Source organism: Somniosus microcephalus, chromosome 9, assembly GCF_052327205.1.
Source record: "Somniosus microcephalus isolate GS21.2 chromosome 9, FLI_Smic_1.0, whole genome shotgun sequence".
Taxonomy (NCBI): Eukaryota; Metazoa; Chordata; class Chondrichthyes; order Squaliformes; family Somniosidae; genus Somniosus; species Somniosus microcephalus.
The window spans coordinates 151,722,106-151,866,284 of NC_140995.1; the positions used below are offsets into that span (position 1 = coordinate 151,722,106).

The window sequence follows — 144,179 nt, forward strand, 5'->3', positions numbered from 1 at the left end:
TCGTTCCGGGTTGCCATTTCTCTGTTCGGTAGTCACGGGCCAAGACTGGTTGTCCTACATTGAAGCTCCTTGTCGGCTTCTCATTGATGTGCTGGAATTGTTTATCCTCAACATTTCTTCGCACATTTGGTCTGAGCAAATCCAGACGAGATCTCAACCTTCGGTTAAAGAACATCATGGCCGGGGTCTGGTTGGTAACTGCATGTGTCGCATTTCTGTAGGCTAACAGGAAATTGTCCACCTTATGCTGTAGTGGAATTTCATCATCGCACATGGCCTTTATCGCCTTTTTAAAGGTTTGTACGAACCTCTCAGCCAATCCATTTGTGGCTGGATGATACGGGGCAGATGTGTAATGCCTTACCCCATTCCTTCTCATAAATTTCCGAAATTCTTCGGACACAAACTGTAGTCCATTATCAGAGCAAATCTGCTCTGGCAAGCCGTTCCTGGCAAATATGGTCCGTAGGACTGCAATTGTTTTCTCTGTAGTGGTTGAGGACATTTTTATCACCTCAGGCCATTTCGAGTGAGCATCCACTGCTATTAAGAACATTGAGTCCATGAATGGACCAGCAAAATCAATATGCACCCGTTGCCATAGAGAGGAGGGCCACTCCCATGGGTGTAGAGGGGCATGTGGTGGTGCATTTTGGACCTTCTGGCATCCTGAGCAGCTCTTGGTTAGGTCCTCGATTTGTTGATCGATCCCCGGCCACCACACATAAGCCCTAGCAAGGCTTTTCATTTTCACCCCTCCCAGATGACCTTCATGAAGCTCATTTAGCACTCTCTCCCTTAACTTGGGTGGAATTACCACTCGGGATCCACACATCACTGTCCCCTGGCATACTGACAGCTGTTCTCTTCTGGATGAGAATGCTGGCAACAGTGAGTCGCCATGTGTTGGTCATCCCCTCACCGTCAAATCATATACCTGAGATAGTGTCGGATCATTGCGGGTCTCCTTCTCTATATCCGCGTTAGTTACTGGCAAGCGTTCAATTATTGATGAATAAAATATCTCGATGGGGTTCACTGCTGGTGCTTCCTCCACAGTAGGCAGTGGCAGGCGTGGTAGCCCATCAGCGTTTCCATGCTGTTTCGTGCCTTTATATTCTATTTCATATTGGTTCGCCCCTAGAAAAAGGGACCATCTTTGTAACCGTTGTGCAGTCATCACCGGAACGCCCTTCTTTGGATTAAAGATGGAGACAAGTGGTTGGTGGTCAGTCAGCAAGGTGAACTTCTGCCCATGCAGATAGTGGTTGAATTTTTTTACTCCCCATACTAGGCTGAGGGCCTCCCTGTCAATCTGGGCGTAGTTGCGCTCGGCTGAGGTTAGTGACCGAGACGCAAAGGCTACTGGCCTCTCCAACCCGTCTGGGAATTTGTGCGACAGCGCCGCTCCAATACCATAGGGTGATGCATCACATGCCAAACGAATTGGTAGTGCTAGGTTGAAATGGGCCAACACCTCTTTTGATGTGATCAATTCTTTGCACTTCTGGAAAGCTCGTTTACGTTCGTCATTCCACTTCCATGGTACCCCCGTTTGCAGTAGGGTGTTCAGTGGGTGTAATACTGTAGACAAATTTGGTAGGAACTTATGGTAGTAGTTCACCAGCCCGAGGAACGACCTCAGTTGTAACACATTTTCCGGTGCTGGAGCCTTGACTACTGCCTCAATCTTTTCAGGGGACTTATGTAACCCCTCTTCATCAATAACGTGGCCACAATACGAGATCTGCTTCTGGAAAAACTCGCACTTGTGGCGATTAGCTCGTAGCCCATATTCCTTTAATCTAGTAAGCACCTTCTCCAGGTTGGCGAGGTGATCACTGTCATTTTCGCCCGTGACCAGGATGTCGTCCAAATAACACTGGGTCCCTGGAATCCCTTGCAGGACTTGATCCATCGCCCTTTGCCAAATAGCCGGAGCCGATGCTACCCCGAACACCAGCCGGTTGTATTGGTAGAGACCTTTGTGAGTGTTGATCGTGAGGTATTGTTTTGAGGCTTCTTCTACCCCCATTTGCAAGTACGCCTGGGCTAGATCAATTTTGGTGAAGCGTTTACCTCCAGATAGCGAGGCGAAAATATCCTCAATCTGTGGAAGCGGATATTGTTCCGTGTGAAGGACTGGGTTCACTGTCACCTTAAAATCCCCACAGATGCGGACCTTCTTTGGTTTCCCAGGCGTATTACTCAACGACCTCTTCATTACAGGAACGATGGGTGTAGCCCACTCGCTCCAGTCTACTTTGGACAGTACTCCTGTACGTTCCAACCCTTCCAGCTCTGCTTCGACGGCTGGTCTGATCGCATAAGGCACTGGTCTGGCCTTAAGAAACTTTGGGCTTGCATTTTCCTCTATTTTAATCGTTGCTGTTATGCCTTTTAGTGTTCCGAGTCCCTCCTGGAACACTTCTTTTGCGTCAGTTAGCATTTTTGACAGTCGTCCAGGTGTGACGTCGTCATCCTTTTTGGCCTCAACCTTCAGTGCCTGTATGGAATGCCAATCTAATTGTATCTTCCGGATCCATTCACGTCCTAGCAGTGGTGGTCCTCCATCTGGCAATACATATAGGTCCATTTTAGGTATTTCCTGGCCTTTGTATATCACTTTCACCCTTATTTTTCCTTTGGGGTAGACTTTTTGCCCCGTGTACATCTTCAAGACAATCTCTGTAGCTTTCAAGGGTATATGTGAAAATAGCCGCTTGTAGTCCCTTTGGTTTATGACTGTTAGGGCTGATCCTGTGTCCAATTCCATTTTCATTTGGACTCCGTCTATCTTGAGTGTGACCCAGATAGTCTGGTGATCCTCCATTTTGGTTACCTTATGTAGTTTCAGACAACCCAGCTCCTTGCTGCCGGAGTCTATCACTTTTCTGTTCGTCTGAACTACTGTCCATCACCTTATGTACCTTTTTGTACTTCTCCTGTGGAGATTTCTTGCTGTTGGTTTTCTTCCCTGACCTGCAGACTCTTGCTATGTGTCCTGCTTTTCCACACTGTCTGCACACTTGGTCCTTGAACCAACAATCCTTCTGGTCGTGTGTTGTTCTGCCGCAGCGATAACACTTCCCTGCTCCATATGACATTTCATTGGTGCCATATTCTTGCAGTCTCCATTGTATCTCTGCAGCGCCCCTTGCGGCTGCTTCGTGTGATACTGCCATGCTGAAAGCCTCGTCCAGCGTAAGATCCTTTTCTGATCGAAGCCGTTTCTGGGTTCCTTCACTTTGAAGCCCACACACAAACTTGTCCCTTAACATATCTGCTAGTCCCACTCCAAACTGGCAGTGTTTCGATAGCTTGCGCAGTTCCGTTAAGTACTCAGCATTACTTTCGTCTTTATGCTGGTTCCGTTTGTGGAACTTAAATCTTTCTGCTATCAGCAGCAGTGTGGGGTTTAAGTGGTCCTGTAGGATTTCTACTATGCTTCCGAAATTCTTATCCACAGGCTTCTCTGGGGTTATTAGGTTTCGCAGTAAGCCATAAGTTTTTGCACCCATGGAATTTAACAAAACCAGTGCTTTCCTAGCATCTGGCACTTCATTCGCCCTGCAGTACACCTCAATGCGTTCCACATATGTCGCCCAATCTTCGACTTCATTGTCAAACGCAGAGATACTGCCACTCTTCGGCATCCCTGGGTGTGATTTAACTGTCAAAAATGGCGTCTCCCGCGCGCTCCCTTCTTCTCCGCTGGCACAAAATGGCGTCTCCCGCGCTTTCCTTTCTTCCCGCGCTCGCCCTTCTCCGCTGCGGCTTCTAAAAATGGCGTCTCCCGCGCTCTCCCTTCTTCTCCGCGGCTCAATGGCGTCTCCTGCGCTCTCCCTTCTTCTCCCCGCGGACGCTGTTCAGCCCTTGAGCCCTGGCTGTGCTCTGCGCGTTCTCCTGTGCGCCTTTCTCGTTTCCGCCGCTCGGTCCTGAACCCGGCTGCTGCTTTACCCTCTCTCTCTCTGTTTTTGTTTTTCCTCGACGCCGCTCGGATTTCAACCCCCGGCTGCGCCCTGTGCGCTTCACCCTCTCTCTTACCCCGTCGACGCTGCTCGGCTTTTTCTCTGCCGTCGGTCAGCTCCAGCCGCCGCTGTCCGGGAAGGGTCTGCGCTGTACCTGTTGCCAGTCTGTTGCTGGATCGTTGTGGCTGGGGAACCAAGCCCGGCTCTCAACAACCTCCCCTGCGATGTTCACTCTCTGCTGGACGACTGGGCGGTTGCTCATGGTCGACGCCCGTGCTTCTGGCCTCGACTTTCTTCCACCGCCCTCCCAGAGCGAATCCTTGAAGGGAAATGCAGAGTTGCAGGTAGATTCAGATCGACCTCGTTGCCACTGTTGGATAGTAGGGTAGTCTCAAGACTGGCAGTACAGAGGCATGCTCAAGGCTTATATACAGGGGTGGTCACTGCCGGTACTACAGTAGACGGGAGCTGTAAACGTAGTTCTCTCTTAAAGGTACATACACTACAGTTATGATCTGAAATGCACTGCCTGAAAGGGTGGTGAAGGCAGATTCAATCATGGCTTTCAAAAAGGAATTGGTTAAGTACCTGAAGAAAACAAATTTGCAGGACTACAGGGAAAGGGCGAGGGAGTGGGACTAGCTGAAGTACTCTTTCAGCGAGCCAGCATGGGCTTGACGGACTGAATGGCCTCCTTCTGTGCTGAAACCATTATATGATTCTTTGATTGTCTGATTTGACTATCTTTAGTCTCATTATTTTTTCCATTACCTTTTTTTTCTGTATTAAATCTAGTAAGATCGTAGCTCATCCCCTTGATTTTTTTTTTACTTTTCCTCATATCTCTGGTACTTTATCCTCATCCTGTACTGTGGAGACCAATACAAAGTTTTTAGCAAGTCTGCCAGTTCCTGATTTTCAATTACAATTTTCAACTATGTCTGTCTTCAAAGGGGCCCACATTACTCTTAACCACCTTCTTTCATTTAATATACTTGTAAAATCCTTTAGTGTTGTCCTTGATATCACTCGCAGGTTTTTTCTCGTATTTCCTTTTTACAGCTGTTACTATTTTCTTAGTATCCCTTTGCTGTTCTTTATATCACTCCCAGTCCTCAGAAACAAGGAAGAGAATTTTAAACTTGAGGTGTTGGTTTATCCAGAATATTTTAAATTAAGCAGTGAGTAGGACATGGGGACACAGGTTCAAACTAGTAAACGGTAACTTTAGGATTAATATCAGGTGGCTCTTCACACAGAGTGATCAACAAATGGAATGAACTTCCAGATAGAGTAGTGGAGGAGAAAACCCTGCAATTATTTAAGAAACAATCTGACGCAGCAAGAGGGGTCTCCCTGGATGGATGAATTAAGATGGACCTACCTGGTCTGTAATTATTAAAGTTTCCTTTAAAGTTTTTTAAAAGTTCTAGTCCTTCTAGGTTGTGCCCCTTTATAATTTAAAAAAAAAGCGGGCACCTACTTTAAATTGGCAACTGCCAGTAATAAGAGTCAGCACTAGGTCACCTCCCCCCTCCCCGGCGGGGAAGTCGTTTCAAGTGCACGTGTGCGCGCTGTGGTCCGCCCTGCTAGCGGCGTCATTCCCGTGGTGCACTATGATAATTCAAACTGAGGGAGCGGCGGGAGCGCGAGCAGGTAGGGAGACGGAGGAGAAGCAGGGCAGGGCAGGGCAGGAAAAGAAAGATAAGATGGATGGGGGAGAAAGAAAAGGTGGGGGGAGAGCCGAGCCGAGCCGAGCCGACAATACACATTTAAGAGTAGGGAGCGAGAGCGAGCTCAGGCCCCGGCCCGCCAGCGGTACACAGCCGGCCCGGGGCTCTCGGGCCAGTGGAGGTGAAAGGTCGCGCTCCTTTCTCCACACGGATGCTGGCGGACCCGCTCGGTGAGCTTCCAGCAGCATTTCCTGGCTTTGTTTCCGATTCCCCCCAGCCCCCCCCCAGCATTTGGGGAATTGAATCGAGCGAGATGAACAGAACCAGGTCCGGGGGTCTTGACTGATCCAGATTTGGTCCAGGAATGGAACCCGGAACCTAGACCCGGCCCGGGGACGGTGATTGAGCCAGACCCGATTCCTATTCCTGCGTCTGGTTCGGCTTGGTTCCTTTTCCCGAGCTGGATCTAGAACAAAAATTGAACTAATTCTGGACTAGGAATGGAAATGGAACCAGACCCGGCCCTAGAAATCAAACTCAACTAGAGGGACTCTACCAGAGAAATCAAACACTGCTGAAAGTCCTAGTCCTCCAGAGGGGGTCTAATCAAAGCTGTATATAACTAATACAACTTACAGCCCACTTGAGGTAAAGGTCAACATTCGGTTAGCTTTTAATTTATTTGTGTATGTGTCCACTAGCTTTTAGTGATCTCTGTACTTTGACCTCTAAATCTCTGCTCCACCACAGTTCCTAGCTCTTCTCCATTTAGAAAATACTTTGGTTTATTTTGGGTCGAAAGTGGAAAACCTCACACTTTCCCACATTGAACTCCATTTGCCACAGTTTTTCCCACTCATTTAATGTATTGATGTCCCTTTGCAACTTTCTGCTCACATCTACACTACTTACTGTGCCACCTAACTTAGTGTCGCCAGCAAACTTAGATATACGGTGCTCTATTACTTTATCCAAGTCGCAAATAGTGAAAAGCTGAGGCCTCGGAAATTAAACTAAGCTGGAGACTCATCCTGAACAATTAAATGAAACTAAACTAAATTGAGACCAAGCCTGAGAAAATAAACTAAATTTAAACACAAATAACTTGTTTTAATGAGCCCAATAAACCCTTTTTACCATTGTCTTTTTCCTACTGTTGTGTTAAAATGAAGAGAGCAGATCAAATCATGGCTTTTTATTCTTGGCTGTGCATGGGTTAATGTGGCCCAGGTCAAACAATTAGCTCTGAATCATGGTAAATTACTTATTAGAGAATACTATTTTCATTTACAGTTGCAAGAAGTTTAGTACTACAGCTGTACAATAATAATTTTTTTTGCCTTTCCCAGGGGATTACATGACCGCTGGGTGGATGGAAGAACTGTTTAGCCATGGTGGGGTGGAACAGCTTGTCTTTTCCTTAAAAAAAAAAAAAAAAAAAAAAAAAAAAAAAAAATTAAACTTTAAATCATTTTGGTGCTAATTTATTTTTATACTTTTGTCTCCGGCAAAGGTAATGGCCCAGAATTTGCTGGAAAAATGTGAATGATGCATGCCATTATTGATGTGCAAATGGGCCAGCAACCTGTGGCGAGGAAAAATAACCCGTGAATTACAAATTGCTACAAGTTGTTGGACGATTTGCACCGCTCCTCCATTAGCTTTGCGAAAATGGCATCTCGCACTTAACCTCTGAGTTTCATGAAGTATTTGCACATTAATTGCCCATTAAACTCGCCACAAAATTAAATCTAGTAATTAATAGCATTATAATTGTTGAGGACTGCTAATCAACTTCTCTGGCTCAGAAAGTTAACAATTAGAAGTGTGGAGTCTCATTCTTTCAGGTAGTGAATTGTTGTTGGAGACTGTTTGTTTATTTCGCAATCCTTTAATCTCCTTGGTTATGGAGATATACTGTTGGTCCCGTTGTTCGTCAAGGTCCCAAATGCCTTGTTGCGCTGTTATCAGATCGCACTTACAGGACAAAAAAAATTGAGCTGGAGGGCGCAGGAAGAAGTCTAATGCCGTGTGATGCCTCACTCAGCAAATTCTAGGCCATTATTAGAAACTTCGCACAATGATCAACAGTTTTCTAACCTGATACTAACTTTTTCCTCTGTCTTTGCAGTGTCTGAAAGGCATTCGCATCTTTTTTGGGGGGAAGCTTCTAGTTTGAAATAGAAAATATGGATCAAGCTTGTCCTTTCAAATCTCCTTGTCAGCAGGAACATAAAAAGAACCAATCAGGTATGAACTGACTGGACTATAAGAAGTGTTGATTGTTAGACAAAATGTTATTTCTTGTTCCAGTGACATTCTAAGTAGAGAAAAATGGACAGTACCATATATGCCAGAACATCGTGCACGTTCTACTTCTAAGTATGAGTGATTTTTGAGTATTTATTAAAATTGTGACATAAAACTAAGGAAGTTTTAGTTTTTACACTAGTGGGGAATAAATCTGTTTTTGTGTTAAAACAGTTGCTATAGTAAGTAAAGAATTATTTGGGATACTTTGTCATCTAGTGATTTGCTGTTTTTAGTATAGTTATAGTACTTTAGTAAATCTATAGAAATTGACATCGATTAGTTCCAGAATCAGTGACATTGTGCTCCCACAGATCATTGCTTCTTTTAGTTTAAATGAAAGCAAAATACTGTGGATGCTGGAAATCTGAAATAAAAACATAAAATGCTGGCAATACTCAGGTCAGGCAGCATCTGTGGAGAGAGAAACAGCGTTAATGTTTCAGGTCGATGACCTTTTGTCAGAACTGGAAAAAGTTAAAGATATAACAGATTTAAGCAAGTGCAGGGGGAGGGGAGGGAAGAACAAAAGGGAAGGTCTGTGATAAGGTGGAAGGCAGGAGTGATTAAATGACAAAAGGGATGATGCAACGCAAAAGGAGATGGTAATGGGACAAGTAAAGAAATAAAAGTTGAGTCTAGAAGAGGTCTAAAAGGGAATGGCAGAATCATCAGCTGCCATGTGAAAAAAATAGGGGCAGAGGTTATGGTCTGAAATTGTTGAACTCAATGTGTAAAGTGCCTAATCGAAAGATGAGGTTCTGTTCCTCGAGCTTACGTTGAGCTTCATTGGAACAGTATAAGAGGTCGAGGACAGAGATCAGAGTGGGAGTGGAGCGGAGAATTAAAGTAACAGGCGACCGGAAGTTCGGGGATCACGCTTACGGACTGAACGGGAGTGTTCCGCAATGCGGTCACCCAATCTGTTTGGTCTCTCCAGTGTAGAGGAGACCGCATTGTGAGCAGCGAATACAGTATACTACAGTACGTTGCAAGAAGTACAAGTAAATCGCTGTTTCACCTGGAAGGAGTGGTTGGGGCCCTGGGCAATGGAAAGGGAGGATGTAAAAGGGCAGGTGTTGTATCTCCTGCTATGGGGAGGGGGTGTTGGGGGTGATTGAGGAGTGGACCAGGATGCTGCGGAGGGAGCTGTCCCTTTGGAATGCTGAAAGGGGAGGGGAAGATGTGTTTGGTGGTGGGATCACGCTGGATATGGCGGAAATGGTGGAGGATGATCTGTTGACTGTGAAGGCTGGTGGGGTGAAAGGTGAGGACAAGGGGAATCCTATTGTGGTTGAGGGAGGGAAAGGGGTGAATGCAGAAGTGCAGGAAATAGAACGGACATGGTCGAGGGCCATGTCAACCACGGTAGAGGGGAATCCTCGGTTGAGGAAAAAGAAAGACATATCGGAAGTACTTGTATGGAAGGTGGCATTGTCAGAGGAGATGAGACGGAGAAACTGGGAGAATGGAATAGAGTCCTTACAGGAAGCAGGGTTGGAGGAAGTGTAGTCCAGGTAGCTATGGGAGTCAGTGGGCTTATAGATGTTTGTCGATTGCCTATCCCCAGAAATGGAGACCGAGAAGTCGAGAAAGGGAAGAGTCGGCGATGGACCATGTGAAGGTGAGCAAAGGGTGGAAATTGGAAGCAAAGTGAATTAAATTTTATAGTTTAGGGCGAGAGCAGGAAACGGCACCGATAGTCATCAATGTACCGGTAAAAAAGGAAGGGGACCTGAGTAGGACTGGAACAAAGAATGTTCCACATATCCCATGAAAAGGCAGGCATAGCTAGGACTCGTGCAGGTTCTCATAGCAACACCTTTAATTTGGAGGAAGTGAGTGGAGTCACTTTTAGTTTGTTACAAACAAGTATTTTGTATGCATGCAAAGGACACTTGCAGTTAAACCTCTGTTCTTTACTAAGTGCTGTAATAAATTTTAGATATTTATCATGCAGAATTAATCTGAAATTTAAATATAATGTCTTGGATATACACAAATGAAAGTCTATTTTATAGTCTAAATTTGAACTGTTGGCAGGTTCTCGGAATGAGAATCGTACTTCTTTGGTCATTCCCGCTTCTCCCTTCATGAAGAAGCTAGGCTACGGCACTGGAGTTAATGTTTACCTCATGAAAAGGTTAGTAAATAGAAAGGATGAAAAATAATTTAGAGTGGAGTATATGTTATGAAAATATCTTGAGGGATAATTTTTGTAAAACTCTATAATGCACATTTGGGATTCAAACCTATTTTTCTGCATAAATGGGGCATGTTGTAAAAACATAATGTTGCCTCCACAACCATGTTCAATTTATTTTAGTGCAGGCAATCCTAACCCCCACTCCTGAGAGCTAGCCAACCATAGGTAAACCTCCAATAAAATAAAGCTATGTGGGATTTTAAAAAGTCTTGATATCTAGTGTTACATGAGCCTTGCTAGTTTTGCACTCATCCTGTAGTTCCACAATTGTCCAAGCTACCTACCCATATTGGTCATGCCCCTCATCATTTTAAAGAGCTGAGTCATGTTACCTATTTGCCCCAATCTCTCTGTTCTTTAGGGAAAATAAACTCTGTTCATTGAGTCTCTCCTCGTGACCGGGTCATCGGTGTCTACTTGAAGTCAGAATGTCTAAATCTGTTCACTATATTCTAAATCCTGTAATTGGGTTTAACTAATGAAACACTACTGGATAGAGACATTTAGACTTGCTATTTATTTAAGTAATCCTAAAAATTGTGTGGCTTGTATTTTTATGAGCTACGCATGACTCAGTGGAATTTGCAAGTACCGCAGCTATCTGTGTAGCATCTATTAGGTGTTCTGACTGATCCCAGGGAGTCCACAGTGCACTGCTAGATCCTGTCAATGGAGTGAGAGGCGGCAGGGCTAGCAGGTGAGGGACCATCATCAGGAACCATTATTATTTCACCCAAAATATCTAATTGAAAGTGAAAATCCCGTTGAGAGGCAACTGAAAGCACTAAATTTTATGCAAATAGAAACATCAATAATACATTTCTCATGATTCAGACAATAGCAGCATCTATGTGATACTGCTTGTACTGGAACATAGACTTTGTACTGCTGACCCATTCTTCAAACTTTTGGATCTTGTGTATCTTGACCCTGAATAATATGCTTGAATTCATCATTACAGGTGAAATTGTCGCAGTCAAACAAGACCCCTATCAATGAGTATATAGGTTTAAAAATAACGTGGTTTTTTTTTTATTGCAAGTCACAATACAAGAAACATTACAATATTAGTCCCATTGCTAACACCTTCATGTTGATATTTTTAGTGGTTAGTCAGTAATATTCATTGTCCTTCTATTCCACCTTTGCCAAGGGATTAGCAACCCACTTAAAATAGGACCCATCCACTTGTCTAGATCACTCCTGAATGCTGTTAATCTCCCTTACATTAGTTACCTGGCCACATGCTTGCTATCCTCTGCAAATTTCATACTTTTCCATATATTGTTTATAAATAGCATAAAGAAGGAATCCCAACCCTTGCAAAATGTCACTAGTCACTGTACTCTCTCTCAAAGCATTGTTCAGATATCTCATTCTTTCTAAGATCAAGCCACTTGAGTCCATTTAGTTAATTTTCCATTAATCCCACGAGACCTGATAGCTTCACATGAAATATTATCATTATTATACCGTCTGAAAATCTAGTAAATTCTATCAATTTCATTACCCTGTTTCAATAATTTGATTACCTCCTAATCATATGTTAATTCTAAAACCATTTTAAGAACTGTTGAGGCTTATACACTCTAGATAAGTATTGGTAGTATCAGTAAGATGCCCTTTAGAATTTTCTCCACCACTGACATTAAGCTAAGGAGTCTGAAAATTTATGGTATTCATAACATTACGATAAAAAACAAGATTTGTCCCTGCACACCTCCAATATTGTGGCTGAATTGGGGTAAGAAATGGAATATAAAATAGTGGTATTGAGGTCACACTGTTTTCCAAAAATATTTTGTGTTTAGATCCCCCACAGGTAAATCAAGTTCTCCATGGGCTGTGAAAAAGATTAATGCTAAGTGTAACGTGAAGCAGAAAAATGTTTATCTGAAGAGACTTCAGGAAGAAGCCAAACGTCTGAAAGGTCTTGAGCATCCTAACATTGTTGGTAGGTCTATTTATATATTTAATTGGAGAAAAATCTGGGAAAGCACAGTATGGACTTGAGTAAGTCATTTACTCAACAAAAACAAAAAAAAATAACATTGAACCTTTACTCACCAGCAGTGGCACCAGCAAAGATTTCTTGTAAAGGTAGGAAATGGAATAGTATAGTTCTAGTTAGTAATGCACATGGCATCTGTTTATGCACCAGTCTGTCAGTAAGGCACAAAGCGCCTCTAAATATTAAGATATAGTCCTCTATTTCCAACGGCATTAACATTACTGAATCTCAAATAGTTGTTGTCTACAATTTTAATTTTTGCCAGGATGAAGTATTTCTACATCTGTTTGGAATTACTTTGGCGATGGCACTGTTGTGAATACAGGTAGACTACCCTTTATCCGAACTTCCGAAAACCGAAACCCTCTAAAAACCGAAGTTTTTTTCGTTCAGCGTAAGTCGTGCGCACGACGCCGACCCCCCACCCTTTCGGATAAGGGATAGTGTATCCTTTACCCGCACTTCCGAAAACCGAAATCCTCTGAAAACCGAAAGGTTTCGTTCAGCGTAAGTCGTGCGCACGACCCCCCGCCGACCCCCACCCCCCGCCAAATTTCCCAGTCTTATAAAATACCTTCTGAAATCCGAAATTTTCCGAAAACCGAAACACGGCTGGTCCCGAGGTTTTCGGATAAAGGATAGTCTACCTGTACAAGGTACATTGACAATTTATGTCCTTTGGATGAGACACTAACTGGAGATCTAGGCTACTGAGTCAGGCAGATGTAAAAGACTCCATAGTACTACTTGAAGGAAAGCAAGGAATTCTGGTGCTCTGGGCAAAATTCTTCCTCAACCATTACCACCACAAGTAGCGTAACTAGTTATTCATCTGTTTGTGGAATATTGGTGGTGCAGAATGGCTGCTACATTTGCCTATATAACAGTAACTGCACTTGAAAAGTAATTCAATGTGAGATCTCTTTAGATGTCCTGAGATGTTAATAAGTTCAGCAATTACTTAATGTAATACTTGCTCTCATTCCTTTTTGAATGGGCATCTCAATGCTTCATTTTTAAACACCTCCATTTACCTAACCTATAGGGAAATAACTATTGGGTCTAATGAGATATTGCAGCCTTAAACTTTGTAGATTCACTTTTTTAAAGTAAGAATTACTATAAATTTTACATTCATACAGATTCTAATGACATTCCTCTCTTTATATCTTCCCTGGAATTCTGTTCACAGGATACAGAGCTTTTACTGAAGCAAATGATGGGACTCTGTGTCTGGCTATGGAGTTTGGAGGAGAGAAGTCTCTGAATGACCTGATAGAAGAAAGGAGTGAGAATGGCAAAGCACCTTTTCCTGCTACTACCATCCTTAAAGTAGCTTTGCATGTGGCTTATGGATTGAAGGTACAGTAGTCTAGTCGCTATGGTACTGGATTAGTTATTTGCAAGTTAGAATAAAAGAATGATACAGCACAGAAGGAGGACATTCAGCCCATCGTGCCTGTGTCAGCTCTTTGAAAGAGCTATCCAATTAGTCCCACTCCCCTGCTCTTTCCCCATAGCCCTGCAAATTTTTCCTCTTCAAGTATTTATCAATTCCCTTTTGAAAATGATTATTTAATCTGCTTCCACCACCCTTTGGGGCAGTGTATTCCAGATCATAACATTTTTTTCCCTCGTGTTGCCTCTGGTTCTTTTGCCAATTACCTTCAATGTGTGTCCTCTGGTTACTGACCCTACTGCCACTGAAAACCGTTTCTCCTTATTTACTCTATCAAAACCCTTCATGATTTTGAACATCTATCAAATCTCCCCATAAGCATGTAAACTCCAAAGAGAATAACCCCAGTTTCTCTACTCTTTCCACATAACTGAAATCTTTCATCCCTGGTACCATTCTAGTAAATCTCCTCTATACTCTTTCTAAAGCCTTGACATCCTTCCTAAAGTGTATGCCCAGAATTGGCCACAATACTCCAGTGTTGCCATAACCAGTGTTTTATAAAGGTGTAGCATAACTCCCTTGCTTTTGTACTCTGTGCCTCTTTTAATAAAGCCAAGGATTCCATATGCTTTTTTAGCAGCCTTATCAACTTGCCCTGCCACCTTCAATGATTTGTGTATGTGAACTCCCAGGTCTCTGTTCCTGCATCCCCTTTAAATTGTAATGTTTAGTTTTTATTGCCTCTCCTTATGCTTCCTATCAAAATGAATCACTTCACACTTCTCTGCATTAAATTTCATCTGCCATGTGTCTGCCCATTTCACCAGTCTGTCTACGTCCTCCTGAAGTCTGTTACTATCCTCCTCACTGTTTACTACATTTCTGAGTTTCGTGTCATCTGCAAACTTTGAAATTATGCCCTGTATCCCCAAGTCCAGGTCATTAATAGCATCAAAGGGCAGTGGTCCCAACAACGACCCGTGACACCACTTCACACTTCCCTCCAATGTTCCCTGTAAGCTGTGCTTTATTCTGCGCAGCCTGTTTCTTTTAATGTATGGTCCCTTTTAAATTTCTGCACATGCGCAGTATCTACAATGTAAAAGCCGGTGAGCAGCCTGTGTGGAACCTTCCCATTACTGCGTGGCCGCGCAGTTTAGAGGGAACATTACTTCCCACCAGTCTGAAAATCAACCATTCACCAGTACCCTGCTTTCTGCCCCTTAGCCAATTTTGTATCCACGCAGCCACTGTCCCTTTAATCCCATTGGCGTCAATTTTGTTAACAAGTCTATTATGTGGTATTTTATCAAATGCCTTTTGAAGTCCATACACACATCAACCATATTGAAGGCACAACAATTTGCATTTATATAGCACCTTTAACATAGAAAAACATTGCAAGATGTTTCACAGAAGTGTAATCAGACAAGAATCAACAGGCAAAGGAAGAGACATTCGGAGGGATGACTATGGTCAAAGGGGTGGGTTTTAAGGAGGAGAGAAGTGGAGAGGTTTGGAGAGCGAATTCAGGAGCTTGGAGCTTAGACAGCTGGAGGCACAGCCACCAATAGTGAGATGAAAGGTGAAGGGATACCTGGGAGGTCTGAGTCCGGGGAACGCAGCGTTCTGGGAGGGGTATAGTTATGCAATTGCATTCAATAAGTTTGGTAATTTCGAGCTGGTACCAGAATCAAATGTCCACAAACTGCCAGATTATTGTTAAAAACCAAACTGGTTCACGGATGTCTTTCAGAGAACCTGCCATCCATACCTGGTCTGGCCTACTTGTAGTTCTAGTTCATGCAACATGCTTAACTTTTAATGTGGTCTGAAACAATTTTGCAAGCCACGCAATTATGAAAACAAATGTTTAAGGTTCCTCACTAACTTCTTGGGGCAATTGGGTATGGGTGATAAATGAGGCCATGCCAGTTTCACCCACATCTCCCGGGGGGGGGGGGGAAAGAGGAGGGAAGAGGAGTGTGGAACAATCATTAAATAAATGCATGCTATGCTAATATATACTTTATTGAACAAACTGAATAAACATTGCCAATGCACAGATAATGCTATGTTCTCAATGAAATAAATGGCCAAAAAGTCATTAATAGTAAATTTTAAAGCTTGTGGATCATGATGGATAGAAGTAGTAGTACTGTTTTTTAAAATGCAGTTTTGTACCAGATCATTGCATTGTTCTACATTGTTTTCTAATGTATTAAAATTTGTTCATGTACAAGTTTAATTCTAGTACTGTTTTATGGCAGTGTTCATATCTAAACATTTTGGCTTCCTAATTGATTTCTGCGTCAGCTGTGGCTCAGTGGGTAGCACCCTCGTCTCAGTCAGAAGGTTGTGGGTTCAAGGCTCACTCGAGGCTTAAGCAAAAAAATCTAGGTTGACACTGAGGGAGTGCTGCACTGTCAGAGGTGCTGTCTTTCGGATGAGACGTTGAACCGAGTCTGCTCTCTCAAGTGGACGTAATAGCTTCCCATAGCACTATATTTTTGAAGAAGAGCAGGGGAGTTATCCCTGGCGTCCTGGCCAATATTTATCCTTCGATCAACATCACTAAAACAGATTACCTGGTCATCATCACATTGCTGTTTGTGGGAGCTTGTGTGCAAATTGGTTACTGCGTTACCTACATTACAACAGTGACTACACTTCAAAAGTACTTTATTGGCTGTAAAGCACTTTGGGACGTCCTGAAGTCGTGAAAAGTGCTATATAAATGCAAGTCTGTCTTTCTTTGCATTGTGAGCCCAAAGGCTGAGTAATTGGCCAGCTCCCTTGGTAATTGACCGCCTCCACTACTCAGTGATGTACGGGAGCAGTCCAAGTTAATTAGCTCTCTTGTGCCTTTTTCCTCTACTTCCCCACCCTCTCCCTCACTCTGATATGTCTTGCCTCACCTCTGATACAGTAATATGCTATACTAATGTCATGTTGTCAAAACCACATTGATTTCATGGATCAATAGTTTTGTTTCTGCATTCTTAATAGTTAACAGAAATAGATTTAAGTTCTTTTTTGACTTTTGCTCAACTCCCTAAGAATGACACTGCTATGTGGTACCACTACTGTGTATTAAGCTGGGGAGCTCAGCTACCGATGCTGGTTTGAACCATTTGGTGGGTTACATGAGGCCAACGTGCAGTCTTTTTTCTACCATGCTGCCACATCTTGGCTCCTTAGTATGGCAAATTACCAATCTGCTTGGCTTTCTAAGACTTCATTTGTTTAACTGGCAACATTTCACATTTGGAGTTGCCTTTATGCAGGATGCAAGTGTAATTGGAGCATTTAGAATGGAATGCTCTCAATCTTAGCCTGTTTTTATTGTCCCTGGAGCATTTTGTTTAAATACTGGATTCATACACTGTGGTCGATTGCATTTCTGCAGAATTGTAGTTCCTAAGAATTTAAATATTTATGTACTTTTGAAACTTTCAGTATCTGCACAATGAGAAGAGACTCTTGCACGGTGACATCAAATCTTGCAATATAGTCATTAAAGAAGATTTTGAGACCATTAAGATCTGTGATGTGGGTGTTTCACTCAAATTAGATGAGAACATGCAAGGTAAGTGAAAAGTGATTCATTTGTAGATATGGTTCATCAGGAATTGTAGACTGTTAGTAAATGTGGTATTGTAGGAATGTCTAGTTCCTATCCAAAAGACGGAGGTCCACTCAGGCGATCAAATAAACGAGGTTTAATGAAAACTAACAGTTTAACGGATAACTACAGGAGAACATCGAATATAGGTCTAGTCAGTTCGGAGGCTCCACGAGGACTGCTTGGGCGGTCCCGTGGCTGACGTCATCACGTTTTTCCCGCTGGTAGGGGGATCACGTGATGAACGGCGTGACGTCATCGTGTTTACCCGCGCTATTAGTGATCGCGCTCTGTACATGTAAACAGCGAAAACAAAGATACAGACTCAGGCTGTAGCTAACATATTATTAAAGGGAATTATATACAATTGATCGGAGTCCCTTAGTGGAGCCGCCACATGCGCCCCCCCCCCCAGAATTGTCTTTAATAGCAAAAGTAAAACGGCGAGGAGGCCTGACAAGCCTGTCAGATCGACTTCTGTAGCCTTGAAGTGGAAGCTGATGGACGGCGGGCGAGCTGGCGGGCGGTTGCGTTTGATCTGGCACGGCGACTGTGGGCGGTCGGCCACGTTTCAGCGGTTGTGCGATCTCGACTGGGCGGTCAAGGTCCAAGTGAGCCGGCTTCAACCGGTCAACCGAAATGTGGTCCGGTTTACCTCCGATATCGGCCGAAAAAGTTTTGTCTCCTGGCTCTATCACGCGGAAAGGACCAGTGTAAGGGGGTTTGAGCGGATCCCGGTGAGCGTCGTGGCGGATAAACACGTAGTCGGCGTTCTTCAGCTCAGCTGGGACGTGGGAGCTCTGCAAGCTGTGATGTGACATAGGCACTGGAGCAAAACTTCTGGCCGCCTCCTGGTGGCTGATGAGCTGCTGGGATGCGGACCATGGCTCTGTTGGAGTCGGAAGGAAATCCCCTGGTACGCGTAGCAGCTGGCCATATACGAGCTCCGCCGAGGACGATTGAAGATCTTCTTTAGGCGCCGTACGAAGACCCAAAAGGACCCATGGAAGCCTGTCCACCCAGCCCGCGCCTTGAAGGCTGGCTCGCAGTGCGGCTTTGAGCGACCTGTGGAATCGTTTGCACAGGCCGTTCGCCTGTGGATGGTAGGCAGTGGTGCGATGTAGCTTGACCCCGAGCCACAGCGTTCCAGAGCTCAGAAGGAAACTGCGGCCCACGATCAGACGAGATGTCCGCCGGTACCCTGAAATGGGCGACCCAAGAGGAGATGAATGCCCTGGCGACGTCTGCGGAAGTGGTGGATGACAAAGTAACCGCCTCCGGCCATCGAGTGGTGTGGTCCACCATTGTAAGATGAGTAAACCCGTGCGAAGGCGGAAGTGGCCCCACCAGGTCCACATGCACATGATCAAACCTACGTTCCGGAATAGCGAAAGTGGCCAATGGAGCCTTGACGTGACGCTGCACCTTGGCCTTTTGGCAGACCGCGCAGGTGTTGGCCCAGTCGCGAACATCCATGTGCATGCCCCGCCACACGAATTTGGACGACATCAGCTGTTGCGAGGCCTTCATGCCAGGGTGCGACAACCCGTGTATGGCGTCAAAAACTTTTTGGCGCCAGGCGACCGGCACGATAGGGCGAGGATCTCCGACGGAGATGTCGCAGAGTAGCGTAGTGCCCACGGCATGGAATTTGACGTCGGCCGCTTGGAGGCTAGAAGGGTTGGTTCTGTATGATTGGACTTCCGGATCCGAGGCTTGATCCGCAGCCATGAGGGCATAGTCGATGCCGAGCTGGACTGCATGAATGGTCGCGCGGGAGAGGCAATCCGCCACCAGGTTGTCTTTACCGGACACATGCTGAATGCCAGTGGTGAATTCTGAGAAACGTCAACTGACGTTGTTGCCGAGCTGACCACGGTTCGGCGGTCTTGGCCATAGCGAACGTTAGTGGCTTATGGTCCACAAAAGCCGTGAACGGACGTCCCTCTAGCAAGAACCGGAAATGGCGGATGGCCAGAAAAAGGGCCAGCAACTCCCGGTCGAACGTGCTGTACTTCCGTTCGTTTCGCCGTAGTTGACGGCTGAAAAATGCCAGCGGTTGCCACGTCCCATGCACCCACTGTTCCTGTACTGCGCCGATAGCGTAGTCTGCTGAGTCGGTGGTAAGGGCGATGGTGGCAGCGGGTGCGCCAGCATGGTTGCGTTGGCTAAGGCGCCTTTTGTGCCGACGAACACCCGGTCCATGTCGACCGTCCAGCTAATCGGATCCTTGCCGGACTTGCCCTTGAGGGCCTCGTACAGGGGCTGCATGAGCAGAGCTGCATTAGGGACGAACCGGTGATAAAAATTTACCATCCCGAGGAACTCCTGCAGGGCCTTGACGGTCTGCGGGCGCGGGAACGAAGTAACTGCCTCCACCTTCGTTTGCAGTGGAATTGCGCCGTCTGATGTGATGCGATGGCCTAAGAAATCAATCTGCTGCAGGCCGAACTGGCACTTGGCCGGGTTGATCAAGCCATGTTGACTGAGGCGTCTAAAGAGGGTGCGTAAATGGCAGATGTACTTTTTATTAGGGCTGGCGATGAGGATGTCGTCGAGGTAGACTAATAGAAACTTGAGGTCCCGGAGCACGGAATCCATCAAGCGCTGGAAAGCCTGTGCAGCGTTCTTCAATCCAAACGGCATCCGCAGAAATTCAAACAGGCCGAATGGGGTGATGACTGCAGTTTTTGGGATGTCTTGTGGGTGTACGGGGGACCTGGTGGTAGCCACGGACAAGGTCGACTTTTGGAAAAAAATGGTATTTCCTGCCAAATGGGCAGAGAAATCCTGAATATGAGGGATCGGGTATCGATCAGGAGTAGTGGCGTCTGTAGTCGCCGCAAGGTGGAGAGGCGAACACCAGGGACTATTCGACCGGTGAATAATCCCTAGCCGCTCCATAGTGTCGAACTCCGCTTTCGCAGCCGCGAGCTTGCCAGGTTCGAGGCGCCGGGCCTGTGTAGACCGGGGAGCCAGTAGTTATGTGATGTTCGACACCACGTTTCGTGGCCGTAGAAGAGAAAGTGGGTCTGGTCAGGTCTGGGAAATCTCCGAGGCGAGCGAAGGCATCCGGAGGTGGGAATGCACAGGAGACAGTGCGCGACACGGCGTTACCGCGGTGCCACGGGATGGAGTGAAAAGTGGCCGCATTGATCAACCGGCGGTGCCATACATCCACCAGGAGGCCGTTGGCGCACAAAAAATCCGCCCCGAGGATGGCTTGAGACACTTTGGCTGAGATGAAATCCCAGTAAAACCGCTGGCCGCCGAAGCACACCTGGACCCGCTGTCTTCCGAAGGTCCGAATGGCCCTGCTATTAGCCGCCTCGAGGGAGGGGCCGTGCCCCCCCCCGGCTTGTAGATTAAGTTCGGTAACTTCTGTGAAAACCGTTCGCAAAAGTCGGTCACCAATGTAGGAATGTCTAGTTCCTATCCAAAAGACGGAGGTCCACTCAACGAGGTTTAATGAAAACTAACAGTTTAACGGATAACTACAGGAGAACATCGAATATAGGTCTAGTCAGTTCGGAGGCTCCACGAGGACTGCTTGGGCGGTCCCGTGGCTGACGTCATCACGTTTTTCCCGCTGGTAGGGGGATCACGTGATGAACGGCGTGACGTCATCGCGTTTACCCGCGCTATTAGTGATCGCGCTCTGCACATGTAAACAGTGAAAACAAAGATACAGACTCAGGCTGTAGCTAACATTATTAAAGGGAATTATATACAATTGATCGGAGTCCCTTAGTGGCTCCGCCACAGTATTCAGTAGTGATCAACTTCTTGAAAATGTGTTGTGCTGCATCACAAAATTGATACATTTCAAAAATGGCTGACAAATATTCTTTAAAATGTATTCAATTACAATTTTTTTTCTATTATACTTAGATTTTTTTACTTTGGTTTCATAAAATGTGATTTTATTGAGAACACTTGTACATATACATGTACGTTCACACTTAAACCATTTTGAGTGCATGGTGCTTGCGGGAGCAGTACATTGATGCATCTAAATTATATTTTTTTAAATTGTTGCTGTTATCGGACTGTGAAACTCTGTCCGTGTTTCCTTGGTGTATGGCAGTAAAGACCAAGGCATGATCTAAACAGTGTGGATTTGAGCAATTTCCTAGCATGACAGCAAAAAAGCTGTAAAATTTATTAATGTGATGTTGAAAGGGAAAATCTGAGCTGTAATGTTGAGGGTTCCATGCTGAACATTCAGATCCTTTAGATCCTGTCTGAATCTTTGGAAAACAGTGAGAAAACTGCTGTGTATGTGACCTTTTTTAAAGTTTATTTTTCTTTGGTCTGAAAATAAAACCCTATGGGCCAGTTAAAAAATGCTGCAGAGATTTAACATCTTTTGTGTGTGTTGGTTTTCAGCAGGGTTCCTAAAGCAGGATTTGTTTTGAACATAGTTTTGTTCTTCAGTTACCACTGATTTCAAAATATATTGACTTAGTGGAAAGGAATGTTCAGACATCTGCTGTTATTTTAATTCTGTGGGGTGTTTATTTTATTAGCTGGCTTAAAGACAAATGCATATCCACACAATTTACAGTTCATCTAAAAGTGGCTGTGCACTAAAATAGTGCAGTTGCTCCTGTTACCATGAGAACATGTTAAAAGAGGAAACCGACCACTCAGCCCATCAAAGCTCATCCATCTATGACAAACCTGTTTCTCCTTTTCCCCACTCCCTGCCAATCAGACTATCTAAATGACTTCAAGAGCTTTCCCTACTATAACCAGAAGGCCATTCCACGTATTGATCACGCTGTGAACTTCCTGACATCAAAATATTGACTCTTTTATCTGTGCCCACTTGTCCTATTGTTGCTCTTTACCTTGAAATGGTTCTCAAGATTTTTCTTTTCTAAGCTGTTAACTTACTTTTATACCTCCTGAGTTCCCCACACCGTAACCTCTTCAGTCTTTCCTCAACTCAATCCTCTTAACACTAGGGGATGCGCGTTGATGCTCTTTCTTCTGCACTGGCTCCAGGGCTTGAATGTCTCCCAAGTTTTGATGATCAAAACTGCATGAAACTCAAGTTACAGTCTGAACAGAGTACTGTACATTTTCAGCATGATGTTCTGACTTATACTGTCCTGGTTTAGCAGCAGTGTTCTACTTGCTTAGTTGATTGCTTCTGCAGTGACTAGAGATAAGTGCCAAATGTAGTATCTTTCAATTTCACCCGTATGTATTTTGACATAATTCATAGAATATGTACATTGTCCATTTTTCTTCTATATGCTGTACCTTGCACTTAACTGCATCGAGCACCCTCACTCTTCTATTAAAACACCTGGCTATATTTAGAATATCCTTGTTTTATCTCTACTGTCCTGCCTGGCAGTTTGTTCAAACATTTATTACACAAGAGTTAGAAGTTCTTCCTAATATCTGTTAAATTTGTTTTTCATTAAATTACATTTCTCCCATGGAGTTGCCACCTTCTATTCAGATCACAGCTTCAGTATTTGCCTTGGTCACTTAGTTGCCTTGCACAGTCTAAGCTGAAACTCCTAGCAGAAGCATGTGACTGACACCAGCCTCCTGCTTCCAGTAGTGTTCCTTTAACTCCAACTCTAAAGGCTCATTTCTGGAAACCAGGCAGCACGAACAGCTGATCCTCCAGTGGGAAATAAACTGCTGCTGGCTCCTCCTAGGTTTTCAAACATTCTATAGACTTGGACATCCCAGAGATCTATGAGCTCCTCTGATTTTAACCCATCTGTCATGAAATTTTTATATTTGACTTAGCACATTTTTTTCCTGTTATTGATGTTAATTAAGCATGTTTTCTGCAATATATTTTCCTTTTGGGTAGTTGAAACTTTTGGAGTTATTACAAGAGTTGCCAGGGGGGTGGGTGTATATATTTATTCTTTTGTGGCACCTTTTAGAGTACTGTAATATTTTTTGATTTATTTAATATTTTATAAATTTTGTGGTTGTTTTATTTTTACGATTGTACTCAATGAGCTTCTCTAACTCTTTCCTCATATCCCATCCCATTACACATACCATTCTTATTCTTTACACCCTGTCCAATGCATGTTTTTTGTGTTATGACTAACTGTCAAATGCATTGTAAAGTCTTAGCATAGCTTCTGAAAACTGTACTCTACTCTTCTGGCTACGTATCCTAATAGGTGTTTTTAAATTGCTATGCCACATTGTCTAAGCATTGAAAGCAATTAGTTTACAATTACTACCAGCTCCCTTTGTCTTCCTGTGATCATTTAACTCCTGTGTAATATTTTATATTTATCAGCGTTAACACTCCTTTGCTAGTTGGCTGCCCAATTGCATAACTGGTCTAAATCCTTCTGCAAATCATTTGCTATATATGTTATGCCTGTGACGTTTCTATTTCAGTGTCAACAAACTTAACGAGCTTTGATTTGGTTTTTGGTTTCCAAGTCATAAATGTAGGTTAGAAGCAACTGGGGCTGAAGTAAATTTGAGTCCTGTTGAACTTCCCTTAACATTCCTCCCCAGTCTGACATTGTGCCTCTAATGAGTACTATTTCCTGTTTTTTTTTTTTTAAATCAACTTTTCTTATCCATTTCCATATTCTACCTTTTCATTCCTGTGGCTTTTCATTTAATTAGAATTTTGCTTAGTTGGTGAATCAAGTCAGTTTTGTGCTGTGGACTCCTTTTCCTTTTGGTATTTGTCTCAATGTAAATGTATTTCAAGCAAGAGCCTTTTATGGCTGAGATATATCATTTCATGACTTGGATAAAAGGTCACATGTGAAACATTAACATTTCTCTTTCAGATGCTGGCTGATGTGTGCCTTTCCAGTATTTTTTATTTTTATTTCAGATATCTAGTTTTCAGTTTTTTAGCTTTGATATTTTAGGTACAGGGATTAGGATCTCTGGCGCTATCTGTTTGAGTGCTAAGCCTTTCAAGTTTGAGATTTATAACAAAGTTTCACTGTCTTGAGTGTATTTTTAAATGTCTTTGTAGTAAGTGATCCCAAAGCAACATACATTGGGACTGAGCCATGGAAACCAAAAGAGGCTCTGGAAGAAAATGGTCTAATTACTGACAAGTCAGACATCTTCGCCTATGGCCTCACATTGTGGGAAATGATGACCCTTTCTATGCCTCATGTAATTATTTCTGAAGGTAAGCTTACAATTGTGCATTGCTGGTCTGGCCTTTCACATAACTGGGATGATTTGGCTGTTCCAGGGAATGGATCTTAGAAAATTGTAGCTGCAAAGTCTCTGGTTTTTCATTTATTAAAATGAATGGACAGAAAATCACAGGTTGTGTCCATTATTTCCTGCAATCCATTCCCTGCTGGGGAATTGCAGAATCACCCCAACGTGTCACCTTTGCTCAGTTTGTGTTACTCTTGCCTCTGATTCAGAAAGTTGTAGGTTCAAACCCCACTCAAGACAAGCATACAAGCTTGTCTGATACTCTAGTGCAATACTGAGAGAATTATACTTTACGTCAAGGTTTTGTCTGTCTGCCTGTTAACGGTGGATGTTAATGGCAGCATTCAAAGAGGAGCAGAGAGATCTGGGGTCCTGGCCAACATTCCACCTTCAACCAACCAACCAACATCAGCAAAAACTTTTTAATTAATCATTACATTGCTGTTTATAGGATAGTGCTACATGCAAAATGACTGCCCCAGTTAATATACTTGCAACAGTATTGTCATGGATTTTGGGATGTGGTGGTGTTATATAAGTCTGTCTTTCTTTCAATCTCAAAGTATTTCAACCATTATTGAGAATAACTTCATTACTTGTGACATTTTTTCTAATGATTCTCATTTAATGTCCTTTCAGAATTGTGGACATTGACATCTTGTGACATTATTGCACATTTTAATCGCATGGCGCTTGTGGGCGAATTATAGAAGTTTAAGCACAGAAGGTCATCATTTGGCCTATCTGTGACTGGTAGCTCTATGTTGAAGCTATTTTCTACAATCCCATTTCCCTGCTCATTCCCTGTACTCTTTTACAAGGGTTTACCTAATTCTCTCATAGTTTGCCATTGAAGTAGTCTTTTCCAAAAAAAATTTATGCTAAAATTGAATTATTTCAATTAAGCAATGTAAATAATAGCAAAGTGGAAATTTAGTGCTAGAATGAATTCAAAATTTAAATTCAGCAACTTTAAGAAAAATATACTGTAATGCATGAAAACATTCTTCTAACCTCTGCCTTTATGTATCTAAAATGTATGCATCCTTTTTACCAATTCAGCAACTAGTGGAAATAATCTTTCATTATTTACTTTATCAAAATGTTGAACACTATTACATCCTCCTTTTAATCTTTTCTGCTCTAGCGAATACAGTGCTTTTTCAAATATCTCTGCTTTACTATATCCTTACATCCCTGCTTTCACTGGAGTATTTGCATGGCTCCAATATTCTTTCTATAATTAATATAACATCCCTCTGTATAAAACCTACAATCTTATGCCTGTTTTAAGGATTTTGTTTTTGGTGACCTGTGTATCTGTTTCTCTACTCTACTGCGAACTTTCACTTCAGTTCTATTTCCATTCATTGTTATTTTCCCCAAAATGCAATACTTTACATTTATCTGTATTGAACTACATTTGCCAAGTACCTGCCCACTCCCCTAACTTATGTCTTCATTCATTGTTCCTCAGTTTACTTAATTTTGTGTCACTAGAAAATGTTAATATTGGTTCCACTATACCCATGTCAGAGTCATTTATGTGTATGGAAGATAAAGATTTCAAGGCAGAACTTGTGGGCAGATCCCTGGCTACATTTTGTCAATTTAAGAAATGGCCATTTATTCCTACTTGCTGGTTTCTATCCTTTAGACATCCCTCTTTAACATTAGGGTTGTTGCCAGGACAGTGCACTGTATTGAAAGTTCAAAGTATTTCATTTCACCTTGGCCCCTGCAGTTGAATTGGGTTGGTTTGCAGATCTTGCTATGCTTTGAGTGGGGTGTTTATTTCCTCTTTTGTGAGGTGGTTTGTGTGTTTAGAAGAGAAGGTTGATGTTGTATGAACTTCCAGAATGAGGTCCCAAACTGCTATTTCCTGAATATTAGATAAAGCTGAACATCAACTCATTACAATTAGTGTGTATCTCGTGGGTGTTTCAATGTGTGTACTCCACTGGGGTGGGGAATGCATCACAACAAAACATACTTTACCATCATGTTCCCCCTTGGTGACCTATAATCAATAGAAACACTTTTATATAAATATCACTCAATGCATTCTGAGCACTTTATTTCTTAGTGCAGATAGTTTTATGTTATCAACTGATGACCAGATGGTGTAAGATGGCAATGGACAAGTGTTGTTTCTGGGAACGCTGGTATTTTATTCATCTGTATTACTTGTGGAGGGGGTGTATCTGGGAATTACTGGAAAGTTATCAAAGAATGCCTGCTGTTCCTCTGCTACTGCGGCTTGCTTACTTTTTCTGTTGTGAAGTTATGCAGCACAGAGCACTGTTGCCACATTGGATATTTTTGCAAACAGGATAGGTTCCTTAGTCCATAGTGACTCTGAAAACGCCATAGCTGCAGATTACAACTGTTGCAAATCAGGCCAAGATAAAACTGTTCTCTTAGCCCCAGTGCCTGTGGAAATGTACATGGATAATTGAGGATGACACCCAGCTCTACCTCACCGCCACCTTTCTCGGCCTCTCCACTTTATCTAAATTGTCAGACTGCTTGTCTGACATCTAGTACTGGATGAGCAGAAATTTCCTCCAACTAAATATTGGGAAGACCGATGCCATTGTCTTCGGTCTCCGCCACAAACTCTGTTCCCTAGCCAGTGACTCCATCCCTCTCCCTGCCAATTGCCTGAGGCTGAACCTGAACCAAACTGTTTGCAACCTTGGTGTCATATATGACCCTTAAATGAGCTTCTGACTACATATCCATGCCATCTCTAAGACCACCCTCATCCAAGCCTTTGTTACCTCTGGACTTGGCCCCTGGCTGGCCGGCCTCCCATGTTCTACCCTCTGTAAACTTAAGGTCATCCAAAACTCTGCTACCTGTGTCCTAACTCGTACCAAGTCCCATTCACGCATCACCCCTGTGCACGCTGACCTACGTTAAAATCCCAGTTTAGCAACGCCTTGATTTTTAAAATTCTCATCCTTGTTTTGAAACCCCTCCATGGCCTCGCCCCCCCCTCCCTATCACTGCCTCTTTCCTCCTTTTAAGACGCTCCTTAAAACCTAGCTTTTGGTCATCTGCCCTAATATCTCACGTGGCTTGGTGTCAATTTTGTTTAATAATGCTCTTGGGACGATTTACTACGTTAAAGGTGCTATTAAATATATGTACTGTATATAAATATTTAATTTTTGTCTGCGCTGTTCTTCTGCTATAGACTCTTTTGATGACGAAGACAGCTTGGATGAGGATGCATATTATGCAGCTTTGGGAACAAGACCTGCACTTAACATGGAGGAACTGGATGATTCCTACAAGGAGGCTATTGAACTGTTCCTAGTCTGCACAAATGAAGATCCTAAAAAACGTCCCTCTGCTGCACAGATTGTGGAGGAATTAGAGGCAGCAACCAAAATAAAATGAAGTTTATTGTGAAATGCTTTCCTCCAACCCCTTACCCATTTTGAATTCTTTAGCTTCCAAAAAGTCTCATGTTGGCTATTCCTTTGATATCTAGTTTTTCTTCTTTATTCATTCATTCATGTACTGTCTTGGTGTTTAATTCTTTATGAATGTACTTGTACTAACCTTCAGCAACTACTGTTCAATTCTAATGTCAGTCATGTTTTCTTTTAAGGTACTTTCAAAATTTGCTACTATAATAAAATGTACATTATCCAGTTACATTTTTTTGTTTATAGAATGTGACCACTTAAGTACTGCTTTCAGTCTAAACTAGGAGCAGGTGTAGACCCTCGAGCCTGCTCTGCCATTCAATAAGATCATGGCTGATCTTCAACCTTAACTCCACTTCCCTGCCTGCTCTCCATATCCCTAGAGTCCAAAAATCTATCATCTCAGCCTTGAATATACTCATACTCAGCATCCACAGCAGTTTGGGGTAGAGAATTCCAAAGATTCACAACCATCTGAGTGAAGAAATTCCTCAATCTTAAATGGCCAACCCCTTAACCCTAGCCTCTGTGGCCAGGGGAAAACAACTTCTCAGCATCTTGTTTCAATGAGATCACCCCTCATTCTTCTAAACTCCAGAGTATAGGCTCATTCTCTTATCATAGGACAACCCTCACCCCAGATTCAATCTAATGAACCTCTAAGGCAAATCTATCCTTCCTCCAATGAGACCAAATCTGTGTACAGTACTCCAGGTGTGGTCTCACCCAAAGCCCTGTACAAGTGTAGCAAGACCTCCTTACTCTTGTACTCCACCCCCCCTTGCAATAAAGTCTAACATGCCATTTGCCTTCCTAACTGCTTGCTGTTTCCTGTATGAGGACACCTAAATCTGTCTGAACACCAACATTTAATTTCTCACCATTTAAAAAAAAAATGTTTTTCTAGTCTTCCTACCAAGGTGAATAATCTCATTTCCCCACATTATACTCAATCTGCCACCTTATTGTCTCGCAGCTTACTGTCCCACCTAGCTTTGCATCATCAGCAAACTTGGATACATTACACTTGGTCCCTTCATCCAAGTCATTAATATAAATTGTAAATAGCTGAGGCCCAAGCACTGATTCTTACAGCACCCCACTAGTTACAGCCTGCCAACTGGAACATGACCCATTAATCCTTACTCTTTTCTGTCCATTAACCAATCCTCTATCCACGCTAACTTATCCATGAGCCCTTATCTTGCATAACCACCTTTTATGTGGCGCCTTATCAAATGTCTTGGAAATCCAAATATACTACATCCACTGGTTTTCTTTTATCTACCCTGCTAGTTACATCCTCAAAACTAAAAATGTTAAATACAATTTTCCTTTCATAAAACCATGTTGACTACCTAATAAGATTTTCCAAATGGCCTGTTACCATAGATTCAAGACAGTTCAGATGCTCTGTGCAGCATATGCTGAAATGTATGGCTGGCCTGAGCTCTCAGGACCCTTTTTTTTTGGAAGATGCTGTTCCAGATGACCTGAGCATAATACCTTATACTGGTATTATTTCCCCTTACATTTGCATTGCTTTATACTATGCAAGTATTATCACATGCTCTTAACTATTAAAGCAGATTTAATCAACCACAAAATGTCAAAGTCCTGTTTTTCATGTAACTAAAGATAAACCCACTTGCACAATAAAAGTTATGCATCATTTGGTAGATTTACAGTAAACAATTTTCCCTTTAAAATAAACTAAATCAATGATTAATTATCAAATCTCAATCTCTAAGGCTGTTCCTTTTATAAGTAAATTTCTGCCCTATATGCATAGCTGATCTCCTATGCTGCTCTATTGTAGCCTTAAGGCCTTTTAGTTGTTCCAGCATCAGAACATTACATAATAGATTTGATGCAAAAACAATGACCAATCAAGGGCAGCTTTGAGCATTGAAGCACTTGTCCTGAACTATTAAGTCAGGAGATAACAATGCTTGGTTGAATGCAGAGTTCAAGGTTGCTGCTTTGTCAATGGTCTCTAGAAGAACCTGGTGTATGTTGGTCCAAGATGTGCGTGTTGTATGAATGCTGCAAAGAACTTTATTCCTGATGGATCTTGCATTCCAAAGGAGCAATACTTCACTTTCCACTTTTCTACAGTATGGTAAATAAAACAAAGTTCTCACAACTAAATTCTGATCATTACATTGTAAAGCTTCTGCATAACCTCTCGACTTGGATTCATTGTTGTGGCTATATATCCTGGTATTCTATTATATTTTTAATTGCTTCATTAAAACATTAACATAAGCCAAGATGATCTAATTACAGCACAGTAACATTCACAATGTTGGCAATTACTGACCAGCTTTTTGTCCTTTTATTCTCTAAGTATGTTATGTTTTATGAAATAGTATTTTCTGGAAGTCAGATTATGAATTTACACTGCACTAAGGATGCTACCTTTTAGGATGGGGGGGGGGGGGGGAACTCTGTCCCTGGACTCCCATTACTGTAGTTTCTCATAGCATCTAGTTTTTAACACAAATATTGAAGTCCACCACTTATGAAAACAGGAAAATCTTGGGATTGATTATAAAATATTGAAAACAGTAATAGGGAAATAATGACAGTGAATACTTCATTAAAGCCTTTTATTATGTTAAGACAAATGTTATAGGTTTTCTTTTGTTTGATCAAACAAACAAACAAGTTCTACTGATGGCAAATGGTAACTTTAAAATTGTGTTGGATCGAATGTTCTGAAGATCCAAAAGCTTCTAAAATATGCAGGATGAGAGATTTGGTCAATCTTCAGAAATTCACCAATAGTGGCAAGGTTATTGTGCAGCGGTTTCACCCGCTTCAAAACTAAGTTTTATGCTGTGAAATGCACCCTGTACTATATGCAGTTAGTTTAATGCCGAGAAAGGTGAAAAACAAAACAGATTCAAAGTTTGTATTTACATATCCAGATCCTTTTGATTTAGCACTATTAGAAACAGTTTCCACAAATCCATTTGAACATGACATAATTAACATCTACAAACACTTAACATTGTAAAAATCCAAAATTTGATCCAAGAAAGCACATTGAAAACAGTGCAAAGTATTATAAAAGACCCCTACAGGTTTCTAGAATCAAACATTCACAGTTTATTAACCTACATTATTAAAAAGCCAAATTGAGAGATTTTTAAATGTGACCTACGATATAAAATGCAGAGGCAAAGTGGAATCCATCAGAAGGTAAATGGTTACCAAAAGTCAAAACTTGTTACTTTTTCAGGTTAACCAATGAAGTTATAAACAAGAAAATTTGGGGTTTTGCAGTATTTGGTTGCAAAAAGCTTGCCAGATGGTGTTGGGTCAGAGAAGGCAATTTCTTTCTTACTCAGGTAAGTTCCATACATGAAAGTATTTCTGAAATAGAGATGGAAGTATGTTAAATGTTAAGTATTCAAAATATAGGCAGCATTTTATAAACAGGATTAAGAGAACAGAGATAAAATTTCATTTGCAGTGTTTTCAGTTTAAAAAAAACATTCTTTAGATGTGGGCAGCCCTAGTTGACCTGAGAAAGGAGTGGTGCGGTCGTGGTTTTGATCCAACTGAGTGGCTTGCTAGGTCACTTTAAAGAGCAGTTAAGAATCAAACACATTGGTGTGGGACTGGAGTCACATATAGGCCAAATCAGCTTAAGTTTCCTTCCCTAAAGAGCATTAGTGAACGATTTCAGCAAACCAACAGCTTCATGGTCATTTTACTGATACCAGCTTTTTATTTCCAGATTTTTAAAAACTGAATTCCAATTCTCAAACTGCCATGAACTCTCTCTGGAATATTTGTCCAGGCCTCTGGATTACTAGTCTAGTAACATAACCACTACACTACCCAACTGTATTGGACATCTGATTATCAGGATTATTAATTTAGCTGCTTTATTGGAAGTCCATTACTGTGATAACTTTTTATTAGTAGTGTGTGCTGAGTAACTGGCATACAGAAACAATTTACTTCATGCAACTAGAATTGGCAATGTGTTTGGGGAGGTGTGTTTTCAGCAAATAGCTTTAGTCAGACCAGCAACAACTACATAAATTGGAGAAATCCAACCGATTCTAAAAATGCTGAATCAGCACCTGGCAGAGAAAAACACGATGACCTGGAATTTGCAGTGGATAATAACAATGAACGAACCACATTTGTTGTTATTACCCCTTTGAAACTGACCACAATGTCAGGAAGTTGCGTGTGCGCATCCTAACATGGAAATCCTGAAGTTGCGGTTAGTCATTCACTGCTCCGACACTGGCTGCACTGTGCCACCCCCCACAGCCGGCATGCCATGAAATCAGTGAAACTGACAAAGTTTGGCTTGTCCACGGTAATACTGCTGTTAAATACTCCATTAAATGTTAGACCTTGTTGGCTTAGGTGTAACTGGGGGTTTAACAGCGTATTGACTGCTGATCAAATGTTATGGCCCTGAAAGACTAATTTTAAGTTTGTGGAATGTCAAATTTATCATTTTAATAAAAATTATAATTTTTATAAAGCTTTAAAAAAATTTAATTGTTCATCTTTATTTCAGGTTTACCTTTTCCCCTTGTGACAGCCCCAATTTTTGTTTTGCTCTCTAACATTTTTAAAAAGTCAGAATAAAAGGAGCTTGTTCACTTTCTAGTTCCCTGTCTGAGAGTTCTGCATTATGATTAGCAATGTTCGCTGTAAGCTGCATGGATGTGCAGTGCTCCAGGGATCCCTCGCAGCTGGCTTTTCAATTACAGGGAACATTGCTGCTTAAACAGCTTGTTGACGTCACAGCAGCTCGTGCTATGAAGTTCCTACTATACTGCACTGATCTCAATGGAACGTCGGAAAAGCTGAACTTCTCGCCAGAGATCGTGAGATCTTTATGGGAAGCTTTAATCTGAGCCAACGGCAAACGCCTTTGCTTCGCCACTGACCACAAATTACGAGCCCAAGTGTCTTCAACATAACTCAAACTTCTAATAGCGGGGAAGGTTCTTCGCAGCCCTGATTCTCTTCATATTTATGCTGTAACTCCTCATGTAAGGAGAAAAAGCAGAAATACTAATCAAAATATGTTCACATGTGGTACACTTTAATGTATCCATTACTCCCATCTGCTTTCCCAGTGAGGATTAAGTGAGGTGGTTGGTTGCTAGTTATCAATGGGTTCCACTTGTTATTGAAGTGTCCGGACTCCCTTCCGTTTGTTTAGAGCTTGGTCCTACAAATAATTCCATCACAGCTGATGGGTATTATGTAACGAGAAAGGACTAATTAGCAATCTTGTTGTATGAGGCCCCTTGGGTTGGAGCGATCATAATATGATAGAATTCTTCATTAAGATGGAGAATGAAGTAGTTGACTCAGAGACTAGGGTCCTGAATGAAGGAAACTACGATGGTCTGAGGCGTGAGTTGGATAGGATTGATTGGGGAATGTCACTCAAAGGGTTGACGGTGGCTAGGCAATGGCAAACATTCAAAGACCTCATGGATGAACTACAGAATTTGTTCATCCCAGTTTGGCATAAAAATAAAACAAAAAAGGTGACTCAACTGTGGCTAACAAGGGAAATTAGGGATAGCATAAGATCCAAGGAGAGGACATATAAATGGCAGACCAACTAAATACATATTTTGGTTCTGTCTTCACAAAGGAGGACATAAATAACCTCCCAGAGATGTCGGGGAACATAGGGTCCGATGAAAGGGAGGAACTGAAAGAAATCAGTATTTGTCGGGAAATGGTGTTAGGGAAATTGATGGGATTGAAGGCCAATAAATCCCCAGGGCCTGATAATCTACATCCTAGGGTACTTAAGGAAGTGGCCCTAGAAATAGTAGATGCATTGCTGATCATCTTCCAACAGTCGATGGAATCTGGAACAGTACCCATGGATTGGAGGGTAGCTAATGTTACCCCACTATTCAAAAAAGGTGGTAGAGAGAAAACGGGGAATTATAGACCCGTAAGCCTGACATCGGTAGTGGGGAAAATGCTAGAGCCCATTATAAAAGATGTAATAGCAGAGCACTTGGAAAACAGTGACAGGATCGGAGAAAGTCAATATGGATTTACAAAAGGTAAATCGTGCTTGACTAATCTACTGGAATTTTTTGAGGATGTAACTGGTAAGATAGATAAGGGAGAACCAGTGGATGTGGTGTTTGGACGTTCAGAAGGCTTTCGATAAGGTCCTGCATAAGAGATTAAGGTGTAAAGTTAAGGCACATAGGATTGGAGGCAAGGTATTGACTTGGATAGAGAACTGGTTGGCGGACAGAAAGCAAAGAGTTGGAATAAACGGGTCTTTTTCCGAGTGGCAGGCAGGTACCGCAGGGATCGGTCCTTGGAACCCAGCTATTCACAATATATATTAATGATCTAGACAAGGGAACTAGATGTAATATCTCCAAATTTGCAGACGACACAAAGCTGGGTGGGCGTGTGTGCTGTGAGGAGGATGCTGAGAAACTCCAGGATGATTTGGACAGGTTGGGTGATTGGGCAGAAGCATGGCAGATGCAATATAACGTGGATAAATGTGAGGTTATCCACTTTGGTGGAAAAAACAGGAAGGCAGATTATTATCTGAATGGCAATAGATTGGGAGAAGGGGAAGTGCAACGAGACCTGGGTGTCCTTGTGCACCACTCGCTGAAGGTAAGCATGCAGGTGCAGCAGGCGGTTAAGAAGGCAAATGGTATGTTGGCCTTCGTAGCAAGAGGGTTTGCGTACAGGAACAAGGATGTCTTGCTCCAGTTGTACAGGGCCTTGGTGAGACCACATCTTGAGTATTGTGTGCAGTTCTGGTCGCTTTATCTGAGGAAGGATGTTCTTGCCATGGAAGGAGTTCAGCGAAAATTCACCAGGTTGATACCTGGGATGGCAGGAATGACGTATGAGGAGAGATTGGGTCGATTGGGCTTGTACTCGCTGGAGTTTAGAAGAATGAGGGGGGGATCTCCATTGAAACTTATAAAATTCTGACAGGACTGGACAGACTAGATGTAGGAAGGATGTTCCCGATGGTCGGGGAGTCCAGAACCAGGGGTCACAGTCTAAGGATAAGGGGTAGGCCATTTAGGACAGAAATGAGGAGGAATTTCTTCACCCAGTGGTGAACCTGTGGAATTCTCTACCACAGAAGGCAGTAGAGGCAAGTTCATTAAATATATTCAAGAAGGAGTTGGATATATTTCTTAAGGCTAAAGGGATCAAGGGATATGGGGAGAAAGCAGGGACCGGGTACTGAATTTGGATGATCAGCCATGATCGCATTGAATGGCGGAACAGGCCCGAGGGGCCGAATGGCCTACTCCTGCTTCTATCTTCTATGAATCTATGCTGAGGTAGCTGATTGCTACCAACAGCAACTTGCATTTATAGAACGTCTTTAACATAATAAAACGTCCCATATGGCACTTGCATGATTTTTTCTTGTTCACCAAAAGTCTTATACTTTGAACTTTCTAGACACATGCCAACATTCACAAAACCAAATGCAATATAAATTTGAATGCAAATTTCCACTCATTTAGATATTAAACTAAATACAAGAAGGGAAATAACGCCAAAGTTCCTGCAGTACACATTTTGTGACATTATGGGATTAATTTTCCAAATATATGCTGGCAACGAGGGATCTCACCAACCCATGTCGGAAAATAGTGGGCAGGTAAAGTTCTTTGCTGGCTGTATGTACTTGAACAATTTGGACACCAGTAGTGCTCTTCGCATAGTATTTCTAAAGTAGATTGGTGACTTTTTCAGGATAAAATGACTGCTAAACATGTGGAAACAAACATTTTAGTTTCATGGGCTAATTGGGGTTGTACCCCCAATACTAAGCACACTCTAACTGCTTACCGGACAGTGTCCACCATTCTGCTGGCAATTTCTTTTCTCCGCATCAGACTGAAAACCCAGATTCTGCTTATGCCACAGATAGCCTCTTCTGGCTTCGTAGAGCATCGCCAGGCACGATGATATTCAAATAGTTCATGGTTCTTAGATTTTTTCTGATCAGTAGGCTCAGATAGCACCCTAAAGGCCTATGGAGGTACCACAGAAAAATTGAAGGGCAAATTGACTCAAAGTAACTGACACTGAATCCCTAGAAACAGTATTCCTCTATTATCTCATCCATAGAAATTTACAACTCTACCTTCAGTACATACATACATACGAACATAGGGATTAGGAGCAGGAGTAGGCCACTCGGCCCCTCGAGTCTGCTCTGCCATTCAATAAGATCATAGCTGATATGATTACTCTACATTCCCACCTACCCCCGATGACCTTTCACCCCCTTGCTCATCAAGAATATATCTACCGCTGTCTTAAAAATATTCAAAGACTCTGGCCCCGATTTTCTGGCCGCCGTCGGGCGGCTTTTCATGCGGCCGTGGTCCGAAAATCGCGGAAAAAGTGGGCCGGGACCCCCCCCCCCACCTGATTCCCCGCCCCGTCCGACTTTCGGACCGCCGTTTCCACGCGCCCCGCTTCAGTCCCGCCCGTCGCTGGCGGGACTGCTCGTCGGAGCACTAATCACCAATGATCACCTTGTTAAGGACGATTTTCCCGTGCCGTTGCGACTTTGGGGCTTTCCCCACCTGAAACCCGCCGATGAGAGCTGGCGTGAAAACAGCTGGCTTGCTTGCTTGCAGCAGCAGGTCGCTGAGGGCTGAAGATATTTAAAGAGGCAGCATTTGCAGGCTGCAGGACCTTGTTGATCAAGGCTTGGGGGAACTATTTGAAGCCTTAGGAGCAGCTGCAGAAAGTTGGAGCCTCACACACTTCTTCAGTGTGAGCTCCTGGGAAGCCCCTCTCACCACCCTAACTCAGGACCTCCTCAACCGAGGCATCTGCTAGAAGCATGGGAGGCCTTTGGCACCTTCCCTTCCTGGCATTAGAGGATCTCCAACAGCAGAGGTGACAGCAGCAGAACCAGGAACAGCAGGATGATTACCAGGAGCACCAGGCTGCTGCTCACTCACCTGAAGCTGCACAAGCCAGAAGGGGCCAGCGCTTGGAAGTGGCTTGAGAGCACCTTGCTGCGCTTTAGGGGGCCAGTGGGACCCGTTTCTGCACTGGCAGTCCTACTCAGAAGGACTTCCATGAAGATCTGGTTTCTCTGTTCAACAGATGGCCAACGCTCCTCAAGAGAGGTCATTCTCTTATGAGCACTCACCATGTTTTCCGTATGCTGGCGAGTTATCTCCTCCATGGAGGTTGCCAACCTTTCCATGGTGCTGCGTTCATGCACCAATGACTCCACAAAGGCTCTGCTCATGGTCGCTATGGACTCCTCCATTCGCTCCACACTCGCAGCGACCCTGGAGACAAAACCTGCCAGAGACTCCTGCATCTGTGCATGGAGATCCATCACCTCTTCTCTTGCGGATGGACCCAGAGGCAGAGGGTCGAGATGCAGCGCAGCTGAGCTGAGCAGGCAGAGCCCTGCGCCCTCCGACGAGGACTCTCCACTGCTGTCCCTGTCTCCAGAATCTGCTGAGGCTCACTTGTCAGCTGTGAAACACCAGGTGACAACACTACTCTATGTCCCAAAGGTCCCCCCCGAGGTGGGAGTGTCTGCGCTGGTGCTGGGTGCGCTTACTTCTGCTGACGCTGCACCCTCAGAGGTTGGAGCTTCCTCTGAGGAGTCTGGCTGCACAGCCTCTTCCTCCTCCACAGTGGGGACGGGGGCTCTGGATGGTATTGTGGGGGAGTAAAGGAAGGAGTTACAGATGTAATGCCAAGGTTCCTCTGGTGACTCCCAGCGAGTTGGCATCTGCTGACACCTGCATCCATGCAGCATTGGTCTCAGTGGGAGGCCTCTTCCTCCCTGACCTAGGGAAGAGGACCTCCCTGTGAGCCCTAACCCCATCCAATAATGCCTGCAGTGAAGCTTCGTTGAATTTGAAGGCAGCTCGGGGTCTGGCACTGGCCACAGCTGCTGCAGGCTCCTCTGCCATCCTGTATGGTTCATTTGGAAGCCTTGAGAGGATGCAGTGCTTGCCATGGACCTTGAAAGCACCACGAATGATGACATCATACTGTGGGGATTTCTGACTCGATTTAGACAATTAGCAAGGCTTCCCACATGCTGGGGATTAATTGGCCAATTGAGGGAAAATTGCGTGGGGCTGGCTGACACTTTTTTATGTGTGTCAGAAACCCCACATTCGGGGAAATCCGACCATTTCCCACACAAGCCGAAAATCGGGGCCTCTGCTTCCACCGCCCTCTGAGGAAGAGAGTTCCTCTGTGAGAAAAAATTTCTCCTCATCTCTGTCCTAGTTCTAGATTCTCCCACAAGAGAAAACATCCTCACCACATCCACCCTGTCCAGACCCCTCAGGATTTTATATGTTTCAATCAAGTCACCTCTTACTCTTCTAAACGCCAGCGGATACAAGCCTAGCCTGTCCATTCTTTCCACATAAGACAACCCGCCCATTCCAGGTATTAGTCTAGTAAACCTTCTCCGAACTGCTTCCAGTGCATTTACATCCTTCCTTAACTAAGGAGACCAATATTGCACACAGTACTCCAGATGTGGTCTCACCAATGCCCTATATAACTGAAGCATAACCTCACTACTTTTGTATTCAATTCCCCTCGCAATAAACAGTAACATTCTATTAGCTTTCCTAATTACTTGCTGTACCTGCATAGTAATCTTTTGCGATTCATGCACTAGGACACCATTTTTGTTGCTGGCCGCCTGCCAGCACTTGCTCCCGTTGCTGTCCCCGGCCCCCGTGAAGGCCCCCCCCCCCACCACCCCCGCGAGGTGCCGGCTGCTCTCTGTGAACCCGGCACTCCTGAGTGCCAGGCTCGTTTGCGGACACTCCAGATCCCTGGTGGCCCAGCTGGGCGCCGGGACGCGTTGCGCCAGGCCCCTCCCCTTTAATAAAGGGAGGAAGGCCTGCAGTATCGCGGCGCGACATTGCGCCGCAATATTGGCTCGCAGCGCCCCAAGAGGGACGCGGGGCGCTTCCAGTAGAGCCCCTCCTCCCTCTCGGGGCACTATCTGTGAAAATCGGCTGTGGGGGTGCTAACTTTTTCGGGGCGCTAAAATTAGCGGGCGCTACCCAATTTTACTCCCAAATCTCATTTGAATAAGCAGCAACAGAAGAGAACTTATAATACAAATTATTTTTTAAAAAAAGGTAAATTTATCTACCGAACCGTGGTGTCTATAATCTGTTGGTAGTCATTTTTGTAGATGTTAATTGTGTTGACCAATATGTACACAAATTAATGGACACTGTTGACCAATAGCAGAGGGCAGAAGGAGAACTTGCCACATTTAATATATATTTTTTGAATCAGTTAAATGGTGACACCCCTCCCTAGATTTTCTCACTCCTAGGGAGGAAAAAAAATCAATTCCACTCTATTTGGGATTTGTCCCCATCTCCATTTCCTCTCCAGTTCCTACCCCATCGTTCTGTTTCATTCCTCGTCTAACTGTCCACTCCTGGTCTTGTATTCCATGACCAAAGTCACAGATGGATAATGTACTGTTCACGTTCTCAGGACGTCCCAAAGCACTTCACAGCCAATGAATTATTTTTAAAGGGTAATCACTGTTGTCATGTAGGCAAATGGGGCAGCCAATTTGCACACAGCAAACTCCCACAAGCAACAATAACATAAATGACCAATTAATTGCTTTCAAATCCCCCATCCTAAGGCTCTGAGCGACACTGGACACCAGGGGTGCAGTGGTATCCTTTGCAGCCAGTGTTGCAAATAATGGGAAATTTTCCTCTTTATCTGGCTATTACACGCTTATCTCGTTGTGGTGTTTATCACTCTGCCCGACTCTTCCTCGTTGTTTCTGGGAGTCTCTCCTCCTGTCTGCTCTCTCATCTGCACGTATCCTATGTTTCTATATGGCTCTCACTCATGTTTCTTTATTGATGTACTCAATATCCACCATTTTATAGTTCCATAGGCCTCAGTAAGATGGGAGGCAACACATACTGGGTTGGATTTGGGGCAGAGTAGTTGTCAGAGGTGCTGCAGTACGAGTTGTTGGGAGAGAAGTTCTGTTGGGTATTAGGTCAGGAGGGACTGGGGACTACAGCAGGAAGGAAACAGTGTTGTGGCTAGAGTGTGAGAAGGAGCAGAGGGAGGTTGCTTTGGGTTGGGATAAACTGGGGGTGGTGCAAGGGACTGGATCATCAGTAATCATGAGGAGTGAGACATGGTAATGTTGGAGTCTTGGAATATTTAGAGAGCATACAATTTGGGGCCTGGGAGAACTTTGAGGGTATCTGGGCTCTAACAGCACTCATATGAAGGGGCTATTGAGTCATGGAAGTGATTGTGCTGTGGGCTGTGAGGTCGGAGAGTACAGGGGAACAGCTGAAGTACAAAAAACAGTTCAATTAATATTGCACATCTTAGCAAAAAAAATGGGAGGTGAAGTTACATTGGTACATTAGAATGTGTTTTTTGCAGGTTTAAGCAAGTAGTAGAGATAAGCAAAGTGTTGCTTTAATGTAACCTATTCCAGATGTTGGATTAACACTAATTGATGCCGGTAATGCAGATTCAACTAATAGATATTATTTCACGGCCCAGTCTCACCAACACGCCACTTTTGTGAACATGTACACCATCTCCGTTGTATGCGCACAGAAGCTTCACCTGTTTGATATGCTCTGCAATAAGACAGCCAACAATCTTCTTCTCATTAGAGACAAACATGTAGGTTTTGCTTTGTCCTGGGCAGCTTAGTGTGGCTTGCTGAAACCCTAATTCATTATCTACCAACTCTCGCACTTCTTCGACCTTATTAAGAAAAAAACAAAACAGCATACAGTCATTATGTAAAAATACAAGACATAAGGAAAAACAGCCACACCTATGCAATATGTTCCTTCACTTCCATCTATGATGCCCTTATTTCCAGTAGCTTAATCAATCACTCCCGTTGCTCCCCCAGTACATCCCCACCTTCATTCTCTTAAATAAGAAGGGAGCAAAATTGAGCTTACCTGGCACACAACCAAGCCCAGTGATCAATCGCCAGATCTGGCTTGATCATATTAAGCTTCACTGTCCCACACTCTCAAACACCAACTGTTCCAAAATCATCCTGGAGATCAATGACAACTCTAGGTTCCGCGAATACACAACTAACTACCACCTCAAACCCCATTTTTCTCCTGTCCCCTCTATCCTCACATCCAATACCAAATCTGAGGAGCGCATTTATTTATTTTTGTCTTTAAAATGTCCCCTCCCCCAGATCTCTTCACCCCACCCCCCCCAACAAGTGCAGCCCTGATCTCTCACCACTTTCCATTTTCATCCCTTGCTCTCTTCAAAATAATCTCTTCCACAAGACTCCTCCCCCACACCCCTTGATCCCCCTCACCACCCAACACCTAATCATTCAACTACCACTCCTGACCCCCATGTTATTTAACATTAACTGTTCCCTTTCCACAGGCATTGTCCCTCTCCATCAAAGCCACTGTCATCACACCCATTCAAAAAAAGAAATCCACCCTCAATCCTACCATCCCCTAACTCCTTTCCGCTTCAAGATCCTCCAGGATGCCATCACCTCCCAGTTGTGTGTCATCTCTCCAGGAACTTCCATTTGAATCCCTCCAATCTGGCTTTAATCCATGTCACAACACTGAGACTGCCCTGCCCAAAGTTATGTATGACACCCTCAATGTGTGTGGCTGTAATGTGCCATCCCTGTTTTCATGCTCAATGTTTCTGCAGCATTTGAGACAGACTTCCTCCACTGCTTCTCCTCCATTTCCAGCTCAAAGGGACCGCCTTTGCAATTATATAGTGCCTTTCACATCTTCAGGACATCCCAAAGCACTTCACAATGAACTACTTTTTGAACTGTACTTGCTGCTATATAGGTAAACATGGCGGTTACTTGGTTGGTGGTGTAGGCAGCAATCCACATGACTGCACTGAAGTGTCAGCCTAGATTATTAAATTATCCAATAATTTGAATTAAGCTTTAATACATTAAAGTAGGAATTTGGTGCTTAAAAAAATTGAATTATCAGCAAATTTGAATTAAATGACTTTGAATTAAAAGGAGTCAATTGCATAGTTTGATTTTGTTCAAGTGACATCAAGCCAGTCTGGTGAAAATTGTGCTCAAGATTTACATTTAATCAAGTATCAGTACACTACAGGTTTGGGGAGAAAGTCCATCAATATCGTGCCTTCTTACCTTTTTAAGAGCATATTTAGGGTCATCTGGGAGAATCAATATAATCTTTCCGTCCAGATATTCTGTCACCACACGCTCTTTTTTCCATCCCTGTAGTGTTAGAGAAATATATTTTTGTAATACTGCATTTTCCTCACGTTTCAACAATTCAAAAGAATGGAATGTTAGTTAAGTGACATGGGGTTGGCCATATGACTAGAAGTGAATGGTGTTGAGTATGAGACAATAAAGAAGAGGTTACCATAAAGCAAAACAAGATGTTTAATAATATAGTATGGTACAATGGAGACTGGATGCCAACAATAATGGGAGAAACAAAAGGTTTGAGTCAAGTTACACAGAAGTATTGTTGTAGTCATTCTACTATAGTAAACTGGGAACAAAATCACGATTTCATAGGGTTTTTTTTAAACTGAAAGAGGGGAAAAACAAAACAACTTGTATTTATATAGCATCTTTAACATAATAAAACGTCCCTAGGTGCTTCACAGGAGTGTTATTAAAATTTGTTGACACCGAGCACAAGTAGTTTTCTTCTCACCTCCACCAGTACCATTCTCTTTTCAAACTAGGGCAAGATAATGATATTAGAATTAAATTCAGTATCTAGAGCATTGTTTGAGTGAAAGATTTCATGGTCACTTTGTCCCCTATGGATAGACTCATGCTACCTGTAGTACCAGTTACACCTTTGAAAACGCCCATCACAGCGTTAGTCAGTGTAATTGGGATGTTAGTTTTGAGACTAATCAATGGTCTTTCTTGCCCATCTTAATTCCTTTTTATTCATTCTTGGGATGTGGGCATCGCCATCGATGTCAAGGGTATCATACCTTGCCTGTCACGCCTCGTCTGATGTTCCACACAGCAGGAGTGACTGCACCAAAGGTTTTTGTAAGACATAATTCGGTCGCTTATCAGTAAAGCTAAGCTGAAGTGATCAAATAATTTCTCTGAAGTGTTATCCTCCACCTGAAACTGGGCCCACGAGTACACCTGAGCACATCCAAAACATTGTTATTCCCTGATCCAAACATAATCGGTGCAAACAAAAACCACCCAATGAAATCTTCGAACAGCTGCCAACTCTTGCTTCCGTCAAACCAGCCATATTGGAAACTGAAAGGCATGCCCGGCTTCCCCACCCCCACCCCAAAATGGTAAAGAGCAACATTTCCTCTTCCAAGCTGAGCTTCGCATCCGGGTGGCCATGGCAACACTGTGAATTCCTATATCTTCTTGTACTCTTTTGTTTGCTCTAGCTCTATACAGTGATACAGGATGCTTCTACTTTGCACAAGTCTGGAACCATTCTGCGCCTTTATTGTTTGTTTGCAGTCCCAAGCATATATTTCCTAATGGAGCACTATGGCTGAATCATATCAGCTGCATAAAGTCTGAAGTAACAGGCTATAGAGAAACCCAGGACACACCTCAATTTCATGTACATCTTTCCCCAACCAGTTACCCATCTGCCATGGCCCGCAAGTTTTTTGGGACCCCTTGCTGAGTGTAGTGTTCATATCCCCACTACACCCCCACCCTGCTGACTGTGGTATTTGTGGTCAACCCCTACAACTGGCAAGATTAAAACAGCTTGCAGGCAGAACATAAGATTTCTCCCACAGCTCACTCCCCCCATGCCAAAATGGAAATCCAGTGATCTTCAGAGGCTTCCACTCGTTTATTCTGAAATTGGGACTTGCTTTCAGAACACAAACCACTATATCTGTGGAAATGGGCGTATATTCTAAAAGGGTGGTGTTGAGCGAGAAAGAGGAAGTGGGAAAAGACAGACACAAAGAGAGAGGAAGACAGTTTATTTCCTCATTCTAATTTCATATTTTTTAAAGCAAACAATGTCTGAGAGTAACAGATAGGGAGAGCCAGGAGGAAAATGTTGAGGGGAGGTGGCTTCTGACCACTTGCCACTCATATTTGGGGGGGGGGGGGGGGGGGTGTGGGGAGGAGAAAGAGAAGAGAGTAGGAGTGGCCAGAGGTTTACGGGTGAGGTGACTGAATGTGAAGCAAGGCACAGGAGCATATAGTGATTGAGTACATAGTGCAAACTGAAAGATGATGAAATGGTAGGAGGGGAATGCAATAGCAGCATGCAGAATCATGAGTGATAGGAGGTGGGGATGGGAAGGAAGCCACTCAGGACCTCATTTTTCCCTGCAAACGCAGCAATTAGTGGCTCCTTTGCTCGCCGCATCACGCCATACCACTTACCAACTACAATCCAAAAGGGGAAAGAGAGATAGGGAAAGGAAAAATATATAGGGGGAAGGAAAGAGAGAGGGAAAAAAAAGGCGAAGGGTCACAGACCTGAAACGTTAACTGATTATCTCTCCATAGATGCTGCCTGACCTGCCGAGTATTTCCAACATTTTATGTTTATAAAACAGCAACATATTGACTTCAGTGACATGCAAAGAAAGCGACCATGTTCTCCAACTTGCTGAATGCCACGGGCAATCAACTAGTAACATATTTAAAATCCCACATCTGTGCACATTTCCTGTCAACTTTTTTCATTATAAGTTCCTATGTATACAATTTACAACAGAAACTCGTCAAGCTGTAATTACACCCTCCACCTAATGGAGCACAGGGTCACTACTGGCAGAAGGGTATAATTACAGCATGACAACTTTACACAGGCAGTTCCCATTATAAATGTTTACATAGCAATTTATAGGAACAAGGACAGAATGTAGGACTTTAAAATGAGGACTGGATAAAATCTGCAAGCCCTGGTCCAATTATCTCACCTAACCTAAAGACTATAATCACTCCTGACAATTCCATGGGAGATTAACTAGTATAATTTTAAATTTGGGATATATTTTGAAGAAATTTGAAGCCTTGATTTTGGACAAGGTTACATGGAAAAAGAATGAAATTAAATGTAATAAAATCTTTCATACCACATAACGGAGCCCTTCCAGGAACCTTTGGTGATGCTGAATATGCTGCGCTTCGTCCTCAGGGTTGGCTGCTGTATAAATCATCCCACAGGACTTGCACACGACAGCTCCAAAATGCTTCTGACCTGCATCCTGCAAAATGGCAAAGACACGAAAATCAATAAATCTACCTAAAGAAAACACTGCATGTGACCATCATAGAACTTAAAATTAGTATTTAAAATACTTAAAATTCTCCTAGGTTTAATGGTCCCACTTTTCCTCTTAAGCAGAAACTGGCCAATAAACAGAAGTATAATAAAATATAAATGAAGCAAAGAAGTAAAATAGCTCTCAATGTACCCACAGGTTACATACGAAAAAAAAATTCAATTGTACCACTAACAAACAAAAATATCTGGAGGTTTTTGCCTTAGGAGAGTGCCTTCAAATGTCAAGAATACAACCTCCACAGTTCTGATGGCATTGGAGATCCACTTTTCCCCATCTCGGTTCCTCCATATAAGCTGATCATCTGAAATATCTCCTGGTTCTGACGAAAGGTCATTGACCGGAAACGTTAACCCTACCTTCCTCTCTCCAGATACTACCTGATCTGCATTTTCTGTTTTTATTTCACTTTTTCCTGGGATTTGCAAATTGCTGTTGAATGAGCCACCCCATGTGCTATGAAGTCAAAGCAGTGAATTTGTAAGTTTTGAAAAATTCTGAGTTTTCTACGTTGGTCTTCAACTGGCCTAGGTACAACAGTGCCAGATAAACAGAAATTAGGTCCCTGCTTTACAAGCTGAAGACAGATCAGTGATTAACCCTAAATAGCCTCCAATCTGATAAAAGTTGCAGCATGAATCAAAGAGCTAAAACTGGAGTTTCCATCTGTGAAATCGACAAGAATGGATTTCTTTGGATGTACTTTTTGTAGAATGCACCTCTTTAATCCTAGTACAGATTTCATTCTTGCCAATTTCACACAATGCAGCTCTGTTTTCAGTTACATTGCCACTTGAAGTCAGATGAGAAAACTATTTAGGTTTAACCACTAATCTCGTAATCTGACTTTGGGATTGTCTGCAGGAGGAAAGAATTCAGTAACACACCACTCACAAATTCTCCTCTCCACTCACCTGCCAGCAAGATAAGTGCATGCTGCTTCAACGGATTGGTTCGCTCTCAGCGCCACCACACCACCCCCCCCCGAAATGTATTTTCCTGAATACTTGCCTAACTTGTTCTGTAGATTTTTTAAAATTTTTGTCTAGGAGGCAGTTATGCTTGGGGCTTGTGGCAAAAAAGATGCTTTTTAAACTCAAGTCATTTTAACGTAGGGAATCCAACAGGCTAGCCAGAATTGTGTAAAAGTTTATCCGGATATGTTGCAAATTTTATTATAGTTTCCCTGGTAACAGGCTTGAGAGACAGTCTAACACAATTTTCAAATATACACTGACTTTGTGATTGGTTCCGTTTATAATAGACTCAGTCCCTTTTGAATTTGAGTACCTGATTTTCAAAATCCACTCTTCTGGATACAGTACAAGGTGCTGTTCTGTTCAGAAGAGCAGCTTGCAGTGGGAAAATCTCAGAATCACACAGCACAGGAGCCATCATGCCTGTGCCAGCTCTTTGACTCATGAGAGGAGACTGTTTGAAAATCTAAGAAGAAACAGGGTAATATTTCTGAAACACAGGAAAAACGCTATCTAAAAGCCATTTACAAGGATTAGTTTAATTCTTACAGTTGCAATCATTTATTATCTATCTACTCGAGCAGTTAGATAACAGATGTTCCACTGCAAATATGTAACTTAGATTATTTGCTTATTGTGTAATAAATTCACTTAATATTTTAAACTTTAAATGAGATTTGCTGTGAATCTTCACTACTTGTGAAGACTGGATAAGGATTCTTTTGGATCATAAGATAATCCAGTAGCTAAAAGCAGTTATTAAACGAGGTTTGCTCTTCATTTACCGAGGTGCATTACCAAAACCGTACCTCGGTCTCAAGGCAAGGATAGACACTCAAAGTCATGGACAGTTGGGACTTACCCTATTAGAATGATCCAAGTTACAAAAGACAAAATAATCTTAAAATACAAAATGACCCAAAAAGGTATTCAGGCTAAAGATTAAATCTATGCCCAACTAGAGTTATAGTTATACAGCACAGAAAGAGGCCCTTCGGCCCATCGTGTCTGCGCCGACCATCAAGCCCTGTCTATTCTAATCCCATTTTCCAGCACTTGGTCCGTAGCCTTGTATGCTATGGCGTTTCAAGTGCTCATCTAAATGCTTCTTGAATGTTGTGAGGGTTCCTGCCTCTACCACCCTTTCAGGCAGTGAGTTCCAGATTCCAAACACCCTCTGGGTGAAAAAGGTTTTTCCTCAAATCCCCTCTAAACCTCCTGCCCCTTACCTTGAAACTATGTCCCCTGGTTATTGACCCCTCTACTAAGGGGAAAAGTTCCTTTCTATCTACCCTATCTATGCCCCATATAATTTTGTACACCTCAGTCAGATCCCCCCTCAGCCTTCTCTGCTCTAAGGAAAACAAATCCAGCCTGTCCAGTCTCTCTTCATAGCTGAAGCACTCCAGCCCAGGTAACATCCTGGTGAATCTCCTCTGCATCCTCTCCAATGCAATCACGTCCTTCCTATAGTGTGGCGACCAGAACTGCACACAGTATTCCAGCTGTGGCCTAACTAGCGTTTTGTACAGCTCCATCATAACCTCCCTGCTCTTATACTCTATGCCTCGGCTAATGAGGGCAAGTATCCCATATGCCTTTTTAACCACCTTATCTACCTGTCCTGCTGCCTTCAGGGATCTATGTACATGCACACCAAGGTCCCTCTGATCCTTTGTCCTTCCTAGGATCCTACCATTCATTGTATATTCCCTTGCCTTGTTAGTCCTCCCAAAATGCATCACCTCACACTTTTCAGGGTTAAATTCCATTTGCCACTGTTCTGCCCATCTAACCATCCCATCTATATCGTCCTGTAGCCTGAGGCTTCCTTCCTCGCTATTTACCACTCCACCAATTTTCGTGTCATCTGCGAACTTACTGATCATACCTCCTACATTCATATCTAAATCATTAATGTACACTACAAACAGCAAAGGACCCAACACCGATCCCTGCAGTACACCACTGGACACAGGCTTCCAGTCACAAAAACAACCTTCAACCATCACCCTCTGCCTCCTGCCACTAAGCCAATTTTAGATCCAATGTGCCAAATTGCCCTGGATCTCATGGGCTCTTACCAGTCTCCCATGCGGGACTTTGTCAAATGCCTTGCTGAAGTCCATGTCGACTACATCAACTGCACTACCCTCATCCACACACCTAGTCACTTCCTCGAAAAATTCAATCAAATTGTCTACTTATTTGGCACCCCCTACACAAAAAAATACAGACAATTAAAAGGATGAAGATATTTTCACCAATTAAAAGGGATTAAAAATGTCCTGGCTCATTATTCTGCACTGCACAACAGGTACCTCAGGCCTGGAAACACATTGCCCACCTTCAGTTAATGTGCAGAGAAACAATGGTGGAAAAAGTATTCAACCAACTTCTTACATATCAAACATAATGTATATCTTTGTCTGAACCATTTTAGGTATAGCCAAACAGGTTTGATTCCACACAATACCTCAAAGAATGGTTACCTTTCATAATTTTGAAAGGCTTCTCTCTTAACTTTCTCTGTTCCAGCAAAAAAACTTTAGTAACCTCAAACAAATGATTTAATTCACCAGCTCCTTCAAAGCTATTCTGCTCTATTTCACTTAACTTGTGTGTGACATTGATGTGTAAACTACAATATTTTTCAGTAGCTATATCTGACAATCCATTCAAAAGTAAACACTAGTACAGTAGAAGATTTTCTGTAAATTTGTTTCAAATTTGAAGAGATATGAATTTTCATTTTCCCTTTGTTAGGCCCTTAACCTAATATCAAATTATGTTGATTTTTTCACTCATTAATTATTTTAAAATAAGCATCACTTGCAGTCATCCATTAATTTCTTCACTCTTTACATCATGCTAATTCAAACTTACTATTATGAACTGGTCGCTGAATACTTTGTCAAAATCTTTCTTCCTTTTGTTTTTCTGTAGAGGTGCATGGCAGGGCAACCCAGGGACAGTAACAAAAGGGTTACTGGATCCAGCAGAAGTAGTCTCGTCTTTTGGCAGGTCATGTCTAAACAAGAGAAAGAAATTGCGATGAGGTACTTAATTTACAGAAAAGTTCTTACCTCCATGTTGCTATTAGAATATTAGCAGGCAGTCAATAGGGGAAAGTAGGAATTACTTCAAGCTCTTCTGCTCAATAAAGTTATATCCTCCAAGCCCACTCCAGTGTACCTCAGACATCAAATGCACGGACCCTATGGACTTTTTAATGTAAAAAAAAAAACATTCTTTTTGCTGTCTTTGCTTCCCTTCTCTTCCCCACCAAATTGCCACTACCTTACTCCAGTCACCACTCCCATTTCCTTACAGCCATCACTAAATTTATCTTGTCCATTAGCCCTATGACCTGCTTCTTTCATTCTCCCCCCTCCCCAAAACTTGCTGCCAACCACCCAGCTTTCTCGCCTTAATCCCATGCTTGCCAACACCAACGTGTCCCTATTCTCCAGCACAATATTTAGGATCTTCAAAGTCACGGTCATGACCTCAACCCCTCCATTCTCTCCAACTTTCCATTTCTCTGAAGTTCTGGAATGTGTTACCACCTCACAATTATGCTCATACCATTCCCTGTTCAAAATCCTCCAATCAGGTTTCTTTCCTGCAAAATTACTGACTGCTATTTTCATTCATATACTCCAAGCTGATGGATTCCTACACATGCAGACTTCAGCTACACCAAGACAGACAAGAATGACTTTAATTTTGTTTGTGAAACACTACCTGACATGAATCAGTCATTCATAAAAGAAAGACTTATGAAATGATACTGAGCAGCCTGCGGGTGGCGCTGTCCAGGGAGAGTATAAATACTCGGGCACGGACCCAGCTTGTGCAGGACATTCTTAACAGGAACTAGTGAAGGACACAACTAGACCCCCATGTTGTAAAACAGTTGATTAAAGCTTTGTTTAATGCTTAGGCCAAGTGTCTAGTAGTTTTCTTCCGTCACTACACAAAGTTAATTTGAATACAATTATGTAAGAGACAAGCACGCACGAAGTATAAGAATATAGAAAAACGTAGTAAATTAGCTACTATGGTTTTAAAAAAACTCAACAGATACACTTTTGTCAGCAATACTAATCCAGTGGCTGGATTTCTGCTACCCTGCATCTTTCTCACCGCTCTTTACAAAAATGATAGCTAATCAGCATCAGCTGATTTGAAAGTAGTTATTAATCAACATAATTTATATGAAACAGAAATGGAACTTGGATAACAATTCATAGTTTTGCATACAATTCGAAGCCTCAGCTTGTTAGTACTGCAGCAGTAATTTAGCCAAATCTTGATATTGCCTTTGAATAGACAGCCATTGAGGAAAAAAGGCTTCTGCATTGAAAGTCAATTCTTTGTCTATGTTACACCCAGACAATCTTTGCATTAATCTGAAGTTTAAAGAATCCATGCCAACTGAACAAAGTTTTATTCTGATACTATGTTAGTGGTCAGCTAATCAGTGCATTGTAATAAAGACAATTTCTACTGTAAGATATATTACTTTCTAGTACTCTGAAATTTATAATATTGGCTAATGTGTAACTTGCCAATAATTTAAAAGTATTACAAAATATTTACAGCACAAAAACAAGTCAGTCATTCAGCCCTACAGGTTCATGCTCCACATGAACCTCCTCCCACCCCTCTTCAACTAACCCAATCAACATATCCTTTCTCCCTCGTGTGGTTAGCTAGTCTCCCCTTCAATCCATCTATGCTCTTCGTTTCAACTACTCCCTGTGGTAGGGAGTTCCATTTTCTAACCACTCTTTGGGTAAAGAAGTTTCTCCTGAATTCCCTATTGGATTTATTAGTGACTTTCTTATATTTATGGCCCCTATATCCGCAAGTGGAAACATCGTTTCTACATCAATCCCTTTCATTATCTTAAAGACCTCTATCAGGTCATCCCTCAGTCTTTTCTTTTCTAGAGAAAAGAGCCCCAGCCTTTTTAATCTTTCCTGATAGATAGAACCTCTCAGTTCTGGTATAATTCTAATAAAGTTTTTTTTGCATCTTCTCCACTGCCTCTATATCCTTTTTAGAATATGGAGACCAAAACTGTTCACAGTACTCCAAGTGTGGTCTAACCAAGGTTCTATACAAGTTTAACATAATTTCTCTGCTTTTCAAATCTATTCCTCTAGAACTGAACCTTCTGAATTGCTTTTTTTTTTTAAATGGCCTTATTAACCTTTGTTGCTACTGTTAGTGATCTGTACCCCCAGATCCCCTTGTTCTACTACTCCAATTAGACACTTATTTCCCAAGGAGTATGTGGCTCCTTATACTTCCTACCAAAATGTACTACCTCGTACTAATCAATATTGATGAAGTCTAGAACGAACATTGCCTGAAATTGCACAATGTGCTTTTGGTCACTAATGTATCTGTCTTCAATTCCTGCCTCTGCAACTTTAGCAGAGACAGTAACCTGCTTAAAACAAATGCTTCGAATAAAATAGTGGAGACAGGAATTTCAAAGGACTGTATTATGTGTTCATGTGCTAATATATCGTGCCATAAACTTCATGTACATGATGGAAACATAGTACTATGAACACACATTCAGGGCTAATGACAAGTCCGTACCTTTTACTGCCAGTACAAGGAGTACTAAAAATGGGGTAGACAGCAGCTGCTGGTGATGAGCCTAAAAGACAAACATGCTCATTACATTTATAAAAAGGCGCTTAACTAAATAAAAATAACACCATCACAAAACCCAATACTTTAATATGTGCAGTAATGACAATTACAAGAAATATTTGTTTGTATATTTACAACAGAGTATTTTAACTGGCTAATTGAAAAAATTCCTAAACTAAAAAGTTTACTTGTTCCAGATAAGAACAAAATGACAATTGTTTCCAACCCACAAAAATGGAACTAAACACAGTCCATGAGACATTCTAACCATATATTTTGTTCAATAAATGTTTTTCTATTGCTTCACGGATATGATCTTTGGCATCATCCAATAGTTTTATATTAAGAATTCTGCAAATCATTCCACCCATTAACTCCCTTTCTAATGACGGAAATCTGTTTTTTTGACTCCAATCCTCTTACTTTAACTCTATTTTTCTACCCTTACTAAACTGTTTGCTTATCTTAGTTTTCAGTTCTAATGAAGTCTCTAAATCTGAAATATTAACATGTCTTTTCTCTTTGCCGATGCTGAGGAACTTGCTGTGAATTTCCAGCATTTTCAGGTTTTACTGCAATTGCTTGGTTATGCCACTTTTCTCCCCCCCACTGTTGCAAAAATGCTGAAAGGTTATCCAAAATTAGAACTGAAAGTGTATCATTTTACTATACCAATTTTGATTGTGAATCATCATTTGCAACTGTACTTTGAATACCAACATGGAATTTTGGAGAGAGATACAGTCCCATATATTCCACCCATTCATTTTCTCATCACTCTGCTAAAGGCACTGACTCATGATAGGTTAGATTCCACAGGCACCCTTTGTTATCTCTGAAATGGACCATCTTCACGTGTGAAACTGGACCATGGCGAGTATCACAGCAGAGCCCAATCTTGTTCTCACTCAACAACCATACATGTCCATTTTCCAGGAAGATATCAATGGATATAAAGGAGAAATACACAGACTCCTTCAAAAGTGGGCATCAGTACCTTACTCAATCTAAAATTAGTGCCAAAATGAACCACCACAAGGTCTCATTCCATACTGAGCCCTCATCATGACTGAATCAATTACCTTCATTTTTGCCAGTATTTCCTTCAGAAGTGCTCCCATCTTCAAATTCCAAATCAGTTTCACGAGTATTAAAGCTCTTAAGATGCAAGGTAAAATAAAATATGATAAAATAGCAATTTTTTAAAAACCATGTTAATCCAAACTCAAATGTTTAGAAGATAAAAAATAGATTTTATTTGAGCATTCTCAAGTGTGCTTGATGGTTTTATGAAAGGGAAGTCGTGTTTGACAAATTTATTACTTTTTTGTGGATGTAACTAGCGGGGTAGATAAAGGGGAACCAGTGGATGTAGTATATTTCAATTTCCAAAAGACATTCGATAAGGTGCCACATGGTTATTACACAAGATTAGGGCTCATGGGGTTGGGGGTAATATAGTAGCATGGATAGAGGATTGGTTAATGGACAGAAAACAGAGAGTAGGGATAAATGGATCGTTTTCAGGTTGGCAGGCTATAACAAGTGGGGTGCTGCAAGGATCAGTGTTGGGGACTCAGCTATTTACAATCTATATTAATGACTTAGATGAAGGGACCGAGTGCAATGTATCCAAGTTTGCTGACGATACAAAGCTAGGTGGGACAGTAAGCTGTGAGGAGAACACAAAGGGTGCGATCTTACCTTTCGATGCGAGTTGGGAGCGGGTCAGGTGGCTTCCGGGTTCCAGTCCCACCCCCAACAACGCCCGACGCACAGATGTAATTTTGCGCCAATTGGCTTGCCGGCCAATTAAGAGAAAGCCAGTGTCCGATGGCGTCAGTTGATGACGTGTCATCTGCCGGTTTTTCTTAAAGGGGACACGCTCATTTTTTTTGACAGATGATTTTTCAGTGTTTGACAGCATTGAGGTGCTGCAAACACTGCCAATCACTGTACAAAGGTAAGCCCTTGCATCCAGGCTCTCCAGAGACTCTCTCCTTAGAATAAAACAGATGGCAGCTGCAGGTGAGGTTACAGAAGTGATCTGTCACTGGTGAGAGAGGTTCTCCCAATGAGGTGGGACTACACAAACACTTCAAACCTTATTACCTACAGAAAAGTCTTAATACATTAAAAATGATTTTCCCAACATTTTCTTACCTCTGAAACTCACCAGTGTACCATTGGATCCTTCACACCACTTCTGCAGCTGTCATCAATGAAGAAACATTACAGTAGACCCACAGCACGCCACACTTACCCTGGCGTGGTGTCTGGACGTCGGGAAGCCCGCAGTCGACCTGGCAAAATTGAAAAAAGCCTCTTAACTGTCTGTTAATTACCTGTTAACAGGCAGTTAAGTGCCTATAATCCTCTTCCCGCTGCTAGGTGTCGGGTCCCTGCACAAATCGGGGACCCGACACTTGGGAAGATTGTATGGAGGCGGGTTGACAGCAGGTTCGGGACCCGCTGTCAATCTTTGCAATTTTGCCAGCAGTCCCACCTCCAAACCTGCCCCCTGAGCGCCGGCATAAATTCCCCCAAGAGTCTGCAAAGGGATATAGATAGACTAAGTGAGTGGGCAGTAAGGTGGTAGATGGAGTATAATGTAGGGAAATGTGAGGTTATTCACTTTGGTAGGAAGAATTTAAAAAATGGTGAGAAACTTTCAAATGTTGGTGTTCAGAGAGATTTGGGTGTCCTCGTGCAAGAAACACAGAAAACTAGCATGCAGGTACAGCAAGCAATGAGGAAGGCAAATGGCATGTTGGCCTTTATTGCGAGGGGGTTGGAGTATAAGAGTAAGGAAGTCTTGCTACAATTGTACAGGGCCTTGGTGAGATCACACCTGGAGTACTGTGCACAGTTTTGGTCTCCTTATCTGAGGAAGGATATACTTGCCTTGGAGGCGGTGCAACGAAGGTTCACTCGATTGATTCCTGGGATGAGAGGGCTGTCCTATGATGAGAGATTGTGTAGAATGGGCCTATACTCTCTGGAGTTTAGAAGAATGAGAGGTGATCTCATTGAAACATACAAGATTCTGAAGGGGATTGACAGGGTAGATGCCGAGAGGTTGTTTCCCCTGGCTGCAGTGTCTAGAACTCGGGGGCATAGTCTCAGGATAAGGGGTCGGCCATTTAAGACTGAGATGAGGAGGAATTTCTTCACTCAGAGGGTTGTGAATCTTTGAAATTCCCTGCCCCAGAAGGCTGTGGATGCTGAGTCTTTGAGTACATTCAAGGCTGAGATAGATAGATTTTTGGACTCTAGGGGAATCAAGGGATATGGAGATCGGGCGGGAAAGTGGAGTTGAGGTCGATGATCAGCCATGATCTTATTGAATGGCGGAGCAGGCTCAAGGTGCTGTATGGCCCACTCCTGCTCCTATTTCTCCTGTTCTTATGTAGCATTTGTGAAAGGAATCAGGAAATCCTGAGAATGTAAAACTGGTAAATAAATGCAATTTTGTTCACATTGTACAGTAATACATTCCTTATTTAAATATTTCCCTTACTTAAAACCATTAAAAATATAAAATAACAACAGAAAACGCTGAAAAAACTCAGCAGGCCAGGCAGCATCCGTGGAGAGAGAAACAGAGTTAACGTTTCAGGTCGATGACCTTTTGTCAGAACTGGAAAAAAGCAGGAAATGGAAAGCAAGTTTAGGGGGAGGGGATGAAAGAACAAAAGGGAAGGTTAGTGATAGGATAGAAAGCAGGAGAGATTAAGAGACATTAAGAGATATTAAAGGCAAGAGGAGGTGGTAATGGGACAGGTTAAGGAACAAAGGATGACTCTAGGTGAGGTGTGAATTGCGCTGGCAGAATGAAGGACAGCTGCCATGTGGGAGGGAAGAAAAAAGGCCAAACAAAAAAGTGTGGATAAAAAAAAAATATCTATATATATATATATATATAAAAAAAAGAGCTCTTCTGTCTGTCCCGATGTCTGTCTGTCCTGATGTCTGTCTGTCTGTCTGTTCTCTATACGTTTGAAAGTTACAGAGCGTACCGACGCGCGCGTCGCCTCAAAAGAAAGCTTGCGATTCCGGACCGGTCATAGGCGTATTTACGTTTCGGCCGCACAAAAGTCCCGCCCGCGGTATCCGAAAAACGTTCAGCCTTCCGCTCATTAGCATCTCATTAGCGGCCGTGTGACGTCGAGGTCGACCAATCGGACGGCGGGTTCCTTCCTACAGTCGAGTGACTCGACAATTGACCAATCCTACGCTTCGGTGACCTGACCGGTCGACCAATCGGTGCGTGTGTGGGCGGGCCTTATCCCTCTGAACCGAGGTGAGTGGCCGCCATCTTGATTTTTCACGATTTTTTCCCCCACACTTTCAGTGTGTTAGGGAAGGAAGGTAAATATTTGAATTATATGTTAGGGAATTAATTAACAATTTATTTGAGTTTTATATTGTGTTTAGCAACCCCCCCCTCCTCCTCACCCTCGCCCAGGGGGGACTCGGGGCCTGAAGCTCAAAAAATTTCCCTCTCTCTCTCTCCTTCTCCTCTTCCCTCTCTCTCCTTCTCCTCTTCCCTCTCTCCTCTTCCCTCTCTCTCCTTCTCCTCTTCCCTCTCTGTCTCTCTCTACTTCCCCCTCTCAGGTTTCATGGTGTCGCGGACGGAGCGCGGGCGGGCCGCCCGAAGTTTCCCGCTCACTAACGGCCGCCAAGCCGCCCTTGCCTGCTCCCCGCGGGCCGCCCGCACTGACCGCGCATGCGCCGCCTGCCCGCAACGGCCGTCCATCAGCCGCACGATACGCGGGGGACCTCAGCTCCGGTCCGTCCCGGCCTCAGAACCCGACCGCGCCTTAAGCGCTAGGCCCCGCACGGCCGCTATCGCAACGGCACCGGACCTCAGGCGCTAGGCAGGGGGAGGGGCCGGACAGAGGGACAGAGGGGAGTGGGGGAGGGGAGGGGGTGGGGGGAGGGGAGGGGAGGGAGGGAGGGAGACAGGGGAGGGGAGGGAGGGAGAGGAGGGGAGGGAGAGAGGGGAGGGAGGGATAGGACAGGGAGAGGACATGACAGGGAGAGGGGGGACACACAGGGGCAGGGAGACCAAGCGCCCCAAAATTGCCCTCGCAACAAAATATATATATATATATATGTGATAGGAGCCGAGGTTAGGATCTGAAATTGTTGAACTCTATGTTGAGTCCAGAGGGCTGTAGAGTGCCTAATCGAAAGATGAGGTGCTGTTCTTCGAGCTTACGCTGAGCTTCCGTGGAACAATGTAGGAGGCCGAGGACGGTGAGGTCGGAGTGGGAATGGGAATGGAGCGGTGAATTAAAGTGACAGGTCACCGGGAGCTCGGACTGAACGGAGGTGTTCCACAAAGCGGTCACCCAATCTGCGTTTGGTCTCCCCAATGTAGAGGAAACCACATCATGAGCAGCGAATACAGTATACTAAATTGCAAGAAGTACAAGTAAATTGCTGTTTCACCTGGAAGGGGTGTTTGGGGCCCTGGACAGTGGCCCCTTCGGAATGCTGAAAGGGGAGATGCGGCAGAGACGGAGAAACTGGGAGAATGGAATAGAGGTATAAGGGCATGTGTTGCATCTCCTGCACTTGCACGGGAAGGTGCCGGGCGAAGGGGGAGGGGTGCTGGGGGTGGTAGAGGAGTGGACTAGGGTGTCGCGGAGGGAGCGGTCCCTTCGGAATGCTGAAAGGGGAGGTGAGGGGAAGATGCGTTTGGTGGTGGGATCAGACTGGAGGTGGCGGAAATGGTGAAGGATGATCCGTTGAATGTGGAGGCTGGTGGGGTGAAAGGTGAGGACAAGGGGAACTCTATCGTGGTTCCGGGAGGGAGAGGCAGGGGTAAGGGCAGAAGTGCGGGAGATAGAACGGACACGGTCGAGGGCCGTGTCAACCACAGTAGAGGGGAATCCTTGGTTGAGGAAAAAGGAAGACATGTCGGAAGCACTGGTATGGAAGGTGGCATCGTCGGAGCAGATGCGGCAGAGACGGAGAAACTGGGAGAATGGAAGAGTCCTTACAGGAGGCGGGGTGGGAGGAAGTGTAGTCTAGCTAGCTGTGGGAGTCAGTGGGCTTGTAGTGAATGTTTGTCAATAACCTATCCCCAGAGATGGAGACGGAGAAGTCGAGGAAGGGAAGGGAAGAGTCGGAGATGGACCATGTGAAGGTGAGGGAAGGGTGGAAATTGGAAGCAAAGTGAATGAAATTTTCTAGTTCAGGGCGAGAGCAGGAAACAGCACCGATATAGTCATCAATGTACTGGAAAAAGAGGTGAGGGAGGGGACCCGAGTAGGACTGGAACAAAGAGTGTTCCACATATCCCACGAAAAGGCAGGCACAGCTAGGACCCATGCGGGTACCCACAGCAACACCTTTGATTTGGAGGAAATGAGTGGAGTCAAAGGAGAAGTTGTTCAATGTGAGAACAAGTTCAGCCAGGCGGAGGAGGGTGGTGGTGGATGGGGACTGGTTGGGCATAATTCCTTTCACAGTAATGCAAAAATAAAACTTCACGGAATTCAGTTTAATCTAAAAACAGATACTGACTAAAATCCAACTCATAATATATATTAAAACACAGTAACACAGCACAATAGAAAATGCCCTTTGATGCTAACAAGCTAAATTATTTTTTAAAAAGACAAATCAAGGCAAAGTGTATAATATAATTTTTTTGTTACCGAGAAGTGAAGTAGACTGTCATGAGTGCCATACTGCTTGAAACAGGCACAGGTCTGTTCCACATTAACTTATGTTTGGCATAGGAAGGCCATTATATCTCAGATTTTCAGAAGGCATTGGGCCTGGTTTACTGCTTGTACGAGGAATCCAATTTAAGAAACTCCTCTTCCAATACCTACTAACTAAACTTGAGCTAATGACAATATCAGCCCATACCCTATTAATGGCCTAATGTGGCAATAAAATATCCTAGCATGGTAGTTTTTTCTTTAAAAAACTTAAATTACTATTGGCCATGCATAGCAGCCCCACTTGTAAGTTAGAGACCTGAAATGGGCAAAATAAACTTATGCTTTTTGAGAGGGGGAAACTGGAAGGGAATTAATGTTCTCAACAAGGTTAACGATGTCAGCTTGTCACCCAGTGCCAACATCAAGTATTCCGAGGTCAGGCATAAACATAGACCAGGTGCACAGTAAATATCCATATGCTACTCCAACAATATATTTTAATCTCTGTCTCAAAAAAGCACTGCACTCGTATGTCTTTCTCCTCCACTTCTCACACCAGTCATCCAAATTTGTAAATTTAGTTTAGAGGCTGTTTGTGGTATGGACCTGCACTCACTGGTAACTAGGTGAACATAAGAAATAGGAGGAGTAGGCCAATCGGCCCCTCGAGCCTGCTCCGCCATTCAATAAGATCATGGCTGATCTGATCCTAACCACCAATCTACTATCACTGAACCATCTCCTGAATCTAACAGAATTAGACACACGAAATAGGAGCAGGATCAGGCTACATGGCCCCTGGGCCCGCTCCGCTACCCACAGGGCCATGACCGATCCGAACCTAGACTCATGTCCAAATTCCTGCCCGTTCCCCATAACCCTTTATTCCCTTTACTTCTAGGAAACTGTCTATTTGTTTTAAATTTATGTAATGATGTAGCTTCTACAGCTTTTTGGGGCAGCATATTCCATGGACCTACCACCCTCTGAGTGAAGTAGTTCCTCCTCAGGATGCCCAAATTCACTTCACATAAAATCCTTCCAGTCAGAAAGAGGCAGCTTTCTCCACATCAGTCTGGACTGGATTTCAACATTATACTATATCTTACCTCAACATTCAAAATTTCGTGTTCATCCTCTTCAGAATCTGAATCATGAAACTGGTCAAACCACTGTAACAATGAACAGCCAACACGTATAATTGTCAGTTGTAGGTAAAACTTCAAAGCAGCAATATATATTTATCTTTTATATCACACAGTCTATGGAATATGACAATTAAGAATAATCACTCAGCACCATAACTTAATTATTCATGCTACCCTATCTTAATGGGAATTCATATCACGTCAGCCATTCCATAAACTAAACAAGTACAGTAGCTTGTTTGGCTATTTATCTGCTTCAACACAAACAATAGCCCAATATACCACACATTTCATTGCAGTAGGCCAGGACAACTCGGTACCAATGAATGGATGCTCGGCTGACAGAGACAATCTAGTGTTACTCTTGGGGAAGTACAGTGACAAAATGAGCAGGAAGTAAAAATACACAAGTCTTGCACAGCAAGTGTAAAAGAAAAAGGCTTGCATTTATATAGTGCCTTTCACGACCTCAAGGCGTCCCAAAGCACTTTACAGCCAATTAAGTACTTTTGACGTATAGTCACTATTATGATGTAGGAAATGAGGCAGCCAATTTGCGCACAGCAAGGTCCCACAAATAACAATGTGATAATGAACAGATTATCTGTTTTAATGATGATGGCTGAGGGATAAATATTGGCCAAGACACTGGGGAGATCACCCATGCTCTTCTTCAAAATAGTGCAATGGGATCTTTTATGACTACCCTGAAAACAGTGAGACTAACATTTGGGCTGAAATTGTGGTCTCCGTGACGGCGTACTCAGAGTATGCCGTCATAATCCATTTGAAAAGCCCCAGAAGTTCCGGATTTCCGCATGCATGAAATCCGGAACTTGCGATCTATCAAGGTACGCCTTGATAGATCATCCGAACCGCATGGAAACTTAGTATTGCTGGTGCAGAGTTGGGCTATTTGCCCAACAACTGCCCACGCAACTCTATGGCTGGTAAAAGCAGGCATAGGGCCTGCTTTCATCAGCGTAAGGGTAAATATGAGATTTAAATAAAACATTTAAAAATCCAAAATAATGCACATACACTTTAAATGAGTTTATGCAAATATTGGCCCAGATTAAGATGTTTAAAATTATATCAAAAATGAAATTTTTATTGAGGTTGGTGCAATGAAGGGACTTGAATAAAATTACAATATAGTACATTTAGAATGATTAGAATTCTGTAAATTGTATATTGTTTGGGGATTCCATTGCATATCATTAGGGGATTCCCTTCGTAAATTATTGCAACGAAATCCTCCTTTGTGATTGGAGGGCCGGGCCCACATGATCCCAGGGGCACTTCCGAACCGCCGGTGTCCCTGGGATCCGTGGGCCTTTACGCTGCCGTACGCCTGGAGGCCAGAGACCGCAACTCCACGCAGCTGGGCGCCTGGAGGTAGGTTCGTAAATGTTTTGCGGGTCGGAGGTGAACGCTGACAGTTTCGTCGTCAATACCACCGTAAAAGCCGGGCCAATGTAAAATGAAGAAATAGAGTAACCCAATGCTGAAAAGTTAGTTCAGCTGCACCAGGTGTGTTGAAACTGCAGCTCACATGTGCTGCCCCCCCCAAAAAAACCAAGGGAACTCAGTCCTATATGCGTTTATTATCTTTAATAATTCACTGATTTGTCCTGTTTGAATTTTGCAAGCCTGTTGATATGAAAAGGGCTGTTCTTAGCGAAGTTGCCTCATTGATATGTAAATCCTAAATCAGAACTCCAAAGTCTGTATCAAGAACTTGTAGTGAATGCAAATTAATAGGATCGTGCATTTAAACCGTATAATGTCCCCAGGGTTCCATGGTACACAACAACATGGCCCATGAAGACAAAAAGTTTAGACACCCCTGATCTGTTTCTTCAAATAGGAGCCCTACAAAAACTTAAGAATTCAATAATTAGTCTGGGGTACTCATTAAATAATCCAAAAAGCACATTTAAGAACTTAAAAACAGAAATATTGATGGGGAAAGAGCAGGCAAAAAGTTACATAAAATTTAATCCAAGTTCTTCATCTTACTTTTGTTGTCAAATCTCTCTGTTGCAATGACTTCTCCTTGGTTATCAATACTGGGTGATTGAATTGTGCCACTTCAATTTTCTGAATTACCACCTTCACCTCGCTCGTAAGCAAAACATTGACCACGTTGGCAGACAGGTGTGCAGATTTTTCAGCTTTTCTTCCCACTTTTAATTTGGTTTTCATTTTATAAGTGCTCTCTCTAATCCCATCACTCATTCCATTGCTGTGATTAACTGTTTGAAGAGCTTCCTTGTTAGATTTTTTGTCGTCATCATCTTTGGCACTGCTTTTACGGTGTTTAAATTGGACGCTACAATCTGATGGAAATGATTTGATGTCGGGGTCTGGCAAACTCTTTTTGAACAATGGCTGGGATTTTCTGCCCGTGGAAAAGAAAGCTGCACCTATTTGAATTTTAGGCCTTTGCTGTACTTTTAAACCATTCACTTTTGAAGTAAAAAGAAGTGCCCTGGTCATGGACCCATAATATGCATTTTCCTTCAGATGGGTCAGTTTTGTGGTGGCGTTAGATCTGACTTTGTCTTGATTTATTTGTGACTCCTTTGAATCCATTGGAACTTTAGAGCTGGAACCCTTCGGCAGCTTTGCTTTTGTTTCAATTTGTTTCTTTGTTTGAAATTTTGCATTTTTCATCTCAGGTTGTTTATCTACAACGGCACACTTGGAAGGCCTGTTTTGATTGACCAATTTTCTCTCAAGAGGGGTGAGGTACAGCTGCTTCCCCTTCCTGTAGAAGGACTTTGCAGGTACAGCAGGTTTGTGTGGACAGCCGTTTATGTTGGAAGTCAGCCCAGAGACTTCATTCGGTGAATCACCTTGACATTGATTAATAGATAACTTTTGTGGTGAAGCACAGTTGTCAAAAAGATTTTCCTTATCAGAATTACAGCCTCTTTGTGACCGTCTTAACATTGATGAGGTTGTTAATTTAGGGGATGACATTCTTGATGAACAGGGAACTCTATCAAAATCAAGGATTCTTTTCTTTGCTGGCGTTCCTGATATTGCTACATTGATGGGGGTATAATCCTGACTGTTAAAAAGAAATAAAATGACTTAGTGACTGTTAAAACCATACAAATCAATATTTTACACTGTAGCATTGCTCCACTGTGAATTCAAAGTGATTTAACTTTAAAGAGCATATACATAACAACTCCTAGCACCAACTTGGCTCAGTAACAAAACTGAGCTATAACTGAATAAAATTCAATAAAATAAACACCACATTTCCATCCCATAGTGTTTCTTGGCCAATGCCAACTCGTCATTTTAAACTGTGCGCAAGTGGAATGTTATAGTTTACTGAACATATGGATAGATGCAACTAGCTTCTTTTTCTAATAATTTTGTCTGTATTTTGCACTTTCCAATCTCTCTTCATACGTAAATTCTTCTCTAAAAATCCAATTAATTTCAACCTATGAACTCTAGGATCACTGAGAACACGTCACAGGGAGAGTTAAAGCACCCTGTGCGATCAGTTCCTAGTAAATTAGAATAACGGTCTAAAAGATTTTTCGGTCTTGTTTTTGAAGTAGTAGTATTAATAGAATAGGCCATGGTCAGCAGTGAAATACATAAATATTTCTATTCAGCCTAGAGCAGCGATGCCCCAGAAACAGATCGTTTTTGGAATGAATTATCCTATATTCAATTTCATAAACTGCAATATGTCACAACTTACCAAGCATCTTCAGAAGAGCTATGTTTCCTCTTTCTTGGAGTAACTGTAGACATTGTTCCTCGTTAAAACTGAAAAAAAATTGAACACAAAACTAAACATTGCACTACCGATAGTCTATATAAACAAAAGCAGTCAGAGAGTGCAAGAAGCAATGAGGACACAACTGTATTCTGTACACTAACTGATTCACTGTCACTAGACACCTTAAATCTACTGTGCAGACTGCGTACTATCTACACACTCAGCATTAACTGAATAAATTAACAAATCTCTACTGGCTAATTTATACAGACATCTAGGGTCTATATGAAGGAAACTGCAAAGATGAGAGTTAAATTCAAGATCTTAAAACATGGATCTTGCATTCCATGACACATTGTGTTAGAGCAGCATCACTATGCCAGTACATGAGCACTTTCAGATCATAGAAATTGCAGCAGAGAGATCATTGTAGTTATCTTTTTATATTCTTCCTTTTCAAATACTTTTCCAATTCCCTTTTCAATAATGTTAGTCTCTGCCCCAATAGGTAAATGTAGCAAAGAATTTCCTATTTGAATAACCCTTTATCATGTTTTCCCTAACAACCCTCTTCATTCTTCTATTGATAAGCTTGAGTCTATGCCCCCTGTTAATTAATTAACTGATACCACATCTATTAATTAATTTTTATTTGCTGGTGAGCCCACTGTTCTATTTGTTAATCCATTGGTGAGTGTTGCTGTATTTACTTCACTGTGTGGGTACAATATATACCACACAAACCTACTGGGTGCACTGCATATATGCACACACACATACATCTACTGGATATACTGGATATATACTCATACATACAAGTCTACTGAGTTCACTGTATACACACACAAATCTACTGGATACACTGTATACAACAACTTGAATTTATATAGCATCGTTATTTTAGAAAAACACCTCAAGACACTTCACAGAGGCGTATAAATGGACATTGAGCCAAAGGAGATATTAGAAGAGGTGACCAAAAAGAGGTGAGTTTTGAGGAGGGGGTGGTGGAGATGTGCAGGGAATTCCTGAGCATGGGGCCTAGACAGCTGCCAATGGTGGATAGATTATAGCTCATCCAAGACCGAATAGCAGATAAGCAGTCTGACAACACAGAGGGAGCGGAGGCATCAAGAGAGGTAGGTATTGTTGGCGTCGGCAGACAGGTGGAACCTGACCTCATGTCTGCACATGATGTGGCCAAAGGACAGCATGTAGCCGAGGAAGAGGAGGGGATCCTGGGGGACTCCAGAGGTAACGGGTGCAGGGTTGGGAAGAGAAGCCATTGCTGGAGATGCTCTGGCTATGATTAGACAGGCGAGAGTGCAACCAAGCGAGGACAATTGCATTGAGCTGGACAACAAAAGAAAGGCATTGGAGAAAGATGGTGTAGTCAACCATGTCAGAATCTGCAAAGAGGTTGATAAGGCCAAGGAGGAACACAGTCACAGAGGATGTAATTTGTGGCTTTGGTGGGAGGGGAGGGGGGGGGGGGGCGAAGAGAAAGGAAAGAGAGGCAACTGAAAGAAAGACCTGCATTTATATAGCGCCTTTCATGACCTCAGGACATCCCAAAGTACTTTACAGCCAATTAAGTACTTTTTGAAGTGTAGTCACTGATGTAATGTAGGAAACACGGTAGCGATTTTGCACACAGAAAGCTCCCACAAACAGCACTGTGATAATGACCAGATAAAAACATTTTTAAATGATGCTGACTCCCCAGCTCTTCTTCAAAATAGTGTCATGGGATCTTTTACATTCACCCAAGAGAGCAGAGGGGCCTCGGTTTAATTGTCTCATATGAAAGACGGCACCTCCAACAGTGCAGCACTCCCTCAGCACTGCACTGGAGTGTCAGCCTAGATTTTTGCGATCAAGTCTCTGGAGTGGGACTCACAACCTCCTGACTCAGAGACGAGAGTGCTGCCGACTGAGCCACGGCTGAGAACGAATGGTCGCAATCTTATTGCAAAAGACATCCGTCAGCTTCTTGTGATTGTCGGAGGCGAGGATGGAAACAGCGAGATGGGTTTACGGAGACAGCTGGTAGTGGAAAAAAAGGGGGGTATCCTTATTCTCCAAATGATCCTGGAGTAGTGGCAGTTTTGGCAGAGTGAAGCCCAACAGCACTTGAGAGGATACAGCCAGATCTGGTGACAGATGGCGACACCAGTGGTGCACCAGATACAGTCAGGACCGAAATTGTGTTTGACAATCGCTCCTGGGCGTGAAGCGCCTTGTGGCGTTTTACCGCCTTGTATAGGTGCAATGTTGCAGGGAGGGTTCACTGGGACGGCGCTGCCCGCACACTGCCTTCACCCGCCGGCAACCCCAGCATCTCCCGCCCTAGATTTCATCCAATCACTGCTCCGACACCAACCCACAGCCGCCGGTACAAGAAGGGGAAAATAAATCCCCGCGACCGTTTCAGCTCAAACCTCACCTCATCCAGTGAGAAGGGTCGGCTCGGGCTGCCGGGTGGCTCCCTCTGCCTCTGGGTCTCGGCTTCCAACCGCCACCACCCCGCGCGCTGACTCCGGATTCCACAGCCCGCGCGCCTTTCGCAGCGAACATCCGCCCCGGCTCGCGGATTGGTGCCGGGCACAATCCTTGCCATCCGCGATTGGCTGAGCGACGTGTCAATCTGGCCCGGGGCTGAACCAACTGGCGCAGAACCACTCGAGGTCCCGCCTTCTTGACCTGCTCGGTGCTCCCGCTTCTTCAACAGGAGCTGATGGTGAAGGGACGCGGCGGCGACTACGAAAATGCAGAGTCAGGATCGCAAATGCGTGGATTTAGAAAACTCAAGTGCTAATGGAACTGAATCAGCTTTCAGAGCCCAATCTTCCCTGAGGTCCGCCTTTATTTTTGTAATTACAGCCGAACAGGTTTGAATTTGTATTGGCAGAGAAGAGTGACGCATTGAGGAAATTAAACTACTGGAAATGCACAAGAGGAAATGAGAGGTTAACGTCCGATGTGCTGTGCATTAAAAAAAAATCTACCGTTTAATTACCAAAAGAAAACTGATTATAAGCATCATGGCATTGATGCATATTAATAATAATTACAAGATCTCTGGCTGATTGCATTTTGCCGTTTTGTTCTGTTTCTTTCCCTCCTAATTTTGTGTGAAAATATTCCTACAAGTCCCAGAGCCTCCTGCGGTGGTCACGTGGCCGAGGTGCCTGGCTCGCCATCGACTTCCTGCTCAGCCCGGAGCCTCTGCAGCAGCAGCGGCGACCTGCGTCTGCTGCCGCTAAAATGGTTTTCTATTTTACCAGTAACGGTAAGTACAAGAACCCGTGGACACTTAAATGTGACCTTGTCTGTCACGCCTTTGGAAAGGGTTCAGAACATTTACGGAGAACCCCTCCCCAGGACATGTGGGAGCTCGGCATTGAGCACGGCTCGGCATTGAGCACGGCCTAGTGTTTCCTTCAACAGCTTTTCTCCTCTTTGTCGCAGTGTTCACTGGAATCGACTCTTTCCCTGGGCTTCCTTTTGACAAAAGATATCTATCATTTCTGGTAACGAATGTTTTTTTTAAATGCTTCATATCGCTTGAGAATCTGAAATTGGATACTTGCCTGATCTTTAAGAGGAGCACAATTAGTTTGTAAATGGTTTGGAAACCGGAATATATTTGCAAACATCCAACAGTGGTAATCTAAACCAAGTTTCCCCTGTGTGGCTGTACTTCCCATTGAAGTTCAACCTGTGACTAGCCAGTTCGGACCAGGATTGCTGACCTATTTGCCAGAGAATTTAAAATGTTTAGTACAACAGTAAGTGTGTTGGTTCTTGTATATCCTGGTCAGACTTTTTACATCACCTTTGTCAAATTTTTCCATTTTTTGTGTATTTTTGCTTTATACACCTGCGCAAATTCATCAAGAAAAGTACAGAAAGCATTAAATTCTGCACTTTGATTCACCTTTTCATGTGTGCCTGTGGAAAGTTTTTAATTCCTGGCATTGTCCAAATTGATAGTTCCAGAAAATTGTGCATCATTTCTAATCTGTAAAACAATGTAAGTAGGTCAGATAGGTGGTTAAAGGAAAGGGGAATAAAGAGATATAGGAACAGGGTGTGCTCCTTTGATTAGGACTACTGCTTGTGTGGAGATAAACACCAACACAGACTGGTTGGATCAAACACCCAGTTTCTGTTATATCTATGTAAATTGTAAAGTAATCTCTATGTAAATTGTAAGAACCTAGTTATCAAAAGTTGTCAAATGAAAGTATACAATATTCTCAGGATTAGCTCAAGAATGGATGCAGATCAACATGGATCTGTTCAGCTAAGAAAGACTTGCATTTATATAGTGCCTTTCACGACCCAAAGCACTTTACAGCTAATGAAGTACTTTTTGAAGTGTAGTCACTGCTGTAATGTAGGAAACGCGGCAGCTAATTTGCACTCAGCAAGCTCCCACAAACAGCAATGTGATAATGACCAGATAATCTGTTTTTGTTATGTTGATTGAGGGATAAATGTTGGCCAGAACACTGGGGATAACTCCCTGCTCTTCGAAATAGTGCCATTGGATCGTTTACGTCCACCTTTTAGAGAGCAGATGGTTTAACGTCTCATCCAAAAGATGGCACCTCCGACAGTGCAGCACTCCCTCAGTACTGCACTGGAGTGTTAGCCTAGATTTTTGTGTTCAAGTCTCGAGTGGGACTCCACTCAGTCAATTGCTGGCATTGCACATTTTTCTGGAACAATCAATTTGGACATTATTCTAGTACTCTTGCACAAGCATTCATGTACTTTGCCTTAAATCCTATCAGTGACAAAAATATCTCTTAAAGTAAATCTGATAACGTTCCTACTTAAGACTACCATACCATCCCTTTGTGTATGCATTTGTGTGCCATTTAAATCCTAGCCTACAGTTTTTACAATGGCAGTAGGTTTAAGGTGGCTGGCGGGCGATTTGCATCAGGAGCCTTGGAAAATTCAGATGGTACTGCCTCGTCCTTGATCATGGGCCAGTTTCCCTTTAAGGCAATCGACAATATTAATGCAAGTTGCATGGCATATGGAGGACAACCTAGGTTTCAGAAAGCATTCTAAAACAGATTAGTGGAATGAGAACAGGTGTTGACAATTTAATACTTGTGTGAGTCTTCCACTACATGCTCAGCTGTGAGTAAAGGACCACATGCAGGAGAAGGAAGACGTGAAGGCTACTGTGGTACCTCCTGCATGTAGGCAGTAAGTTGCAGATGTTGTTTGATGCAGGGAGGTTAAAATGGCTGCAACTAGGAAGAATACAGTGTTGCATGGTATGGTTACCTCCTGTTACCTAGGCTGCCGTGGAAGATCTGTGAACAACTTCTGGGACTGAGTAGCATGCAGGGTTTGCCAGAGTTGGCACTTATTGACAAGACCACCGCCTTCCACACATCTAGGTCATGCCCTTCTTAGGCCTACTTCCCTAGGAGTCTAAATATTGGGTCTTCCTTTGCCGATTTATAGACAGTAACACCTCAACTAAAGAATCTTTAAATCTGTAGGTTTGGTGCCCTGAAGATGCACCAACTTTTGACATTGCAGGAAGTTACATTGTTACAGACACAGGCCCTTTTAGCTGCTGCAGCTGTACTGGATTTTCCTCCTCCATGGAAGTGGACTGTCTATAGAGGGCGCTTATAGTGCTGGGAATCTGACCTGAATATGCAAGTAAGGGGCACTGAGGAAACTTAGGCTGGTTTGTAAGCAGACCTGTACTGATGGGTGGCGGAACTGCTGTTTCTGGTGCTGCTTCAGCAGTAAATACACCATTGAGGTATAAAATTAAATTTCTGGTTTCATGCGAGACTCTCGCTGTGTTGAATTTGTATTCAGCTTCAGTTTTTAGAACTCGCTAGAACAAAGCCAAAGTCCTCTTCCAGGGACTGAGTGTGAAGTCTCGTTACCTGGCGGTCAAATACTTATGGCAACATGCAGGTTATATATATATTTTTTAAGGGTGGTGGGGGGGGGGGGTGGAGAAAGTGCTGTGCAGCTAGCATCCCTAAACTGTTCTAGCTTCAGTTCTGTGATGTGAAAGCTTCTGAACTCCTCAACTAAAGTTCAGACTTACTGCTAGCTAATTATATGTATGCATGTATATGTTTGCTGTCTCTCTGGCTGTGATGGAGGCAAAGAGTTGGTGTGAGTGGATGTACAAGGCCTAGGTCCAAAGTTGGAATCACATAGTAGAACTCCCTGGTCGTATTTTAATCAGCCAAGCAGAAGTGAGTATGTTTCTTATATGTTGTAACTTTTGAGTCATGTGAAATTCTAAATGGGAATACAATGACTAATTGTGCTGTTTGAAAGGGCATTATTTATTTTTGGGGGGGGAAATGTACCAAGACTCCTAGTTACATTTGAATAATATTACTTACAAATTATTATATTCTGAAAGTACATAAAATTATGTGACCATACATTAACCAATGCAAATTTATTTTTTCTAATTTACATAAATATTAAGACCTGCCAATTGCAGCATACACCTTTACCTGTAGCCTTGTGACAAAATTCAGCTCCACATTTATCAGTTTGAATTCCGTGCATAAAACAAAATCAGGGAAGGAACCTTTTTATAGTAGTTTTATTTATGAACCATAAAGCTGATTTTAAAGCTCCATTGTAGAGCTGTCTAACTTTGGTTGTTGTAGACTGGTCAATACAATATGTGTGGTCTCAAGTAACTGCAAAAACGGATGTATACTTTTAAAAATAGTATTGTATGTAATTTGGGCAATCAGGATTTATCAGTTGACCAAGGTAGGGTTTAGCAAAATAACTATTTTTAATTAATGTAAGTTGTAGCAAGTAATTCCTTGCATCCATTCGGCTGTAACTGGATCTATATTTTGTGAAAGGAAGATATAGTGTTTTTGTTGCAGCTTTGTTTTAATGGAAATATAAATTATTAGGCACAGGTTGCCATTCTTGTCATTTTGGTCAGATACAACAATAGGTATCTTTTGTATCGATTCATCTATTTATACCTTTCTCTGCATATCATTTTTTCCTTATGTCTGTCCATTCATCTATATCCTATTGATTGCTTTAATTATTCCTATATCTTTATAATCCTTTTTGTGAGATAAATATATCCATGTAATCTCACCTTTTCAGCTCATTGTAGCTGTTTGAAACCTCCATACTGTCGCACACAAATCAGCATGCCACTGCATCACCCCGACCCCATCTTTCTGATTCAAATAAATTTTACAAACCCAAGTGATAGAGAAATAATTAACAATTACTGTTGCCTATAGTGTGTATAAATAAACGGATTCTCCTTTTTGTGGACTGAGAATTTTAGAATGGTTTGGAATTTTAAGTTTACAAAACTTAATAATTTTGAGGGCAGTTGATTTTTTTAAAATTCAATTTTTTACTGGACCGGAATTTGCAGTTGTAATGACAGCGAAACTGAGCGTTCACCGTCATTACTCTTGAAACTGACATCAACTTGTGGCGTCCGCACATGCGAAGTTAAAAACGAAAATCCAGAAGTCAGTGATTTCCAGCTCCTCTACAGGGTGCGCTGTTGAAGTCCTCGCAGATGGAAATCTTACAAATCACTTGAATTAATGTGAACTTCCACTTTTTAACACACTAATCTCGCTGTAAAAACCCCCAGAAAGGTTAAGCCTTGTTGAATGAGGTGTAACTGGGTTTTTCACGGCGTACTAAATTATAATTACTGCTGAACAACCTCTCTGGCCCTGAAAAACTAATTTTATATTTGTGGAACATCAAATTTTTCCATTATGGTGCAAATTCCCATAGATTTTTATTTTAATGTTAAAGTTTGTTTATAATATTTGTTTGCGGTCTGAGAATTCAACAATGTGATTGGCTGCTTGGCCTGCTTGATGACATCAATATTGCTTGATGCTGAAGATCCCCTATACATAACGCTAGAATGAAATTAATATTGGGTAAGCTAAAATCCATGCTACAGAGATCGCTAGATCTTTGTGGGCAGCTTCTTCGAGGTCAGTGGCGAGCGCCGTCAATTCACCGCTGACCGCAAAATCCAGGCCAATAAGTTCTAATCCAAAAAATAGTAATTTTGCTGTAAAGATTATGAACTTGACACCCTTGCTCCAGTGTTATGGTACAAACAGTGCTATTGCTTGTATATCGTTTCCAAAATGGTACATGAGCTGCTTTGTGCACACAATCTAAGTTAATTTATCTGCATGGAGCATTTTGTGTTTGTTTTTGAAACAAATAATTCTGAAACTAGTAATTCGCATGAGCAGAAAGCTAGGCACAGTCTATTTGTATTTTTTGTGTTGGATTACTTTGAGGTTTTATTTGTCTCATAATAAACAGCTGACTGTGTTGTATTTATTGGTTGCATAACAGCCAGGTGGTGGATTTGTGTAGCATAAAATTGCTTGTACAAGCAAACAGTATCCATCTTTCTCTGTTCCATATCATAGCTCCTGAAGAACATAAGAATCAGCATTTTCTGTTGTTATTTCGGATTTCCAACATCTGCAGTATTTTGCTATCGAATTAGCAGCAGGAATAGGCCACAGGCCCCTCGAGCCTGCTCCACCATTCAATAAGATCATGGCTGATCATCGACCTCAACTCCACTTTCCTGCCCGATCTCCATTTCCCCATGAGTCCAAAAATCAATCTATCTCACCCTTGAATATACTCAACGACTCAGTATCCACAGCCCTCTGGGGCAGGAAATTCCGAAGATTCACAACCCTCTGAGTGAAGAAATTCCTCCTCATCTCAGACTTAAAAGGCCGACCCCTGATCCTGAGACTATGCCCCCCTAGTTCTAGACTTTCCAGCCAGTGGAAACAATCTCTCGGCATCTACCCTGTCAATCCCCTTCAGAATCTTGTATGTTTCAATGAGATCACCTTTCATTCTTCTAAACTCCAGAGTATAGGCTCAATCTCCCCTCAGGATAAACCCCTCATCCCAGGAATCAATCTTGTGAACCTTTGTTGTACTGCCTCTAAGGCAGTTATATCCTTCCTTAAATAAGGAGATCAAAACTGTACACCGTACTCCAGGTGTGGCCTCACCAAGGCCCTGTACAATTGTAGTAAGACTTCCTTATTCTTATACTCCAATCACCTTGCAATAAAGGCCAACATGCCATTTGCCTTCCTAATTGCTTGCTGTATCTGTATGCCATCTCCGTTTCTTGTACAAGGACACCCAAGTCTCCCTGAACACCAACATTTAATATTTTTTTTAAAAGGTGAGAAACTATTCTGTTTTCCTATTCTTTCTACCAAAGTGAATAACCTCACATTTCCCCACATTATGCTCCATCTGCCATCTTATTGCCCATTCACTTAACCTGCCTATATCTCTTTGCAGGCTCTTTGTGTCCTCCTCACTGCTTACTTTCCCACCTAGCTTTGTATCGTCAGCAAACTTGGATACATTACACTTGGTCCCTTCATCTAAGTCATTCATTGTAAACTGCTTAAATTCCTTCGTACCGACACTTGCGTTACAGCAAAGCCAAATGATCCACCCGAAGTCCACATACAAGAAGTTTCCAACAGCCATTGGACAGCATTCAGAAATTAGGAATCTTGGCTGTTAAATTTTCATTATGCCCAGCCCAGCTATAGTACCCTGCTGCTATCCCAGCTGAGAAATAAGCTAATCTAGTTCAGACTGGAGATCTTTTCTGGGATGACAGGTGGATTTGTATGCTGGATAGCACAATTACAAATAAAACTTTTTTAAAAGCATAAATTTTATTTAGCATATTTATGCCTTTTGCCCTACAATTTCCTTGGTACTGGCTCGAGTCAGGAATCACACTCCATGTACAAATAATCCTGGGAAATCATTCTAGTGATTAAAATATTATACATATAACAAACTGTGGTAGCGCTCTTGCCTCTGAGTCAGAAGGTTCTGGGTTCAAGTCTCACTCCAAAGACTTGAACACAAAATCTAGGCTGACACTCCAGTGCAATACTGAGGGAGTGCTGCACTGTCGGAGGTGCCGTCTTTCAGATGAGATGCTAAACCGTGTCTGCCCTCTCTGGTGGATGTAAAAGATCCCACGGCACTATTTCAAAAAAGAGCAAGGGAGTTATCCCCGGTGTCCTGGGCAATATTTATCCCTCAACCAATATCACTAAAACAGATTATCTAGTCTTTATTGCATTGCTGTTTGTGGGACCTTGCTGTACGCAAGTTAATTGCTGCGTCTCCTACATTACAACAGTGACTACACTTCCAAAGCATTTTACAGCAAATGAAGTACTTTTGAACGACCTGAGGTGATGAAAGGCGCTATATAAATGCAAGTCTTTCTTTCGATCTATGTACAGGAAACTTTGTGCTATCCGGAGGTGAGCTATCCGGTAATCTGGAGCCACCGGCAAAAATCAGCAGCCGTTTTTTTTTTTTTTTTTTGCTTTGTTTGAACAGTCAAGCTGTGCAAGGTCTGTAGCTATAGCAACAGCTTCAGCTACAGAGCTTTAGGGCCACACCCGAGTGTTTAGAAGCTGTTGCTAAGCAACAGTGTTTGTTGTCAAATACGGAGATAAGAATCTCCGTATCTCTCAACATTAACTCTGGAGAGTAGGGCAGTTTTCAGGCAACGGCAGCAGCTCGGTCCCGTGGGTGCCGGATAGCACAGAGTTTCCTGTATTCAGTTGGATCCATGTGCTCACTCACGCTTCTTGTATTACTAATGCTGTATAATGGTTGTTGCCACTGTGGGGAGATGTTGAGGAACACCTTCAAATCGAACAAAACAAATTAAAGGCTGTTTAATTTTTGTTAGTCTGTCCAAAAATATCTAGGCCTCTTTTACACATTGCTAGTACTGTTCTATAAATCAAAGAAATGAGACCCCACCCACCACCACCCAACCTATCGGTCAAGTATGCGTGGAGTAAATGAAAACGAAATAGGATAAAATAATGTGCTACGAATATATAAATGCATATAATTAAAGAAGTGATGAGAACATTATAACTTTAAACTCTTGGAAGTTATATGGTTAAATCTTTTGGAATTAATATTATAGCTAGTTGCCTTTTTGCAGACTGTATGCTTTTCTATAATTTTTTTGTTACAATGTAATGAAATTAAACTTTTCTATTTTATTGCAGTGGTTTCTGCACCATATACAATATATATGGGAAAGGATAAATATGAAAGTAAGTGTCTACTTTCTTCCCTCTTATAAATAATTGGCTTAATCACTTTCACTGTCTTGGAGAGGGAATTCGATCACTTATGTATAATTTTAATTTAACATAAACTAGATTTGGTGCAAGATAGCAGAGCAGGGGAATACCAGTCAGAATGTAAGAAAATATTTAATCACTGAGGTTGGTTAGTTTTTGGAATAGCTTGCCAATGGATGTAAGTAGGGACAAGTCGCTTAGCTATCAAGGTCAAATTGGGCAAGTATTTTGGAGAAGCACATCATCGGCTCTAACTGTTGAGACAGGAAGGTGTACTACATGGATCTACAGTCTTTCCTGACTGAGATTTTCTGTTTATATCTGCCCCCAACTAACCTGCCTATGACTGCCTGCATTCTTCCTCACAGTTTGACATGCCTTCCTTTGGTATCATCAGCAAATTATTCCTCTTGTTCCCATGATGATTGTGTTTCTTGTGTCAAGGAAAACTGCATAATTGTCAAGCACTGACATTTAGGTTCATTGGGTTGTTGTGTGCTTAGTAGATAGAGTTCCTTTGACAGTTGGCCCATAATGCTGTTTTTAGAATTTGATTAAATAATTATGGATTGTGCTGTACTTGGGCATTGAAGACATTCTGCAGGGGGAGATTATTTCCATTACAGTTTCAGCTACTGTTTGAGGTACTACTACTTTTCTGGTCTTTTGCCTAGGATTAAACAGGGACTCTTCCATTGCCTCATGACCAACCGGGAAGGTGATGAATGGTTTAGAATTTAGAGATTCATGTGAGTGTATCTAACAGCAATTAGCAACTCTGAACACTGTTTTTAAACATAATGATCAAAGAGCATTTGATGGATTGGACTAACTCATCTAGATGGCTAACAAACTGGCTGAGGTTTTTTAAATATTTCAGCTCTGTGCAACTTGTTATGTAATTCTTTTTTTTTTTTAAATATAGATGAAGACCTAATAAAGTATGGATGGCCAGAAGATGTTTGGTATGCCACAATGAATATAGTTTTGTTATTACTTTGCTAATTTCTATCTCAAATTTCACACAATGTTTAAATGTCTTTCCATTATAATTTGTTATTGCTGATGAAATCCTTTGTGTTGCAATTAATAATGTACATATAATATTTGCAGCTCTGAGTCTGCAAAATACATTATTTGTTTTGGTTACTGCTGTATTACTGCTGTATATCTGGAATTGTTTTCCTCTTTTTAGGTTTCATGTAGATAAATTGTCTTCAGCTCATGTGTACCTCCGATTATACAAGGTATGGTCAGAACTGGATTCCTTTTTTTTTTTTTTTTAGAGTAAACTGACTATAACAATTTTTAAATTACCCAATAGAGTATGTTATGTGTATTATGATACTCTTCTCATTTTCAAACAGTGAATTTATGGTAACCTGTGAGTTACGATTTATGTCTCGAGTGGGATGACCTAATCACTTGCACCTTTGTCACTTGAGTAATTTATGGTCAATGCCATATGTGGAATATGAATTATATTCTTTGAGTCTGAATTGAGTTTTCTGTTTCATATATTTTAAAAATTAATCGTGGGGGGTTGGGGGGGAAGCTACAATTGCTATTGTTCCTGAGCTAGGGAAGGAAGAAGCCCACTGGGATTTCTGCTCCTGATTGATAGCCAGTGACCCCTGACAGCCAGGGCTTGCGTGAGGTCTTTGGGCAAGGCCAAGATCAGACTCCATTGCTGTGGCTCTTCTACATTTTTTAATATCTGTTGACACTCATTTTCTATACTCACATGAAGAATGGCCATTTGGGTGAGCTACTGAAGGGCAGCTAATGCATATGGAACCATACTCCAGCATGAGTTAATGGCTTCAAGAGAAGTGGGATGGGGTGGAATTGGGAGAATAAGAGGAGCGAGATATGACAGTACAGAAATATGAACAATTTTGTTGTATGTTATAAGGATCTATGCATTAGTAAAGAGTGTTGTAAATAATCATTTAAGTGTAAGTGTATAATTAGATTAGCATGTATTTGTCATTGAACACATTTCATCTAAAGACTAAACCCATTGGAAGAGATCATTTCACCTAAGCAATGTCTCATTATGTAACATTGTATAAAAGAGATGCTTCAATTTAATGAGGATTCCCCTCTACCGTGGTTGACATGACCCGCGACGTAATCCACTCCATTTCCTGCACTTCTCTCTCTCCCCTTCCCCTCCGTCCCAGAACCACAACAGGGTTCCCCTTGTCGTCACCTTTCACCCCACCAGCCTCCACATTCAAAGGATCATCCACTGCCATTTCCGCCACCACCAGGGTGATCTCACCACCAAACGCATCTTCCCCTACCCTCCCCTTTCAGCTTTCCGAAGGGACCATTCCCTACGCGACACCCTGGTCCACTCCTCAGTCAGTCACAACATCCTTCCCACCGTCCAGGGCCCCAAATACTCCTTCCAGGTGAAACAGCAATTTACTTGTACGTCATGCAATTTAGTATACTGTATTCACTATCACAATGCGGTTTCCTCTACATTGGGGAGGCCAAACACCTCCGTTCAGTCTGCGAGCGTGACCCCCAAGCTTCTGGTCGCCTGTCCCTTTAATTCTTCACACCACTCCACGCTGACCTCTCCGTCCTCAGCCTCTTACACTGTAACAACGAAGCTCAACGTATGCTCGAGGAACAGAACCTCATCTTTCAATTAGGCACTTTACAGCTTTCTGGACTCAACCTTGTGTTCAACAATTTCAGATCATAACCTCTGCCCTTATTTTTTCACATGGCAGCTGATGATTCTGCCATTCCCATTTACACCTCTTCTAGACTCATCTTTTGTTTCTTTACTTGTCCCGTTAACATCTCCTTTTGCTTTATACAATCATCCCTTTTGTCATTTAATCACTCTCGCCTTCCACCCTATCACAGACCTTCCCTTTTTTCTTTTCTCCCCTCTTTCCCCTCCCCGCCCCTGCACTTGCTCAAAATCTGTTGCATCTCCCTTTTCCAGTTTTGATGAAAGGTCATTGACCTGAAGCATTAACCCTGTTTCTCTCTCCACAGATGCTGCCTGACCTGAGTATTTCCAGCATTTTCTGTTTTTATGCTTCAATTTAATATTCTACTTCAGCACAAATTGAGTTTTACTCAACCTGTTAAAGTATATAAAGCAAAGTGTTAATATATTTTATTTTTGTGTCTTAGGGGCAGGCAGCTGATGGCATCCCCAAGGAAGTACTAATTGACTGTGCTCAGCTAGTTAAAGCCAATAGCATTCAAGGTAATGATTGTATGGGGCTGTGTTCATTAGAGTAGAGGAGATCAAGGGGTGATTTGATAGTTGTTTATAAATTATGAAGGGATGCAACAAAGTACATAGTAGATAGAAATAGACATGCAGTGATTGAGGGCTCTAGAACAAGAGAGCATAGATATAAGATTATATGTAAGATTTTGGACAGGGAGCATGGGAAATTTTTTTACGCACAGGGTTGAGGCTGTGGAATGCACTAGCAGAATTGGTAATCATAGAGTCATGTGCCACAGAAGGAGGCCATTTGAAAGAACTATCCGATTAGTTCTACTCCCCTGCTCATTCTGCATAGCCCTGCAGATTTTTCCTCAAGTACAGTATATATCCAATTCCCTTTTGAAAGTTACTATTGAATCTGCATCCACCACCCTTTCAGACAGTGCATTCCAGATCGTAAGAACTCACTACCTAAAAAAAAAACACTCATCTCGCCAAGGCCTTGACATCCTTCCTAAAGTGTGGTGCCCAGAATTGGACACCATATTCCAGCTAAGGCCTAACCAGTGACTAATGAAGGTTTAGCATAACTTCCTTGCTTTTGTATGAATGGATCTGTTTATAAAGCCCAGGATTCTGTATGCTTTTTTAATAGCCTTATCAGCTTGTCATGCCACCTTCAATGATTTGTGTATGTGAACCTCTCGATCTCTCTGTTTTTATGCTCTCTTTAAATTTGTACCATTTCGTTTATATTGCTTCTCCTCATCCTTCCAAAATACATTGAGAGTGATGTAGTCCAATCTGAAACTAAGGTCTTTAATCTAAACGGAGGAAACTACAAGGGTATGAGGGACAAGTTGGCCATGGTAGATTGGGAGGCTACACTAAAAGGTATGAAGGTGGACATACAATGGCTAACATTCAAGGAAATAATGCATAATTTGCAACAAACATATATTCCTCTAGGGCATAAAAACCCAAAAGGATAAGTGATCCAACCATGGCTAACAAAAGAAATTAAAGCTAGTATTAGGTCAAAGGAGGAAGCTTATAAAGATGCCAGAAAAAGCGGTCAGCCTGAGGATTGGGATCTTTTTAGAAATCAGCAAAGGGGGAACCAAGAAATCGATAAAGAAAGGGAAAATGGAATATGAGCACAAACCAGCGAAAAATATAAAAACTGATTGCAAAAGCTTCTATAGGTATGTGAAAAGAAAAAGACTGGCGAAGGTAAATGTAGGTCCTTTACAGTCAGAGACGGGAGAATTTATAATTGGGAATGAGGAAATGGCAGACAAATTAAATAAATACTTTGTTTCTGTCTTCATGGAGGAAGATGCAAAAAACCTCCTAGAAATGAGAAAACAGGGTGTGGCAAGAATGAGAAACTTAAAGAAATTATTATTAGTAAAAAAACAGTACTAGCAAAATTAATGGGACTAAGTCGATAAATCCCAAGGACTGGATGACCTACATCCTCGGGTTTTGAAAGAGGTAGCCCTTGGGATAGTGGACGCATTGGTTGTCATCTTCCCAAATTCTATAGATTCTGGAACGATTCCTGCAGATTGGAGGATAGCAAATGTAACCCCGCCATTTAAGAAAGGAGGGAGGGAGAAAACGGGGAACTACAGACCTGTTCGCCTCACGTCAGTAGTTGGGAAAATGCTGGAATCTATTATAAAGGATGCAATAACTGGGCACTTAGAAACTAATAGTAAGATTGGGCAGAGTCAGAATGGATTCTACATCCTGATAATCTACATCCTAGGGTACTTAAGGAAGTGGCCCTGGAGATAGTAGATGCATTGCTGGTCATCTTCCAGAACTTGATAGACTCTGGAACAGTACCCATGGATTGGAGGGTAGCTAATGTTACCCCACTATTCAAAAAAGGTGGTAGAGAAAAAGCGGGGAATTATAGACCGGTAAGCCTGACATCGGTAGTGGGGAAAATGCTAGAGTCCATTATAAAAGATGTAATAGCAGAGCACTTGGAAAGCAGTGACAGGATCGGACAAAGTCAACATGGATTTACAAAAGGTAAATCGTGCTTGACTGATCTACTGGAATTTTTTGAGGATGTAACTGGTAAAATAGATAAGGGAGAACCAGTGGATGTGGTGTATTTGGACTTTCAGAAGGCTTTCGATAAGGTCCCACATAAGAGATTAGCTTGCAAAATTAAGGCACATGGGATTGGGGGCAAGGTATTGACTTGGATAGAGAACTGGTTGGCAGATGGAAAGCAAAGTTGGAATAAACGGGTCGTTTTCCGAATGGCAGGCAGTGACTAGTGGGGTACCGCAAGGATCGGTCCCAGGACCCCAGCTGTTCACAATATATATTAATGATCTGGATGAGGGAATTGGATGTAGTATCTCCAAATTTGCAGATGAGACAAAGCTGGGTGGGAGGGTATGCTGTGAGGAGGATGTTGTGAAACTCCAGTACGATTTGGACAGGTTGGGTGATTGGGCAGAAACATGGCAAATGCACTATAATGTGGATAAATGTGAGGTTATCCACTTTGGTGGCAAAAGCAGGAAGGCAGATTATTATTTGAACAGCAATAGATTGGGAGAAGGGGAAGTGTAACGAGACCTGGGTGTCCTTGTGCACCAGTCGCTGAAGGTAAGCATGCAGGTGCAGCAGGCGGTTAAGAAGGCAAATGGTAAGTTGTACAGGGCCTTGGTGAGACCACATCTGGAGTATTGTGTGCAGTTTTGGTCACCTTATCTGAGGAAGGATGTTCTTGCCATGGAAGGAGTGCAGCGAAGATTCACCAGGCTGATACCTGGGATGGCAGGAATGACGTATGAGGAGAGTTTGTGTTGATTGGGCTTATACTCACTGGAGTTTAGAAGATTGAGAGGGGATCTCATCGAAACCTATAAAATTCTGTCAGGCCTGGACAGACTAGATGCAGGAAGGATGTTCCCGATGGCCGGGGAGTCCAGAACTAGGGGTAATAGAAACCTAGAAGATAGGAGCAGGAGTAGGCCATTCGGCCCTTCGAGCCTGCTCCGCCATTCAATGTGATCACGGCTGATCATCCAAATTCAGTACCCTGTCCCTGCCTTTTCCCCATATCCCTTGATCCCTTTAGCCTCAAGAAACATATCCAACTCTTTCTTGAATATATTTAATGAACTGGCCTCCACTGCCCTCTGTGGCAGAGAATTCCACAGGTTCACCACTCTCTGGGTGAAGAAATTCCTCCTCATTTCAGCCCTAAATGGCTTACCCCTTATCCTTAGACTATGACCCTTGGTTCTGGACTCCCCGGCCATCAGAAACATCCTTCCTGCATCTAGTCTGTCCAGACCTGACAGAATTTTATAGGTTTCGATGAGATCCCCTCTCAATCTTCTAAACTCCAGTGAGTATAAGCCCAATCGACACAATCTCTCCTCATACGTCATTTCTGCCATCCCAGGTATCAGCCTGGTGAATCTTCGCTGCACTCCCTCCATGGCAAGAACGTCCTTCCTCAGGTAAGGTGACCAAAACTGCACACAATACTCAAGGTGCGGTCTCACCAAGGCCCTGTACAACTGTAGCAAGACATCCTTGTTCCTGTACTCGAACCCTCTTGCTACGAAGGCCTTCTTAACTGCCTTCTTAACTGCCTTCTTAACCGCCTGCTGCACCTGCATGCTTACCTTCAGCGACTGGTGCACAAGGACCCCCAGGTCTCTTTGCACTTCCCCTTCTCCCAATTTATTGCCATTCAAATAATCTGCCTTCCTGTTTTTGCCACCAAAGTGGATAACCTCACATTTATCCACATTATAGTGCATTTGCCATGTTTCTGCCCAATCACCCAACCTGTCCAAATCGTACTGGAGTTTCCTGACATCCTCCTCGCAGCTTACCCTCCCGCCCAGCTTTGTGTCGTCTGCAAATTTGGAGATATTACATCCAATTCCCTCGTCCAAATCATTAATATATATTGTGAACAGCTGGGGTCCTAGGACCGATCCTTGCGGTACCCCACTAGTCACTGCCTGCCACTCGAAAAACGACCTGTTTATTCCAACTCTTTGCTTTCTGTCCGCCAACCAGTTCTCTATCCAAGTCAATACCTTGCCCCCAATCCCATGTGCCTTAATTTTGCACGCTAATCTCTTGTGTGGGACCTTATCGAAAGCCTTCTGAAAGTCCAAATACACCACATCCACTGGTTCTCCCTTATCTATTTTATGAGTTACATCCTCAAAAAATTCCAGTAGATTAGTCAAGCATGATTTACCTTTTGTAAATCCATGTTGACTTTGTCCGATCCTGTCACTGCTTTCCAAGTGCTCTGCTATTACATCTTTTATAATAGACTCTAGCATTTTCCCCACTACCGATGTCAGGCTTACGGGTCTATAATTCCCTGCTTTTTCTCTACCACCTTTTTTGAATTGTGGGGTAACATTAGCTACCCTCCAATCCATGGGTACCGTTCCAGAGTCTATCGAGTTCTGGAAGATGATCAGTAATGCATCTACTATCTCTAGGGCCACTTCCTTAAGTACCCTGGGATGCAGACAATCAGGCCCTGGGGATCTATCGGCCTTCAGTCCCATCAATTTTCCTAACACCATTTTCCTACAAATACTGATTTCTTTCAGTTTCTCGCTTTCATCCGACCCTATGTTCCCCGGCATCTCTGGGAGGTTATTTGTGTCCTCCTTTGTGAAGACAGAACCAAAGTATGCATTTAGTTGGTCTGCCATTCCCTTGTTTCCCATTATAAATTCCCCTGATTCTGACTAAGGGACCTACGCTTGACTTCACTAATCTTTTTCTCTTCACATATTTATAAAAGCTTTTACAGTCAGTTTTTATGTTCCCTGCTAGCTTACTCTCCTATTCTATTTTCCCTTTCTTAATTAATCCCTTTGTCTTCCTTTTGTTGACTCCTAAACTGCTCCCAATCCTCAGGATTATTGCTTTTTCTAGCTAATTTATATGTCCTCTCCTTGGATCTTATGCTATCCCTAATTTCCCTTGTTAGCCACGGTTGAGTCACCTTTTTTGTTTTATTTTTACGCCAAACTGGGATGAACAAATTCTGTAGCTCATCCATTTGGTCTTTGAATGTTTGCCATTGCCTATCCACCGTCAACCCTTTGAGTGCCATTCCCCAATCAATCCTACCCAACTCGCTCCTCAGACCATCGTAGTTTCCTTTATTTAAATTGAGGACCCTTGTCTCTGAGTCAACTACTTCATTCTCCATCTTAATGAAGAATTCGATCATATTATGATCGCTCTGACCCAAGGGGCCTCGTACAACAAGATTGCTAATTAATCCTTTCTCGTTGCATAATACCCAGTCTAAGATGGCCTGATCTCTGGTTGGTTCCTCGACATATTGGTCCAGGAAACCATCCCGTAAACACTCCAGGAATTCCTCCTCCACAGTATTGTTACTAATTTGGTTGGCCCAATCTATATGTAGATTAAAGTCACCCATGATGACTGCTGTGCCCTTATTGCATGCTTCTTTAATTTCCTTTTTAATGCCATCCCCAACCTCCACCTTACTGTTTGGAGGTCTATATACCACTCCCACGAATGTTTTTTTCCCCTTTAGTATTTCTCAATTCTACCCATACAGATTCCACATCATCAGAGCTAATATCCTTCATTACAATTGTATTAATCTCTTCTTTAACCAGTAATGCTACCCCACCTCCCTTTCCTTTTTGCCTATCTTTCGTGAATATCGAATACCCCTGGATGTTGAGTTCCCAGTCTTGGCCATCTTTGAGCCACGTTTCTGTAATCCCAACCAAATCGTATTCGTTTACCTCTATTTGCGCAGCCAATTCATCCACCTTATTACAAATGCTCCTCGCATTAAGACACAAAGCCTTCAGGCTTGTTTTTTTAACGCTCTTAAACTTATTAGAATTATTATTTACTGTGGCCACGGTTGATTTCTCTGACTGCCACATTTGTTTTTCTCCTTCCTATCTTTTGCTTTTATCCCTGTTTTCCTTTCCTCTGTCTCCCTGCTCAGGTTCCCAACCCCCTGCCATTTTAGTTTAAACCCCCCCGAACAGTGCTAGCAAACCTCCCCGCAAGGATATTTGTCCCGCTCTGGTTCAGGTGCAACCCGTCCGACTTGTACAAGTCCCACCTTTCCCAGAAGCAGGCCCAGTGATCCAGGAAACTAAAGCCCTTCCTCCTGCGCCAACTCTCTAGCCACGCATTCATCTGCTCTATCCTCCTATTCCTATACTCACTAGCACGTGGCACCGGGAGTAATCCAGAGATTACAACCTTTGAGGTCCTGCTCTTTAATCTGCTACCTAGCTCCCTAAATTCTTGTTGCAGGACCTCATCCCTCTTCCTACCTATGTCGTTGGTCCCAAGGTGAACCACAACCTCTGCCTGTTCACCCTCCCCCTTGAGAATGCCCTGCAGCCGTTCAGTGACATCCTTGACCCTGGCACCAGGGAGGCAACAAACCATCCTGGAGTCACGTCTACGGCCACAGAACCGTCTATCTGTTCCCCTTACGATAGAATCCCCTACCACTATTGCTCTCCCACTCTTTTTCCTCCCTTCCTGAGCAGCAGCAACACCCCCGGTGCTGGGAAGTTGGCTGCTGCTGCCTTCCTCTGGTGAGTCATCCCCCTCAACAGTATCCAAATTGGTATACCTGTTTGAAAGGGGGATGGCCACAGGGGTCTCCTGCACTACCTGCCTGCTTCTACTGCTCCGCCTGGTGGTCACCCATTTCCCTTCTGCCTGTGCAGCCCTACCCTGCGGCATGACCAACTCATCAAATGTGTAATCCACGACCCTCTCAGCATCGTGAATGCTCCACAACCCATCCATCCGCAGCTCCAGTGCCTCAATGCGGCCCGTTAGTAGCTGCAGCTGGATGCATTTCTGGCACACGTGGTCATCAGGGACACTGGCAGCGTCCCTGAATTCCCACATAGAGCAAGAGGAGCATAACACGGGGCTGGGCTCTCCTGGCATGACTTCCCTTTAATTAATTTAAATTAATTCAATACCACCAGTTAAAGATATACTCTAGGGTGCTTATTTACCAACTGTCCCCACTACACCACAGAGACCCAAGAAAATATAAACTGCAGAATTTAAGCTTGTAATAAAATAAATACTCACCAACCAATCACTTACCTGCTTCCTGGTGACGTCACACTTGGATTATTTTTTACCTCTCCTCTGCTGTTGAATTGGTCACTGCTGCTCTCCCACAGGTCCAAGCTCTCTGACCTCGCCTTTGCTGAATCCGCCGGTTTTAACTGCCGCCGGTCGCGCTGCTGCTCTCCCACAAGTCCAAGCTCTCTGACCTCGCCTCTGCTGAATCCGCCGGTCTAAGGATAAGGGTTAAGCCATTTAGGACTGAGATGAGGAGGAATTTCTTCACCCAGAGAATGGTGAACCTGTGGAATTCTCTACCACAGAGGGCGGTGGAGACCAGTTCATTAAATATATTCAAAAAGGAGTTGGATATATTTCTTAAGGCTAAAGGGATATGGGGAGAAGGCAGGGACAGGGTACTGAATTTGGATGATCAGCCATGATCTCATTGAATGGTGGAGCAGGCTCGAGGGGCCGAATGGCCTACTCCTGCTCCTATCTTCTATGTTTCTATGATTCATGAAAGGGAAGTCCTGTTGGACAAACCTATTGGAGTTCTTTGAGGATGTAACTAGTGGAGTAGACAAAGGGGAACCGGTAGATGTGTATTTGGATTTTCGGAAGGCCTTCGATAAGGCCCCACACAAGAGGTTGGTGAACAAAATTAAGGCGCATGGAATTGGGGGTAATATACCAGCATGGATTGAGAATTGGTTAACAGACAGAAAACAAAGAGTAGGGATAAACTGGTCTTTTTCAGGATGGCAGGCTGTGACTAGTGGGGTACCGCAGGGATCGGTGCTTGGGCCCCAGCTATTCACAATCTATATCAATGGTTTGGATGAGTGGACTAAATGTAAAATTTCCAAATTTGCTGATGACACAAAGCTAGGTGGCAGTATCAGTTGTGAAGAGGCTTCAAGGAGATCTCGACATGCTCAGTGAGTGGGCGAGGACATGGCAGGTGGATTATAATGTGGATAAATGTGAAGTTATCCACTTTGGTAGAAAAAACAAAGGCAGAGTATTTCCTAAATGGTGAAAGATTGGGGAATGCAGGTGCTCAAAGGGACCTGGGTGTCCTTGTACATGAGTCACCTGAAAGTGAATGTGCCACTGCAGCAAGCCATTAGGAAGGCAAATGGTATGCTGGCCTTCATTACAAAAGGATTTGAATACAGGAGTAAAGAAGTCTTACTCCAATTATATAGGGCCTTGGTGAGACCACACCTGGAGTACTGTGTACAATTTTGGTCTCCTTACCTGAGGAAGGATATACCTGCCATAGAGGGAGTGCAACGAAGGTTCACGAGATTGATTCCTGGGATGGCGGGACTGTTGTATGAGAATAGATTGAGTAAACTAGGCCTGTATTCTCTTGAATTCAGAAGAGTGAGAGGGGATCTCATTGAAGCACACAAAATTATTACAGGGCTTGATAGGGTGGATGCTGGGAGAATGTTTCCTTTGGCTGGGGAGTCTAGAGCCAGGGGCCACAGCCTCAGGATAAAGGGTAGGCCATTCAGGACTGAGATGAGAAGAAATTTCTTCAGAGGGTGGTGAATCTTTGGAATTCTCTACCCCAGAGGGCTGTGGAGGCGCAGTCATTGGGTATATTCAAAACCGAAGTCTATAGATTTCTGACTAGTAAGGGCATCAAGGGATATGACGATAGGGCCGGTGAATGGAGTTGAGGTAGAAGATCAGCCATGATCTCATTGAATGGCCGAGCAGGCTCAAAGGGCCGAATGGCCTACTCCTGCTCCTATTTCTTATGTTATCAGTTCACATTTCTCTGCATTAAATTTCATCTGCCATGTGTCTGCCCATTTTCTTGATTCCCTTAATATTCAAAAATCTATCGATCTCTGTCTTGAATATACTCAACGGCTGAGCCTCCACAGCCCTCTGGGGTAGAGAATTCCAAAGATTCACCACCCTCTGAGTGAAGAAACTTCTCATCTCAGTCCTAAATGGCTGACCCCTTATTCCGAGACTGACCCCTGGTTCTAGACTCCCCAGCCATGGGAAACATCCTCCCTGCACCAACATAGACTGGTTGGACCAAACGGCTTGTTTCTGCATTGTAATTTGCTTGTACTGATTAAGATCACATGCTTGTAACTTTTTCTGCGATTAAAATCTATTCTACAGATAATATTCTACCGTCTTTAAACAATTCTTGGTCATTTATTTCCTCCCTTATTGGTTGATGACTGATTTGCAGTTGGTGAACCACAGAACTCGTTAAGAGTCAGACCAATCACCAGGATGATCTCTTGTAGAACATGAACAGTAATATATTGTCAATATTATTGTGGTAAACCAGTTATTGTTATTCACTTGTTGTTGTTGCACACTGCTGTACCTATGCATGCCTCAACATGTCTCGGCTGGCTCCACCCACAGGCACCAGGTATAAAGGTGATTGACCTGCAGCCCCCTGCTTCTTGGAACCCAGTCAACCACGAGAGGCATGCTCTGTTCTTTGCTAATAAAAGCCTTTAGTTACTCTCCTAACTCTGTCTTTTATGAGTAATTGATAGCGCATCAATTATAGATTGTTTAATTGCATATATCTGTAATGATTACCTTGTTTCTGTTTATTAGGATGCAAAATGAACAACATAAATGTTGTGTACACTCCATGGTCTAATCTGAAGAAGACTGGTGACATGGATGTGGGACAAATAGGATTTCATAGGCAAAAAGAGGTAAATACAACACTCACTAATGAACCATTAGGAGCTAGTATTAAAGGCCTGGTTGATTGCTGGACTGTTGGTGGTGAGTGTTAAACAGTTAGACTGAAATATGACTCTGCTTTGTCTACATCATTAAGATCTAGCATTCTGAAACTAGGAATTGGGAACTATCAAAAATATGCTGCATTGAATAGTTTATTTCATGCCCATTTTACTTATGTTAAAAAGAGCATTTTGCCTCTTTTGTATGGGTAAGTTAAAGGTTCACTTATCTACTAAATTGCATAGTCCATGAATTTCAATTTAACTTTTCATAGAATTTTGTTTCTATTTATGTTTGAGTGGTAACACAGTTGTATACAGGTATTTTCAGAGGAGTTGCTATATTTAGTCATTTGCACAATTTAATTTTTATCATTAGGTAAAGATGATTACAGTGGAGAAAAAGATAAATGAAATTTTAAACCGCTTGGAGAAAACCAAAGATGAGCGATTCCCAGATTTGGCAGCAGAAAAGGAATCCAGGGATCGAGAGGAACAGAATGAGAAAAAAGCACAGATTCAAGAAGTGAAACGAAGGGAAAAAGAGGAGATGAAGAAGAGAAAAGAAGTTGAAGATCTTAGGTTTGTATGGGCATAGTGGGGAAAGAGCATATGTTGTCTCAAATTGCACCTAATTATATTTTTTTTTAAAGTGTTTGATCAGTGCCTTTCCTCTTGAGTCTCTAGAAGGAATGAAAGTTTATTTTCCCCAGTGATTGCAAAGGATCAATCTATCATTCAAGTAGGCAAGAATTTGTAGCATGAAATCAACTTTACATTTTGTCTGAAATCGAGAAACAACATGGTATTAACTGGTTTCTCCTGGGAAAAGGAGTGGAACCAGTATACTTACTGGGAGAGTAACTGGTGCGGTGGGGGGAGGTTTAAACTAATGTAGAGGAGGGAGAAACAAGATGGGGAAAGAGGAAAGTAAAAGGAGAAAAGGGCGTAAGAAAGATGGGGAGAATAAAAGCAGTAACAAAACAAAATAGCAGGAAGAGCAGTTTAAAAAGTCAGGATTGTGTGGCATGTATGTGAATTCATCCATCATTCAGAACAAAATTGAAGAGTTAGAAGTGATAATGACTACGGAATAATATGATCTACAACTACAACAGAAATGTGGCTTCTTTTTGGACAGGACTGGTTGTAACATTTTCAAGAGAGCGAGAGAGAAGGGAAAAGGACGTGGGGTAGCAGTATAAAGGATTCTATCACGGCACTAGAGTGTAACGATGTTCTAGGGAGTTGTGTGAAAACTAGAATATGAATAGAGTTAAGGAACAGGAAGGAAATTAGTACAATTCTTAATGTGTATTGCAGGCCAACCAAATGATTAAGATGAGAGGAAATTTGTGGACTGTTCAAGAATAGCAGGGCAATAATATTAGGTAGCTTGAACTATAAACTGGGATAAAGGTAATTGTATGTGGTCACAGTGGGGAATGCTTTCTAGGTCATTATGTTTCTGGTCCAACAGGAAGTAGCACTTCTTGATTTAATTCTAGGACATGAAATGGGGCAAATAACTGATGAGTAGGAGAACAATTGTGGAAATAACCACAATGTCACTGGGTTCAGTGTAAACATAGAAAACAATGTTGAAGAGCCTAAAGCAAGGGTGCTGGACTAGGGGGAAAAAGGCAAAGTTCTGTAATATGAGAAGGGATCGGGCCCAAATTAACACAGCAGAAAAGTTAGTTATGTTTAACCTGTTTGTATTAACTCCTTAGGTGCTATTCTACACTTATGAAATCTGAAAACATGAGTAGCAATCTGGTAAGGAAATGTAATTGGAATTGAAGACTGCAGTGCCACTCACCATGGCCCAAAAATCATTTTTCTCTATTGCTTGCTGTTAATTTGGTCAGATTACATGTCATTTTGTTTTCATGTGTTTTTTTTACCCCCAATTTTCTCTTGTTTTCTGAAGACATTGACTAATAATGGGTTATAGTTCCATAGGCACCGACATCTGGTACCAGTCCCAAGTGGATATTCTTCATTTGAATCCATATTAAGTTTCCGCCAAGGCCGATGTCCGAGAAAATCGTGTCCTCACCCAACACATACTAACATACATGCATACACACTTTCCAGCAGGGGTCATTGGATAGTACAGGAGCCTGAGTTGACTTCCCATGCCCAGTCCATGGGTACTGAGACCATTTGTAGCATTTTGATCACACCCTGACTGAGATCAGCTGACTCAGCACAGAGAAGGGATTAAATCTGGGACATTAAGTATCACACCTGGCGCTATTATTTGCTCACTCAGCCATTAGGACATGTGTATTCTTTAGAATAAATGAATTGGGACTGCCCACATCGCCAGTTTACAGAATGAACCAGAAGGACAAAATGGCCTTTTTCTATTCTGAAGATGATTTTTGATGGGTTTTCTTTCGGAAATGCAACTTACACAATTATCAAGGATCAGGTTTTAGAACTACAAAATGGACTAAGTATGTGAAATATTATCTGCTTTCCTAAGACCTTGGTCTGGTTTTTTTTTAAAAAAAACTTGCATTTATATAGCGCGTTTCATGACCTCAGGACAGCCAATTAAGTACTTTTGAAATTAGCCCCTTTTGTAAAGTAGGAAACACGGCAGCTAATTTATAGAGTAAGGTTCCACAAACCGCAATGCCTAGATTTTTGTGCTCCCGTCTCTTGAGTGGGTCTTGAACCCATAACCTTCTGACTTGGAGGCGAGTGTGCTGCCTCTGAGCTAACCCAAAAATTATATTTGGTGAGATATGAATGCTTATTGCTGTCATTAGGGAATTAAAATTGTCTAGGCTACCTGTTATAAAGCCTTCTCTCTTTTTTTCCCTCCCCCCCCCCCCCCCCCTTTTACTATTGCTTAATTATATTGTGCAGTAGTCCTACAACTAGTACAATGTTGAAGTGGTGCTGCATTTACTAATTGCAGACCTGTATGAAGACTTTAGGATTTGTTTCACTGTATATTCCCTTGAGCACCAATTTGGAATAGTATATTCTATTGTTCAAAGGGTGAGCCAAAAACTACTTGCCAGTACGTTTTGCTATTAACGTGCTATACATCCAGAAGTTAAGAGTATGAGTTGTATTTCCTGATCTGTTGTAGGTGCGGCTTATCTTTTTTTAGCACTCCTCTCTTTTCCCCCCCCCCCCCCCCCTCCATTTCTACCATTTTGAATCTGTAGGACTGTCATTAAAGTAGAAAATTTTAACATGTATTGTTTTCTGTTTATACAGAATTATCATTTGTCTCTTTTTTTTCTTTGTTTAGGATTGTGGTTATGACTCTGATGATTTCATGTAATGTCCACTGGATGCTAAGACATAGACATTTTGAAATGGAGGATATTCCGGCCTGCCAAAAATACCTTCTGCTTTTTGACAATAATTGATTGCTGGACCAGTACCATTGAATTACAAGATATCTGTCTTGCCCTGTGATCAACCAAATGGGAAATGACATTTGATTTTTTCTCCATTTGATTGAAATTCAAACGTGAAAACACAATTTTGACTTGAGCTTGGCGTGGGTGCTTGTTTAGGAGAATGTCTTATTGCTAGAAGCATTGTCGCTGGAATTTTTAAAACGCCTAAAATATGAAGGAGGTCTATTAAAATAATAATGAAGTCTCCTCTAAGAAAAAATGTAGATTATTTGGGTATTGTCCACAAGAGTGTTTATGGTTTGAGTTATGCTGCACCTGGCACCAAGTTCAAGCAGTATGAGATTACCTACTTGAGGTGGTTTCTCATCTCTTACTTTATTGTGCTTCAGAGTCAGGTCAGCACCTGACTCTGAATTATACTGTTACATTCATATTGAAACCACTTTGCATCAGTGTAAAAGTGCAGTATAAATGCACCCTAAATGTGTATAATTAAAAAGAAATGAAATAAAAATGAATCCTACAGCTGAAACGTTCGTCCATCTTTGCTTTATAGATGCTGATTGACCTGGTGTCGTTTTCCAGCATTTTCCCCAAATGTATATTATTCGGAGCTGGGATTTCTGGCTCCATGCAGTACATTTGATGTGTGTGGTCTCATCCCCCTCCAAAGTAATTGTGACTTCGATCTTTGTAGTGAGGTCTACACATGATCAGAAGAGTCACTCCCCTGATCTTCATTGTGTGGTGGAACCACATGTTGAGATTTTTTTCCATTTTGTTTTGAGTTGTTCAACCATACCCAGGGCACAAGATGACAAACTTCTGAAAACAGACATTTTGCCATGTATGAGTTCTTTTCTGATTTTAATTTTTTTTTGGCTTTCCTCCACAATCTGCATTCCCAAATGTTGATACAAACCCACCCTTTTTGATGGACTGGTTGTGATTGAGTGAGTAAATAATGAGGAAATCCTACTCCAATCTGGGGGGAAAAAACCTGTTCTGGATTTTGAGCACCTGTAGGATTGCGAGCTCCTATTTAGAGTATTCAGTAACCTTTGATCTGGTGTTCCATAGTCAAACATGTATACAGGAAACTCTTTGGTATCCGGCACCGATGGGACCGGGATGGTGCCGGTTGATTAAAAATTCTGGATGACGAAGAGGGTTATCTACCGAGGCTATTTTTAACAAACCGAGTCAGACTCCTGTTAGTGAGGTGTTTGGACTTCTGACAGCGCCAAGAAGCTGAGTAGTGGCAGTTTGGAGAACTACCCCCCCCCCCCCCACTGACTAACTCAGCCACCTCAGGAGACTCAGACTCAAACTCGGCAACATTTCCGGTTATTGAGGTGTTTTCGGAGTATGAATTTTGCCGGTTAATAGAGAATTCCGGATATTTAGGTGCCGTTTAAACGAGAGTTTCCTGCACTATAGCTGCACATTGAAAGCTCAGTGGCCACATTAACTTCTAGCTAAGCACATGATGAGCATTCTTAACAGCTGCGGAGATGCCTTTGCAGGTATAATGTTCCCTCGTTCAAATCCTCCTGTTGTTTAATCCAAATTGTTCATCTGGCTTATGCCTGTGGATGAGAGAAGTGCAAGATGCTTAAATGTCTACCAGAAATCAAAACCAAGCTATAAATAGCCTTTGCCACTGGTTAATGCCTGTCTATTATTGTATTATTGTATATTTGTACATCAACTTTAATAAATAGACATGAAAGATGTTTCCAATTGTAGAACCTATTCAAAACCAGGACAACATTCATAAGAAATACTTATAATGTGCATATTTTATATATTTAGGTGGTAGCTGTCCAAGATTTTGTATTTACCTTCCCCTAGTAAATATTTGCCTCAGAATCTGCATTTGTATTTCTAAAGTCACTGAGTGACTTCAATTTACCTTGCCCTCTGGTCTGACTTTCACTACTCCTGTTTCCCTAAACCTCTCCTTCCACATAAACTCTCCTACCCATATTTCTGGTCACCCCTCAACCTTGCCATCTCATGGTCTTGATCACAGACAAGGTCATCTCCAATCACTTGCTCATATTCCTCACCATCCACATCTCCTACCTCCTTCCAAACTCACTTTCCTTCTTTCCTCGCGTCTTTTACTGCTGCACTTTTTCTAAATCCTAACTGCTTATCTTTGGTCCTCCATTTGCCACAATACTACTTGAGTAGTCAATCTGCTCAACCACTCTCCTCCACCTTTGATGCCCTTGTCCCCAATAAAACCTTTACTCCCATCCAGGTCATTCCTTGTATGGCCCAATTAGGCTAAGGGGTACAGTCTTGAACATATCTGGCACACAACTAGTTTAGCCATCCATCACCAGATCTGGCTGAACCACATCAAGTGCAGTCGGGCTCCAATCTCTACCATAACCACTCACTACAGGATCACTCTAGAGAGCAAAGACAACCTCTGACCTTTTCTGCACTACAATCTGTCTCAAACCCCTCTTCACTGCCACCTCCACCCTTGCCTCCAAGAAGTAGCACCGGGAACTCAGATTTAAACTGAGGCCATCTGTTCAGTTGCTTTTGCTGCTTTTCTCCTTTCCCTTTGTCCATTAAAGTCAAACTTTCCTCAGGCTCTGTCCTAGCCCTCAACCCCTGTCTTTTTCCAGTTTCTCTCCTAACTCCCCACATACACTCTCTGAGCTCATCATATCTATGCGACCCACCTCCTACTCCCTTGACCCCATTCCCAATAAATGGCTGACTGCCCAACTTCCTCTACTGGTCCCCATGCTGGCTGACACTAAATGGTTCTCGCTCCTTGGGCACTGTTGCTCCTTTTCAAAAACCACCATCACTCCCTTCTAGGGGAAAAGAAAACTCTCCCCTCCATCCGTGCAATTTATCACTCCCTCTCAAGTCCTTGAACAAGTCTCCTTCAAAATCCCTTACCATCTTTCCAGCAATCCCATGTTTGAATCTCCAATCGGCTTTCTGTCCCAGCCACAACACTGAAACGACCCTAATCATAGTCACAAATGCTATCCTCTGACTGACTGGTGTACTACACCTCGTTTGATCTCTCTACAGTCTTTGACACTGGAACAGTGCATCATCCTCTGTTGTTTAGCTCAGTGGGACTGCCCTCACCTTGATTCCATTCTTGCCAATTCAATCAGCCAGAATATTTGCAGCAATGGCTTCTCCTGCCCTCCACCTCCCCCATTACCTCTAGAGTCTATCTTTGGCCCCATCCTCTTCCTCGTCTACATGCTACCTGTTGGAGATATCATCTGAAGACACAAGCAGCTTTCACATGTATGCTGACAAATTTAGTTCTACCCTACCACAGCCTTATTCGACCCCTGCACTACCTCTCTTGTGGTGCCAGAACTCTGTCTGCAACATCCAGTTTTGGATGAGCTGTAATTTTTTCCAGATAGAGTAGGAAGACCGAAGCCATTGTCTTTTGCCCCCACTATAAATTCCATACCCTTGCTACTGATTCCATTCTTTTCCCTGGCCACTGTCTCAGGTTGGACCAAACTGTTCCCAATCTTACCTTATTTAACCGGGACCCCATATCTTTTTTATCACAAAGACCACCTATTTCCACCTTTGTAACATCAGCCCTTGCCTATCTGCTGCTAAAACCCTCATCCATCCTTTGTCTTCCCTAGACTCTCCAATGCTCTCCTGGCCAGCCTCCCACCCTCCATAGACTAGCTCATCCAAGACCCTGCTGCCTGTATCTGATCCTGTGCCAAGTCCCACTTACCCATCAGTCCTATCCTTGCTGATCTACATTGGCTCCCGGTCCCTCAATGAGACTACAATTTAAAATTCTCACCCTTGCTTATAAATCCCTTCATGGACTCATCCATCCTTATCTTTATAACCTCCTGCAGAATTACAATCACCCTCTTGGTACTCTGCATTCTGGCAACTCTGCTCCCCGGGCTCGCTCACCCCCCCCCCCCCCGCCCCTTCCCTTTTCCCCAACATGGGCTGCTGTGTCTTCAGCCTTCTAGGCTCTACACTCTAGAATTCCCTCCATAAACCTCTTCACCTCGTTTAAAATACACCTCTGACCAAGCTTTTGGTCACCCCTCCATATCTTTGGCTCAGTATCCATTGTTGTCTGAATGTGCCTCTGAAGCAGGCATTTTTTTGTGTTAAAGGTGTATAAATAAAAGTTGTTGTAAATCCTGTATAAAGCTAGCTTTATGATGCACAAAACCCCATGACTGCAATATGTTTAATGCTTCACAAGTTGAAAATTTAAATGGGAAGCCCAAAATCTGATTGGGTGTCATCACTGATATGTTGCCACTTGGTTATTTACTCATTTCGTATGAAATTCTTAAGCCAGGTGGGTTTCATGTTGGCTAAATGCTCAGGTGGCGAAAAACTAATAATGTTCTGTCAGCTTTTGTGGGGGAGAGGTCTAAAGCTACATTATGACATAGATTTATATATATTGCCCCAAGAGAATATATAAAAATAAATAAAATAGCTGAGATGTTGAAAAACTGCAATGATTGTGGGGTTTGATAGATGAATTATAAATGTCTTTGGCTGTTTTGGTGTAGCATGCCAGGGTGGGACAGTGATGCAGAGAATTTTTGTTGTGTGGTCTTCTGTAGCTCAAATAATTGTACAGACCTATCAAATGTGGCAAATTTAGAACCAAAGATGATGATAGGAGGGGTGATCAAAAGCTTGGTCAGAGGTGGGTTTTAAAGATGCTGAGTTGTGTGTATTTTAGCATAGTAACGTGACATCCAGAACAGTGGCTATTTACATATTACATAAAACTTACAACACAGAAACAGGCTAATTGGCCCAACCAGTGTTTATGCTCCACACAATCCTCTTTCCCCCCCCCCCCCCCCCCCCACTTCATCTCTACTTTGTAACAGACAGCTGACATTTTTAAGATCTTCTGGTAACCTGAAGTATTTGCATTTAAGATCTGGGCAGTAGGCTCCATTCAGTTTCAGTCCCCAGTGTAAGAACATAAGAATTGGGAACAGGAGTAGGCCATTTGGCCCCTCAAGCCTGCTCCACCATTCAATAAGATCATGGCTGATCTTCGACCTCAACTAAGTGCAAGTAAGATATGTGAACATTTTCACATGAAAAATACTTTGTTTCTAGATCTTAAGCTGTCACTTACAGATACTATAAAGCATTGATGTCAGGGGATTTTTTTAAATGATACAACACTGCTCTTTCGAATTGGAAAAAAAAATTATAAAAACTTCTCAATGCTACAATTTGTATTCTGAAGACCACCGAAATTGTGATTTGCTTGGGAGTTTATTAAAACAAAAATGGAATTTGTTCTCCTTTTTGAAGCTTGCAAGAACTACTGCACTATACATAAGTTTGTTGTATATATGCATGTAGCTCTAAGCTGTGTCTTGCCTAAATGGATTAAATGTAATTCTTAAAATAATGCAAATAAGATTATTTCATAGAATGGATTTGAAAAACAATGAAAATAAAATGTTTAAACATTTGTATTGTTTTCTTTATACTGGCATCTTCAGAAGAAGGGAGAAAATTGAAAAAAGTTGGTAGTTTGAATACTGTTGTTTAAGATATTTATGACATGCATATAACATTGCCATTAACAAAAGGCTTCATGAATGAGGGCTATTCAGTGATTACCCCTTTAAACTGGAAATCTTTTCATTTATTGCTATTAAATCAAAATAGTAACCCTTCAAGTGTGCTTCCAGTTTGTTTACTGGCCCAGTTTTGATCCATATTTGAATCCATTTGCCATTCTATAGTCCATTCACTTAATCCCTTTGAATAGTATCAATTCCCTTTTAATTCATCATCTTTGGTGTCATCAGTAAATTATATAGTATTCATATTTAAACATCTAGGGGTCCAGATCAGACTGCTGCAAATCTGCCCTGGCCGTTCTCTCATGCCTTCAACAGCCTTTTTTATTTATTGCCACGTCCGTTTTCAGTCTAGCTAATTTGCCATTAATTCCATTAACCATATCCTTATTTTAAAACGTTACAGCAGAATTTTAGCAAATGCCTTCTGAGAATTGCAGTAATTTATATCCACTGAGTACTTGCCACACTGTGTAGTTTAGTTACCTGAAACAACAAAAAAATGGATTTGTGAGGCATGATCTATTATTCCTTTTTAGACAGTCCCTCGGAACCGAGAATGACTTGCTTCCACATTAAAAATGAGTTCTCAGGTGACTGATGAGTCCAATGCGGGACCTACAGTCTCTGTCACAGGTGGGGCAGACGGTGGGTGGGTGCTTGGGTTGACGTACGCTGCTTGTGCTTGGGTTCCGCTTGCTCCCGGTGAAGTGACTCGAGGTGTTTGGCGCCTTCCCGGATGCTTCTCCACTTTGTACGGTCTTGGGCTAGGGATTCCCAGGAAGCTTTGAGGGTGTCCTTGAAGCATTTCCTCTGCCCACCTGGGGCTCTCTTGCTGTGCCGGAGCTCCGAGTAGAGTGCTTGTTTTGGGAGTCTCGTATCGGGCATGCAAACGATGTGGCTCGTCCGTCGGAGCTGATCCATGCTAACCATTCGTTATGGTCTCTACTTTTTAGATGAACATCGATAGCATCCTGTAAAATGCTTCTGAGTATTCTCCCCTCGGCCCTGTGGATGGGATGTTTAGTTTAATTGGTCTACAATTCCTGAATTCATGTCTTTTTTGAATAATGGAAAAACATTCTAAATGAAAGAATATAGTCTGGCTCTTTAAGATTTTGTAAGACATGAATAGTATGGCTGTAAACCAATTATTTAACTTGGTATGGTAACAGTACTAAGTACAAAATGACTGTCCCTCAATTAAGCCCTACAAAAGCGACCCCGAGGACCAGGTAGGCCCCAGAGCGGCGGTGGAGCGACTACAAAAGCAACCCCGAGGACCAGGTAGGCCCCAGAGTGGAGGCGGAGCAACTACAAAAGCAACCCCGAGGACCAGGTAGGTTTACCAGTCTCAGAGCTCCGAGAGCGAAGTAAAAAGTAATTGAAGTGTGACGTCACCAGAAAGCAGGTAAGTGATTGGTTGGTGAATATGTCTCTCCTTTTTTACAAGCTTAAATTCTCTGTTTTATAGTTTCTAGGGTATTTGTGGTGTAGCGGGGACAGTTGGTAAACAAGGGCCATTGAGTATATCATTTAATTGGTGGTTTTGATTTAATTTAAATTAATTAAAAGGGTAATTCATGGCAGGAGCGCTCGGCCTCGTGGTATGCTCCTGCGCTATGTGGGAAATCAGGGACACTTCCTGTGTCCCTGGTGACCGTGTGCGGGAAGTGTATCCAGCTGCAGCTACTGGCAGACCGCATTGCGGCACTGGAGCTGCGGATGGATGCACACTGGAGCATTCGCGAGGCTGAGGATGTCGTGGATATCACGTTTAACCAGTTGGTCACACCGCAGGTAAAGGTTGCACAGGCAGAAAGGGAATGGGTGACCAACAGGCAGAGTAGTAGGTGCAGGCAGGTAGTGCAGGAGTCCCCTGTGGCCATCCCCCTCTCAAACAGATATACCACTTTGGATACTGATGGGGGGGGATGGCTTACCAGGGGAAGGCAGCAGCAGCCAACTTCCTGGCACCAGGGGTGGTTCTGCTGCACAGGACGGGAGGAAAAAGAGGGGAAGAGCTATAGTGATAGGGGATTCTATTGTAAGGGGAACAGATAGGCGTTTCTGCGGCTGCAAACGAGACTCCAGGATGGTGTGTTGCCTCCCTGGTGCAAGGATCAAGGATGTCTCAGAGCGGCTGCAGAGCATTTTGGAAGGGGAGAGTGAACAGCCAGTTGTCGTGGTGCATATAGGTACCAACGATATAGGTAAAAAGTGGGATGAGGTCCTAAAAGCTGAATATAGGGAGTTAGGAGGTAAATTAAAAAATAGGACCTCAAAGGTAGTAATCTCAGGATTGTTACCAGTGCCACATGCTAGTCAGAGTAGGAATAGAAGGATATTTCATATGAATACGTGGCTAGAGGAATGGTGCAAGGGGGAGGGATTCAAATTCCTGGGACATTGGAACCGGTTCTGGGGAAGGTGGGACCAGTACAAACGGGACGGTCTGCACCTGGGCAGGACTGGGACCAATGTCCTTCGGGGAGTGTTTCCTAGTGCTCTGGGGGAGAGCTTAAACTAAAATGGCAGGGGGTTGAGAACCTGAGCAGGGGGACAGAGGAAAGGGAAACGGGGATAGAAGCAAAAGACAGGAAGGAGAAAAACAAAGGTGGCAGTCAGAGAAATCAAGGGTTTAAATCAAATATGGCCACAGTAAATAATTCTAAAAGGTCTAAGAGCATTAAAGAAACAAGCCTGAAGGCTTTGTGTCTTAATGCAAGGAGCATTCGTAATAAGGTGGATGAATTAGCAGCGCAAATAGAGGTAAATGAATATGATATGATTGGGATTACGGAAACATGGCTCCAGGGTGACCAAGGCTGGGAACTCAACATAGAGGGGTATTCAATATTCAGGAAAGATAGGCAAAAAGGAAAAGGAGGTGGGGTAGCATTGCTGGTTAAAGAAGGGATTAACACAATTGTAAGGAAAGATATTGGCTCTGATGATGTGGAATCTGTATGGGTAGAACTGAGAAATACCAAGGGGCAGAAAACGTTAGTGGGAGTGGTATATAGACCCCCAAACAGTAATGCGGTGGTTGGGGATGGCATTAAAAGGGAAATTAGAGATGCGTGCAATAAGGGCACAGCAGTCATCATGGGTGACTTTAATCTACATATAGATTGGGCTAACCAAATTAGTAACAATACTGTGGAGGAGGAATTCCTGGAGTGTATACGGAATGGTTTCCTGGACCAATATGTCGAGGAACCAACTAGGGATCAGGCCATCTTAGACTGGGTATTATGCAATGAGAAAGGATTAATTAGCAATCTTGTTGTGCGAGGCCCCTTGGGTCGGAGCGATCATAATATGATAGAATTCTTCATTAAGATGGAGAGTGAAGTAGTTGACTCAGAGACTAAGGTCCTGAATTTAAATAAAGGGAACTATGATGGTATGAGACGCGAGTTGGGTAGGATTGATTGGGTAATGTCACTCAAAGGGTTGACGGTGGATAGGCAATGGCAAACATTCAAAGATCGCATGGATGAACTACAGAATTTGTTTATCCCAGTCTGGCATAAAAATAAATCAAAAAAGGTGACTCAACCGTGGCTAACAAGGGAAATTAGGGATAACATAAGATCCAAAGAGAGGACATATAAATTGGCCAAAAAAAGCAGCAAACCTGAGGATTGGGAGCAGTTTAGGATTCAGCAAAGGAGGACCAAGGGATTAATTAAGAGGGGGAAAATAGATTATGAAAGTAAGCTGGCAGGGAACATAAAAACTGACTGTAAAAACTTTTATAGATATGTGAAGAGAAAAAGATTGGTGAAGTCAAGCGTAGGTCCCTTACAGTCAGAATCAGGGGAATTTATAATGGGGAACAAAGAAATGGCAGACCAATTAAATACATATTTTGGTTCTGTCTTCACAAAGGAGGACACAAATAACCTCCCAGAGGTGTTGGGGAACATAGGGACTAATGGGAGGGAGGAACTGAAAGAAATCAGTATTTGTAAGGAAATGGTGCTGGGGAAGTTGACTGGATTGAAGGCCGATAAATCCCCAGGGCCTGATAATCTACATCCGAGGGTACTTAAGGAAGTGGCCCTGGCGATAGTAGATGCATTGCTGGTCATCTTCCAGAACTCGATAAACTCTGGTACAGTACCCATGGATTGGAGGGTAGCTAATGTTACCCCACTATTCAAAAAAGGTGGTCGGGGTGGTGGGGAAAATGCTAGAGTCCATTATAAAAGATGTAATAGCAGAGCACTTGGAAAGCAGTGACAGGATCGGACAAAGTCAACATGGATTTACAAAAGGTAAATCGTGCTTGACTGATCTACTGGAATTTTTTGAGGATGTAACTGGTAAAATAGATAAGGGAGAACCAGTGGATGTGGTGTATTTGGACTTTCAGAAGGCTTTCGATAAGGTCCCGCATAAGAGATTAGCGTGCAAAATTAAGGCACATGGGATTGGGGGCAAGGTATTGACTTGGATAGAGAACTGGTTGGCAGATAGAAAGCAAAGAGTTGGAATAAACGGGTCGTTTTCCGAGTGGCAGGCAGTGACTAGTGGGGTACCGCAGGGATCAGTCCTAGGACCCCAGCTGTTCAAGATATATGTTAATGATCTGGACGAGGGAATTGGATATAATATCTCCAAATTTGCAGATGAGACAAAGCTGGGTGGGAGGGTGAGCTGTGAGGAGGATGTCGTGAAACTCCAGTACGATTTGGACAGGTTGGGTGATTGGGCAGAAACATGGCAAATGCACTATAATGTGGATAAATGTGAGGTTATCCACTTTGGTGGCAAAAACAGGAAGGCAGATTATTATTTGAATGGCAATAGATTGGGAGAAGGGGCAGTGCAAAGAGACCTGGGTGTTCTTGTGCACCAGTCGCTGAAGGTAAGCATGCAGGTGCAGCAGGCGGTTAAGAAGGCAAATGGTATGTTGGCCTTCGTAGCGAGAGGGTTCGAGTACAGGAACAAGGATGTCTTGCTCCAGTTGTACAGGGCCTTGGTGAGGCCGCACCTTGAGTATTGTGTGCAGTTTTGGTCGCCTTACCTGAGGAAGGATGTCCTTGCCATGGAAGGAATGCAACGAAGATTCACCAGGCTGATACCTGGGATGGCAGGAATGACGTATCAGGAGAGGTTGTGTCGATTGGGCTTATGCTCACTGGAGTTTAGAAGATTGAGAGGGGATCTCATCGAAACCTATAAAATTCTGTCAGGCCTGGACAGACTAGATGCAGGAAGGATGTTCCCGATGGCCAGGGAGTCCAGAACTAGGGGTCATAATCTAAGGATAAGGCATAAGCCATTTAGGACTGAAATGAGGAGGAATTTCTTCATCCAGAGAGTGGTGAACCTGTGGAATTCTCTGCCACAGAGGGCGGTGGAGGCCAGTTCATTAAATATATTCAAGAAGGAGTTGGATATATTTCTTAAGGCTAAAGGGGTCAAAAGATATGGGGAGAAGGCAGGGACAGGGTACTGAATTTGGATGATCAGCCATGATCTCATTGAATGGCGGAGCAGGCTCGAGGTGCCGAATGACCTACTCCTGCTCCTATCTTCTATGTTTCTATGTAAGATCACATTAGAATTTGTTTTCTCTCCCCTACACAGTGGTAGGTCCTGGAACAGACTACTATGAAAAATAACATGCCGTATTGATTAACTCCATTAAAATGGAGCTGGATGTATATCTGGTCAGATTAAAGGATGGTAGTATAGGCAGATGAACATGCACTGTGGCTCCAGTCTTGTCAGAATGTAATTAAATCATCTGTGGAATATAAATTGCCAAGATTGAGTAATATAGATTGTAATATTGATTCAATATTCCATAACTTCTGGTAGACAACCTCGGCGGAGATATTTTCAGCTTTAACTAGGAAACTTGAGCTGTGGTCAATCATCTACTTGGCTTAGTAGGTCTTGAGTTTAGACAATTTGGGAGAAAAATTGGTGATCGCCAGCAAAGCAGTCAGTGTCACCACCAACTGCTGTTAATGGCCGCCCAAAATGGCCATAGTGCTAACTGACCTAAATTGGTGTGGGGGGCATGGAGGTAGGTGGCGCAGCGCTAACCTTTGCCGTGACGCCATCCTGCTGGCGCTGCACAAGGGATACGGAACCAATTTTCAGTCCTGGTGAGGTGTTGCTGCTTTCCCTAGCGTCTGTGTGCGAGGCTGTGAAACTTACACTGCATTGTGAGCAGTGAGGAGCTCTGAAATTTAAAGGAGCCATGCGCATTGAAGCAAAACAAAATAAAATGCACTGATTCAATACATTTTTCAGCCCTTTCTCTCTTTTTACAAATATTCAATATTTAAAAGAAGTTCCAAATGTGATTATTCAGCTCTTAAAGCTGAATTACCTTCCTAAACTGAACAAATTAGGAAAACTGCCTCAGCACTAACACAAATGGCTCAGCAAGCCAGGGAAGGGGCACCCAGGGTTTTGCACACAGCACTCCAGCTTTGTGCAGGGGGTCAACACTGCAAGACTGGCCCTCTACCCACAGGGGCCAGGAGGCCCTACAAAAAGAATATGGGAGTACATTACCAAGGCTGTCACTGCCAGCAGTGTTGCCCCACCACCTGGCTCCAGTGCTCAAAGAAGCTTCATGACCTCAGACCACTAGTCAAGTTCAGTGAATGCATCTTCAAAAGCCGTCTCCTACCAATTGCTCCACTAGCCTCTCACACCGCTCAATGCAGGACCCCTAATCACTCATCTACCAACAATCTGCACCAATGATGAGGCACATCTAGCATCACCTCACCCCCTTAAATGAGATGGTGCAGGCTATTCTTGGCAGGGGCATGGCTGAGCCCTTGGCCAGCGGCGGGGCTGAAAGGATACAAGATGCGGGTATCCTCGTACGTTATCCACCTTCTGCTATGCACCTCTAGGTTTCTCGTCCTCCCGTCAGCACAACTCCAACCTTGTGTCTTCATCATTTCACACACCCAAGAAATGCAGCCTGCCCAGCCAGTGGGTCAACAAGAAGAGGTAGCCTGCCCAGCCAATGGGACCACAGGCAGATGATTCCATCCCGGATATCCTGGCCACAAAGGGGCTGCCTGGGGTGCATCCTTCTGTCTGATTCCTCCTCTTCTGCATCTTGTTCTTCTTCCTCTTCCCTCTACATGTGGATGCTGTAAATGTGAAATGACAGCATAAGATTCTGCAAATACTCAGTTGGTCAGGCAGCAGGTCAACCTGAGACGTGAACTCCACGGATGTAAGGTGATCTGCTGAGTATTCGCAGCATGTTCTGTATTCTCAAAGGCGTTCACTTACCATCCGAGCCCTTGCAAGCATCCAGCAGTACTCCCAAAACACTTTATAAAAAAAAAAAAAAAAAAACTTTTCACATATATTGCAGCAAGCCACCACTTCAATAAAATTAAAAAAAACAAGGTTAAACCCTTCCATTCAAACTTACCTGATTGATGTGTGTGTCCCTTTAACATCTGCAAATATCGCCCCTGTCAGCGTCTGTCAGCCAGGTTAACCTGGCATGCTAGGACCCAGTGCTGAATTGAGCGCTAGGGTCGAAGTTCGTGTAGGTGACGTTAAGTCGCTGTAGCATGCAGTGTGGACGTCACCACGCTGCCATTTTTTTTTACAGGCCACAAATATGGCGGCCACCGTAGGGACCGCCTCCAGCTGGCGCAAGAGCGGCAGCCATCATTTTTTCGAGAATCGCTGGTGCTAACAGGTGGCGGTAAGTATATGAATTTCTCACCCTTTGTGTGCAATTGTCTTTTTTGGAGAATGGGATGCAAATTATTTTAAGAACTATGTTGCTCGTGACAGTATACACAGACTATTCAAGCTTTATACAGTTTTGCTTAAAAGGATAATTCTATCCAATTATAAATGAGGTAGATGATACCTTAAAGGTCAAATTTTACAAGTAGCTGAATGCGTACAGTATCACCATTGTTGGACAAGTCAATTTAGCTGCCATTCCACAATTAGCAGTGTAACAGTAAAATCAAAAACTCTTCTCCACACTGTTCTTCCATACTTATGCTATAAGTGTTGCCATAGCATAGCTTTTTTTTTTCCATAGTGGCAAATAGTTCAAAACATCAGCTACAAAAATGTAAGATAATGCAGGGAATGAGTGTTTTCTTCAGTCCGTCAAGCTTACTGATTCCATCTAACCACATACACTTTGCACTGTCATAGACTCTCACTGATTTATTTAATGTATCTGTTAATCAGTCTGGTACCTAGAAACAACCAACTCTAGATAAATACAAACATAATGGCCCAGAACTTGGTGTCGGAGGCTTGCCGCGCGTGCAAGCCCCCGATGTGCGCTCACCCTGTGCGCCGACATCTGAAACCTGGCCCGCAGTGGATTTCCTTTCAGTGGCCAGGTTCTGATGTCTGCGCACTGTGCTAACCTGACCCAGCGGCGTAGTTAGTGCGATGTGCCGGCTGGGATCAGGTGAGCACTGTTCAGCCAATCAGGGGGGGGGAAACTTCATTCATAAGTTTGAGTAAGAACTGTCAAACTCATGAAGTACTGCACCCCAAAACACTACTTAAACTTTAAATAAAATTTTAAAAAACATCCCAATCATTAAATTAAGTATAAATAAGTTTAAAAAAATAATTTAAACAATTTTTTTTTGAAAAAAATAAATTTTTAATAAAAAGGGTCTAAAACTAAACTTACCTTATTGTAGATTCTTTAAAATAATAAACCTGTGGAAATTTTTTTTCTAAATTGCACTAAAACACCACTTACCTGTAAAAATAAACACTTACGTGTGCTTTTTACAAGCGTAAAGACCGGAGGCCTTTACACATGCGCAAATCCCCCAAAACAGAGGAAATCCAAGACGCACGCGCTGCCCCCTACAGCGCACGCGCTAGCCTCTTCAACTCTTGGGCTGGAGGAGAGGAAATGCCGGTTTTCAGCGCATGCGCTGTGCATGCTGAAAACCGGCATTTCCTCCGGCCAGGCACGTGAGTACCCTTTCCGTACTCACGCATTTGGGGAGGAATTTCTGCCCCAATATGCATAAAACCTTTCAATGTCCTTCCTGTTCACTTTATCCTGCAGACTTTTTGATCTAGGAATAATGCACAACAAAACAAAAATATATGTGGTTCAGTATTTATTCAGTGTTGATACTGGATAATTTCAATTAAAGTCTAATCTTGAACACTGAACAACTTCAGTGCTGCATTTTTCTTGTGTTTTCGTAAGATTCTTCCTGCAGACTACATATTTTGGGTACTTTTCCCGTATACATTCAAGTGAGTAAGTGAGTACATAGCTACAAAACTATTTTGACCTAAAGCATCTATACACAAAACAATCAGAGAAATACAGGGGATCGTTCTATTGGAAAAGTGAGTTTTATTTATAACACTGAAAACTTAATTTGCTTTTCTTCCTTGGTTTTGTCTCTTGTTTCTCACTCACAACTTAGATTTTTCAGTTTCTGTTGGAATATTTATTCCCTTGCTTTTAATCTCTACATGTTCCTTTGTGTTTTAATTTTTCTGTTGAATCCTTTGTTTAATCTAGGTGCCATTTATTTCAGATAACTAACGTGACTTTGGGACCTTCTTACTTAATAGATCTCTTTGCAGAGACTACCATTTGTCAGTCACAAAAGTAAATTACCAACCTGCTTTCAGGGCTCCAGCAATGCTGTTCTGAAGTTGGTCTGAGGGAGGATATGTTTTCCTCTTCGTTATTTTTAAGCCTTCCCACCCTCCCTTGAGAAAAGCCTGGCCTCCATTCGACAATTCGTCACAGTGGAATGTTACAATACATTGCACAATGGGGAATTCAAATTATATTAGGAACTCAGCATGTGAAGGGCAATGGAGACTAACATGCCGAATCAAACTCTGATCAAGATTTCAATGTACTGCACCATCACACTGCTTATCTTTACTTTTGTTCTTCTTCCTCTTGTGTACCCGGATGCTGTCATGCACCTATCTCATGCACAGTACACTAACATAGAAGAACTTTAGAAAATTGAGGCTGCTAAGTTTCTGTCCTGTAAATCCACATCAAATCTACAGCTGTACAAGAGGCCAAAGCTGAGGGACTAAATTGTCAGTGAATTTCTACCCCATTCTGAAATTGTGCTACGGTAAGGACAATGGTTGCTGTGGTTTTAGAAAGCCTTGGACAAGTACGACCAGCATTGGCGATTATAGGATAGATCTTGAGACCTTGGCTGCTGTGAGTGCAAGTCAGAAAATTGCAGGCCAACTGCCCACAATTTTCCATCTATTAATTTTGATAGATGAAAAATTGCACCACTGTACCTACAATATTTTGATTTGTGCTCAGTGGTTGGCTAGGCACCTCACCACTGACGAGGACTTGAGAATCTACCTTTAGATTTCAAAACGATATTTCTCACATTGGCACAGCAATTTTCAATGAGTGAATATTTAATCATATATGTGTTCCATTGGTTTCATGGGATAGCTGGAGGTTGCAAAAGACTTGGAAATTGACATTTACATCTACAGTATTAAGTTAGCTGTATTTAGAATTTACAGGTATATAGGGCTAGATTTTCAGTTTAGGCAGTTTTGGGGCGCTAGCTTTAGCGCCCGCCCGAAGTTAGCGCCCGCCCCAAAGTAGCGCCCCGTTGCCGGGAATTCAGTGGCTTCGCCCTAAGAGGTTGGTGGAGCGCTAAAAGAGGCGTTCCACTACTCTCTTTAGGCGCTAAGCCGGCGGTCCAGAGGGATAGCGCCCAGGCGGGGCGCAGCACGGGTGCGGTCATTTTTGCACTGACAGCAGACCCCGTGGTGCCGACCAGCTCTTAAAGGGGGAAGGGACGAATTGGTCTGCTGCCACGCCCTGCACACTGCAGCCTTGCAAAGAGGCCTCAACACTACTGCTCAGCCCCAGGGAGTCATGGCAACGCCAGAGAAGGCCCGTCAGCGTGCCCTGCGCTTCTCAGAGGGTGATCTGGACATCATGCTCACAGCTCTGGAGGTGAGGCGCAAGATCTTGTTTCCAGACAGTGGGAGGAATCCAACCCACCACGACTACACCAAAGCCTGGAAGCAGATCGCCCAGAGGGTGACGTTCACCGGCGAGGCCCCCAGGACCCACACACAATGCCGGAAGAAGTACAACGATCTGACCAGGATTGTGAGGGTGAGTAGCCTTTCCAGTCTCCTCCTCATTCTTGCATGTACACCTGACATGATGGGCAAAGGGACCTGAAAGTCCTTTTGGCCAGCCCTCAGCCAGCAGCATTGGGACAGTCATGAGCATCAAATGGCCATTCGGCACTCTACACTTTGGCCAAGCTATTCCACCATGGGAGGCAGTGCACACTACATCAGGGCTTCACTCTGTCCAAGCTATTCCACCATGGGAGGCAGTGCACACTACATCAGGGCTTCACTCTGTCCAAGCTATTCCACCATGGGAGGCAGTGCACACTACATCAGGGCTTCACTCTGTCCAAGCTATTCCACCATGGGAGGCAGTGCACACTACATCAGGGCTTCACTCTGTCCAAGCTATTCCACCATGGGAGGCAGTGCACACTACATCAGGGCTTCACTCTGTCCAAGCTATTCCACCATGGGAGGCAGTGCACACTACATCAGGGCTTCACTCTGTCCAAGCTATTCCACCATGGGAGGCAGTGCACACTACATCAGGGCTTCACTGCGCACTTACAGCCCGTCCTTTCTCTTGCAGGCTAAAGTAGCGTTTAATCGCCAGGCCCGTGCCAGGGGTGGCCGCGCCAAGCTGCAGAAGCTCACTCGGCTGGAGGAGCGCGTGTGTGTGCTCATGGGAGCACGTGTGATTGTCCCCACAGCGTGCGGTGTATCCGACCCTCCACTGCCCGGCAATGGTAAGGACCTCGCCTTTTGGCCCTCTCGCGTCGCACTGGCCCATCCGAGCTACCTCCTTTGCCACTGTCCCACCAATGCGCTGAATCCCACCAGTCCTAACTCCCTCGCTGACGCCGTCTCCTCACTCTGAAGCTACTCTTGTGCATTCCTGCTTTCAGCTGGTGACGACCAGGACCCTGAGGCTGCCAGTGACAGCACCTCCAACCAGGAGGAGGAGGAGGAGCAAGCCGGACCTTCGGGGGAACAGTCACGTCCCGCAGGAGAGGAGGAAATGCTCGACACCTCCTCACTGGACGAGTGCCTGGAGGAACTGTCGCAGGGCAATGCAGCTTCTGGGACCAGTGGCGTCCAGCCACCCAGCAGCCGTGCGCGTGGCCCGCGGCCTTCCCCCCAAAGGGGGGAAGGATCAGAGGGGAGTGCTGCTGCTCGGCACACTCGCCGTCACCAACGCGGCAAGGGTCCCCTAGTTCGGCCCCCTCCTCCCCAGCGGGAGAGTCGCGACTCCAGTCCGGACACCTTCACTTCGGAGGAGGTGCGGAAGCTCGATCAGATGGCCGACGACTCGGACCGGTGCCACACGGAGCTCATGAGCGTGGTGGGGCGCATGCCTGAGGCCATCGAGTCGCTGGCGACCAGTGTGCGCGAGTTCGGGGCAGCAACTGCCGCGACTGGCCGCATGCTAACTGATGCCGTCAAGACCCTGGCGGATGTGATGCGCGCGCACACCAGGACCACAGGGCCACTCACTGCTGCCACACGCGCTGTCTCAGGCAGGCATCGCCAGGGCAGGCGCCGCGCTGGACCATCCCAGCAAGCCGGCCGTCGGCTGATTGCTGCGGATCCTGCAGTGCGGGCCCGGCCGAGTGCCACCGCGCCACAGCACCAGCCAGCGCATCCCAGACGCCAGCTGGCCCACATTGCACCATCCGTCGCCGCCATTCCCCCTCTGGGGCGTCAAGGGCAAGCGGCTGCAGCTGATGGTGGCCAGGCTCAGGCGCGCCACTCAGGAGACGGCCCCTCGAGGCCCAAACGCCGTGTAGGCCGCCCCCCAGCGGCATCTGGCGGAAGGGCATCTGAGCCTCAGGCGCCTTCCCCCAGCCTCGCAGCAGCCACTGGGCAGAGCTTGCGAAGGAGCAGCAGGCAGGGCAGGGGAGGCAAAATGCTGGCCAAGGTCTCGCCCTCGCGGGCCACTCAGTAGAGGGTGTGGCCAGCTTTCCTTTAATATGGCGGTGGCCATCTTTATTTTGCCCATGGTTGTGCTTTTGGAGGGCTTTTTTTTTGCGTTAGGCCGACGTTGAGGCCCGGTTTCAATAAAGGTGGAGTGGCTCCTCCCCAGTTTGTGGGAGTGAGTCGTTTGTTGGGCTTTTTGTGGGGCCCGTTTATTGTTTTTGGGGATTCATGTGGGAAGGGCTTTCCATTTTTGTTTAATAAAAAATTATCTTTATTCATGCAGTCTCCATGGTTGTTCTTCTTAGTGTTTGTTGGCTTCGCCGGCTGAGGGCTTGCGGAGCGGCTGCATTCATCTTCCCTCATGGCCCCTGGCCATTCCCTGACAGGGGGCTTAGAAGTACCGTGTAATAAGGTGGCGTCGTGCGGCCCTTGGCCCTGGTCGCTCCCTCCTGGGAACGTACTCCTGCTCCTCCTCCTCCTCCTCCTCCTCCTCCTCATGCTCCTCCTGCTCCTCCTCCTGAGGTGCTGGTCCAACGTCAGGTGGCAGTGCCTGAGTCCTGCGGATAGCCAGGTTGTGTAGCATGCAGCAAACCACCACAAATTGGGAGACCCGGTCCGGCGAATACTGGAGAGCTCCTCCGGAGCGATCAAGGCAGCGGAACCGCTGCTTGAGGACCCCAATAGTTAGCTCGATGATGTTGCGGGTGGTTTGATGGCTCTCGTTGTAGGCCTCTTCAGCAGCGGTCCTGGGCGCGCGGAGCGGGGTCATGAGCCAGGTGCACAAAGGATAGCCTTTGTCCCCGAGTAGCCATCCTCTTGGGGGAGGCTGTGCCTGGAACATGTCATGCACAGTACTCTGCCGCAGGATAAAGGCATCGTGGCTGCTGCCTGGGAAGCTGGCATTGACTGCCATGATGCGCTGCTTGTGGTCACAGACCAGCTGCACATTCAGAGAATGGTAGCCCTTCCTGTTGCGATACTGCTCGCCATGCTCCAGAGGGGCCCGCAAAGCCACATGCGTACAGTCAATGGCGCCCTGCACCAAGGGGAATTCCCCGAGTCTGGAAAATCCCAATGCGCGCTGATGCTGGCTCTCCAGGGCCATGGGGAAGGAGATGAATTGGCTTCTCCTTCTGAACAGTGCTTCTGTCACCTGGCGGATGCAGCGATGCGCGCCGTACTGGGAGATGTTTGCTATGTCCCCAGCAGCGTATTGGAAGGAGCCGGTGGCATAGAAGTTCAATGCCACTGTCACCTTCACTTCCACCGACAGAGACGTCCTGCACCTGAGCTTTGGCCGCAGATCTCGGCGAAGCAGGTGGCAGACCTCTGCAATCACCTCCTTTCGGAATCGGAGCCTTTTAACACATCGCGCGGCACTCATGTTTAGGTAGGAGCGCTGCTGGCGGTATAGCCTGACTGGGTAAGGCCTACGTGGCCGACGCCTGTAGCCCCCTCTGCCTCTAGCCAGGGCTGCCCCTCTCACAATGCGTCTGCGAGCCCTACGGACATGGAGCTGCAGCTCCGCGTTGGCACCCCATGCAACCCCCATCAAATCCTGGCAAACACTCTAATTTCCAAATGGCCACTTGCAGCGCTGTTGCCTGAGTCCAAAAATACCTGGCTCTTGCTGCTTGAAACCAGTTAGCTATCCTCCTTGTTGTGTCTCCAGAAATGCGTTGCACAAGACTGTTTTCTGAAATAATGGATGGCCTTTATACTGGAGAGGACGTTCCCTTTAATTAGCGCCCCCCGGGGCCCGCGCTGGTTGTGTTGCGTTCCTTTTTCCAAACGCTCCGGCCGCCCGCCGCACAATGGGGCGGTCCGACTGAAGTTTGCAATCGGGGCGGCCAAAGGGCGTTGCACGAGGATGTGACGTCATTTTCTGCGCGCGCAGCCGGGCGGGCGCTAAACTTTGCGCCGGCGCTAACGGGCAACTTAATTTGGGGCGGGGCGCAAACTGCGCTGCGCCCGGGCGCTACACGCATAGCGCCCGGAAATCACTTCTCTTAAGGCGCTAACTGCTGGCGCAAGCAACTGAAAATCTAGCCCATAGTGTTTAACCAAATTCCCATTGGCTCTTGAAGTGTGGAGAAATCAGTGACCTGAATATCTCAGGTTTATAATTTGAAAACTGAATCTCTAGTTGTCTGCTTGCTTGTTCTTAAGAACTACATTCATCTGTACTGTTCTTTGCAAAAGGAGATATAATCTACATACTTTCTGGCACATCTCAATACTGCTTGTTTGTGAGACCTATGCTTGAAAACTGTTCATTATTAGAATTATGGGAAAAACTATAACAATTAGCATTAGTCAGCTGAATATATTTCCTTTATAACGTTAGACAGCATTATTAACACTTGATTTTGTTAGCAATGTATAGTTTTGCACATTTATATGAATGTATGTGATTCACAGAGATGGGAGAGGAATTGTCTCTCCCTTCCATCTCAGTTTATTGCATACATTAAAATATTACAAAATCAATAAACCATTAAGTATTGGTAATGCTGTCGTCAATAAGTCATCCCAAGTCAATTTGACTAGTTTGGGAGAACTTCACTTAGAGGGTTTGATCTGATGCAAAGGTGGCCAACAAGGTGTTTGTTTCTATCATGTATCCTTCAATGTCATAATAGCAACCTAACAGTCGAGGTCATGGTTACTGTTTTCCATCAAAAGATGGGTTTTGCCTGAAGATATTATCTTGCATCTCCTTGAAGGCTGATAAAAGCCCTTCACTGTTTAAAAAAAAAGGATAAATAACAATGAGCTTTAGTTGTTATTAATTCACTTTGTTTATCAATCATATTGAAAACTGAATTCTTAATGTGATGAAGCTTACAGAACTATATAAGGGTGTGATTCTTATCAAATATAACAATATACATGGTATTGCGGTACATATTTTATGATTGAAATTTACTTTAGTTCTAACGTGTGATGACCTCATACAATCTCAGGCAATTTGCCGCCATGCCTTTATACATCTAGGCTCCAGGCTTTAAAATTCCCTCCTTTTACACCACCATTGGCTGCCATACCTTCAGCCACCTTGGCCTCACACTCTGGAATTCCCCCCCCCCCCCCCAAACTCTTCTCTGCCTCTCTGCCCAATCCTGCTTTAACATCCACCTCTTTGACCAAGCTTTTGGTAATCCCTCATAATATCTCCTTCCTTGGCTCATCCATTTTTTGATTATGCTTTTGTGAAGTGTCTTGAGATGATTGCTATGTTAAAGGCACTATATAAATGTAGTTTAAATTTCTTTATGCTTTCGCCCCATTCTATCTCTGATAATTGTGTTACATTTCCAATAATCTACAATAGAAGGTGGCCTCCAAGGCAGTGCAGATAAGATCAAGCAGCTTGGTCTCTGGTCTCAGAAAGATGACCTATGAGGAACAACTTGATAAGCTAGGACACTTCAGCTTTGCAAAAATACATTTTAGAGATGACTTTGTTTAGTTACATACGATACTTAATGAAATAGAGAAAGGAAACCTGAAACAATCCTTTCAGGCACAGGACAAGAGAACAAAGATTTAGGGTTACAAAGGGCAAATTTAGGACAGATGTCAAAAAATATTTCTTTATATAGGGTGATCAATAGCTGGAATAAGTTGTCAGGAAAAGTGATTAAAGCCAGGACACTGGATACATTTAGAAAAGTAACTAGATGGCGTAATTGGAAAACAGTGTGGTTGGTATTCTGAAAAGTAGAGATCAAATGGTTTGATGGGTCTTCATTATCTGACCCTATCTTGTGAATACAATGAAATAGATGCATATTAATTAACTCGGAGGAATTTATAATATTTTACTCATTTAACAATGCCATCACTAGTACATTTGACTTTTTAAGACCTTCCAACATCTAATGAATTATTACATGTGTCATGATATGTACTGGCATCCTTGAAGTGCATTTGCAGTGACCAGTCATGATCGTTTTGTTGTCATTTAAAGTAGGCTGTGCCAGAGTCGATGAGGTATGTGTGTAAATAGAGCTCCTGAGCGTTTCTGATGTTGGAGCTCCTGAGCGTTCCTGATGTTGGAGCTCCCGAATGTTCCTGATGTTGGAGCTCTCAAGTGTTCCGGATGTTGGAGCCCCTGAGTGTTCCTGATGTTGCAGCTCCTGAGTGTTCCTGATGTTTTCAAAACACTTTACATTAGCAACCACCCGGAAGGATATAATTATATTACAATACTTGCAAATCGAGAAATAGACCAAATGCAGTTCAAAGACTACTTTATTCTGAGTATTCTCAGAAAAATATGTCCTAGCTTTGAAATATTTTCAATGAGATAAAAAATCTACCAGAGTTGATTGCAATATCAGTTAATGTGCTATCAAGAACATCTAGATTCGGTGTCTGCTTGCATGGTTACCTAGACTGTAATAATATACTTACCTGTTTGGCTATGTTAGTGTATAATAGAGATGTTCTAGGATTGTTCTTCTTTGTGGATATTTGTCAAGGGACATACTTGAACTTTGGTTCTTAGTCTTTGTAGAAATGGTGATGGCTGGCACCATAGGCCTAGTTTCCGAGTACTGTGGACAATAAAGACAGCATAGAATTTTTTGGTGAGAGGGATTTATCTACTATTTTATTTTTCTATGGATGCAAATCATATACTGAACACCATCCAGGTAATTCACTGATAATTATGAGAGTGTGCCAGGCCTAATACAAGTGACTAATCAGGCATTACCTTCTTTCTTGTTATGTATCCTATATTACAGCTGGTGGTTTGTGAGGTTTGATGAATGATTTTTGTGTCCCCATCCCTTTTGAAAGGGTATCAGAAAGCACTTTTTCTAATCAAACATTAATTTTATTGTTTTCATTGGTTGCTCTATACAGTAATAGCACAATGAATTATTTCACAGGATCAAGTCAAAATAATCACATCAGTGAGTTTGTACCGTATCCATTGTCAGACACAAATAAAAAGCAGCTTGAAGAAAGAACTGATCAGTTATTGATCAAAGGCAAAGGAAAACATGTAAAAAAAGCATCATCCTCATGTCTGAAATTTGCTACATTTTATACTGAACCCTGCACTTTGTACTGTTGTACTCTCTTTTCTTACCTTTCATTGCTTGCCACGGTTGAATTACATTTTGAACTTTTATCTTGAGTTAAGTCGACTACACAGGTATCTTCCAAAGCAGATGCAGCTTCTGTGGAACAATATACATTTCTTAATTTTTAACAGGTACTTTATACAAAATACATTCTAGCCTGAAATTGTGAGATTCTGCTTTGGACCACTTGACGTCCCCAGTGTTCAAACACTCCCCGAAATTTTAATGACTTTTTTTACTGGACCAATCCCTCTTTCGAAAGAACGTGCCTTAGACCATTTCATAGAACACAGAAACAACGGATGTTCTTCCACAGCTAGGCAGGTCCACAATTTGACGAGTGAAAACTGATTTATTGAGCTTACACTTCTAAATGTTCATGGGGATATTGCAGTGATTAGTTGAAGTTTGTGATAGACTAGCAACACGTAACCGGTGCTTGGACTTGATTTTGTCTGACAAAACTGTTTTTTTCTTTTCATTTGCTTTATTTGAGATGTTAGATTAATGGAAGTAATAATGTTTCTATTTGAACCTTATTGTGAAATTCCTTTTTGAAAAATAGACTTTTTGAAGTAATTTTGTTTGGTCTGGCAAACTCATATCCAAATTACCCCTCAAATTTGATGAAACAATTACTGTAGCTGGAAAATAACGATGAAACTGATGAAAGTTGCTGTCAGATGGATTGATTATATTGCATGATTGAGTTTCATAAATATCAGCTCAGAGTTGTCTGCCCTGTGAACACCTTTTAGACCCTGTAATCTCAATGTGATAAATGACCATTAACTAGATGAATTATGATCATGGCTATTTATTAGGCTACCATCACTCAGGTCTCCGCAGCTTTATCTGCTACAATTCGTTCTCTCGCTTCCAAACTAAGGAGTTAATTTCCTCAAATAAAACATTGAAAACATATGAGTATATTGCTTTTGCTGGTATTGTTTCTTTACGGATGCACGATTCGGGTTAGAGTCCAGTCCAATCGAATTCTGACTCTTTCTGGGGACTTTGCCGAGATTGTAGAGTTTTAATTCATTGTGTGCTAAAATTCAAGGACATACTGAACAGGCTTTATGTACACTAAATAATAACCACAAGGTCAATAAAATGATAATTCTAACATTTGGGAAAGTGCTAGAGATAATTGTACAGATGTGATTCTTTGTGTATGAGTGTAAAAGAACATCTCTGTTTTCCATATCAATCTTGGAGGAATCACATCGCTGTGAGGTCACCAGCCCCATTATTTTCCAGTCTAAGTGGCAGCGGTGAGAAGACAGGCGTTCAATCGGGATAGTCGCCAGTGATTTTAATAAGGGGGGGTGGGTCGGAGCTATGGAAATTATCTTTAAGTACTGTTTCAGCTGGGGTAACGATGGAGTGATGCAAATGGCTCAGGAAATTTGGTGTGGCATAAGTAATGGTTTAAGTCACTTACGGCATAATTTCCTGGAAAATCTGCACTCGAATTATGGTGCAGATGAATATCTCGTAGATGCATTGCTATGGTGCAAGTTTTCAGGAAAATCTGGGCCACCAGGGCTGCAATAATATTAAGTTCCTACTGGTGGCAATCTTGAGTTTGTAGAAATTTGACTATTAACCTATTTACTATCCAAAAACAGACTAATTCCACCACAGGTCATTTTTGGGCATGCTCATCATATGTACATGAATACGTTTCTTAATTTTCAGTTTTTATTTTGTTTGACTTTTCAAATCTGTGTGGAGTTTGCACATTCTCCCTGTGCTGCGTGGGTTTCTTCCGGGTGCTCTGGTTTCCTCCCACAGTCCAAAGATGTGCGGGTTAGGTTGATTTGGCTACGATAAATTGACCCTTAGTGTTAGGGGATTAAATACGTGGGGTTACGGGGATAGGGTGGGATATGTGTCGGTGCAGGCTTGATGGGCCGAAATGGCCTCTATCTGCATTGTGGGGATTCTGTGATTCTGAAAGATTACTCAACTGTTAACAAAAATATACAGATCCAAGTGAAAATTAGGGAGAAGGGAAGGAATGTAACTATTTTTGGGGGTGAAAACTGGAGGAAAATTCAATGTTGCAAAAACAACTGAGCAAAAACTTTTATATTTATTCATGTGGAGTTTTATTCTCTTCTCTTTTTTTGTGAATAATAAATAAATGTTAATTGGCCTTATTTCATCAGTTTCAATGAATAGAAATCAAATGGCAGGTGCACGCAATTTTGCAGGTGCCTGCATGCAACATGAATATGTTAACAGGAAGGAAAGAAAACCAATTGTAGGAACATGGGAACAAGAGTAGTCCATTCAGCCCCTCGAGCCTGCTCCGTCATTCAATGAGATCATGGCTGATCTGCGACCTAACTCCACATACCCGCCTTTGGCCCATATCCCTTAATACCTTTGGTTAACAAAAAGTTATCAATCTCCGATTTAAAATTAACAATTGATTTAGCATCAATTGCCATTTGTGGAAGGGAGTTCCAAACTTCTACCTCCCTTTGTGTGTAGAAAAGTTTCCTAATTTCACTCCTGAAAGGTCTGGCTCTAATTTGTAGACTATGCCCCCAGTCCTAGAATCCCCAACCAGTGGAAATAGTTTCTCTCTATCTACACTATCTGTTCCCCTTAATATCTTGAAAACTTCGATCAGATCACCCCTTAACCTTTTAAATTCTAGGGAATACAACCCTAATTTGTGTAATCTCTCCTTGTAACTTAATCCTTGAAGTCCAGGTATCATTCTGGTAAATCTTGCAGGGCTCATCTGGGATCAATCACGACCCACCTGTAGAATACATCTTTCATAATTACAAATGGCAACATTTTCTGTAAGCGAGCTGTGCACTTTTCAGCAGGGGCTAGTGGGAAGCAATCAAGACCACAACATCTGTCTGATTCTTTCCCCCTCCCTATCCCTGAGGAACTAATGCCAACACTACTACTTCCACTGCTGCACTTAGATCCGTTAACTCAGCACAGAGCAGAGATTAACCTGGGACTACCCTGGTCTGTATGGCTCCATACCACAACTGCAGTGCATTTTGGCCATTTAGAAGCATTCAAGCTACACTTGCTGCCCTGTTCTTTCCTTACCAATGTTCCTGTAGTTGCTCTCACATTGTGAAAATGTTGGTTCTCTCCTATTTCCTGTTGCACATCTGTTCAGTCCTTCATTACTCTGCCGGTCAGTGCAGAAGAAGAATGTATGATTCCTAACTGGACTATGACTGAAACCTTCTTTCTTTCTCAGTAACTGAAAGAAAAACTGCACAGTTAGTTCTCAGTTGATCATCCTTAAATTAAAGAGAATTATCCTTTTTAAAAAGAAATAAAGAAATCTGATTAGCTTTGGTATTCTTTAGTTTTATTCCATGTCAGTTGTTTGCCTTTAAATATTTTACTTTAAATAGTGAGTACTGATGACAACATCAGAAGAAATGACTGGGAGAAGTTAACAATGACAGTAGGATAGTGAGGGATCTAAAATAGCAAACACAAAAGATTGCTGGAGCACCTAGGGTCAATGACCACTCAATTGAATTTAATCTAAGCTCCTTCTAACTCAATAATTCTTCAAACACAGTACACCTGTAATTTTCCTTATCTCAACCTTTAGGCGTGATCTTGCCAGCTCTGGGGAGGTGGGTTTGGAGGTGGGACTGCCGGGAAAATGGCAGAATCTGGGGGGGGGGTACCCATCCTGCCCCCAACCCGCCTCTGTGCCATCTTCCCAGGAGGCGGGTAGCTGACCCACGCTGGGTCCCGTCTCCTGGAGGCGGGAAGCGGATTACAGCCACTTAAGTTAAGAGGATTATCCCCATTTTTCCAGCAGAGGTGCGGGCTTCCCAACGTCGGGAAACCCTGCTAGGGTCACCGAGGCGAGCAGTGGGTCTGCAGGGGTCGGAGGGGTCCAAAAGTGTGCTGTGAAGGTAAGTGATGGGTGCAAGTGTGGAGAGGTAAGTGTGTGAGGTGAGTGGAAAGTGATAGAAAATGTTTACTTACCTTTGTTTCTTCCTGCAGGCTTCAACAGTTGGGGAACTGGAGACTTTTGCATCTCACCGGCAGAGATGACAGATGGCTGCTGCATTCTCCGATGCAACAACCATCTAATTTCTGCTCACAAGAGGATCGATGAGTCTTGAATACAAGAACTCATCAAACTACAGAGAATGTCAGTGTTTGACAGCTTCACAGAGCTGTCAAACGATGACAATTCATCTGTCAAAACTTTTTGACAGATGAAACATCATACGTTGATGTTCTCTGTAACTGGCTTCCCCTTAATTGGCCTGCTATTCCCGCTGGGCGGGCTTAACAAGGTCAATCAAGGGAAAATAGCGTGGGTTGGCCACAAGTCGATGGAGGTGGGACTAAAACCCAACAAGCAGCAGTCCCACCTCCAACGCGCTCCCATTGACAAAATCACCCCCATGGTGTCAGGAAGTTCTGCAGCATGAAGATGGAGTACTGCTCGCATGAAACAAAGAGCAAATCTGAGGTTGAACCCAAACCACGCTCACATACCTTGCAGTGTGACATTGACAGCGGCCTGTGAGCATATCCCCCATCCTCCCTCATGGATGGGAATTGTTGGGTGGCAGTTGTGAACCAAAAAGAAAATAACTTAGAACTGGAGTTTAAAAATTGCTTTGAAAAATAGGATTCATAAAGTTTACTCTTTTTGGACTAGTACAAAATTGCCACTGCCATTGTCACATAAGGGCACAGCCTGATTCAGTGGAACATATTAAAATTTGGAAAATAGTTGACTTAATACGTGGCTTGTAAAATACTGTAGATACTTACGTTAGAACTTGATTGTCCTTGTAATTTCTCAGCATTTTCCATTTCCTTTACTCGCTGTAAAATATCAGTTGTTCAGTCATTAAGTAAGAACATAAGGAAGAATGGAATAAGTAAAGGCCATTTGGCTCATCAATTCTGTTCCTTTTGCATGGATCTGACCTATTTAATCTCTCTAGGAAAAGTTCTACAAAGTTTCTCCCTGTGTTCAGGTAAATCAGGTGAAACTCCAAATATTTATCTATCTAACCAGCACGGTGGCATAGTGGTTAGCACTGTTGCCCCACAGCGCCAGGGACCCGGGTTCAAATCCGGCCTCGGATGACTGTCTGTGTGGAGTTTGCACATTCTCCCCGTGTTTGCGTGGGTTTTCTCCGGGTGCTCCGGTTTCCTCCCACAGTCCAAAGATGTGCGGGTTAGGTTGATTGGCTATGATAAATTGACCCTTAGTGTTAGGGGGATTAAATACGTGGGGTTACGGGGATAGGGTGGGATATGTGTTGGCGTAGGGGTAACGGGGATCGGGTGGGATATGTGTCGGTGCAGGCTCGATGGGCCGAAATGGCCTCTATCTGCACTGTGGGGTTGCTGTGATTCTGTGACCACACATTATTCATCCACGATTGGTTTCCTTCCTTGGTGTGGACAGTTCTATGGTTCAATCAGCTCACAAATCATTCTGCTTCAAACAGCATTTAACTAACTCTATCCTTATAACCCTGAATCCCATTTTAACCTAATTCGTCTTTAAGGAGTTAATTTTTTTAAGAATACAACTTCAGTTCTGCAACTCTCTTTGTTAGAGCATGCACCCAACTGAAAACAATAGAGGAACTCCTGCCGTGTAATACCCTAACTGTAATGACTGAACAGCTGGCTTTCAAAGCCTATAATTAGAGACTAAAAACATAGAGAATACACTTTTCTGTACAAGAGTCCAGGTTCGACATAAAAGATTGAGTACCTGTTTCTCTTTAAATATGAACATAACTGAGCCATATGTTGTATCCTTGCCACCCTGTCCTCATTAGTTGCCAAAATTAACATCACATTAACACATCAGAGAGTAAAAAGTTCAATGGTAGCATTAACGGGGGGAAATAGAACATAGTGGGACTTCCACATGACTGTTCATACGTCCATTTCCAACATCCCTGCAATGTACAAGTGTATCTGCTTTGTTGTAAAAGCAGTCCCTTTGAAAACATCACTCTAACAAGCAGTAAGTGAGCAGATACGTATCACAGCAAATGATGGATTACTGGTTCAGGAAACCAGTCTCTTCTTGGTAGTGTTCACATCCTCCCAATTAAACTGGTTGACACCTGATGCTGGAGGATATTAGATTTGGAGATACATCAGCAAGGGGAAGTCACGGATTTTCAGTGCTGAGAACTCTGCAGACACCAGCAGTAGATTGTAGCGTGTGTACTTTTGACAAAGATTGAAACAACAATGAAAACGCATTTAAAGAAAGAACTTGCATTTATATAGCACCCCAACTCAGAACATCTCAAAGCACTTCACAGCCAATGAAGTACTTCTGAAGTGTAGTCACTGTTGTAGCAGAGGGAAATGCATCAGCCAATTTGCACACAGCAAGGTCTCACAAAAAACAAGACTGAATCTCAAAATAATCTGTTTTAGTGATGTATAAATGTTGGCCAGGACACTGCTTTTATTTGAATAGTGCCATGGGATCTTTTACATCAAACTGAAAGGGCAGATAGGGCCTCAGTTTGACATCTGAAAGACAGCACCTCTGACAGCCCTGCACTGAAGTGTCAGCCTAGATTATGGGCTTAACTGTCTGGAGTAGGACTTGAACTCACGCCCTTCTGACTCAGAGGCATGAGTGCTACCACTGAGCCACAGCTGACATCTTTAGGAGGGATATTTTCCATTGAATGCCATGATTAGGTCTGTCTGCATGTGGATATGTATTGGCCACCTACAGAACAAATCTACCTAACCTCGGTGGTGGGCAAATTATTTGAAAAAATTCTGAGGGACAGTAATAATCGTCATTTAGAAGGGCACAGACTAATCAAGGATAGTCAGCATGGATTTGTTAAGGGAAGGTCGTGTCTGACTAACTTGATTGAATTTTTTGAGGAGGTGACAAGGAGGGTTGATGAGGGTAGTGCATTTGATGTAGTCTACATGGATTTTAGCAAGGCTTTTTGACAAGGTCCCACATGGCAAACTGGCCAGAGAAGATAAAGCCCATGGGATCCAAGGGAAAGTGGCAAGTTGGATCGAAAATTGGCTAAGTGGCAGGAAGCAAAGGGTAATGGTTGACGGGTGTTTGTGTGACTGGAAGGCTATTCCAGTGGGTTCCACAGGGCTCAGTACTAGGCCCCTTGCTTTTTGTGGTATATATCAATGATTTAGACTTCCATGTAGGGGGCATGCTTAAGAAGTTTGCAAATGATACAAAAATTGGCTGTTTGATTGATAGTGAGGAAGAAAGCTGTAGACTGCTGGAAGACATTAAATGGACTGGTCAGGTGGGTAGAAAAGTGGCAAATGGAATTCAATCTGGAGAAGTGTGAGGTAATACATTTTGGGAGGGTTAACAAGGCAAGGGAATGCACATTAAATGCTGGGATTCCGAGAAGTGTAGAGGAACAGAGGGACCTTGGAGTGCATGTCCACAGATCCCTGAAGGTAGCAGGACAGGTAGAAAAGGTGGTTAAGAAAGCAAACAGGATACATTCCTTTATTAGCCGAGGCATAGAATATAAGAGCAGGGAGGTTATGTTTGAACTGTATAAAACACTAGTTAGGCCACAGCCAGAGTGCTGTGTACAGTTCTGATCACCACATTACAGGAACGGAGTGACAGCTGCCAACGACCGGAAGCTGGGCAGAAACGTACTGCACATTAATCTTAAACCGGAACCATGATGTTTCTGTTTTTTTTACACAAGCCCGCTCCCTCCCCGGCATTTTTCCCCAGAGCTCGCTCCCTCCCTGGCATTATTCCCCAGAGCCCGCTCCCTCCCTGGCATTTTTCCCCAGAGCTCGCTCCCTTCCTGGCATTTTTCCCCAGTGTTAGATCTGTGATTCTGAGAGTATGATGTTTTTCAATAACCACACGGATGCTGTAACTTAACAATCAACAGGTATTTACTGGAGTAGGGTAGTCTCAAGACTGGGGTACAGAGGCATGCTCAAGGCTTATATACAGGTGTGGTCACGGCCGGTACTACAGTATACAGGAGCTGTAAAAGTAGTTCTCTCTTAAAGGTACATACACTACAATTCCTCCCCTTTTAGATTAGTAGTACCCATAATATTCAAATAACAATTAGTACATTAAACAACAATAGTCCATTTATAGATTCAGTCTTTGGGGCGGCTTCCTGATCCTTTCGGGATAGCGCCTTTCCTGAGGTTCTTGTTCTTGGTGCGGAGGCGATTCTGGCCCCTTTTCATTGGTTAGTTCATCGGGTTCCACTGCTACTGGTTCGGAGGTAGATGATACCGGTATGTCGGGTTCATCCCCAGGTACGCAAGACATGGAGTTGACTCGTTCCTGTGACGCTAAGATCTGATCAACGTGGCATCTCACAATGTTCTCCCCGACATCCACTGTGTACATTAATGGCCCCGGCCGTGTGCATATCGTTCCGGGTTGCCATTTCTCTGTTCGGTAGTCATGGGCCAAGACTGGTTGTCCTACATTGAAGCTCCTTGTCGGCTTCTCATTGATGTGCTGGAATTGTTTATCCTCAACATTTCTTTGCACATTTGGTCTAAGCAAGTCCAGACGAGATCGCAACCTTCGGTTAAAGAACATCATGGCCGGGGTCTGGTTGGTAACTCCATGTGTCACGTTTCGGTTGGCTAATAAGAAATTGTCCACCTTATGCTGTAGTGGAATTTCATCGTCGCACATGGCCTTTATCGCCTTCTTAAAGGTTTGTACGAACCTCTCAGCCAATCCATTTGTGGCTGGATGATACGGGGCGGATGTGTAATGCCTTACCCCATTCCTTCTCATAAACTTTCGAAACTCTTCGGACACAAACTGTGGTCCATTATCAGAGCAAATCTGCTCTGGCAAGGCGTTTCTGGCAAATATGGTCCGTAGGACTGCAATCGTTTTCTCTGTAGTGGTTGAGGACATTTTTATCACCTCAGGCCACTTCGAATGAGCATCCACTGCTATTAAGAACATTGAGTCCATGAATGGACCAGCAAAATCAATATGCACCCATTGCCATGGAGAGGAGGGCCACTCCCATGGGTGTAGAGGGGCATGTGGTGGTGCATTTTGAACCTTCTGGCATCCTGAGCAGCTCTTGGTTAGGTCTTCAATTTGTTGATCGATTCCCAGCCACCACACATAAGCCCTAGCAAGGCTTTTCATTTTCACTCCCCCCAGATGACCTTCCTGCAGCTCATTTAGCACTCTCTCCCTTAACTTGGGTGGAATCACCACTCTGGATCCACACATCACTGTCCCCTGGCATACTGACAGCTGTTCTCTTCTGGATGAGAATGCTGGCAACAATGAGTCGCCATGTGTTGGCCATCCCCTCACCGTCAAATCATATACCCGAGACAGCGTCGAATCATTGCGGGTCTCCTTCTCTGTATCCGCGTTCGTTACTGGCAATCGTTCAATTATTGACGAATAAAATATCTCGATAGGGTCCACTGCTGGTGCTTCCTCCACAGTAGGCAGTGGCAGGTGCGATAGCCCATCAGCGTTTCCATGCTGTTTCGTGCCTTTATATTCTATTTCATATTGATTCGCCCCTAGAAACAGGGACCATCTTTGTAACCGTTGTGCCGTCATCACTGGAACGCCCTTCTTAGGATTAAAGATGGAGACAAGTGGTTGGTGGTCAGTCAGCAAGGGGAACTTCTGCCCATGCAGATAGTGGTTGAATTTTTTTACTCCCCATACTAGGCTGAGGGCCTCCCTGTCAATCTGGGCGTAGTTGCGCTCGGCTGAGGTTAGTGACCGAGACGCAAAGGCTACTGGCCTCTCCAACCCGTCTGGGAATTTGTGCGACAGCACCGCTCCAATACCATAGGGTGATGCATCACATGCCAAACGAATTGGTAGTGCTGGGTTGAAATGGGCCAACACTTCTTTTGATGTGATCAATTCTTTACACTTCTGGAAAGCTCATTAACGTTCGTCATCCCACTTCCATGGTACCCCTGTTTGCAGTAGGGTGTTCAGTGGGTATAATACCGTGGACAAATTTGGTAAGAACTTATGGTAGTAGTTTACCAGCCCGAGGAACGACCTCAGTTGTGACACATTTTCCGGTGCTGGAGCCTTGACTACTGCCTCAATCTTTTCAGGGGACTTATGTAACTCCTCTTCATCGATGACATGGCCACAATACGAGATCTGCTTCTGGAAAAACTCGCACTTGTGGCGATTAGCTCGTAGCCTATATTCCTTTAATCTGGTGAGCACCTTCTCCAAGTTGGCAAGGTGATCACTGTCATTTTCGCCCGTGACCAGGATGTCGTCCAAATAACACTGGGTCCCTGGAATCCCTTGCAGGACTTGATCCATCGCCCTTTGCCAAATAGCCGGAGCCGATGCTACCCCGAACACCAGCCAGTTGTATTGATAAAGACTTTTATGAGTGTTAGTCGTAAGGTATTGTTTCGAGGCTTCTTCTACCTCCATTTGCAAGTACGCCTGGGCTAGATCAATTTTGGTGAAGCGTTTACCTCCAGATAGCGAGGCGAAAATATCCTCAAGTCGTGGAAGCGGATATTGTACCGTGTGAAGGATTGGGTTCACTGTCACCTTAAAATCCCCACAGATGCGGACCTTCTTTGGTTCCCCAGGCGTATTACTCAACGACCTCTTCATTACAGGAATGATGGGTGTAGCCCACTCGCTCCAGTCTACTTTGGACAGTAGTCCTGAACATTCCAACCCTTCCAGCTCTGCTTCGACAGCTGGTCTGATCGCATAAGGCACTGGTCTGGCCTTAAGAAACTTTGGGCTTGCATTTTCCTCTATTTTAATCGTTGCTGTTATGCCTTTTAGTGTTCCGAGTCCCTCCTGGAACATTTCTTCTGCGTCAGTTAGCATTTTTGACAGTCGTCCAGGTGTGATGTCGTCATCCTTTTTGGCCTCAACTTTCAGTGCCTGTATGGAATGCCAATCTAATTGTATCTTCTGGATCCATTCACGTCCTAGCAGTGGTGGTCCTCCATCTGGCAATACATATATATCCATTTTAGGTATTTCCTGGTCTTTATATATCACTTTCACCCTTATTTTTCCTTTGGGGTAGACTTTTTGCCCCGTGTACGTCTTCAAGACAATCTCTGTAGCTTTCAAGGGTATATGTGAAAATAGCCGCTTGTAGTCCCTTTGGCTTATGACCGTTAGGGCTGATCCTGTGTCCAATTCCATTTTCACTTGGACTCCATCTATCTTGAGTGTAACCCAGATAGTCTGGTGATCCTCCATTTTGGTTACCTTATGTAGTTTCAGACAACCCAGCTCCTTGCTTCCGGAGTCTGTGTCACTTTTCTGTTCATCTGAACTACTGTCCATCACCTGGTGTACCTTTTTGTACTTCTCCTGTGGAGATTTCTTACTGTTGGTTTTCTTCCCAGACCTGCAGATTCTTGCTATGTGTCCTGCTTTTCCACACTGTCTGCACACTTGGTCCTTGAACCAACAATCCTTCTGGTCATGTGTTGTTCTGCCGCAGCGATAGAACTTCCCTGTTCCATAGGACATTTCATTGGTGCCATATTCTTGTGGTCTCCGTTGTATCTCTGCAGCGCCTCTTGCGGCTGCTTCGTGTGATACTGCCATACTGAAAGCCTTGTCCAGCGTAAGATCCTTTTCTGATAGAAGCCGTTTCTGGGTTCCTTCACTTTGCAGCCCACACACAAACTTGTCCCTTAACGTATCTGCTAGTCCCGCTCCAAACTGGCAGTGTTTCGATAGCTTGCGCAGTTCCGTTAGGTACTCAGCATTGCTTTCGCCTTTGTGTTGGTTCCTTTTATGGAACTTAAATCGTTCTGCTATCAGCAGCGGTGTGGGGTTTAAGTGGTCCTGTAGGATTTCTACTATGCTTTCGAAAATCTTGTTCACAGGCTTCTCTGGGCTTATTAGGATTCGCAGTAACCCATAAGTTTTTGCACCCATGGAATTTAACAAAACCAGTGCTTTCCTAGCATCTGGCACTTCATTCGTCCTGCAGTACACCTCAATACGTTCCACATATGTCACCCAATCTTCGACTTCATTGTCGAACGTAGAGATACTGCCACTCTTCGGCACCCCTGGGTGTGATTTAACTGTCAAAAATGGCGTCTCCCGCGCTTCCTTATTCTCTGCTGGCACAAAATGGCGTCTCCCGCGCTTTCCTTCCTTCCCGCGCTCGCCCTTCTTCTCCGCTGTGGCTTCTAAAAATGGCGTCTCCCGCGCTCGTCCTTCTTCTCTGCGGCTCAATGGTGTCTCCCGCGCTCTCCCTTCTTCTCCCCGCGGACACTGTTCAGCCCTTGTGCTCTGCGCGTTCTTTTTTTTTTGTGCGCCTTTCCCGTTTCCGCCGCTCGGTCCTAAACCCGGCTGTTGCTTTACCCTCTCTCTCTCCGTTTTGTTTTTCCTCGACGCCACTTGGTTTTCAACCCCTGGCTGCGCCCTGTGCGCTTCCCCCTCTGTCTTACCCCGTCGACACTGCTCGGCTTTCTCTCCGCCGTCAGTCGGCTCCAGCCGCCGCTGTCCGGGAAGGGTCTGCGCTGTACCTGTCGTCAGTCTATTGCTGATCGTCATGGCTGGGGAACCAAGCCCGGCTCTCCACAGCCTCCCCTGCAATGTTCACTCTCTCTGCCGGATGACTGGGCGGTTGCTCGTGGTCGACACCCGTGTTTCTGGCCTCGACTTTCTTCCACCGCCCTCCCGGAGCGAATCCTCGAAGGGAAATGCAGAGGTGCAGGTAGATTCGAATCGACACTCGTCGCCACTGTTAGTTCCGTGATTCTGAGAGTATGATGTTTTCCAATAACCACACGGATGCTGTAACTTAACAATCAACAGGTATTTACTGGAGTAGGGTAGTCTCAAGACTGGGGTACAGAGGCATGCTCAAGGCTTATATACAGGTGTGGTCACTGCCGGTACTACGGTATACAGGAGCTGTAAAAGTAGTTCTCTCTTAAAGGTACATACACTACACCCCGTGCCTGCTCCCTCCCCGGCATTTTTCCCCAGAGCCCATTCCCGCCCCGACATTTTTCCCCAGAGCCCGTTCCCGCCCCGGCATTTTTTCCAAAGAGCCCGTTCCCGCCCCGACATTTTTCCCCAGAGCCCGTTCCCGCCCCGGCATTTTTTCCAAAGAGCCCGCTCCTTTCCCTGCTTTTAAACATTTTTTTTAATGAACTCGCTCCTGTAACAAACCAGAAGCGCGCATGCGCAGAACGCTTCTTCGCAGCTTCCAGTTCATTGGCAGCAGTTGCGTCCTTACAGGAAGGATGTGATTAAAGAGGGTACAGGGGAGATTTACCAGGATGTTGCCAGGACTGGAGAATTTTAGCTATGAGGAAAGATTGGATAGGCTGGAGTTGTTTTCTTTGGAACAGAGGAGGCTGAGGGGAGAAACATAGAAGATAGGAGCAGGAGTAGGCCATTCGGCCCCTCGAGCCTGTTCCGCCATTTAATGAGATCATGGCTGATCATTCAAATTCAGTACCCGGTCCCTGCTTTCTCCCCATACCCCTTGATCCCTTTAGCCTTAAAAATATATCCAACTCCTTCTTGAATATATTTAATGAATTGGCCTCAACTGCCTTCTGTGGTAGATGTGGTAAACCACTTTTATCGTTCACTATCGTTACACTATGGTTATCACTGTTTATATCATTGCACTATGGTTATCACTGTTTACACTGTTGTATCACTACACAAGGTCACCTCTTGTCACGCTGTTATACCTGGGCTGACCACAGCTGACTCCGCCCATGACTCCGCCTGCTTGCCCAGGTATAAAGGTGGTCGACTGGCTGGTATTCCTCCTTGTTGGACCCAATCACCCACGAGGGTGGGCTCTGTTATTTAGCCAATAAAAACCTATAGTTACTATCTTAACTCGTCGCTTTTCATTGGATGAATTGATAGGTATATCAATTTTATTGGCTAAATTTTGAAATGAGTGGATCGGAGCAGCCAAACGACCAGCCAAACGGCCAGCTACAACAGCCACAGCAGCCGGCCTGGCTGCGAGCCCTCCGACCGCCGTACCTGGATCTAAACCCACAGGCAGCGAACTCAGCCCTCGACTTCAAACACTGGCTGAGCTGTTTTGAATCCTACCTGGGAGAATCCGGCGTGCCTCCGGGATCCAAGCTAAGAGTTCTGACCGCCCAAGTGAGCCCTAAAGTATTTGCAATCATCCAGGACCTTACTACATACGAGGACGCCCTCAACCTGCTGAAAGAGCAGTACCGGAGCCTGGTAAACTCTATGTATGCCAGACATCTCCTAAGATCCCGCTCGCAACAGCCAGGAGAGTCTGTAGATGAATTTTTACGGGCGCTACAAACACTCGGCAGGGACTGTGACTTTAAAGCTGTAACGGCTGCAGAAAATACTGAAGGGAATATCCGCGATGCCTTCGTGAAAGGCCTTCGGTCCGACTACTCACGGCAAAGACTGCTCGAATCAAAGGACCTCGACCTGAATACAACTGCAGCCCTCGCTCGCTCTCTGGAAGTGGCCCATCGGGACCTCGAGGCGTATTCCAGGTACTGTGCTGCGCGACCCTGGGACTCCGGCCCGACCCCGGCTGCAATACCCCTCGCACCACTGCCTCTGGGACCTACATCAGCGTCGGCGTCCCAGAACCGATCGGGACCGCCACCCCCGGTACCGGCTGCAACATCGGAGCCCCGCGATCGGGCCGCCGGCTGCTTCTTCTGTGGCCAGGCGAAACACCCGAGGACGCGCTGCCCTGCAAGAAACGCGACTTGCTCCGATTGCCACAAGAAAGGCCACTTCGCTAAGGCCTGCAGGGGGAGAGCCACAGACGCCAGCAGTGCCTCATGTGAGTTGTGGGGGCGGCCATCTTTCATCAAGGCCACAGATGCCAGTATCCCCTCGTGTGAGTCGTGGGGGTGGCCATCTTTGATCAAGGCCACCGACACCAGCAGTGCCTCATGTGAGTTGTGGGGGCGGCCATCTTCTCCGCCATTTTATTCAACCTCGTGGGCGCCGCCATTTTGTCCACCACACTCGACCGCCACCTTGTCTCCAGACCCGACCACCGCCTCACCCGCAGACTACAGCAGCTCGCTCAGCCATACACTAGCCTCCGTCACACTGGACCAAGCTCGCCCGCATCACCTGTCCAAGTCCATGATGGACATCAGAGTAAACAGCCACGCCACGACCTGCCTGTTCGACAGCGGAAGCACGGAGAGTTTCATCCATCCAGACACGGTGAGCCACTACTCCCTCACTGTCCGGCCAACGCGCAACCGGATCTCGATGGCGTCGAGGTCCCATTCTACAGACATCAGCGGCTACTGTGTTGTGACCCTGTCAGTTAGGGGCACGGAGTATAAAAATTTTAAACTCCTCGTCCTGCCCCAGCTCTGCGCTGCCGTCCTACTAGGGCTGGACTTCCAATCCCACCTTCAAAGTGTCACTTTGGCATACGGTGGACCCCTCCCCCCACTCACAGTCGACAACCAGCAGCCTTTAAACCGCCCACCGCATACCACCTGCGGCCTATCCACCCTCAAGGTCCCGCCCCCCTCCCTGTTCGCTAACCTCACCCGCGACTGTAAACCCGTCGCCACCAAGAGCAGGCGGTACAGCGCCGGGGACAGAGCTTTTATTAGCTCTGAGGTGCAGCGTCTCCTGAAGGAGGGCATCATCGAGAGGAGCAACAGCCCCTGGCGTGCCCAGGTCGTAGTCGTTAAGACCGGCAATAAAAACCGCCTGGTCATCGACTACAGCCAAACCATAAACCGGTACACCCAGCTGGACGCATACCCACTTCCCCGCATATCTGATATGGTCAATCAGATTGCACAGTACCGGGTATTCTCCACCATCGACCTTAAGTCGGCCTATCACCAACTCCCTATCCGCCCTGAGGACCGCCAGTATACCGCCTTCGAGGCGAATGGCCGCCTCTACCACTTCCTTAGGGTTCCCTTCGGCGTCACCAATGGGGTTTCGGTCTTCCAAAGGGAGATGGACCGGATGGTTGACCAGAACGGGCTGCAGGCCACGTTCCCTTATCTAGATAACGTCACTGTAGTGTATGTACCCGTCTACCTTTAAGAGAACTATTGTATGTAACCGTTCACCTTTAAGAGAACTATTTTAGGTGTGGCACTACTTTGTTTGGCTTCTGTATACTGTAATACCGACGGTGACCACACCAGTACATAAGTGTTGTGTCAGGATTTATTGGGCAGATTCGCCCTGACCTTCGAATAGTAAAGTCCTGTTTTAAGTTACTCTGGTAGTCTGTGTATTAATTAACTAAACAACCCACAGGCTTTACAGTGGCGACGAGTCCGATCGTACCCTGCGGCAACAATACTTCCGAAGCAGTTAACGAGCGTCGAGAAGAGGCAACCGCCCTCGTCGTTCTGCTGGGAGAAAACCCGAGGCTGCAGAACTAGAAAGGAGGAAGAATTTAGAGACAAAGACTTCCATCAGCAACAGGCACTGACTGTCCCTTCTGCCACGGTGAGGAGTGAGCCGATCAGCACGAGAAGCAAGGCGGCCACGGTGACTGTGAGTAAGGGAAAGTAAAAAGAATAACCAGAGGATAAGGGCGGTGCACTCGACCACGGTCGAGGGGGAAAGGAGCCGGACAGAAGTCGGGTCCAGAGGCGCTGAGACTGGGGCAGCGTGGAGCAAGGAAGCCGCGGTACAGACAGGCTGGGGGACGCAACAGCGTCGTGAGACAGCTGGACCGCGACCGGCGAAAAAGGCCGGGCAGCGACCGAAGCCACGAAGCGCTGCGACCGGGAACGTAGGCGCGGGAAGAGATAAACTCAACCGCAGCCGGGGAGGGAAGCACCGGACTGCGAGAGGGCTGGGAGGCGCGATTGGGAGCCGAGCGAGCGGGAGAGGCAGAGCCGACCAAGGGAGACTGCGCGAGAGCCAGTCCAGCGGCTGAAACTGTTCTCCGTCAACGGGGTGTACCCAGCGCCGGTAGAGCCGAGCGAGCGGGAGAGAGACAGAGCCCGAGCAAGGGAGACTGAGCGAGAGCCAGTCCAGCGGCTGAAACTGTTCTCCGTCAACGGGGTGTACCCAGCGCCGGTAGAGCCGAGCGAGCGGGAGAGAGACAGAGCCCGAGCAAGGGGAACTGAGCGAGAGCCAGCCCAGCGGCTGAAACTGTTCGCCATCAACGGGGTGTACCCAGCGCCGGTTGCCCTGCCGAGAAAAGGGAAAGCACTGAAGCCGACGCGCGGTCTGTGAACCTGAAAGCCAGCGGCCGTCGCCCGTGGGGAAAGTGTACCCCTCCCGCCAGGGAAGAAACGCGGGAAGCCGCCATTAGGCGGGGAAGAAGACAGAAGCGGGAAACCACCATTGAAGTGGGCGGGGAGAGGAGATAAGCGCGGGAAACCGCCATTTTCGCGGGAACCGCCATCATGAAAAAATTTTTTTTAAAGAAATAATTCGTGGTGTTTATCAGGAAGAGAGGAAGATGCCTAAGCATGGTAACATCAACGATTTTAATTCCGAGGTAGAAGACTGGGCCACGTATGTGGAACGCATTGAGATCTATTGTGAGGCCAATAAAATAGAAGAAGATGACAAAGCTATAACCTTGCTAAACTCGATGGGCGCGAAGACATACGGGCTCTTGAAGCATCTACTATCACCAGCTAAACCGGCGGATCAGACTATCGATGATATTGTGGCTGTTCTGAAGGATCACTTGAACCCCACACCGTTGATGTTGGTGGAACGATTCAAATTCTATGCGAGAATGCAACGGAAAGACGAAAGCAACGCAGAATACTTGGTCGAACTGCGTAGACTAGCGAAATACTGCCAGTTTGGAGGGAACCTGACAGAGGCATTGCGAGACAAGTTCGTGTGCGGATTGGCAAAGGAAGGAACGCAAAAGCGACTACTCGAAGAGAACGACCTTACACTTGACAGGGCTGTCCTTATTGCAGCATCGCACGAAGCCGCAGCGAAGGGAACTGCGGAAATGCAGCTAAAGACAGCGGCACTCAGTGTGGATCAAATTACCTCGACAACAACAAAATGTTATCGTTGTGGGAAGACAACACACGACCAGAACCAATGCTGGTTTAAGAACCAGGAATGTAGGAAATGTGGCAAACTGGGTCACATAGCTAAGGTATGCCGGTCAGGGAAGAAGACCAACAACCAAAGGACCAACAACCAAAGGAAGCCATCACAGGAAAAGTACAACAAGGTACACAAGGTGGCTGAGAAGAGTTCAGACGAACAGAATTCGGACTCAGACCCAAACGGCCAGGAGCTGGGTAGTCTGAGAATTCACAATGTGAGTAAGGAAGCTGACTTACAAACTATCTGGGTCATGCTAAAAATAGCTGGAGTCCAAGTGAAAATGGAGTTGGACACTGGATCAGCTCTATCAGTCATAAATCGAAGGGATTACCACCAGCTATTCTCACATATACCCTTAAGAGATACCAAGTTCGTATTGCAGACATACACGGGGCATAAAGTATACCCCATGGGAAAGATAAGAGTCAAGGTGAGAGATAGGGGTAAAGAACACCCAAGAATGAACTTATACGTACTACCTGAGGGAGGACCACCACTTCTAGGATGGGAGTGGATCAAGAAAATAGACATGGAATGGCACTATCTAAAAGCCATAACGAGTGAGGACTCGGTGCAGACAATCAGCTCAGATTCTGAATCGGATGACGATAAGACCAACCCAAATGTGAAAGACAAGGCTAAAATGGACTTGCCGACTAAGGTTGGAAAAACGAAGGCATGCAGAAAGGCTTATGCTCCAGAGAAGAACAAAGTTTCAGAACAGATCTCCACCGAACAACGACAACATAGTTTGACAGAGAATTCTGAGTCTGTTCAGTTTAAGGACATATCCATGACGGAAGAACACCGAGCTCGGACTCAACTTTATTTCAAATTACGACAACAATTAGAACAATTGAGTTACCGTCTCGTACAAGAGATGAAAACAATGAAAAAGTTCTATGACACCGAATGGGAGAATCTGGAAAGACAACAGAAGCAGCTAGCTCAAGCAGGGAGCGACCATAGAGCCATCGTGACCAATCACCGATCACATCTCCCTTATGATGTTCAGGAGTTAGAATATTTGCAGAAAGAAGCAAATAAAGAGGAATCTTCAGGAAGACAGGATTTTATTCCAGTTCTTCTCTACGACTCCTTACAAGCAGAGTTTGAGAAGTTGAAGGAACAGTATGAACAGGCCCAGGCTACAATTCTGGAGGGGGTTAACTCGGCAACCTCCGGAAAGCTAGTTTCAGTGGAAGCTTATGAGCAGCTAAAGGTTGAACATGAGCAAGAAGTCCAAAGGCTGCAGGAAATTCTTGATGAGCTCAAGGCCAAGACAGACTCATCGGTAGAAGTTCCATCCATCGATGAGAAATTAGAGGTGAAAGACATGGCAGAACATGAAAGTCAAGATGTCCAAGAACTCATAAAAATATTGAAGGAAACCCAAGACAAATATGAGGCGGCAATGACCGAGGTTCAACAACTTGAAGAACAGATTCAACTGGGAATTCTTTCAGTGAAAGAAAAGGCAACTGTAAGAAACACAGAGACTGTAAGAATGGCCCCTGAACATGAGCTAGAGAGCATCAAGGTGCAACTTCTCTGAGCGCTTAAAGCCAAAGTACAAGAGGAAAAAAAGGTGAAAGCATTGGAGGAAAAGGTGGATGAAATGGAGAAGACTCTGATCCACAGGGTCCCCGTGGAAGAGTTAACGGTCAGCCAACTCCTTCATATGCTGAGAGACAAGACTCTGCAATGGGAACCATTTGAACATGAGCTTCAATCTTCAAAGGGAAGGGGTTCGGAGATCTCAAAAGTTTGGGGAATAGTTGAGGTTGCAACACAGATTTTACGGGGCTGCCGAAAGTATGCTGAATCACGTCAATGTGAACTACAGAATGTTGAAACAGCTGCTCCAGTAGAAGGATTGAATAGCCCGATCAATCAATCCCCAATGGAAGGGGAAGTATTGGAATCACAAATGAGGTCATTAGTGAAGGATTGGCAGGAAACCCAGGAAGAGCGGGATGAATATGAACGCATGAAGAAGTCTCTTCAGGAAAGATGTCTAGGGAGGTCATTAGTGAAGGATTGGCAGGAAACCCAGGAAGAGCGGGATGAATATGAACGCATGAAGAAGTCTCTTCAGGAAAGATGTCTAGGGAGGGAACAACAGTCGGGTAACGTCCAGTTGGGTAAGGAAGAAGTAGCAGGCCCTCTCGCTAGACTAGCTCAGGACGACACCGAATATTACCATGACCTGTTGAGTGACACGGAATATTACGATGACTTGGTCTGCCCAGCTTGTGATGAAAACTCCCAAAGTGCAGAAATCAGGATGAAGCACTTAAAGTCTAAGGAACATAGGGAGATGGTGGCGCTACAGCTGGCAGCGGATAAGGGAGCCCCGAGAGTCTCCAAGAAGCAGAAAAGAAAAAGACGAAGCAGAAGACGATAACCATCTAAATCATTATCACTTCTATCAGATCATGCACGTGGGCTCTACAAAGGGGGCCAAATCAGTTGGAAAGTAGGAAAAATTACCAAGGCAGTCCAGCTGTTTGTAAAAGTCAGCACTGCTGGTTCAGCAGGACGGAAGTTCAAGCTGTTAAGCCAAGGGAAAGACTATTGGATGAGTCACGCTAGAAATGTGAACCGGCTACACCACAGAGATGTTGTTCGGACCGAGTCAAGACCAGAGACTGAATCTGTGAACTGTTCCCGCAGAGACTGAATCTGTGAACTGTTTCCCGCAGAGACTATATCTGTGAATTGTTTTACATGAAGTTGATTATATGTTATGTTTAATGGGGAATAAGTATGTTGTAAGCTAAAAAGGGAGGATTGTAGTGTATGTACCCGTCTACCTTTAAGAGAACTATTGTATGTAACCGTTCACCTTTAAGAGAACTATTTTAGGTGTGGCACTACTTTGTTTGGCTTCTGTATACTGTAATACCGACGGTGACCACACCAGTATATAAGTGTTGTGTCAGGATTTATTGGGCAGATTCGCCCTGACCTTCGAATAGTAAAGTCCTGTTTTAAGTTACTCTGGTAGTCTGTGTATTAATTAACTAAACAACCCACAGACTTTACAGTCACCATTTGCGGCCGCGACCGGCAGGACCACGATGTTAATCTGGAGAAATTCCTCCGTACGGCCGAACAGCTGAACCTCACTTACAATAAGGAGAAATGTGTGTTTAACACCTCGCGTCTCGCCATCCTCGGCTGCGTAGTAGAGAACGGGGTCATCGGCCCCGACCCTGAAAGAATGCGCCCCCTCATGGAGCTACCCCTCCCCCACTGTCCAAAGGCGCTGAAGAGAACCCTGAGGCTCTTCGCCTACTATGCCCAATGGGTGCTGAATTATGCGGACAAAGCCAGACCCCTCATGAAGTCCACCTCCTTCCCCCTGACGGCAGAAGCATGCGCAGCCTTCTCCCCCATAAAGGGAGACATTGCTAAGGCCACAATGCACGCAGTGGATGAGTCTATCCCTTTCCAAGTGGAGAGCGATGCATCCGACTTCGCCCTAGCAGCAACCCTTAACCAGGCGGGGAGACCTGTGGCCTTCTTCTCAAGGACCCTCCAGGGCCCTGAGATCCGACACTCTTCGGTCGAGAAGGAGGCCCAGGCGATCGTGGAGGCAGTACGACGCTGGAGGCATTACCTGGCAGGCAAACGATTTACCCTCCTCACCGACCAGCGTTCAGTCGCTTTTATGTTTAATAACAAGCTGAGGGGCAAAATCAAGAACGACAAGATCTTGAGGTGGAGAATCGAGCTCTCCACCTATGATTATGATATCTTGTACCGACCTGGTAAACTGAACGAACCCCCAGATGCTTTATCACGAAGTACATGCGCCAACATGCAAATTGATAGACTGCAGACCCTCCACAACGACCTCTGCCACCCCGGGGTCACCAGACTTTACCACTTCATTAAGGCCTGCAACCTGCCCTACTCCATCGAGGAGGTCAGGACCATGACCAGGAACTGCCAAACCTGTGCCGAATGCAAACCGCATTTCTTTAGGCCGGACAGAGCAAGCCTGATCAAGGCCACCCGCCCCTTCGAGCGCTTGAGCATCGATTTTAAGGGGCCCCTCCCGTCCTCTGACCGTAATGTGTACTTCCTCAACATCATTGATGAGTACTCCCGTTTCCCCTTTGCCTTCCCCTGCCCAGACATGACCAGTACCACGGTCATCAAATGCCTGAACGACCTCTTCGCCTTGTTCGGGTTCCCGAACTATATACATAGTGACCGGGGCTCATCCTTCATGAGCGAGGAACTTCGCCAGTTCCTACTAGCGAGAGGCATTGCTGCAAGCAGGACCACCAGCTACAACCCCAGAGGGAACGGCCAGGTGGAAAGAGAGAACGCGACTGTCTGGAAGGCCGTTCTCTTAGCCTTAAAGTCTAAGGGCCTGCCAACCTCTCGCTGGCAGGAAGTCCTCCCGGCAGCGATGCATTCCATCCGGTCACTGCTTTGCACGGCCATTAACACCACCCCCCAGGAAGTCGACTGCGGGAACCTCGCTACCAACATGGCTGACTTCTCCGGGGCCCCTCTTGTCACGCTGTTATACCTGGGCTGACCACAGCTGACTCCGCCCATGACTCCGCCTGCTTGCCCAGGTATAAAGGTGGTCGACTGGCTGGTATTCCTCCTTGTTGGACCCGATCACCCACGAGGGTGGACTCTGTTATTTAGCCAATGAAGACCTATAGTTACTATCTTAACTCGTCGCTTTTCATTGGATGAATTGATAGGTATATCAGTAGAGAATTCCACAGGTTCACCACTCTCTGGGTGAAGAAATTCCTCCTCATCTCAGTCCTAAATGGCTTAACCCTTATCCTTAGACTGTGACCCCTGGTTCTGGACTCCCCTGCCATCGGGAACATCCTTTCTGCATCTAGTCAGTCTAGTCCTGTTAGAATTTTATAAGTTTCAATGAGATCCCCTCTCATTCTTCTAAATGCTAGCAAATACAAGCCCAATCGACCCAATCTCTCTTCATGTCATTCCTGCCATCCCACGTATCAGTCTGGTGAATCTTCGCTGCACTCCCTCCATGGCAAGAACATCCTTCCTCAGATAAGGCGAACAAAACATAGAAACATAGAACATAGAAGCAGGAGTAGGCCATTCGGCCCTTCGAGCCTGCTCCGCCATTCAACGAGATCATGGCTGATCATCCAAACCCTAGCATTCGGTCCCTACACCGACAGCCATCCCACCCAAGCTCTATCCCCGTAACCCTGTAACCCCACGTATTTAATCCCCCCTAACACTGAGGGTCAATTTTTATCATGGCCAATCAACCTAACCCGCACAATACTCAAGGTGTGGTCTCACCAAGGCCCTGTACAACTGCAGCAAGACCTCCTTGATCCTGTACTCGAATCCTCTTGCTATGAAGGCCAACATGCCATTTGCTGCCTTAACCGCCTACTGCACCTACATGCATACCTTCAGCGACTGGTGCACAAGGACACCCAGGTCTCGTTGCACTTCCCCTTTTCCCAATCTAGACTGTGACCCCTGGTTCTGGACTCCCCGGCTATCGGGAACATCCTTCCTGCATCCAGTCTGTCCAGTCCTGTTAGAATTTTATAAGTTTCAATGAGATCCCCTCTCATTCTTCTAAACTCCAGCGAGTATAAGCCCAATCAACCCAATCTCTCCTCATACGTCATTCCTGCCATCCCACGTATCAGTCTGGTGAATCTTCGCTGCACTGCTTCCATAGTAAGAACATCCTTCCTCAGATAAGGCAACCAAAACTGCACACAATACTCAAGGTGTGGTCTCACCAAGGCCCTGTACAACTGCAGCAAGACATCCTTGTTCTTGTACTCGAACCCTCCCGCTACGAAGGCCAACGTACCATTTGCCTTCTTAACCGCCTGCTGCACCTGCATGCTTACCTTCAGTGACTGGTGCACAAGGACACCCAGGTCTCATTGCACTTCCCCTTCTCCCAATCTATTGCCGTTCAGATAATAATCTGCCTTCCTGTTTTTGCCACCAAAGTGGATAACCTTGCATTTATCCACATTATACTGCATCTGCCCTGCTTCTGCCCAATCACCCAACCTGTCCAAATCATACTGGAGTTTCTCGGCATCCTCCTCACAGCACACACGCCCACCCAGCTTTGTGTCGTCTGCAAACTTGGAGATATTACATCTAGTTCCCTCATCTAGATCATTTATCTATATTGTGAATAGCTGCGGTCCTAGGACCGATCCCTGCGGTACCCCACTAGTCACTGCCTGCCACTCGGAAAAAGAGCCATTTATTCCAACTCTTTGCTTCCTGTCTGCCAACCAGTTCTTTATCCAAGTCAGTACCTTGCCCTCAATCCCATGTGCCTTAACTTTACACGCTAATCTCCTATGCGGGACCTTATCAAAAGCCTTCTGAAAGTCCAAATACACCACATCCACTGGTTCTCCCTTATCTATTCTACCAGTTACATCCTCAAAAAATTCCAGTAGATTAGTCAAGCACGATTTACCTTTTGTAAATCCATGTTGACTTTGTCCGATCCTGTCACTGTTTTCCAAGTGCTCTGCTATTACATCTTTTCTAATGGATTCTAGCATTTTCCCCACTACCGATGTCAGGCTTACCGGTCTATAATTCCCCGTTTTCTCTCTACCACCTTTTTTGAATAGTGGAGTAATATTAGCTACCCTCCAATCTATGGGAACTGTTCCAGAGTCTATCGAATTTTGGAAGATGACCAGCAATGCATCTACTATTTCTAGGGCCACTTCCTTAAGTACCCTAGGATGTAAATTATCAGGCCCTGGGGATTTATCGGCCTTCAATCCCGTCAATTTCCCTAACACCATTTCCCTACAAATACTGATTTCTTTCAGTTCCTCCCTCATTAGACCCTATGTTCCCGACATCTCTGGGAGGTTATTTGTGTCCTCCTTTGTGAAGACAGAACCAAAGTATGTATTTAATTGGTCAGCCATTTCTTTGTTCCCCATTAGAAATTCCCCTGATTCTGACTGCAAGGGACCTACGCTTGACTTCACCAATCTTTTTCTCTTCACATATCTATAAAAGCTTTTACAGTCAGTTTTTATGTTCCTTGCAAGCTTACTCTCATACTCTATTTTCCCCCTCTTAATTAATCCCTTTGTCCTCCTTTGCTGAATCCTAAACTGCTCCCAATCCTCAGGTTTACTGCTTTTTCTGGCCAATTTATATGTCTTCTCCTTGGATCTTATGCTATCCCTAATTTCCCTTGTTAGTCACGGTTGAGTCATCTTTTTTGATTTATTTTTATGCCAACAGGGATGAACAAATTCTGTAGTTCATCCATGCGACCTTTGAATGTTTGCCATTGCCTATCCACCGTCAACCCTTTGAGTAACATTCCCCAATCAATCCTACCCAACTCGTGCCTCATATCATCGTAGTTTCCTTTATTTAAATTCATATTAAAAAAAGATACAGTGGTGGAGCGGGAGAAGCCACAATGAAATTCACCGGCATATTTTATCTGTTTCTAGCACTCAGCCCTCCTTTTCTGGACCGATTGACTATTTTATGTGCAGATAGCACCCTCTGGTGGTGGTAATGTGTTAGCAGTGTGTTTGTATGAAACAGAGGTCATTTGACCTTTGTTCCTTTCTTCCTGTGAGAGGTCATTTGACCTTCGTTCCTTTCTTCCTGTGAGAGGTCATTTGACCTTCGTACCTTCCTTCCTGAGTAACCCAGGAAGTAGAATCCCAGGAAGTAGAATTCCAGGAAGAACCTGGCAGTAATGGAGGATTCCATAAGGGTTTCACAATCCAATGTAATCTGATTTCATATGTTAGGCCAAGCGCAATATCTTTTCACAAATTTGTTCAAGTAAAGGCTTCAAACATCAAAGGGATTCACGAAGAATTATTTTGAATAAGTGTTTAACTTGCTGGATAACTAGATAGGAGCACGTCTAGCGCGGCCAGTACAGTAAAAAGATATCAGTGAAAAGATAGCAATACGGCTAGCTGTGAAGAACAGAGCAGGAGGAACCCAGTGTAAGCCTTAACCTCATAGAGCACATCTACCTCACATCAACATGTCAGAAGATAATAACGAAAATGCTTTGCAGCGAGGAGAAGACCTTAAACAGGCAGACGAAACTGTAGAAGGTGACAGTCAGTCTATAAGCTCCGGTTACGTCAGATCGCAAGCTGGTTCACGGTCATCAGGTGGTTCTAGAATAAGCATGACTATCGCCAGAGCATGAGCTAAGCTAGTGGCAGCTCAAGCCAGAGCTGCGCATGCAAACAGTGAAATAGAAATAAAAGACAGGCCCGTCTCCAAGCTGAATCACAAGCCGAACAGGCCCGACTCCAAGCCGAACAGGCCCGTCTCCAAGCTGAATCACAAGCCGAACAGGCCCGACTCCAAGCCGAATGGGCCCGACTCCAAACTGAATTCCAAGCCGAACAGGCCCGTCACCAAGTTGAACGCCAGGCTGAACAGGCCCGTCTCCAAGCCACATTAGACGCTCTGCAGCAACAAAAAGAGATAGATGCTGCATTAGCCGAGACACAAGTATTCAAGGCAATTTTGGAGGGAGCTGATCCCGAGACAGCTTACAAACCTTTAATACTCGTTTCATGGCAGAGTCCACAACAGCGCACCATAGATTACGTGAGCGACCATGCCGACATACAGTTTACAGGAGAAAGGGATGAAGGCCCGCACATCTCTACAGACGCAAGCACTTCGTATAACATGCCACAAGTTGCCAATCAAGGTCAAAGCAGACGGCGTGCCTCAAGCCGCAGAGTCTCCCCCAGCAGAACGGAAGACACGGTGCAAAGGAATAGGACGCCGAATAGAGAAAGTCAGAGGCAAATCCCCTCTCGGTTCCTTGAGACCCCCAACAGAGCCCCCAGCCAAGGCAACCCTGGCCCAGGTCCCAGCACCTACGACCTTGCCAAATACCTTGCACGCACCCAGCTGGTGATTTTGGGGTTAATCAAGTTTGATGACAGGCCGGAGAATTATCGGGCTTGGAAGTCCTGCTTCCACGATGCCATATCGGGCTTAGACCTGTCGGCAGGAGAAGAGCTCGGCCTCCTTATCAAATGGCTCGGCCCAAAGTCCACCAGACAGGCCTGCAGGATAAAAGCGGCCAATGTGGAACAGCTGCCAGAGGGGTTGAAGAAGGCTTGGGCGAGGCTGGAAGAAAGCTACGGCTCGCCCAAAGCCATTGAAAGGGCTCTCTTTGACAGATTGGAGAACTTTCCGAGGTTGACGAGTAAGGAACCCCAGAAGCTCTGCGACCTTGGAGATCTGCTGTACTTAGACACTTCCAGAGGGGTAAGTCCCATCATTGAGAAGCTTCCATTTAACCTGCAGGAGAAGTGGATAATGTTTGGATCAAAGTTCAAGCTAAAGCACAACGTGGCGTTCCCACCATTCTCTGCGTTCGTTAAATTCATCCGTAAAGAAGCCAAAGCCAGGAACGACCCCAGCTTCAACTTCTTCTCCTCCCACCCAGCACTTGCCAGAAGACACAAGTTTGACAGACATGGAAAGACACCAATATCTGTCCACAAAATGCAAGTGTCCTCAACTGAGAACATAAAGATTCAGAAGAAACATGAGGATATGAGCAAACAATGCCCTATCCAAAACAAGCCCCATCCTTTAAAGAAGTGCAGAGGCTTCAGGGAGATGTCCCTGGAAGATTAGAAACAATACCTTAAAGAGAACCCTATATGTTTCAAGTGCTGCTCTTCCACGAGCCATCTCGCCAAGAACTGCAAGGTAGATGTAAAATGCACAGACTGTGAAAGTGATCAGCACATTTCCGCACTACACCCAGGCCCAGCTCCTTGGGAGTTGGAGTCGCCTCCTCCCGCTTCAGAGCACGGCGGGGAGAGAGAGGGAGCTGCTGGTCCGGAGATTACATCCAGGTGCATCGAGGTGTGTGGAGAAGGAGTGAGCGCAAGAGCATGCTCCAAGATATGCCTCGTTAATGTGTACCCTGTAGGACGTCGCACACTAGAGAAGAAGCCAGAGATGAAAGCACACTTCCTAGAATTTGTCAAGAAAATGCTTGTCAATGATCATGCAGAGATAGCTCTTCCACTCCAGGAAGGCCAAGAATGTTAGACTCCGAAGGAAGGGAGGTACCATCACCCCAAAAAGCCGGAACAGATCCGCGTGGTGTTTGACTCCAGTGCACCATATCAGGGAGTCTCTCTCAACGACGTACTCCTCACAGGGCCCGATCTTAACAACAGCCTCTTGGGAGTGCTCATGAGATTCAGGAAAGAGCCCGTCGCCATCACTGCCGATATCCAGCACGTTTCATTGCTTCGTGGTGAGAGAAGACCACAGAGACTTCCTCCGCTTCCTGTGGTATCGCAACAACGACCCCAGCAGAGACATTGTGGACAACAGAATGCGTGTCCATGTCTTTGGGAATAGCCTGCTGTTGCCATATACGGACTAAGGAGGGCTGCCAAGGAAGAAGACGACGACTTTGGCAGTGATGTGAGAGGGTTCATCGAATGAGAGTTCTATGTCGATGACGCACTGAAGTCATTCCCGACTGAAGCAGAGGCCATCAGTACCCTCGGACGAGCCCAGGAACTACTTGCACTATCCAACCTCAGGCTGCATAAGATAGCCTCTAACAGACCAGCAGTGATGGAGGCATTCCCCCCTGAAGATCGTGCTAAGGACGTCAAAGACCTAGACCTCTTCACTGATGACCTCCCCCTACAGCGTAGCCTAGGGGTGTTGTGGAACATAGCAACAGACACGTTCACGTTCCAAGTCTTAGACGTCAAGAAACCCTTCACACGTAGAGGAGTGCTCTCTACAGTCAACAGCCTATACGACCCTCTCGGCTTCTTAGCTCCTGTCACCATACAAGGCAGGCTGCTCCTCAGGGAACTCTCCACACGCGCTGAAGAGTGGGATTCACCTCTCCCTGAAGAGATGGAAGCAGAGTGGGACAGATGGAGAGACTCACTCCAAGACTTACAGGAGATCCGAATACCTCGCTGCTATTCGTCTTTCTCTCCCTTAAATGCCCAATTCAAAGAGCTTTGTGTCTTTGCAGACGCATCCGCTAAGGCCATTGCAAGCGTGGCTTATCTGAAGGTCACCACTCAAGAAGGACAAAGCAAAATTGGCTTCGTCTTTGATAGAGGCAAGTTGGCGCCCCAGCCAGACCTCACCATACCCAGATTGGAACTGTGCGTAGCA

General features: G+C 44.1%; 4 protein-coding genes across 13 annotated transcripts in view; 2 read left to right on the forward strand and 2 right to left on the reverse strand.

The window, feature by feature from the left end:
* Positions 1 to 5,335: 5,335 nt before the first annotated feature.
* Positions 5,336 to 28,061, forward strand: pbk (PDZ binding kinase). Of its 5 annotated transcripts, XM_085997385.1 has the most exons (10): positions 5,493 to 5,627; positions 6,994 to 7,038; positions 7,776 to 7,894; positions 9,525 to 9,578; positions 9,998 to 10,097; positions 11,972 to 12,114; positions 13,364 to 13,533; positions 17,033 to 17,162; positions 24,193 to 24,354; positions 27,595 to 28,061. In XM_085997385.1, the coding sequence occupies exons 3-10, from the start codon at positions 7,834 to 7,836 to the stop codon at positions 27,798 to 27,800; spliced, it is 1,026 nt and encodes a 341-aa protein (XP_085853511.1). In that variant the 5' UTR covers positions 5,493 to 5,627; positions 6,994 to 7,038; positions 7,776 to 7,833; the 3' UTR covers positions 27,801 to 28,061. The 5 variants fall into 5 exon arrangements, with proteins under 5 accessions (XP_085853512.1, XP_085853511.1, XP_085853509.1 ...); XM_085997386.1 differs by lacking the exons at positions 5,493 to 5,627; positions 6,994 to 7,038 and adding an exon at positions 5,336 to 5,358; XM_085997383.1 differs by lacking the exon at positions 6,994 to 7,038.
* A 2,369-nt stretch (positions 28,062 to 30,430) lies between these two features.
* Positions 30,431 to 66,102, reverse strand: esco2 (establishment of sister chromatid cohesion N-acetyltransferase 2). Of its 2 annotated transcripts, XM_085997381.1 has the most exons (13): positions 65,881 to 66,102; positions 63,414 to 63,481; positions 61,703 to 62,759; positions 59,642 to 59,704; positions 52,932 to 53,007; positions 51,793 to 51,853; positions 49,060 to 49,204; positions 46,487 to 46,639; positions 44,987 to 45,118; positions 42,057 to 42,146; positions 40,493 to 40,636; positions 35,696 to 35,880; positions 30,431 to 31,213 (listed from the first exon to the last, which is right to left on the reverse strand). In XM_085997381.1, the coding sequence occupies exons 2-13, from the start codon at positions 63,464 to 63,466 to the stop codon at positions 31,081 to 31,083; spliced, it is 2,292 nt and encodes a 763-aa protein (XP_085853507.1). In that variant the 5' UTR covers positions 63,467 to 63,481; positions 65,881 to 66,102; the 3' UTR covers positions 30,431 to 31,080. The 2 variants fall into 2 exon arrangements, with proteins under 2 accessions (XP_085853507.1, XP_085853508.1); XM_085997382.1 differs by lacking the exon at positions 46,487 to 46,639.
* A 68-nt stretch (positions 66,103 to 66,170) lies between these two features.
* On the forward strand, positions 66,171 to 96,631 carry ccdc25 (coiled-coil domain containing 25). 5 transcript variants are annotated; one of them, XM_085997393.1, is made up of 9 exons: positions 66,171 to 66,291; positions 74,579 to 74,626; positions 75,582 to 75,621; positions 75,852 to 75,903; positions 77,822 to 77,897; positions 87,600 to 87,703; positions 88,116 to 88,318; positions 89,470 to 89,515; positions 91,014 to 96,631. In XM_085997393.1, the coding sequence occupies exons 2-9, from the start codon at positions 74,605 to 74,607 to the stop codon at positions 91,044 to 91,046; spliced, it is 576 nt and encodes a 191-aa protein (XP_085853519.1). In that variant the 5' UTR covers positions 66,171 to 66,291; positions 74,579 to 74,604; the 3' UTR covers positions 91,047 to 96,631. The 5 variants fall into 5 exon arrangements, with proteins under 5 accessions (XP_085853519.1, XP_085853515.1, XP_085853517.1 ...); XM_085997389.1 differs by lacking the exon at positions 66,171 to 66,291 and adding an exon at positions 66,599 to 66,726; XM_085997391.1 differs by lacking the exon at positions 66,171 to 66,291 and adding an exon at positions 66,778 to 66,967.
* Positions 96,632 to 114,207: 17,576 nt separating this feature from the next.
* Positions 114,208 to 144,179, reverse strand: part of LOC147112781 (uncharacterized) — a 445,258-nt gene continuing 415,286 nt past the window's right edge. Inside the window, 4 exon segments of the mRNA XM_085997401.1 lie at positions 114,208 to 114,337; positions 114,880 to 114,970; positions 117,965 to 118,124; positions 119,678 to 119,731. Coding sequence (XP_085853527.1) covers positions 114,208 to 114,337; positions 114,880 to 114,970; positions 117,965 to 118,124; positions 119,678 to 119,731 — 435 coding nt within the window.

Bases quoted from the DNA above. Each gene is read 5' to 3' on its own strand.
- pbk (XM_085997386.1), top strand. From the start codon at position 7,834: ATGGATCAAGCTTGTCCTTTCAAATCTCCTTGTCAGCAGGAACATAAA. The intron at 12,115-13,363 runs GTAGGTCTATTT...TTCTGTTCACAG, and splicing joins TGAGCATCCTAACATTGTTG to GATACAGAGCTTTTACTGAA. The intron at 17,163-24,192 runs GTAAGTGAAAAG...ATGTCTTTGTAG, and splicing joins ATTAGATGAGAACATGCAAG to TAAGTGATCCCAAAGCAACA.
- esco2 (XM_085997381.1), bottom strand. From the start codon at position 63,466: ATGTCTACAGTTACTCCAAGAAAGAGGAAACATAGCTCTTCTGAAGAT. The intron at 49,205-51,792 runs GTACGGACTTGT...TCTCTTGTTTAG, and splicing joins CCTTGTACTGGCAGTAAAAG to ACATGACCTGCCAAAAGACG. The intron at 46,640-49,059 runs GTAAGTTTGAAT...GTTTCTTCTTAG, and splicing joins TCAGCGACCAGTTCATAATA to ATTTTCAAACAGTCTCCTCT.
- ccdc25 (XM_085997388.1), top strand. From the start codon at position 72,585: ATGCCATTTGCCTTCCTAATTGCTTGCTGTATCTGTATGCCATCTCCG. The intron at 77,898-87,599 runs GTAATGATTGTA...TCTGTTTATTAG, and splicing joins TAAAGCCAATAGCATTCAAG to GATGCAAAATGAACAACATA. The intron at 89,516-91,013 runs GTAAGGAAATGT...TTCTTTGTTTAG, and splicing joins AAAACATGAGTAGCAATCTG to GATTGTGGTTATGACTCTGA.